Consider the following 144179-nt stretch of genomic DNA (forward strand, 5'->3'; position numbering starts at 1 on the left):
AGTTTCTGAATCATACGAATTTCCTTCGTTTTTGAATATATATTTCCCTGGGTAAATTAAACCAAGTTTCAAATATGTTCAGTAGGTGTCTATGTCATCGTCCTGAATCATTTGAAGATAGATAACACATATATACTGGAGTCGACAAAAACTGTCATTTTAAATCAAAGTCGATTCATGCATATTCATAAGTGTTTGTGACCAATGAACAAATATTTCATGAATGCATCGTTAGCTGATGACGTTAACTATTTTCGATAGTGCAACAAACTTGGGTTTTGTTAAGCATCATGCAGTTGTTTTCAGAATGTCTGCTAATTAATTTGGTATTCATCATAACTGCTTTGGCATACAGGTGAGTTTATCTTTATTATTATACAGATAGAAATCACAGACACATATAATAAGAACATATTCAGCAAGTTTTTAAATAATTCATATATATCGTGTCTATAAGTATTTGAACTTATCTTTATTAGTATCAAAGTTTCCTTCACTTCTAGACTAATACAAATAACTATTATATATGTTTAAGTATGATATTCTCAGTTCTCTTTAAATGGGAAGGCCAAGGAAACTGAAAATACAAAGACCATAGTTACGTGTTATTTTATGTTATATCCAAGATCACCACAAATAGAAAAATAATCGTACAAGATATACACGGTCTAGAAATTGATTAATCATTTAATAGAAATGCACGTAAAAGTTAAAAAAAAAAACCATTATAATCTCTCTCTGGGTATATGACAAATCATCATAAAATTTGATGTGACGGCAGACAAATAATGTGAACAAAATTATTGCAGAAATGATTTGTTTTGCACTACGATGTATCTTTGGTTTAATTAAAATATTTTTGAAATATTTGAAGGCTTGAATTTCACTATAAGGACTTTAAAAGATAAAAAAATGTACAAATAACCCGCAGTAGAAGTTCAGTTGACTAATTAGCTTACAAAAATATGAATTGTTATCTTCTATTGACATTTTAAAATTTTGTTCATAGACAAATTTTGATAATGATCAATATACAAATGTTACCTATTGAACACGAAACTACTAGTAAAGTATATTGTTACCAATGATGATATTCTTGCATGTCTGCATCGTCGGATTAAATGATATATTGATTTTTTTTGTAATCTGCTTTCTTGATTCCTTACAAAAATACTTGAAGCAACTATTTGCTAGTACAACATTTTGCAATGATTACACAATAATATTTTTTTTACATGGGTTAGAATAAAGCACTCAAATAAATTTAGCGGAAGAAGTAAAATCGCCCTAAATAACTTTCTTTGATTATAACTAAAAAATATATACCATTTTTCATACCATAAATTGTAGAAAATCGAGCATACATAAAAGAATATATTAGGATACTCCATTTTGTGAATTTTATTTCTTATTCAAGCATCACAAAAAAAAATAAAAGAGGTCATCGACAAAATAATTTATCTGTAATTAGATTGATGTGTTTACAAGACAAACGCATAATGCATCTTGATTTGAAATATTCAGCAGTTAAAATATTGATAATATCCCTCCCCCAATTAAAAACAAAACAAAAAACAATCACAAGCCATCTCTGTTAATATAGATGTCCTTAATGCTCTTCATCTTTGCACTTGTTTGGCTTTTTAACTATTTTGATCTGAGCGTGTCACTGACGAGTCTTATGTAGACAAAACGCGCGTCTCGCGTATTAAATTATAATCCTGGTACCTTTGATAACTATTATAATTGATATGGTCAAGCTTATAAATAAACTGTTAACAAAACATGAACTTTTAGAAATACTCAAGATGTTCTACCCCAGGGATAGATTAACGTAGTTGTATTTGACAAAATGTTTCATATTTTAGTCTTCATTATTTCAACTTTGTACTTTATTTGGGCGTTTATTTCAAAACAAATGTTTTGCTTTGAGCGTACCTGATGAGTCTTTTGCAGACGGAACGTGCGTTTGGAGTACAAAATTTTAATCCAAGTATTCTTTATGAGTTTATATGCCTAGTTTTAATGATATGAGATGATGATTCTGCTTGACTTCGTTTTTGGGAAAAACATTGTGTTCTGATTGTTAAAATGTACCTGACCCAAATCCGGAGCCTAAATTCAGTGGTTGTCGATTGTTCATAATGTCTGTCATAATACTTGTTTTTCGTAGTTGTTTCACATTTTTCAAGTTATGGCCTTTTATAGCCGCCTATAAGGTATGTTTTTTTAAAGACCGAAACGGGAATTTAGTGCGATTTCATACATGTAAACCTTAATAACTGACAAATACGTATTATGATGCTATACTTATAGGGATTTTAGAGGCTCTTTATCAGAACTGACTTGGATCAGTTTTCTGTAAGGAGAAACCCATTTTCAAGCTCTTTAAAGCAGAGATCAAAGGTAATTAAAATCTTCCACTACCTCAATTTCCTCTCTAAAACTGCTTAATATAGTAATTGGGTTATAAATGTTTTGATTTAGTTTATTCCCTTTATTTTTGTTAATCTGTTTACTATTAACCAGGATTAGTATGTGCCAGGACCCTAATGAAAAATTCAAAAGAAATACGTAAATGTGAATTAATTGGAGAAAGATTTTAAGTACTCGTTGCAAATTTTGTTCGCGAGAGCTCGGCTTGAATACTACTTGAATGGTTTATGGTGATTCACATCTTGGGTTCGTGTTTCTCAAAATTTTGTTTGTCAGTTTTTATAGATTTGTCAGTTCGTCTTCCATAGTAGTTTGATTGTCCAATTATTAGGTATTTTCTGATTCGGTGTTACACAGGTGCTCCTAGAACGGAGGAAATAACTCAGAGAAGAAAAAGCTAACACTGATGATTAAACATTTCTCAGTGGTGCTAGTTTGTAGAATTCACATTATTTTTTCAAAGGTGCAAGAAACATTCTGTCTCTATGTGATACAAGTGCTCCAAGAACGGAGATAATTACTTATAAAAGTAGAAAATCTAGAACTCTCTGATGATTTAAAACATTTCTTCAGTGTTGCGAGTTTGTAGATTTTTTTCTCTCAAATAGTTTGTGTTCTGTCTATGTGTGAGACGGATGCTTCGAGAAAGTAGGCATTTACTAGAAGAAAAAGAAAACAATCTGACGATTAAACACATTTCTTCGAGTTTGTTATATTTCTAAAAAAAATATTAAGTGGTGCAAGTTGTAATGATTACTCAGAATATTTGAGTAGTTCGAGTTGGCCATAGACCGAGTAGATAAACATTACGTCGATTCAGTATGCGCGTAAGCGTATAAGACACGGATCGATAATGGTCTCCGAATTTGGATGTATTCTCAAAAATCTGTTGAAAAAGATTGTTTCAAAGACAAACTACGGAAGTACAAAACAGTACATTTATATGTCATATCATAATATTTCCGATTCGAATGGTTTCAGAGGAGTTGTGGCTCAATAAAATAAGCCTCTATCTTTGGTAGTATAGTTGTTTCCACCATTACGACCATTCATTATCAGGCAGCAAGTTGCCAAAATTGTTTTATCATTATTACCTCTTATTTCATATTTAAATGTGGTCTGCATTTGTTTTGAGTTATGAATTGTAAATCAATGCTGTCATCGATAAAATATATGAATCTATTAGCATACATTGGTTATCGTTTGGCTATTTAAAGTCTTTGTTAAGCACATATACTTACAATAAATCGAACAAGATGGTTCGTTTTCAATTTCATGGAAAGCATTGGGTGAGCTACATTTAGTATTTTCTGGAGAAATGTATGCAATGTCAATTAGGAAATCATCATCTAGATTAGTGAAAGCAGAAATAAGTTTCCATTAATAATCCAATCTTATCTGATTAATATATCCTCCTGAACTAGCAATCAAAGAAACAACAGATACGGTTTCCTCTGCCTCATTTTTAGACTTATACCTCGAATTTGACATAAACAGTCATCTCAGTGCCAAAACTTCTCACAAAATAGACAATTTTAACTTTGAAATTATAAATTTCTCCTACCTAAGCAAATTACCAACTTCCCATGCATAATCGGATATATATTTTCAAACTAATTCGGTATTAAAGAGCTTACAGATGCGACATTTTTAAAACGTCACCAATGTCTGAGCAGAAAGTAACTGAACCAGGGGATATACTATGCCAAAGAACGTCTCGCCCTTTTCCTGAAAAAAAGTTCATTGGAAGATACCAAGACCTTGTTGATAAATGTTCCGTATCAACTTTACAAATAATACACGATGTTCTTGAAGTACAGTTTCTAGGTACTGACCTTGTTTGTCATCTAAATAACCTGTTAAAGTATTCTTTTATTTGTCTTTTAAATTATTTTATTACTTTTTCTGTTAGTCTTTTTTTGGTTATATTCATTTGACGTGGTTCGGTACTTATACATTCCGTCATTGTGATATTGTGCTATGGTAAATTTGTGTATAATTGTCTTTCTTTTATGCTAATGTGTCTGTCTGTATGTCTTTTTGTTTGTCTTTGATGACATATTTATTTGTTTTTATAGTGATTATGATTATAACATTTTTTTTTAACATTTTTACCTTTAATGTCTGTTTGTTTTGTTCAAACGTCATTGTCAATATAACGGAATTTGATGCCACTGTCATACAAATAAAATGTTTAGTTAGCTATAAAACCAGTTTTTATCCAACATTTTCTACATAAGAAAATGCCAGTATCAAGTCAGGAATATGACAGTTGTTATCCATTCATTTGATGTGTTTGAGGTTTTGAATGCAATTTGATAATGAACTATCCGTTTTTAATTTTCCTCGATGTTCGGTCTTCTTTATGGTTTTTTTTAAACCAAAAGGGCGCATTTTCTTTTCCTTTTGATAATGTTGATGTATTTCCGTAACCTTTCTTTCAACCCTACAATTAAACATCCGGATTTCATGTTATTGACTCCCTACCTGTTTTTCATGTCTTGAATATAACTTGGAATAAAGTTTTCATCGCTATCATCACTGTCGTCTTGTTAAGGCAACTAACATCTTTTATGTTTATCATTTCAATAAAGTCCGAAATTTGTATTTGTCTTTGTATATTGCAAACGTTCGGGGAATGTATTTTCAAGCAAGTTATGTCAATACCAAGAGCTTATTTCTGAAGTTCCCCATTGCTACGTCATGAAGGTATTTCTCATGATCAAATAAGTTCGTGCTACTTAACTTAACCTTTTCGCAGTTATCGGCCTTTCTTCGGTTACTTGTGTTGCCTCCTTATCTAGCATTGGGTTATATACTTTACCATCAATCATCAGTTAACCTTTTATGATTGGTAATTTTTGGATAAAGACGTCTTCTCCTTTCTTCGACTACATGGGAGGTACTGCTGACTCACACCGTAAGTGGTTCCTTTCCGATTCGAACCTGCTTCTAGTAACTATTATTCTCAAGCATCTGTGGTACACAAAACTTGCTATCGTTAGTATGTGTTTACATTGTAATTTCTTTAATTACCGAATCGATGGACATTACCTATTTCAATCAATGTGTTTATTTTCAGGTCTTCTTCAATAACTTTGTTCACTAGTTTTTTTCTCTTCGATATTCTCTATACTGCTTTTAATGAGAATTTATTAGAATCTATTTTTAATTTCGGATTAATTTGCATCTATGTACATATGCAGAATCATGTTTCAACTCAGCTACCTTACTTTTGAGCAATTTTATACTAACCTAATTTGTCACACTTTTCTCATTCACAGAATCTAAAATGATCGCTGTTGTCTTTAGTCTTATTCTTGAGTTTTTGTTGTAACGTCTTCGTCTTGTCTTTCCAATGAACATACTTTTGTATAGTTAGGTTTCTGTCTACACAGTATACCTTATTCGTTTTCTCTTCTATATCAATACTTATCGATCATTGATTGTGTTAATAGATCGAATAATTCGTCAGCATTTGATTACCTTTAATATCCCAGAGTCTACAAAGGTTGTCAGTATGTAACATTGACCATCAAATGTCTACAATTAACAACGAATTATCTCATTGTATACAAAATTATCATGCAATGAAATATCATTATGTTCTAATTCGTTTCACTTAAACGAACATAAAATATTTATCAAATAAATTACTGGAACTCTCACATGGACCATAAACTATGTTTATGTCATAAACAAGAAACAACGCTTATCGATATATCATAGCTGTGTAATCCGTCAAGTGAGATGAGATTGGTAAATTGATTTTTCTACAAGCTTTCATCATATTCATGTTAACAGCGTACTACGATATAAAAGAGGGACGAAAGATACCAAAGGGACAGTCAAACTCATAAATCTAAAACAAACTGACAACGCCATGGCTAAAAATGAAAAAGAAAAACAGAAAAACAATAGTACACATGACACAACATAGAAAACTAAAGAATAAACAACACGAACCCCACCAAAAACTAGGGGTGATCTCAGGTGCTCCGGAAGGGTAAGCAGATCCTGCTCCACATGCGGCACCCGTCGTGTTGCTTATGTGATTACAAATCCGGTAAATAGTCTAATTCGGTAGGTCAAATTCATGAAAGGGAAGGGGATTGTACTTACGACGTGAGGAACATATCCGATATCATTTGTGAAATGGTTATTCCATAACGGTCAACCAACTCGTGATGGCGTCCGTAAAATTTACGAAGGGATGATTTCAACTTCACCATTTGGAACTCTTGATTTAATAGCTTCTTTGGGAGCAGTAACCCTCTATCAAGAAAATCATGATAGGAAATGCAAGCACGGGAATATCGTATCAATTGAGAGATATATACCCCGTATGCAGGTGCTGCTGGAATGTTGCTACTTAGAAATGGAAAGTTCACAATTAACGTCGTTATATTAGAAAAAGGAAATCCTAAAACCTCTCAATAATTTGAAATAAAATAAAATGTGCGCAATGTGTTTTCTTCATTTAAGTGACGCACGTTGCTCAGGGAATACATGGGTCAGTTACACTTGCTACAAACCTCAACAATGGAAGACAACACACTACCGCCGATGTGGATGGCTTTTGCGCAAAAGATGTATTAAATATGTAACGTAAGCAAATAAACTCTAATTTCAACTAAAAAGAATGAAAAATGATATAATGATATAATCATATTCTATTAAAAAGATCAAGATACAATTTTGTATTTTTTTATGCACTTTGTTATAAAGTTAACGCCAAATTAGTATTCTTTAAGCTGATAACGCAATTTTAAAAATAAAAAAGATGTATTTTAATTACAATTTTCTTCCAGAATAGGATCAGTGTTAACATGCAGTTAGTGGTGGCTTACCAACTCTTTAGTAAATAATGTCCTAGGGTAAGCTTTCTTTAATGTGGTTTTTCATCTGCCTTAATATCAATAACTACAAAGTTATCGCTATTTGAAAACAACCACCCACAATTTTCTGAATACGACTCATATTTGAAAAAGCTGTCAAAGAAATATACTCCTAATTTTATTCGTATCACGTAATAAGCCTGTACCATGTGAAATATTTTGTAAAATGATTAATATTTACTTATGATATTTCAGGTACTATTACAGATATATCAAGAGAACTTGCTACAGATACCAAAAATGTCGAAGTAAGACTTTTTATTAAGTTTCTTTTGCCGTTATCAACATAACGCTGCTGTAATTTTTTTTGACTATTTTACCGATTACGTCTGTTTTGTTCACGCATTGTTGTATATATAACGGAATTTGATGCGACTGTCATACAAGTGAGAGGCTAAGCGCTATAAAACCAGGTTCAATCCACCATTTTCTACGTTAGAAAATACCGGTACCAAGTCAGGAATATGACAGTTGTTGTCCATTCGTTTTATGTGTTTTATCATTTGATTTTGCCGTTTGATTAGGGACTTTCCGTTTTGAAAATTTCCTCGGAGCCTCGCGCTTTGAATATTAAAATTTAACTGTCTCGAGTGGAGAAATATCGTAACACACTTGTTGCAGTTGTGGAATCTATATTTTCTAATTTGTTGATAACAAACACGGAAGTGATAGAGGTGTCAGACAACCAATTCAAAATCCCTATCTACTAGTATTCAGCAGCATATATTCAACCATATTTTTCAAGTTCAACAGCTTTCTGAATATTTTACTTAAAGTTTAACTTCATAGAAACACGGTATATTCAGAATTGTACATGCGTCAACTTTCTACATGCCAATTTTCAACCAATTTCTAAAGTATTATTAGGAAAAATGAGCGTTCGGAAGACGATTACTATAAAAAATAACCTCTGCTTTTCTGAAAATCTTAAATGAGTATACCATGGAGCGCAGTTATCTTCAATTTTTAATGTTAACTAATGGAGAATTTTATTGGTCTAGACGTTTTTTTTATTCGGTTCATATATAACAATACAAACATACGCTCTTAAGGTAGCACAATGCAAAGATTTTTTTACTTCCAATCCCCAACCTTTAAAATGCTGTAACTTTCTTAAAATTGCATATAAATTAATAAAAGAGGTATATGTAGATAGATAAAAGAATAATCTTTTAAATGAATGCAATATTTTTGTTATGCAATCATTATGTAATCAATTATTATGCAATTAGTGGCAAAATCTTGGTCAGTTCACTTGAATGAATTTAGCTCTTTCATCTCTATAGCTACACAAGAAATTTGAACGTTATCTTAATCAGCACAGCAGGAGCTTAAAAAAAGTGTCTCAAATTATCGCTATCGTATTCCATTCTCTCATAAATTTGTAATTCGTGTAAACATCCTTACCACATAAAAGTAGATAATGTATAAGGTGTAAAATTTGATCTATACATTCTATCCAAAATCTGAGACACCCTTTTGTAGATAATGACTCAAAGAACAACATATAATAAAATCAACCCTCTAGGGGGATCCATGAAGAAGCTAATTTCAATTGAAAGTGGAAATTTGTTGTAAAATTTTGTAGACACAGTTATCATTATAATTGATTACATAATTGTTGTATAATACTAACATTGCATTAATTTGAAAGAGTAGTCTGTTAGCTATCAATGGATACCACTACTATAAATTTTCAAGCATTATAACGAAAGTTACAGCATTTTAAAACTGGGGAATTGGAGGGTTAAAATTTTTGTATTGTGCTACCTGAAGAGCTTTTTACTGAATATAAAATAAGATAAACACAACATTTAAAACACACAAGCTGTAGAAGCACAACTAAAATATAGCACACATGCAAACATTTAAGGCATAATAGCATGTCAGAGCATCTTGTAAAATATGAAAAAAAGCGTATCTACATGCAGAACAACAACATTTTGAACCATTCAAAGACTGTATAAGGCTCATATATTGAGAAAAACTGTTTTCAGTCCTGAAATAAACAGGTAGGGTGTTCCACAGAGTAGCAGCTGCAAATTTGAAAATTTTCTTACTAAACTGTGTAGTTTTTACATTTGGTATATCCAGTATATTACTATATCTGAAAGAATATTTTCAATCTTTTACATTTAATAAATCATGTAAACAGAGAGGTGCTTATTTATAGACTATATTAAAAGTGCCAATATCTATAGATCTTTGTCTTTTAATATGCAGTGTTAGCATCTTAGCCTTTTCAAGCAACTGCTGATAACAGCTTGAATGGTCTTTGTACACAAACCTTATTAGTCTTTCTTGCACTTTTTCTATGTTTTTGAATTTTTATCGGTACAAAAATGTCGTGCAAAAGAGCAGAAATTGATGCCGAGCTATCCTCACAACAAGTCAATTGCCTTTTATTTGCTAATGATGTAGTCCTTATCGGAAAGTCCTAGGCGCAACCACATCGTCTGCTTGATATAGTAACAGCTAATTTTTCTTTAAAGTGGAATCTAAAACTTAACCAAAACAAATCTAAGGTTATGATAATAGTTAAGCGTTTAGATAAAGATAAGAAGTGGCAATTAGGTAACCTGCCCCTTGATGAAGCCAATGAATACAAATATCTCGGAGTTTATTTTACCCGTTTGTTGACTTTTACCTACCATACAAATGGTTACTTAAAGATAACTTTGAGCACAAGCTCAATTACATGACTAAGTTGCTTAATGAGCACGGATCTTTCACCGTGTATTTTTCGGAGATGCTCTCTAGAATTCGGTAATACGGCCCTATCGAACACGATGGCTGCCGTCGTCAGTTTCAAGCAAAACTTGGCAATATAAATTGGCGAAATTCATTTTAGTACTAATATGAATATCCCTACATCAGTAACTGCTAGAAGTCTGTTGTTTTTTATGTTTATTGTCATTTTGTTTATTTTCTTTTGTTTCCTCTTCTGGCATCGGACTCGGACTTTTCTTTAACTGAATTTTACTATACGTATTGTTATGTGTTTACTTTTCTACATTGGCTATAGGGGAGGGTTGCGATCTCAAAAACAAAAACATAACCCCGCCGCATTTTAGCGCCTTTCCCTAGTCAGGAACCTCTGGCCTTTGGAAGTCTTGTATGATTTTCAATTTTAGTTTCTTGTGTATAATTCGGAGATTGCTGTTGTCTGTTCTATGTTCGGGTTGTTGTCTATTTGACACATTCCCAATTTCTATTATCAATTTCATCTCTTCGTAGATTTGGGTTGGGAACCGATAAATGATTTCCTTGATAGACAAAGGGTGTCTTATTTTGCTAGAATGCATGACCTAGATAAGAATAGATTATGTCGAATCATTTTGACGAGCTAACGGGCTTAACGCTACATCGAGGATGAGGATATCCCTAGTATATGAAAAACGTGTTTAATACTGTTGGCCTTGATCTTTTAAAACTCACTCAAATGTTAACCTAAATATTTTCAAACAGTTTTTTGGAAAGTTTTCTCGTGAAAGAGAATTTAAAGTTATAAGAAATAAAAGCAGTCTTAATGCGTTCTCCTTGCGTCTGGTAGACAGCCTTGTATGTCAAACATGCTCGAATTTAAGTCTACAAGGTTAAAATTGTAAGCACGAACAAATTTTTTACCCATGAATCAAGTTTTAGTATAGAATGAATATGTACTTGACTCCCATTTGTCAAATATGTTCATGCAAATCTGAGGAGGCCGTTGAACACTTCGTTCTCGAATGTTCTGAATATTCTCCTGAAAGAAATAAGTATTTTGACGATATAAATGAGTACCTAAGTACTAACCGACTAATCCCATAGACTGATACATTTTCTGAAACTGTTTACATAATTATATCTATCAAGAATTAAAAAAAAAAATCATTTGTCTTTCGTCTCATATTTGTTTGAAATTGCGTAAAAAAAATCATGTTAAAAAATGTTTGTAAACATTCGTCATTGGCAATTATACCACTTTTTCTCATTTCTTTACAACTAAAATTTCTGGAATTACGGAAAATAAGGACAGTCAAACAAAACATAGTCCTTTAAAACGGGTAAAATAGAATCTTGATGTTCTTAAAAAATAACATTGAAGGCTAAATTAGTCATTAGCTGTCAAATAATGAATTTTATTGCACAATTACTTTAATTTCATATATATGAAAAATACTCACGGGCCAAAATACGGCTCTACCAAAACAGCTGAGATCATTCCAGGTTTTGTTGAGTTTCATGTTGCTAAGTTTTAAGTTTTCTATGTTGTGTTATGTGGACTGCTGTTTGTCTTCTCGTCGGTTTGCGTTTCGTTGTCGTATAAGTTGACAAATGTATACGCCATTTGCAGATGAAGTTGATCAATGTCTGCTAAAGTGAGAAACATTTATAATTTCAAAATAGATATCATCTCGTTTGTAATCGTCTGGTATTGAGACGACCGCTGTCGTTAAATCCGTGGTTTATCTAAAAATGAGACTCAGGAAGCTTGTTGCGTCTGTAATCTTTAGTTTATTGTTACGTTGTTTGCGTCTTATAGTTGATGTGTTTATCTCTGTTTTAGTTTGTAACCTGGATTTGTTTTCTCTTAATCGATTTATGACTTTCGAACAGGTGTATACTACTGTTGCCTTTATTCATGACTGTTGATGAACCCGAATCAGAAAAGTTTGTGTTGTTAGTGGAAAGAACATATTCAATATACCTGTTTGAAAAATTACATGGTATAGCTTCTTAAATCTAACCCTTTAAAAAACACATTAAGTTATTTCCAGGGGTGGACCACTATACTTCCTGTCGGTTTACTAATTTAGCATTATAAATACAAATATTTCCGCTCCTGCAGGTCTTTTTATCTTGGCTATATATAATTACTGGTATATAGATTGAAAAAATAATATTGTTTTCTGATCACTAAGTCTGACAACAACTTTGCTTTCACGATCTTAAGCCGGGTTCACAAATTCACGATTTTTACTGCCGTTCTTGATAGAACCATTCCCTATTAAAATTTGTCAAAAGTCTGATCAAGAATTGTAATTAAAAATTCATACTTGAATAAAATCTTTTAGATTTATTGAATCACTAAAGAAATCAGAAACGTTCAGAAAGGGTCCAAATTCATCCTTTTCCAGCCGAATTTGTTCAGATTATTCTGTTCTCAATCCAAAGCTTATCCAATTTGTATCTTTGACACGGTAAAACTACGACTGAATCTGTCGCAGAAGCGTCAGGATTTTATCGACGGTGATCAGACAATGAATAGACGCTGACGGTAGACATTCGTTAGAAAACCATTTCACTTGATTATACCATCCTATAAAAAAAGCCGATCATCACTCCAGCTACATTACTTCTTCAAGGAAAATCACCGTCAGTTGTTGGCATATTGTCTCCGTTGAATTGATATAATGTCATCTTTACAAGAATTAAGTTACTTCAATTTACGTGCTTAGAAGAAGCATGTTCCTTCGATGAAACAAACTACAAGACAAACAAGGAAAGTGAATCCTATTTCTTTTCCTCCTATGTATTAGTTTGCTGAAAAGTCTGGTGATGATGGTGAGACAGATGAAGAATTCAATCAAGTACACAGTGGTGATACTGAGTCTGATGCAATTCATGCAGTGGTCATCACAGCCACGACTTCTACACTTAATGCTTCTACATCAACAGCTAACTCTGACTCTGCTTCTTTGCCAAAGAAATTTCGGAGCAGTTGCGATTTTTTTTAAAGACGACGAGGACAAGATGATCAAATGGCTTCAGATTTATTAACGATATGAAATCAAAGCAGTATAAGACACCAGCATAAACTACTGACAGGCAGGCACAGGACGACAATTTAGGATTTGAACGTAATATGAAATTCATTTTAAATTGCTTGCTTTTTGTGTTTATTCCATTTCAAAAATGGTTAGTTATAATGCTATTGTATTATGTTATTTGTTTCATGTTAATTGTTCGGATAAATATAAAATGAACAATGTGCAGATAGTTAGTAGATTTCTTTGCATAGATACTAGTAGTTTTAATACGAGATTATGTATAAGATTTAGCAATAAGATTTTTCAATATATGTGATATTTTAGAATACTATATGTACTAGTATACAGTATCACAACTACACCATGCAAACAATATCATGTCCCTTAGAATACAGTTTTAGTTTTCTAAAAAGTTACCCCAAATGTTTAAAATGTATAATCCAGTGAACAAAGGTAATTGACTCTTTATTAACCCCCTCTACAATAATGTTCATAAAACTACGATTAAGCGTAAGGTTCATCGATAGTTAAATTATTTTTGATATAACTATGTTGTTGTATGTAATTTGATATTTATATCCAGAAAAAAACATCATATATTACATTTTCATCTCATGTTTGTTTCAACAACACTTATTTCCATGTTGAACCAAAGTGTAAATGCAAGTAACTTAAATACTAAGATTGAATACATAACTGTTTATTGTTTTCTATCATAATGAGTATATTTCAACCAGGTAGTTTCGATTAAATGAGCTATCTTAAATACTTGTGAACCAAATAATCCGGTGCTAAGATGGTATATGTTGTCTCCTTGTTTTTTTCATTTTTTTCCCTGCATCGAATCTTGTTGTATTTGTGTTTCCATAATGTATAAACCTGATTTCCATATAGCACCATCATTTGCAGTGTGTAAACTTTTACAATCTTGTATACAAATTTACGATTCATTGACCTTGAAAATAAATAAAGAGGACAGATACAACTCCTTTCAAGGGTACTAATCTAGTTTGTTCAACTATATGCAGTACACGCTATGGTCGATGAAGTTATGTGTCAACTCGTCTTAAGACAACTTTCAAATTAAAGTAAACAGACGTACAACCGCGTTTTCAACATCTTGAAGACTATATCAAAACAAATTAGAACCGCAGATATTCTTTACCGACTCTAAACTCATAGATCGAAAATAAACTGACAACGCCTTGGCTGAAAAATAAAAAGACAAACAGAGAAATAATAGTACACAGTAATAAGACATAACATAGAAACTAAAGACTAAGCAACACGAACCCCACCAAAAACAGGTGCTCCGGAAGGATAGGCAGACACTGCTCCACATGTGGCACCCGTCGTATTGCTCCTGTTATTACAAACCCGGTAAAGACGGTAAATAGTTTAATTCGGTAGGTCACATTTGTGGTTAAAAGGGAAGTGGATTGTAGTTATGACATAAGGAACATATCCGAATTAATCTGTGAAACGGTCATTCCATAACGATCAACCAACTCGTGATGGCGTCCGTAAAATTTACGAAGGGATTATTTCAACTTCACCATTTGGAACTCTTAGTTTAATAGCTTCATTGTGAGCAGAACCCTGTATCAAGGAAATCATGCTAGGGAATACAAGCCCGGGAATATCGTATCAATTAGGAGATGTATACTCCGTGTTCCGGCGCTGCTTGAATGTTGCTTCATAGAAATGGAAAGTTCACAATCGTGAAGTTGAAATCATCTCTTTTGTCGTAAAGTTTTGTTTTCAACAGACCCTCAATGTCAATGTTTAGATGTAGTTCAGGATATGAGGCAGATTTGACTGTATCTGTTTTATCCTTTATCTCTAGTTCGATAGGATAGATGCGTTCAACATAGTCACAAAATTTTGAATTATTTAATGAGAGAACATCATCTATATAGCGGAATTTAGAGTTAAAGAAAATTGCTAACTTTTCTTCCTAAGAAGTTCCTCTATGAAGTCAGCTGCATAATAATAAAGGTTCAATCTGCAAGAAGAGGGTACAATTGGTTCCCATTGGAATGCCAAGTCTGTTGAAAAGCACGTCCTCCAAACCACGTAACAGACTTTAAATATAAATTCAGTCAACATATTCAACAGGATTGAACGTCTAGCCCAAGTAACTATAAACGGCGAAAGGGCATTGAACATTTGCGATATTGCAAAAACTGACTCAGGACATTTTGTTCAATTATATTAAACCTACGAGTAGAACACTATGCACAGTTGAAAAAGAGTAAAAGAGCGTGAATGACAAAAATTTATGTATTGGTATATATGAAACAGCTTTTGTATCTGAATTATATCAAATATGATATGAGGATGCAAATCAAAGTAAAATTAATTAAGCATCTAATTGTTGTTAGTCATTCTATGAACTATATGGATTGACAAGAAGTCAATTGATGTATCGTTGGTGTTATAAAGACACACACTTAAGATCAATATCTGTTAAAATGGTTAGCAGATATATATGATATTGAAAATAAAGAGTTAATAGAAATGTGAAGATTGAGTTTTGTCTTGGGAAGTATTTAAGCTACATTAATAATGTTCACTTTATTTAAAAACTACGATAAAGTGCTACATGGTATATAAATGTTTAACTTTGTCGTTTTTCTGATTTACTACGAGAACTGCGTTCATGTGTATGTTGCAGCATGCAATGTGTTGTCGTGAGAACTATTTTCATTTTGTATTGCTATGTCTAGCATATAGAAAAATCAGAAATAAATTTTGCTACAATTTTCTTGTTTATGGTTGAATACTTTAAAAAAAAATCTGATGTGTTACTTCCAGATGCTTACAATTATTAAACTCTGAAACTATTTGAAGAATGCATGGAAAGATAGATCGGATATTATTGGTTAGTAATACATTATTGTATTGCTCTCTTTGTCTTTTGTCACATTGTGTATATATCATGCATTTTTATAGCATATCATGCATTCCCTTGCAAATAAATATTAATTCATATATTCATAATAAGTAAAGTGGGCAAGACTTTTTAGTGTGTGCTCTTTTGATATCTGAATGGCCCATAGAAGCTACCAAAAAACACACCAATATTCTGAAAGTGTGTAATAAATTATGAACAAAACACAAAACCATACTCATTATTAATAAGGAGTTTTGACGTCACCCTTTTAGATTTTTCGTGAATGTATGTTAATATAATCTTTATTTTTTTAATTTTCATCAGTCGTTGATAATTCAGTAAATGGTGGATGGAGTTCATGGGGGTCTTGGACAGTAGGTAAATGTTCTGCATCATGTAGAAGATGTGGAGCATCCCAGTATCCACATCAGAGGCGCTATAGATATCGTAGTTGTAGTAATCCAAAGCCGAGAAATGGAGGACGTAATTGTATGGGTTCTTCTTATCAATACACGAATAACAATTGTAATACTAATTACTGCAAAGGTATGCATATTAATGAGAAAAAACTAAACTTAACCTATTTGAACAATATTTTTTATGAATATTCTACTATGTTCTATGGTATGCCTTTTTATAGCATACTAGTATTTGATATTTTGATTCTTCAACAAAACTGAAGAAAAAAATCAATGCAAGTTGCAGTCACAGAAATAATTAAATAGAAGTACGTCTGAACCAGCGACAACTCTACGACAGATTTCATCCATCGGATCACCAGCAGTGAAACACATTCTGTATATAAATATATTTCGTCTTAACATCAGCCAAACAATGTTAAATCTGTAAATTTGCGGAAGCAATTGTTTTGTTCTTCTCTGGCCGAGATTACTTATAATATAATTATACCCCCGCTTTAAAAAAGGGGGTGTATACTGTTTTACCTCTGTCTGTCCTTCCGTCAGACCGTCAGTCAGTCCGTCCGTCCCATGAATATTTTTCGTCGCATTTTTCTCAGGAACTACAATACAAGGATTTCTGAAATTTGGTTTCAGGGTTTATCTAAGTCAGCTATACCGTGTGATGCGTTTTCAGATTGATCACTTGACAACTTCCTGTTTACCGAGCACTTGTATGATTTTACACATGATAGCCAAGTTGAAAATTTTCGTCACATTTTTCTCAGGAACTACAATACAAGGATTTCTGAAATTTGGTTTCAGGATTTATATAAGTCAGCTATACCGTGTGATGCGTTTTCAGATTCATCACTCGACAACTTCCTGTTTACCGAACACTTGCATATTTTTACACTATTAATATTATCCACCTGCGGCGGGGGTATCATCAGTGAGCAGTAGCTCGCAGTTTCACTTGTTAAATCTGTGACTGCATCCTTGTTAATTTTTGAAATCCTGTACGATAGATAATTGAGCTGATCTGTAAAAATGCCATTGGCATGCCTTATATATCATGCACTGTGTTATGACGATAGATAAAAACCAACGAGGAAAGTTAACACCCGGCCACCGAAAGCTCTATTTTTGAAGAGCCTATGAGGTGGAGTGGTCTAGCGCGGCGGGCACAGTGCAAGGCGATTTGGTACCATGATATCTCAGTAGCATGAGTTCGAGATCCGGCCGACGAAGAACAAAATAGTTGCTTCAAATAATTTACAGATCTAAAATTGTTTGGATTCTAGACAATTATATATTCAGAATGAGTTTGCAGCCTTGTATCACCTTCACTGGTGATCAAATGGATGAAATTAGTCGTAGAATTGTCACTGGTTTAGACGTACTAATTATAATATTTATATTGTTTGTGCTTCTACAACGAAATTTGTTTGACATGCACACGTATAAAAATTGCGGTTTTTATCCAACGCAGTCATAGGTTTGAACGTAGTTTTCAATTTAGACTCGTATATATATACATATATATGGAGAGACTATTAAAAGCAAATATGGTTAGCAGACAACTATCAATTAAATTATTACAGCAGCCTTACGACATTAAAATAATGACAACATTTAATGAATGGCTGTTATTTATTTTGAATTTATTGAACCATAAAATTAATTTTTGACTCTTCACATTGAATAATCCGCGAAGCGGATTATGTTAAATGTGAAGAGTCAAAAATTAATTTTATGGTTCAATAAATTCAAAATAAATTATTGCCATTCATTATAAATAAATTTCTATCAAAAATAAGGCTCAAAGATATATATTAATACGAATAACAACGTACACAGATGTTTGCGTATGAATACACAACGTTAGAGTGGGCGTGTCGCCAAAAAAATTGATAACCTTGAAAATAAAGCTAATTATTTTAACCAATCAGAAGACAGTAAATACACCAAATTTATTCATACAGGGTTAAACAAAAAAGAGGTGTCTATATAATATCAGTATGTAAGCTTTGAATCGTTTTAATAAAAATATCAACGAAAAAAATGAAAGTTATACCACTAATTTTGCATTTTTTTCAAATAACTGAAAACATTAAGATTAACTTTCAAATTTTTTAATACTGAGAGGAAACTGGTCAAATAATAATTCTATTTGACATAATTATAATGTATATAACTGAATCCAAGTGAGGCCTATAAAGTATGTAAGTGTACAAAGAAGATACTATTCTAGAAGTATTAGTCAACCACCTGTTGTGTCACAGCAGTAGCACACGGATTTTCAAACAAATAAATACTTGTAATTTTTTACATAGTTTTTGTGCGTTTAATTCAATTTGAAACTATATTCTTTGCGTATAGTAAATGGTGGATGGAGTAGTTGGAAACCTTTGGAAAGCTGGGGGAAATGTTCTGCGAAATGTAAAAGATGTGGATCGTTCTCAAACCCTAACCAAACTAGACGTCGATACAGGGTTTGCAACAATCCCGCACCTGCATGTAATGGAAATTCATGCTCTGGTTCACGGTATATTACATCATCAAAGTCTTGTAATACACATTACTGTAGAGGTAAGCATTTAGAATTAAACTTCAGCAAACTAATACTAGAAGTTATCAAATATTTTGAATGTATTTATCAACCAAACAAAAAGAAAGAAAGGTGAAAATGCCAAGAGGTTATATGAAATTTCAGATTTTTTCATTATAAGGAAAGAGGATAAAAAGAAACATGCCATGATTTAAAAAAACTGATATAAAAAGAGAATACTTATTAATACCATACTAACAACTGAACTGACTGCTATGGAATCGTGTTAAAAGTAAAAACACAAAAATACCGAACTCCGAGGAAAATTCAAAAAGGAAAATCCAAAATCAAAAGGCAAGGTAAGAGTCCTTAATTTGAATTTACGTTAAAATACTAAATTAGTTAAATGTTAGCAGCATCTCATTGAAATGATAGGTGACTTTAAAAAAATAATTCCGGCAAAAACAATTATGAACATACAGAGGCTTTTAATCATGCATTCCGGCTTAAAAGATTTGAACTCCTTAACATTATATTTACCGTTCTGACTTTCTAAGATCACTTCTGTTGGTGGGCTAGTCACCAAAGTTCATTTGGTTTTATAATTAGTTAAATACTGCCTCATTCTTGGTTATACAAAATGTATTACAGCTATAATTTAAATGCTTTTTTTTTTTAACTCCCTGAACATTTGCAGAGTTAATTGGTAACAGATATATACTAGTTATATTTAACTTTTGTTAACCTGTGGGTGCCAAGTACGTAGATAAAATATAAAATAATCTTATTTGATTCCCTTGCTTAATGGTCAAAACGTAAAATAGACAATTGTTTTTATCAGAAATATGTTCAGCTAGAAATTTTAATATGTAGTAGTTAATTTGGAAATTACATTCAACTTGTGACAAATGCTGTGCGTTGATTGTCGTTCATGTATACACTTTTAATAACTATTAGCATGTCGTTATATTCTATGGTATTGTTTATTTGTGTATTTCCCAGTCCTGTATGTTCTTCCATTTATTTATTGGAGTCCTGTCATGTAATGTTGTCATTTTAGTGTTATGTTTAACATTGCCTTAAAAGCGGGAGGTTTTGCTAGCCAAAACCAGATTCAACCCACCATTTTTTTCTTAAAATGTTCTGTACTATGTCAGGAAAATGGCAATTGTTATCTTATAGTTCGTTTCTGTGTGTGTTGTATTGTCGTTTGTTTTTTTGTTGCACTAAAGTGTTTCTGTTGTTTTGATGTTTTCCTCTAATATTTGATGTATTTCCCTCAGTTTAAGTTTTGTAACCCGGCTTTGTTTTCTCTCAATCGATGCATGACTTTCGAACATCGTTACACTAATGTTGCTTTTATTCATTAGTCCTCAATTACTGAATGGGAAGTTGTCAAATGATCATTTCTTTTTTATTTAATTAACTGTATACAATTAGTCCAAATGAGCCCTATAAAGTATGTAAGACAACAAGACAATAACTATACTAGAATTATTAGTCAACCATCTGTTGTGTCATGACAGTAACACACAGGCTTTCAGACAAATACATTCTTGTAATGTCTCATCTAATTGTTATGCGTTTAATTTAATTTGAAACTATATTCTTTGCGTATAGTAAATGGTGGATGGAGTAGTTGGAAACCTTTTGAAAGCTGGGGGAAATGTTCTGCGAAATGTAAAAGATGTGGATCGTCCACAAACCCTAACCAAACTAGACGTCGATACAGGGTCTGCAACTATCCCGCACCTGCATGTAATGGAAATTCATGCTCTGGTTCACGGTATATTACATCATCAAAGTCTTGTAATACACATTACTGTAAAGGTAAGCATTTAGAATTTCACTTCAGCAAACTAATGCTAGAAGTTTTCAAATATTTTGAATGTATTTATCAACCAAACAAAAAGGAAAAAGGTGTAAATACCAAGAGGTAATATCAAATGTCTTATCTATATGCCCCCGTCGTAGTGGAAGGGGCATTAAGTTTTACCCTTGTCCGTCTGTATGTACGTCCGTACGTTCGTACGTCCCAAATAAAATTGAGAATGGAAATGGGGAATGTGTCAAAGAGACAACAACCCGACCATAGAACAGACAACAGCAGAAGGTCACCAACAGGTCTTCAATGCAGCGAGAAATTTCCGCACCCCGAGGCGTCCTTCTGCTGGCCCCTAAACAAATATATATACAAGTTCAGTGATAATGAACGCCATACTAAACCTCAAATTGTACACAAGAAACTAAAATTAAAAATAATACAAGACTAACAAAGGCCAGAGGCTCATGACTTGGGACAGGCGCAAAAATGCGGCGGGGTTAAACATGTTTATGAGATCTCAACCCTCCCCCTATACCTCTAGCCAATGTAGAAAAGTAAACGCATAACAATACGCACAAAGTCCCAAAGTTTGTTTCCGTTCTTTAACATTAGTGTGCCTCAACCAAATGTTATGAAACTAATAGTAATACACAATGTTGATAACCACTAAATACATATCAAGTTTGAATTTTGGTGGCGTCACATTTACCGTTCTAGAGTTGTGCCCCTTTACAAATCTTAAAGTTGCATTTTTTTTCGTTTCCGTTCGCCTACTGAAGTTTGCCTCAGGTAGCACTCCACAGTTAGAAAATAAAATTAAAAATGAGCCCCAAAATGTTTTATCATCTCCTATTCCTGGATTTCTAATACATTAACCTAATTGTTTGTGTTGTACATGTGCATATGTATGTAATCAGTATCTTCCATAGATTCAATTTATCAAAGTTAAAAGGGTGAAAATTAATTCCTTTTATGTGTATCCATGGCAACATTCAGCATTTATTTACCATTAAATATTGCAAAAAGGGGTGGGAACATGTCATATATCCCCCCAAAATTTTGATCAAACTAGAATTTAAATGCCTTTGAGTGATACCTTTTTAGAAACTGTTTTCTTAAATCTTCCTACTGATAAAAAAAAAAATGGGTGTCTTTCGCCTCATTTTTTCGTAAAATCCAATCACAAAGTTCGTGCGATAAAAAGTTGGAAAAAAACATTACAATAATTGCCGGACCAATGTATGGTATGGACATGCAAATACGGACTGTCATACAGAAAACAGCCTATATTACATACATTACATAACCTTGATGTTCATATAAACCCAATACAAAGGCTATTTTAATACTCAGCTATCCAAAAATGAATTTTATTGCACACTAGCTCTCATATTTAAAAAATCCACAGGGACCAAAATGCGAAACTACACACCTAACTGTGGAGTGCTACCTTAAGGTGAAATTTTTCCCCTCCTGCCTCAACTGTTTTTATGTTTTCTGTGTTCTACTAGTTGTTACGATGAAAATGGTACCTTAGTTTTTAAAATTGGTTCAGTAATAAAGATTCTATGAAGGTTAGCAGTTGGTGTTGAAACGCGACAAAAAGTGATTTTAAAATAAATGCTGGATCATAGTGAAAAACTTCAAGTCTGTCTCATTTTTGTGGTAAATTTCTAAAACTTTTCCCTTTTTTTTATTTGAAATTATAAAATTACCTTAAAAGAGGACAAATTGTACAAGTTTTAGGTGTTTGAAAGCACTTATAGGTAATTTTTGCTGTAAATAGCATACCTAACCTTGGTTTAGAAGCTCTCAAGCAGGGTATAAATTTCTAACAGTACTGGCATCATTAAATTTAATTAATGCCAAATTATGATATAAAATCCTGCTAAAAATGTTTATTTGACTTATTCGCATTCAAAAATATAAAGCGATACATTCTAAGATTATCATATAAAGCGCAATCTTTGGTTACAAGGGCAAAGCTAACGGGGTACAAATTTAAGACCGCAACATGTCTAAGTGTCAAAATGTGTATATTTGGTTGCTAAGGACAATAAACAATAAAATTTACATAAATTGCATTCCTAGCAGTTTTTTTACCTTCAGAACTAAAACAAGAACATAAAAGACTAAAGATTTGTGGTCAATTTTAACTTTAAAAGTGCATTTCTGTGCTTTCTGATGTGCCATAAGGTAGCACTCCACAGTTAGAAAATAAAATTAAAAATGAGCCCCAAAATGTTTTATCATCTCCTATTCCTGGATTTCTAATACATTAACCTAATTGTTTGTGTTGTACATGTGCATATGTATGTAATCAGTATCTTCCATAGATTCAATTTATCAAAGTTAAAAGGGTGAAAATTAATTCCTTTTATGTGTATCCATGGCAACATTCAGCATTCATTTACCATAAAATATTGCAAAAAGGGGGGTGAACATGTCATATATCCCCCCAAAATTTTGATCAAACTAGAATTTCAATGCCTTTGAGTGATACCTTTTTAGAAACTGTTTTCTTAAATCTTCCTACTGATCAAATAAAAAATAGGTGACTTTCGCCTCATTTTTTCGTAAAATCCAATCACAAAGTTCGTGCGATAAAAAGTTGGAAAAAAACATTACAATAATTGCCGGACCAATGTATGGTATGGACATGCAAATACGGACTGTCATACAGAAAACAGCCTATATTACATACATTACATAACCTTGATGTTCATATAAACCCAATACAAAGGCTATTTTAATACTCAGCTATCCAAAAATGAATTTTATTGCACACTAGCTCTCATATTTAAAAAATCCACAGGGACCAAAATGCGAAACTACACACCTAACTGTGGAGTGCTACCTCAACCAAATTTTATGAAACTTATACACAATGTTTATTACCACACTATACAAATCAAAGTTTGAATTTTGGTGCTGTCACTTTTATTGTTCTGTTCTAGAGTTATGTCCTTTACAAATGGAAAATCTAGCAAAATTTTTTATCCAGTAATTTTTTAAATTTGAATTATCTTCCTTTGTCCATGATTATAGTTGAATCAACTACAGTCTATGTTTTATACAATAGAATGTTTAATTTTGCCTTCTACTGATAAATAAAAGCAATGTTAACCCTTCATTTCTAAAAATATTTCAAAGTCTTCTATGAGAATTATAGTTATCTTTCTTTAGATATAGAAAGATATGGTATGAGTGCCAATGGGACAACTCTCCATCCAAGTAACAATTATAAAAGTAAACCATTATAGATTAAGGTACGGCCTTCAACACGGAGCCTTGTTGTACAGAATGGTAGTTGAATCAACTACAACCAATGCTTTATACAATGCAATATTTAATTTTACTTCCTACTGCAGTGATTACAAGAACTTTGATAACCGTTCTAGGGTTATGCCCCTTTACAAATGAAAAATTGCGGAAATTTTCCGTTCTCTAATTTGAGTTTGTCTAAACTTAATGTAATGAAATGTATATATAATGATTTTTACCACAAAACTCAGTCTAAATTCAATTTTTGGATGCGTCACTATTACAGTTGTTGAGTTATGTCCCTTTATATCGTTATATGCTAGCGGGGGCATCATCTGTGTCCCTGTGGACACATTCCCCATTTATTTATTTTTTGAAAGAAAATAAAATAATTAAAATATGACAATATATAAATCATGGTTTCACAAATTGTCTTACAGCGATAATTGAATAAGATTTTGTTTTCACTCTCTAATAATTTGCAGAATTAATCTGTACCAGACGTTAACTATTAAATAAGTTAACTTTTGTTAATTTGTCGTGTTTGATTCCCTTGCTTTATTGTCAAATCATTTAATAGACAGTTGTTATTTATCACAAATATGTTCATTCGAAGTAGTAAATTCGGAAACGACAATCAACTTGTTATATTTACTAACGCTGTGCATTGATTGTCGTTCACGAATCCACTACTCACATATTCCCTTTAAACTAAAGCAAACACTGTCAAATAATCATTTCTTTTTTTTTATTTGATTCAACTGTATACAATTGAATTCAAATGAGTAAAGTATACATGTGTACAAGAAAATTACTGTACTAGAAGTAACAGTCAACCATCTGTTGCACATGAGTTTAAAACAAATATCATCTTGTAATTCACCTTATTGTTATGCGTTTGTGTATAGTAAATGGTGGATGGAGTAGTTGGAAAACATGGGAAAGCTGGGGGAAATGTTCCGTTACGGAGTTACCGAACCCTCACCAAACTAGACGTCGATACCGAGTTTGCAACAACCCTACACCTGCATGTAACGGAAAATCATGCTCTGGATCACGTTATATCACATCATCAAAGTCTTGTTACACACCGGACTGTTCGGGTAAGAATTTAATATGACACATTAACTAATTAATACTAGAAGTAATAAAAAAATGTTTATAAAACAAACAAAAAGTAAGATAAGTAAAAATACCAGGAGGCAATATGAAATTACATGTTTTTATTATTAAAAGAACAGTAGATATACAAAATATGCCAGGATTTGAAAAACAGTGTTAAGGAAAAATATTTTTAACTATACTGGCCTCTATGGAATCGTGGAAATGTTTGTATATTGAAAGTTAATTAATAATAATAAATTAATAATTAGAAAAGTAGTAAAGTATTAACAGTATTAACAGTTTATAACGTTACGGTAGCAATGTAAGGTTGTCTTTATATTACAGATTATGCATATTTTTTTTTTGTCGTATAAGACACCGAGGGGTTGTTTTTTGTAATTGAGCTTATGAAAATAACGTTATCAATTATTTTGGCGTGTTGAAAATTCTTTAGAGGTTTTAAATAAAATCCATTCTTTTGATTGTCCTTTTAATTCTGTTGTCAATTATGACTTCTCTACTCTTTACACTAAACTTCTACACAATCTTACCATGAAAAAGTTTTCATATTTAATCAAATGTCTTTTGGAAAATATCGTTACAAATTTTGTTCCTGTGACTCGTTAAAGGTTGCATGGGTGTCTTTTGCCATCTATGATTGTAAAAAAAAAGAGAATGTTATCGTCCAGATTTTCAATCAAGTTAGCAATATTTGATGCAGGAAAGCAGATAACTAATGTGAATTTGTTTTAAAAAGAACGAGTTCATCAGATTATAAATTATATATAATTATATTTTATTTTAAATTGGCATTGTTTGGGGATGTAACTCTGAAATAGTGTGTTTTCTGAAGGAATCTACATAAAATTTTGCTATTTTGTATTTTAGCCGGGAAAAAACGAACGGTGACCCTATATTTTCTTTTGAAATTCTATAGAATTTTCTAAAAGCTATATCATCGTATTTTATTTTACAATTCTATTATTTAGTTAAGCTTCTAATCACATAATGATGTTTTCCCCTGTATAATCCATACAAAATGTTTCATTTTATCACAACCTGAGAAAATGCGCGATTACCTATCATTTTTATTATATTTTTAAACATATATCAATCAATAAATACTTGTTTTGGCAAAGTATAAACAAATTCTATTACTTTTAATTTAAACTCCCATACCACCTTAAAGCCTTGTGTAACGAAAAAGGAAAGTATGCTAGATGCGCGCACTTAATGGAAATTTGAAGATATGATTGAAGCTTTAAATTTTCTCCTGGACAATATATATGTCCGTTTCGGCGACAAAATGTATCGACAAGTAGTAGGTATTACTATGGGCACTATCTGCGGCCCTTAAGTAGCAGATTTATTCTTGTATTGCTAGGGTATCTGTTATGATTTTAATCTATTTTTACATGATTTTCAAAACCAAAGTAGAATCAGGTGAGCGACACAGACTTTTGAGAGCCTCTAGTTTCTTTTACTACGAAGGAATTATCGCTTCCCAAGAAAAGGTACTTGTATCTACGTTGGCCATAATTTTTTATGAAATAAAGCAGTACCAACCCTTTTAATTTGTCTTTCAGTTTAAGTAAGGAATACTTGTGTAAAGTGCAGAAAAGTCAAATGTTTTAATACTAATGCAAGATAAAAAAAAGTCTTAGATCTTTGGATCTTTCGTATTCACTTCTAATTCACGCCATCTCCGGAATAGGTTGCTGATATATAATTTAGCAAGAGGTTTTGTGGAAGATCTATCAATACGTTTGTAAGGTTACTTATGTAGTTCAGCTATCCAATACAGTGATGGAAGATCCAGTTCTTCTTTGGTTGATATTCCTAAGGAACATAGAACAGACCTATGATTATCCAGGATTGTCTCTTTAGTAAGTGTCGTGGGGTATATGTTGAGTTTCCAAGGGAAGTATCGATACCTTATTCATTTATCAAGCAGTTTATTAAATGTGACTTAACGGCAGGTCTTCATCGGCGGGGACAACAACATATTTGTCATGGGGTAGGACATGTATTTTGTATCATTTCAGTCTTAAAAGATTGATGTAGGATTAGTATTAATAGACTCATTTAGTGTCTTAATTCTGGTTTGTATCAACAACTTCACAGCCTTAATCCATTTGGGAAAGTATCTACGTCCTCTTTCTTGCGTTAAACCCATTTCTGGCATAAGCATCGACTGAATCCACCATTTGAAGTTGCGTTTTCAATTGATAGATTTAGGTACATGATATTTCGAGCCTTTGGATAACACTTTTTGGAATAAGACAGAGAAGTGTTATTGACAATGTTTAGGTCACCAGTAATAACGTTGCCGGCCGATTCATATATGAACGGAGATTTATCACAGGTACAACCAGGAGGTTAAAATTTAAAGTTGTCAACTGTACTCCTGCAAATAAACTCATCATAGATACCAGGATTAAAATTTTATATTTACGCCAGACGCGCGTTTCGTCTACAAAAGACTCATCAGTGACGCTCGAGTCCAAAAGTGTTTAAAAGGCAAAATAAAGTTTGAAGTTGAAAAGCATAGAGGACAAAAAATTCCTAAAAGTTTTGCCAAATACAGCTAAGGTAATCTATTCCTGAGGTAGAAAAGCCTTAGTTTTTCAAAAATTCAAAGTTTTGTTAACAGTTAATTTCTAATTATGAACATATCAATGATAACTCAAGTCAACACAGAAGTGCTGACTACTGGGCTGGTGATACCCTCGGGGAAATAAATCTCCACCAGCAGTGTCATCGACCCAGTGGTTGCAAATAAACTCATCATAGATACCAGGATTAAAATTTTATATTTACGCCAGACGCGCGTTTCGTCTACAAAAGACTCATCAGTGACGCTCGAGTCCAAAAGTGTTTAAAAGGCCAAAGAAAGTTCGAAGTTGAAGAGCATTGAGGACCAAAAATTCCTAAAAGTTTTGCCAAATACAGCTAAGGTAATCTATTCCTGAGGTAGAAAAGCCTTAGTTTTTCAAAAATTCAAAGTCACACGTTTTTGTTGCATTTGTTTGGTATAAGTATCTATACTATTAATCTATACTATTAAACGAGAAGACCTCATTTTGTGTGTCGCTTCTCTTCCTTCTAGAATAAATTAATCATCATACCTCTGTGTTCTTTAGGTAACATGCATAGTCGCATTTGTCATCCATTCTTATGATTATTTAGATTGAGTTATTTTGGGAGAAAAACGACAAAATAGGTGTCCGGATATTGTTTCCGTTACAGACTGACTTTTAGTCATAGATACGTCTTCCGGTTTTAAACATGCACAAGAACAACCAATCGTATGATAGATTACAAAAATGAAAAATAAATAAGCCAATCAGAGCGTTCTCCATATCATGGATTTTAGATCGCAAGAACCACAACTATTATGCCTCCTTTAATAGTAGAGACAGTTATATTTTTGCGTGTATCCACCTGTAAACTACGATTCTACTACTATACTATACAGAGACTATCTGTATTCTGTCTACTTTTTTCTGTAATATTTACTATCTAAGGGGTCATACCAATTGCATATATATATTGAAATAAGTAAAACATGTGGAAACAAGAATGTGTCCATAGTCAGTATACGGATGCCACTTCGGCACTATCATTTACTATGTTTAGTGGCCGTGAAATGGGGCAAAATCTCTAATTTGGCTTTAAAATTAATATGAGGCAGGCATTACCTGTGAATGGGGACGAAATCAGTTTTATTTTTTGTTTATTCAAACCTGTTGGTAAAAGAAACGGAAATACCGTAACGTTTCCGAGATTGGTTCTGTTGTTAGAGATTTAGTTGTGACGTTATTTAAGTTATGACGTCATATTCAATGTAAATTTAAACTCGGGATTTCGGGATCAGGGCCCCATAGACCACCCCTCAAATGAGACTTAGTCATTTATACGAGATTCAAATCCTACCATTGGCATGTTAATAGGGCTCTCAAAAGGAAAAGCACTGATGAATTGTCCTAGAAGTACATTTTATTAGAATAATAATGGTATATAAGCAGTTTCATTTCAGTATTTCATGTTTGAATCTGTGCAAATATTTAATTCAATTTAACTTTTACAAAAAAAATGCAATCTAGCAAAGGGGAAGAAAAATTGTGGTATGAGGCCAGAAACACAAAAAAATAATTGAATTTAACAAAAAGGAAACACATCACGGACTTTGGAATAAAAAGGAGAGGGCTTTTGATACCTTATATGAATGATTCTCCAGTTATATAAATATCTTTTACAAAAACTCATCCTACAACAGTTTACAAACTGTATATGCTCGCGATTTCGCCGGTGTGTTCTAGTAAGAATTGATAGGTACAGACTGATTTTTGAAATAGGGAGGTATTTTTCAATTATACTGATTTATGATGAAGGATGTCGTCTTTTTTTTTAAATATGCTTTAGCAAGCGGGACGTGTTCTTTTTTCTAAACTTTACAACTGAATGCGATTTGCCACCGAATTTAGGTTTGCAATAAGTAACACGACAGTATCCAGCAGTGAAGCTGTCAATGCTTACCCTAACGAGGCACCTAATTTCATTCAAATTATTATGCAGTGATCGTATTGCACAATTTTCTGAGTTTTGTGATCAATTGTTTCTCTTTTTTTTTATCATTGCCTTTTATTGTTGTTTTCGACTTACTTATTGCTATTGTACCAATAATAATAATATGCTTTATTTCAAAAACACTCCGTCACATTGACATGTGAAACAAGAGGTAAATTACAAAATACAATCACATACAATTAAAGAAATAAATAAAACAACTTAGAAATGAAATATATAGAAAATTACTTTACTTAATATTATAATATTTTAATATTATAATATTTTTGTTAACTTTGAAATGAATAAAGACACATTTTTAAGTACGTTAATATTTGTCAATGACAGTAGTCCTTTCATTTTTGCTTCACTCGGATATTTCACATAGTACTCTGGAATATGCTGATTTCTGATATTTTTTACTAATAAAGAATTGCATTCAAATAAATAATGGTATTCATTGCCAATTGCAGTTAAACACAGAGTGCATGTCCTCTCTTCTTTTGGAATGTTATACCATCTTCCCAGCTCTACTGGAATGTTAACATTGCAGCATCTTGATTTTGAAATATATTTACGTTCGAATGGTGTTAATTTTAAAAGATAGTTTTCTAAGCCAAAGATTGTTTTAAAAAGTCCATTAAATTCTCCTCTGGATGAGTTGTCAATTTGACTATGCCATTGTTGAATGAATGAATCTTTTTGTTTTTCTGTCAGTACGATTTTTTGTTGATTTATATCTAATGGTGATTGTTGAGTCCAAACATAGCTTAGTCCGGCATTGTCTAGGATCGATTTAATATAATCCATCCATTTGAAAGTGTGATCATAATTTGATAAAGTATACTGCTCAGTTTATTTTCATTGGTGAGAAGTTTGTTCCAAAAACACACCATTCTACATTTTATAACGGTATCTATTGGTGTACGACCAAGTTCTCCATATGTCAAAAAAAAAATTGGTGTCGACGATCTAATTTTCAACACATTCCGGCAAAACTGTAGATGGATTTTTTCCAACATGTAGTTGTTTCCGAATCCCCATATTTCACATCCATATGTCAGAATTGGAAGTACAAGTACATCAAACAGTTGTAATTGTAAGTCGACAGGTATTGAGAGGTTACGTATCTTTGTATAGAGACTACAAAGAGCTTCTGTGCTTGTTCGCTAAGACGTTTCTTCGCTGTTGCAAATGAACCATTGTAATTAAAGGTTAGTCCTAGATATGGACACGAATCTTGAATTTCAATAGACTGGTTAAATATTTGAAACTTTGGTAATGTTCTTCATTTCCGTTTGCAGAACACAACAACATTTGTCTTCGATAAATTAACATTTAACTTCCATCGGACACAGTATCTTTCAAAAACATTTAAGGCGTGTTGCATTGATTCGGCCGTTTCAGATATAATTATAGTGTCGTCGGCGTACAAAAGAACTAAAAGTTTAATATATATATGCAAATGATTGTGGCAAATATTTTCGATAACTTGCAAGTTCTGAACATCATTCTCAGCAAAGAAAGACTCCAGATCGTTTAGATAAACAGCAAATAAAAAGGGGGATAAGTTTTCTCCCTGTCTCACTCCCATGTTACAGTTAAAAACGGCTGACACTTCGTTCCCATTCCTTACACAAGATTTAACATCACTATACATACTATATATTACCTTAAAAATTTTCCCAGAAATATTCGCCTTTTGTAATTTTATCCATAAAAATGTATGAGAGATTGTATCAAAGGCTCTCGAAAAATCAACAAAAAGTGCAAAAGAGTTTTTTTCCAAGGGCTTGATATTAAATTGATATTAATGAATGTAATACAAATATGTTATCCAATGTACTATAACCTTTCCTGAAACCTGTTTGAGCCTCGGAAATCAGATTGACCTCAGTTGACAGTTCCCCAAGTCTTTCATTTAAGATAGATGTGAAAGTTTTTCCAAGACATGACACTAATGTTATTGGTCTGTACAAACTAGGATCATATAGATTGCCTTTATTCTTGAAGATAGGTTGAATAATTCCCACTGTCCATGAATCTGGTATCTTCCCAGTATTTAAAACAATTGAATAACTTGTGATAGATGGTCAACATTTCCTTAACCGTATGTTTAATATGTTCATTCACAATACCATCATATCCGGAAGCCTTATTGTTTTTAAGTTTTTTTACGACATTCAAAATTTCTTCTTCTGTGATTGGAGAATTTAAAATTCTGTTAATGTTTCTCTGGTGGTACCTTTGTTAAATCTATGTCTGAGTTGTCTTCAATGACTTCATCTTGGCTTAGACGTTTGAAATGTTCATATAAGTCTTCAATTTTAACAGCATTAGTTTTATTTGATTTGTTGGTATTTATACTATTTAATTTTTGCCATAGCCGTTTTGGGGAAGATTTAGCCAGTTTTCTAAGATCTTTTGCGGTATTTATTTGGAAATCATTATAACTCTGATTTAGTTCTTTTTTATAAGATTTACTTGCTTCTTTTAAAGCCTTTTTATTTTCTTTACTCTTTAAGTTCCCGTATCTTTGTCTAGCCTGATGAAATAAATTTCTTTTGCTCTTGCGTCCTCTTTTATACCATGGTTTTTCAGTGTGCTTTGCATATTTCTGGTTTTTACATTTTGTTCCAAACACTGAGATGAGCTGTTAAATATTTCACAAATTTTATTCATTGCCGTATCAATATCGGTTTGTTGTACAGTATCATTTCGATCGATTAATTTATCAAAAATAGTTTCTATGTCCCGTATTCCTTCAGAGACTTTTTTTCTTTAACAAATTTGACAAATTTATCTTGTTTATTATTATTCCATTTTATAACTTGCTTCTCGACGGTTTTCACATTGTTGATATTAGTATATGGTTGTGATTCCAGAGTAAACTTAAGGCTACAGTGGACATCTGATAGGATAGGATTAAATTCTTCTACTTCGAAATTCTTTGTCATTTGAAAAACATCAGAACTAAGTATTAGATAATCAACGACACTAATGTCATTACAAGTAATTTTTCCTACTGTTTTGTCATTACCTATTCTTGAATTTGCAATATATATATTCATTTTTTTACACAATTCTAGAAGTCGGTGACCATACGTATTTGGTCGACATGTACCCTTGTTAACTTTTCTCTATTTTATCATGTATTTTGTTATATTTATTGACCAAGCAAGTCGGTATATAGAAGTTAATCTGCACAGCTCAGGTGACCCTTATTAACCCGAACGACGTAGGAGTTCGGGTTAAAGGGTCAACCTGAGCGTGCAGATTAACCTCTATATACCGTTTTGATTGGCCAATAACTGTTTTAACACATGACGTCATTAATTTACGAGAACGTTTAAGACGTGGACGATGTTCCGCAATCCACGGATCCTAGGAAAGTTCCTCGTAGGCTTGTAGGGTAAAGAGATTGGGAAATACGACTTTGGTAAGTTTTAATTTTGTTAAGACTTATTAAATTTGCGATTTTATGGTAGATTTTTTTAAATGTTTCTGTTAAATCTATTCCCATTTTTTATTTAATAAGTGACGATTAATTGTGTACTTTCAAATCGTTGTATGAAAAAAAACATTACTGAAAGGGTTATTGAGCTTTTGAATTTCTTTACCTCCATGATATGCTTTAAAAGAGAAAGATAAACCGAGGAAGATTACCTAAATTTTAAATAATGAATAAACAGAAAATACGTTTCTCTTTTCAATCTTTACCCCCCCTCCCCAACCCACCTTCCCTAAAATTGTGTTGTATCTACTGTATTATTTTTTAAGACACGTCCATCTAAATGAAGTCTGTTTGATCTCCAACTAATCTCCCTGTTTTAAAAGAAACTTAAATTACCCCCCTTAAATTCGATCCAAAAATATGGGGAATATATATTCAAAAAGTCGTTATAATTTCCATTAAGTCTAAAACTAATCCAAATCAGATTTCTTTTATTCGGATATTCTTAGATACATTTCTTTTTTGGCAGAAATTACCAAAAAATGTGTTATCCATCTTTTTGAATTTAAAACACTGATTTAAGATTTATGTTGAATGTACACAAAATATAATAAAATATTTTATGTTCAAGCTAAGATGAAAAAAGGAATAAGAAACCTTTCGTTTTTCCTATTTTGACACTACGATGATTGTACAAAGTTCAACTTTTTCGTAATTTCAAGGCAGATGGATGATTCGGGGGGTAGGGGCTAACATGTCGTCACCCTAGTATTGGACAAAGTATCGTGTTTTAGCTTAAAAAAGTCAATATTGTTTTAAGTCTCGCTACACTCGTCGATATTTTTTTTTTAATTTGATAAAATAACGCCCCTTCAAAATCTAAGAACCGCCCCTAAAGGTAAAAATAGATTTGAACTGTGCAGATTATCTGAGGTAGTTAATGCAGACCTTTGCTGTGCATTATCCAGATTATAGCACAGTAAGAACAAGGAGATTTTACTCGTGTCATGTGTTAATTATTTAAATTACATTTTTTAAATTTGTTTTTTGACAAATTTATTTATGGTATTGTGAAAAAAAGGCGAAAGATACAAAAGGGAAATTTTGATATTATGAAATATTTATTAAATTTAAACACGAAAGTAAATGATTTTTCAGTAAAAGAATTATGGGGAAAATGGACAAAGTGGACAAAATGTACACCTGAATGTCACAAAGGTGAAGCAAAAATGACACAGACAAGATCCAGAAAGAGACTTTGTAATATACCTACGCCCCCGTGTACAGTACAACCTTGTTTTGCGTCAGATTCTGAAAAATCAACTAAAGAATGCAAAAATAAAGACATTCGAGGTAACTATTTTACATCTCTGTCTTAAGAACTAGCGTGTTTCTTTTTGGGTTTCTTTGTTTGTAGATGTGCATGGTATTTTATATTTTCATTCGACTTGCGAATTGTTGTTGTCCCATTTTTATTCTGTCTCTATTTTATACTTTTTCAACATTTTGTAATTTTTTTATGAAAGTATATTTGTGTAATGAAATATTTATTCAAAATTTCATCACAGAATTAAATCCTTTTTCAGTAAATGGAAGTTGGGGATTATGGGGAAAATGGACAAAGTGGACTGAATGTGTACATGAATGTCGCAAAGGAGGCGTAAAAACACAGTCACGATCCAGAAAGAGACTTTGCAATAGTCTACCACCCTCATGTAAAACAAAACTATGTAATGGAGCAGACTCGGAAATTTCAACTCAAGTATGCAATAAACAAAAATTTCCAGGTAATTTTTTCACATAGAAGTTCAATGGGATTAATAGACAGGAAAATCATAATGTTCTTTTCTAGCTAATAATTTCCGACGATTTAAAAACAAATGGATATCCGATGAATCTGATTCTATTAAAATATATGATAAACAGAATAATACATGGCAAAATCCGTATCGCATGCTGTATCACCACTCGACCAATATCAGCCCTCGGGACTGATATTGATTTCTAGTGGTGATACTGGTAGAGGATTAAGGACTCACATTTATAGTCCCGCCGCATTATTATGTGCCTGTCCAAAGTATGGTGCCTGTAAGTACAATGGTTATGTCTATCATCATTGTTTTTCGATTTTTTAAAAAAAAATTTATAGAAATTATGCAGTTTGTTTTTTCATTATAAATAAAATAGTATGTGACGGTGTTCATGTTCTACATACTATTTTATTGTTAACTTGAAATGAAATGTGGCTTTGTGGACAAGGTCTCAAACATTTGTTTTCAAAGTTTTATTTGGAAGATATTATTCTGTCAAACGTTCTATACAAAATGTGAAACTTGCAACAACTTTATGATTGGTTCGATTAACTATCATGTCCTTTTGAACATTGATATATACTCAAATAAGTTTTAGAAAGGCATTCCAAATTGGTTCAATCCCAAATGCGTCTGGATCATTGCTTCGAACGCGTTAAAAGTCCAGATTTATTTTTATTGTGGTTATACGGTGTGATGATTTTTCTTAAAGTACATATTAGAGATTATCCGTCAAGAAATATACTCGAGGATAGAATTTCGAAAACAAAATTGTTGAAAAAATTTGATCATAATACTTTCATTTGTTTCATGCAGGTTCTGGTAAATGCGGCGATGAAGCTATGAATTTAGCCTGTTCGATTTTAAAGAATTCGAATATCACACTGAAGAAGAGCCATTCATCTGGAGCAGACGACAGAGCATATCCATTTAATAATATCAATGACACGTGCAATGGAGAAAGAGCTGAAAGATCAGCGTAAGCCTAAGCGTTATTTTTTAAGGACTGTAATTTCTGATTTGTGTATAATTCTATGTTCTTCGTTTCTGCTTCTTTTCAAATTAACTCTCGTTGACAAACTTTCCTTCCTCCCGTATAACTAATATTCAACCTTGTGTCAGTGAAATTGTTGTTATATGTTTTATTGTTTCAATTTTTAAGATTTCTTTTATTATGAAATACATTTGAGGAAGTCTAAACGTATTTCATATGTCACTTTCCTAATTACATTCTTTTTTTTAATTTTTTTTTATTGATCTTTTTGGTGTCCAAACTACAGTGCATACATACATTTTTACAAGACATAAGTGAATGACATGACATGTATGGCATTGTTATACTATTGACATTATGCAAATAAGACATAGTAAACATTTACAAGTTAGTGGTGAGAATATTCAGTATATGATACGTCTTAAATGGACATCTATGAGAAAACCATGCAGATGGTGCTCCATGCAAAGTTGTTTGATTTTGATAAAACTTTGCTGACATGTTCAGGTTGACCTTATATGAAAGTCATGCAAGTTTGAAGCCCTTACACTGCTGGTAACCATGGCAACGATATAGATTTAGGGTATTTCCGAGTTTATTTATAGATGCATATACTGAAATGCATAGATTTCATAGATTTCTCAAATAAAAATAAATACTATAAAACTTCTGAGTGTTTAAATACTTTAATAGCACAGATAGGATGTGTATGAAGTATAAATCACATAATTTTATTAAACATAATGATATATATAGAAAATAAGGGCGTGGCAAAACACATAAAGTGTTAAAAAATATGGCCTTTTCATCAAATCACACTAAAACAGACACTACAGCCCAAAAGTCGCTTTAATTTACCCTAAATGTCAGACATACATTGCATTTTCTTTGGTTCAAAATATTTTGAAGGGATTTCGGTTGCAAATTAATTTTATAGATTTTATTGATTATTTAGATAGCCTCCCCCCTTTTTTTTGTGTATTTTCGCAATAAATTGAGGAAAGTCTCATATTTCAATTAAACCAAGCATTCAAAAATAAATACTTGAATTATACAGATTGTATTATGCAAAATAGGTAATTCAAATAGAAAATTCAAAGTGAAATGGATTTTTGCGTCACAAACAATAGTAAGCATCAGGCTTAAAAAAGGGGGGAGCTGCCAAAAACAATTTTTTTTTGGTATTTTTTTTATTTCACATTCCTTCAGTACACTTGTCCTTATTACTTTAAAGAGTAAAATCCTTTCAATTCTTCCTAGTAATCCTATTTTGGTTATTGCAGCTTGCTAATTACTAAAGTTTTATTCTGGTTACTCAAAAATTATATGAAATTTAATGTCAAGTTCATCATATTGAAAAATCTTAAGTATTGACATTCAGAATATGTATTCTACAGGTCAACAAAGTTAAGAAAGTTGCAACCTTTTACTTGCATGCTGGTAACAATATAAGTCATTTTGATCATGAGTACCTGAGACAGTGATGATAAAATCTGAATTTCTATTGTACAAAGGGAGATAATCCAATAAAAATGTCGTTTTTTAAAACCTTAAAATTGCATGTACATATTTATTTAAACTAACATAAGCTTCATCAATTTAATAAAATATAAACATATCTCTATTTGGTTATCTGGTGAGAAAGATAATAGTGCATTTGAGCATATACTATTGGTTTGCTTTTGATGTAGTACTTTCTAAAATTCTCCTCGAAAAATGTCTAAATTTATAAATTCCTTTTAGCATTGATATATTTTTAAATAATTCAATCTGTTTAAATGATCATAAATGTTATTTTTTTTATAGCATTAGTATTATATTTAACAATCAATGAAGATGATACAATAACACAAAATGATGCTTAAATGCAAGAATAAGATTACTATAAACATACAAAGTAAAATAAAAGTTAATTCAAATTGACTTAGCAGCACAAGACAATTGTTGCATTATGTATGGAATTTACGGACATATTAAATTGTTTCCATACTATCTGAAATTTTTTTACCTACATGTAACTACATGAACTACGAAAGGTAATTTACTAATAATTCAATCAATAAAACTAGTTAGTCAATCTAAGTAACAATTTCTGACAAATGAAAATATTTTAATATTTATCAAATGGCCAAGTACAACCGTAATCTTCTTGATTGTCTTCAATATTGATGACCTTTTTATACTGAAGAAATTTTATACTTCTTCTTTGCTGATGAGAAAGCTATTCTGATGGTGAGACAGTGAGAACACTCTAAGTCCTTGCAAATGTCTCTCTCTTCTCATTTGTGTTGCAACTGTGTGTTGACGTGGTTGTTGGTAAGACTTCGGCAAGATTCACATTGCTGTTTATTTCTTTTTTTCAAAGCATATCTATGAGTTCCATTTCAATTTGTTTTTATTTGAGCTTGCAATTTTTTAACACCAACAGGAAAAATCAAAGACAGATCAGAGCCTTATTCAAGTATCCGTAATATTATCTAAGTTTTTCTTCATCATAAACATGTTTATCAACAAAAATGTGTCCCAGCAATCAGTCTTGTTTCATGAACTCTAGTTATTTTTGGATCACCAAATGTCTGTAAAAAATAATAAGAAAACAATTGTTATCCATTAAATGATTTAAATTTCCTAAAAAGAACTTAATTATTAACTTGGTCTTAGTGTAAATGTGTTTCGATTATCACAACTCTGACATTCCAGTACATAGAATAAGAAATAAAGTATACTAGCTAAAAATGGACCTAAAGGAGTAGGGGCTATAAGGGCCATTTTTGGCCCCACCCCCAAATTTCATTTAATTTGTCATGTTGTAAGTCTATACCATAGACCTTCTGAAAATAATTGAATTTTGGGTCTAGCTCGTTTATTCTGTTGCCTAGCAACCAATATAATGGCATAGTCAAACTCATCAAATATGATTATTATACAGCTTTAATATATCTATATTTGAAATTAAACCTGTTTTAAGCATGTAGTGAACTTTACACTTGTACACTATTTAGATATTACATCATTAAATGCACACTTTTTGCCAAATTCACTGTTGTTTCTCCCTAGCAACACATCTGTGCCCATGGCAACTACAATTTGTTTTCTATTTTACAAGATTTAATTTCAAATATATTGCAACAGACAGGCAATTTAAGATGCAAATTGTCAAAAGTAACGAACTCCAAAGTAAATGTTAATGGGAAAAGCAATATTGAAACATCAACAAACAAAACAAAACAACGGGTATTGCTGATATATACAAATTGTGCATCTAGTGCTGGGTGAAGTCTCACTCATTAACGACAAGAAGAATAATATATCCCAAGAACACATATTAAGGGCTAAGAAATCTAAATATTAATTATCTAAAATAAATAGATAAAGACACTTGCTTTAAAGGGTGTTTTCAAATGTCCGTGTATTTCCATTACAGTAGTTCTGTTTCAGGTAGGGGTTGGGGTAAAAAAAGGGGGGACTTTTATTTACAAGGTGATAGGATGTGCCTCTGGAATAGTACACCTTTTTAAGCTTGAAATAAGTAAAAAGTCAAGAAAACTATAAGATATATATGATTAAGACATTTAAGTTCCCATAACTTTTTTGACTGTCAACTTGTTTGGTGTTCCCGCTTTGTCTTTATCAACTTATATTTTTCTTTTCACACTAAGTATTCCTTTTTTACATAAAACAACATGAAAGCAAATTAATATGGGAAAAGGAAATTTTTTTTCTTCGCAATATATGAAAGGGTATTTATTTTGAAAATGTAAAACAGGGTGAGGTAACAAAACAGCAGCACCCCTATCAATTAAGTATTGAAGTAAACCCCAACCCCACCCCTCTAGAAATATGTAGAAGATCGTTAGGGTTGACTTTTCGAAATTCATCTTATTTTTATTATCTATTTCAGACGTCCAGATTTATAACCATATCTTTCTATAGCATTAAAAAACTGGTACATGCTACTATCTCAAATAAATCTGTATTCTTAAAAAAAAATTCTATATTCATTATATATATTATTTGTTTTATTGCAGTTCTTGTCAAGTTTACTAGTTTATCTTTCGCCTTCACTAATATCAGTGTTGTATGACTTGGTCTGGGATTAATATCATGACAATATTTATTTTATATACATCAAAACAGTTGAAAACAAGAATGTGCCCTGAGTACATGGATGCCCAAATCACAAGACTAACAAAGGCCAGATAATCCTGAATTGGGACAGGCACAAAAATCGGCGGCTTACACTTGTTATTTTAAGATCTTAAACCCCCTCTCCCTTTACCTCAAGCCAAAGAAGAAAAGAATCAAACACACAGCAATACACACAGTAAATCTTAGTTCAAAAGAAGTCTGAGTCTGATGTCAGCTTAAACAACCTTGACCGAAAACTTAAACCTGAAGTGGTACACAAGGACGATCGGATGAACAGACAGTCCAGAAAACATAATGCCCACAAATGGGGCATAACAACAAAACTGGGTCCATTTTTAAAATTACACTTCATTTTTTCACATGATTATAAAACTATTCAAAACATAACCTTTCAAAGGTAACAGACATGTCAGTTGCTTACAGACTTCAGGCACTTGTTTCTATGCATGGGAAGGTCAAATAACCATATATATATTATGCATGTATGTACGGATATATGGATAGTCTCCCATATGCCGTTTCTGTTCTCTTACCATGAAATAATCTAGAACTTTTTCTCTATGCTCATTACCAACAAAGACACATCCAATTAGAATATAGGTAGTTTCATTTTCAAAATAAATTTCGTGTTTCTTGCCAATTATGTAAATTTAAGCAAAATAATCTTTTAAATTTTACCCCTCCCCCCCCCCACACCCCCCCCTCTTTTCCTAACATAAATCATGGATCCGACCCTAATACCACAGAGAGAAGATTGCCCCAGTCAAACACCAGATTTTGAATTGATAATAAGCAGAAACATAAGAAATCTACAGATGTTGTTATATATTGGTCTATTCAAAATTTCAGAATTAAAAAAACAATGTTCTCAAAGTTGTTATTGACTCCCTTACACATGTAGTGTATTGCTTTCAGATTTTTTAAAGACATTCACCGAGATATACTTATGGAAATAATATTAGGAATACATGTTACATTCTTAACCAAAAAAAGAAAGTTCCTATAGGCATAAGAATGTATAAACTAGACTTTGTCAGATGGATATGTCCAATTTGAACGGCATATTTCAGCTTTTTATTGCTCCGATTGGCTATGAAAAATATAAAATAAACTATCGCACCAACCTTGCACCAAAAAAATATTTTATCCAAAGTTTGATCTGTATGAAATTGTCAAAATGTTAAAATTTCTAATTGGTGCAAGCATGGTGCGGTGGTCAAAATTTAGAAAAACCATCCAAATTTCTGTATTTTTGCCTATTTTCCCAATTATGACGTCATTTGCACCTACCATTGTGACGTCATTGAACATTGTTTTGTTGGATAAAAACATTTTTTTTAAATCATTGACTCATATTCTAATAGTTTATGGAGAAAAATCTGCTCTGTTAGAATTTTTATTATCTTGTAAATCTGGGGCCATTTTAGGCCATTATAGCCCCTACTCCTTTGATTTTTTACTTATTCCAAGCTGTAAAGACACTACATTCAAACTTAATCCACATGATACAGTTCAAAATTTGATTGTGGTAAAAGAACTTATGATTTTAAAATTGGACTTGTGCCAATATCCAAATTCTAAAGTCTAAAAGACATGATTAGATTTGTCATATCAAAGAACCCCATATATTCCATTTTTAATGAATTTAGACAAAGTTTAAGTTAATTTGAATCAACTTGCAAACTGAGCCCAAAAATGCATGATAACATTTAGCATAGAAAAAACCACCTTTAATAATATTTTAATAAACTAACAAAGGTTGTTTTGCCCCTTTGATCTTTTTTTCAATTTGAAAACAAATATTAAAAATCTAAACATATTTATAAAAAGCTTTAAACCCCAAAAAGTACTTTTAAACAAGAGTGCACACGCTGAAATGTCTCGCCTTCTTTACTAATCATTGCTATTATGTTGATAGACCTAACTATAAAGCTTTATTACAACTGTCACTTAAACTCAACATTAACCAAAGAAAAGGAAACATTGATAAATGAACCATGAAAATGAGGTCAAGGTCAGATGAACCATGCCAGGCAGACATGTACAGCTAACATTTCTTCAATACAACAAATACAGTTGATGTATTGCTTATAAATTAAAAAAACAAACCAAATCACAAACACTTAATACTTATTAATGGACCATGAAAATGAGGTCAAATAAAACCTGTGTAACAGACATATAGATCATAAAATATTTCCATACACCAAATATAGTTGACTAATGCATAGAGTATTAGAAAAATAGACCAAAACTCAAAAACTTAACTTTGACCACTGAATCATGAAAATGAGGTCAAGGTCAGATGACACCTGTCAGCTAGACATGTACACCTTACAATCATCCCATACAACAAATATAGTAGACCTATTGCATATAGAATAAGAAACACAGATCAAAACACAAAAACTTAACTATAACCACTGAACCATGAAAATGAGTTCAAGGTCAGATGACACCTGCCAGTTGGACATGTACACCTTACAGTCCTTCCATACACAGAATATACTAGCCCTATTGCTTATAGTATCTGAGATATGGACTTGACCGCCAAAACTTAACCTTGTTCACTGACCATGAAATGAGGTCGGGGTCAGGTGAAAACTGTATGATGGGCATGAGTACCTTGCAAGGTACGCACATACCAAATATAGTTATCCAATTACTTATAATAAGAGAGAATTTAACATTACAAAAATTCTTAACTTTTTTTTCAAGTGGTCTCTGAACCATGAAAATGAGGTCAAGGACATTGGACATGTGACTGATGGAAAGTTCGTAACATGATGCATCTATATGCAAAGTATGATGCATCCAGGTCTTCTACCCTCTAAAATATAAAGCTTTTAAGAAGTTAGCTAACGCCGCCCCCGCCATAGCCACGCCACCGCCGGATCACTATCCCTATGTCAAGCTTTCTACAACAAAAGTTGCAGGCTCGACAAAAAAATCAAACTAAATTTAGTTCTGAATCCCTTATACCTTGATGTGGTTCAATTTAAAGATTTTAAGACATGCCCGAAATTAGAAAAAATATGACTATAATGCACTGTTTAATTTTGCATAATATCAAAGAACACCAATTATTCCATTGTTTTATCAAATCAAGTTTAACTTTATTTAGATTTTAACATATTTTATTTGCTCAAAGCAAATAAGGAATAGACACAAGTAAAACATACCTAAAGTTTAACTTTGGACGCTTTTGACCCTAGCTGATATGGATCATTTAAAAACAAGCCAAAACATTTGAAATTGGTAAAACAATAAGCATTGAAAACAAATATATAATTAATTTTACAGCTAAATTCCTAAGGCATGTAAATCTAAGACTTCGGTTAGCTTGCATGGTTTGTTTGTATATTGTACAATTGCAATTGGCATAACGTCTAATCAAATTTAAAAGTATTCTACAAGAAGATATCAACATTAATTACAAAGCTTGAATTAATATTTATACAACGGAGCAAGCAAACCTTCCAAAGTTTTACTCTACATTTAGTAGGAAAAAAGCTGTAATAATGCTCAAAGTGCTTTTTTCAAAAATGAAAAATACAAATGTAGTCTTCAGGTTTACAATATATGCATGTATACTATAAATGAGGATCTGTCAAGCTGACACGAACACATATATTTTTTTCTAGGTTTAATTCTTATAAAAAAACCAATTTCAATTTGATGAGTAATGAAAATTTTGTTGTGTAAATTGTACTGATATGGCCCTTAATTGATCATAAAATAAGGATTTGAGTGTTCTGTTTGTTATTTTTACTTTTTGTTTACCAGATTCAACTTTTCAAAATTGAAGGGTTAATCTTATTTACTGAACATTTATCATGTTTTTACAAAAAATAAATGTAACTGGTCAATTTCAAATTTCTATATATGATTATATTTCACAAATAATGCCACAACACAGGTCTTATTTGCTGTCTATTTAGTAGTCTCTTGTTATGACTTGTTTGATTCATATTTTTATCAATATATCATATATTTACCTATATGATCTCCTATCATATCTGCTTTCATTTTCACATTTTTTTTGGTGCTTTTCCATCTTCAACATTAACCTGTTGATAAGAAATAAAATATTGTATATGTGTGCATTTGCATGATCAGTACAGTGAGTTACATCTACATGTACATTGTACATTGAGTTGGCTTTATAAAATAATGCATTGGATCATTGAAAAAAAAGGTTTGTAGATAAGATAATTAATCTGTGTAAATGTCATAAATACTATGATATCAATCACATCATCAAGTAATTCATTTCTTCAGTATTGTTATTTTGAATTTGTTTTATCTGAATAATCTGTAATGTTATAATCTCATGTTGCCCCTTCTGTGCCCTTTAATTTGGAATAGATTTGTAAGCATATTCTATTCTGATTCTATTTTATTAACTGATAGAAGTAAATACATGTACAAGTTCTCTTTCCATGTTTATAACTGTGATACATGACCTTCACTTAGGAAATATAAAGAAAAAGTCTCACAGTAACAAATATTCAGAGAGAAAAAAAACAAGCTCATAAGTCTGTAAAACATGTTCAAAGGGTTTTACACTAGTAATTTTGGGGTCGTTTATCATTTTCATAGCTTGTTGTTCCGTGTGAGCCAAGGCTCTGTGTTGAAGGCCGTACATTGACCTATAATGGTTTACTTTTATAAATTGTTATTTGGATGAATAGGCACTCATACCACATCTTCCTATATCTATCTACTGAATGTTTTCTATTTCAATGGGTTATATTTAAAAACAGGGATTTGAAGCAACCATTAATTTTGAATTAGGAGAAAAAACCTGAGTCAACGGACTCTTTAATATTGACAATTTGGAAAACAAACTCAGGGCGAACTTTGTAATCAAATATATATTTTATCATGATTATTATAGATTTCTTGAGAGAAAGAAAAAAGTCTTTCTCTTAAAATTAAGAAGGCAAACACATCAATCTTTAAGTTTCAGAAGAATTCTGAATCATTATAAATGTATGTCAATGAAAATTAAATCAGTGTTTGCTTCAAGAAAATTATGAAAATACCCCCCCCCCCCCCCCCCCCCCCTTCTTTTTCTCACAAAGAAAAATGGTCAATGCTCTTCTTCCTATATTTATGAGTTGATGTGATGTTTCTACAGTAGGTCTTTTTATGGTGTCAAATTGCTTTTTCTAACCAAAAGAAATAAATAACAAACTTACCAGAACCAAATGTAACTGAACGGTTTGCCTTCGAATTTTTGTTGCTAGATTTGCAAGGGTCATGAAAGGATGACAGCAACTCATTTTGTCTTCTTGTCCCATGCAATCCAACTCCTGTCCATGTTTGCAGCATATGCATTTAAAATTATGTTATGTGAGTCTGAAACCTAGACATGATAGTGATAGTCTAGCCTCATAAGTCATGTCTAGACTATCTGATCAGGATCAGACTTATCCCAATGGCAGTGGGACTGTCTTAGCCACATGGTTTACTATGTCTTTGTTACACTCTTTCAATGAAAATAAGTTTTTGGCTACACCATTTTCATCAAAAATACCATTATTTTCTATCCTTCTGCACATTTGTTGATTTCCCTCCTTCTGTTATTGACATTAAATCTACCTTTTATTGTGAAGAGTTTTACAAAGGGAGATAATTTTAGGTATATTTTTCAGTTTTTCATCTTTTATTCAAATAAGCTTATATTAATTTGAAACGAAAATCCCATTAAGGAATAGTAGTTTGTAGTGAACCATAACGTTTAACAAAATATTGTTTCAATTTGAGTGACTTTTGAGGTTTTATGGACATTTTCAGTAAAGGCTGAATTCAAATTTTAGAAAAACACATTTATGTCAATAAAAATAAAAACAAAAATAAAGGTTGAAATAAGATCAAAATTACAGTTTATTTTAGTAGAAAGTCTGAATTTTAAGGTAAAACTATTTTTTTTTGTCATATAATACTTTGAACTATTCAAAAAAAAAAATAAAAAAAATGTCCATTTTCAACAACATTTTTCAGCAAATTTGGTACTAAAATAGAATTGCCCTGTATTCACATATTTTGAGATAAATTGTCATTTTTTATACATAGAACTATTAGATGTACTTAATACTTTACTAGGAACCCAAAATCAGCTGAAAACTCCACAACCCCTTTCATAATTTTTTTTTGATTTTGCATGGTTTTCTCGTAGACATCCATTTAAGAATACTTAGGAATACATTATACTATAACCATATCAAAAGATAAATTTAATTAAATAGCTTTCATAAATCCCCCTCATCTCTTGACAAATGACTCGTGTTTGTTTTTAGAAATATATAAATATTCTAATATCTCTAGACGTCTTTTCAAAAATTAAAGAAAAGCTTGCACAGATATGAACAGTCTGTCTAATTGTGTGTTCTTTACATTTAAATGTAATATTTTGCCTGTAGAATGCAATAATTTAAAACTAAGTTATCAGAATTCAATACACCAAAAATGACACTGTCTTTATTCAAAAATAGTTTTACTCCAAAAACTGAATACCACCAATTTGAAAAATCTCTCCAAAATTGTTTTATTTCTGTACATTCAAAAAACTTATGCTCTAAAGTTTCTATTTCTTTACAACTGGCACATTCATTAGTTAGGGAAAGTTTATATTTTTCAAGAAGATAATTATGTGAGACTATTCTGTGTAGTAGTTTATATTGAAAAGCTTGTAATTTGCTTTCTATAGTACATTTGAAAGCTAATGAATAAATATTTTTCCATTGTTCGTCACAAATTTCTATATTAAAACTTTCTTCCCATCTTTGTTGTGAAATAGGAGAAACACTTCCCCGATCGATAAAAAGTGAATATACATCTTTAGCAAATAGTTTACTAATAGGCATTTTTTTATTCTCAGGCTAAAAAACGAATCCAAATGAGTTGCTGTTAGGTGACATGTGTTGTTGTAATAACAAATATTTCCACTCACGTGGTATAGCAAGCTTAATAGATAGAATGTCTACACAAATGACATTCAGGTTATATTTTTTGTTAATAGCGTCATGAGACAAAAAATCGTCTTATCAACTACAATATCATTGATGAACCTTATGCCTTTCATGTACCAAGATCTGTAAAAAATACTCTTGTGATCAATTTTGATAAACGGATTGAACCAAATAAATTCTTTTCTAATATGAAATGCATTTAACGGGATGAAAATACCCTTGAAACGTTTCCAAGCAGATAGCACTTCTATATAAAAAAGAGGTGCTTTAAAATTCAAAAACTCAAATTCACATCTGCTCATAAGCAAGTCCTCTAAATCAAAAAGGGAGAAAAATGCTTTGGAAACATGTTTCCATTTGAAGTCATGTTCTGACAGAAATCTTTTTACCCACATAATACGAAAGGATAACAGCTGTACTTCAAAATTTGGAGCTTTCAGTCCCCCCAAAGGAGACTTTTGAATAACTTCCGATTTAACTTTCGGAGTACTACCATTCCATTAAAAACTATTAATATCACGTTGTATTTTAATTACATAAGATTTTAGTACATGTGTAGTTGAAATGACATAAATAAGCTTCGATATTGCAAGTGATTTAAGAGTTACAATTTTTCCGATCAAGGAAAGGTTTCTGATCCTCCATAGTTTAATTATTGATTCCATTTATTCTATGCATAAATCTTAATTAGAACAAACCATTTCTTCAAAAGCATTAAATTTTAAACCTAAGGTTTTAAAAACATCTGTCCATTTAATAGGAAGGGAACCTTCTTTGTTAAACTTATTTCTTCCAAGATTTTTTCCAAGATTTTCAAGATTTTATTTGAACACTCAGACACAGATACATGTGTAACATGAGGTCATACATAATAGCATTATATAAACATGACGAAGTAATTATGTGGTATCAATGACATAGTATAAAGATATTACAATAACATACAACATGTTTTTTTTTTAACATTTTCAGAACATATTTGCAACGTTTTTGATAAATACAGAAAGACGTTTATACAGTTGTACATTACATATTGAAAGAAGACCTTCCATTTTTTTATAATTAGGGTTCACTGTGTAATAGCTTGGCAGAAACTTTTCCCTTAATACAACAATATTTTGATAAGTACACTTAAATAGCAAATGAAATTCACCACCAATATTACTCTTACACAAAGTACATATTCTATCATGCCTCGGAATATTTTGCCATCTGCCTGTTTCTATAGGCAGACGCAGATTTGAACACCCAAAGTGTGTGATCCAAAGCCTGCAATATTCGGGAAGTTTTAGCAGATATGTTTCTAAAGTAAAATCTTTTTTAAATATTGAGTAGAATTGACCTCTTGATGAATTTTCAATATTACTAAACCACTGTTGTACAAATTGATCACAAAGTATCTGTTTTAAGTACATTTTATCACAGTAGCCTGTTTGATTGGCAAAAATATATCCAATGCCAGTATCGTTTAATATTGCTTCTATACAATTTACCCATTTAAAGGTGTATTTGGATTTAGGACTTAAACCAAGCATCAGTCTATACAATAAACTGCATAGTTTTGATTCATTATTTACAATTTTACACCAATATATAATCATTCTAATTTTCACCTTTATTTCAAGAGGAAATCTACCCAATTCTCCGTACACCATAAAATTAGGCGTAGTGTTTCTAACTTTCAGCGCCCTTTTGCAGAATTTCAAGTGAGTTTTTTCGATAATTTTCAGGTTTTCAAAGCCCCAAACTTCAGAACCATACAGTAAGATAGGTTCTATCATAGAATCAAAGAGTTTAAATTGTAGATCAATTGGTAAAGATTCATTCCGTATAATTTTGTAAATATAAAACAGTGCCTTTTGGGCTTTATCTACAAGTTTCTTCTTGGTATCAAAAAATGTACCATTATATTTGAAAATGACACCCAAATACGAATATGTATCAACAATTTCAAGTACATCATTCTGCAGTGTAAATTTCAGATTTTGTTTAGTTTTCCTCTTGCTAAATACCATAACTTTGGTTTTCTTAACATTCACCTTCAGTTTCCAATTTTCACAGTACAACTGGAAAATATCTAAGGAATGTTGCAAGCCTTCTTTAGTTTCTGAAAAGATTACTGTATCATCAGCATACAGAATTACGAACAATTCAAAAAATATATGAAGTTCGTTTTCAAATTTTTCCTTTAAAAGTTCTAAAGGAATACCATCTAAATTTCTAAAATATTGTTCCAAATCGTTCAAGAAAATAGAAAATAAAAAAGGAGACAAGTTTTCCCCTTGCCTAACATCAATCAGACTTGGAAAAAATCTGATTGTTCACTATTATATTGAACACAAGATTTATTACCTTGATACATATTAAAGATAACTTTGAAACATTTCCCCTTGATTTCACTAAGATGTAGTTTTTGCCATAATCCAGTTCTTAAAACAGTGTCAAAAGCTTTTCTAAAGTCAATAAATGTACAAAAAAGTTGAAAAATATAATTCTACAAGTGCATGTAACACAAAAATATTATCTGTAGTTGCATATCCTTTCCTAAAACCAGCTTGATTTTCTGATATAAGCGAAATTTCATTCGCAAAAAAATTTAGTCTAGTATTAATAATAGAAGTGAATAATTTTCCCAAACAGCTGATAAGAGTAATAGCTCTAAAATTATCAGGATCTGTAGGATTGCCTTTATTTTTGAACACAGGTTTAATAATGCCATTTGTCCAAGAGTCTGGAATAATTCCAGTATCTAATACAATATTAAATAATTTACAATACAATGACATAAAAACAGGTGGTGAATTTTTCAAAAATTCATTAAGTATTTTATCAGAACCAGGTGCCTTGTTATTTTTTAAATTTTTCATGGCTTCCAAGACTTCCAGTTCAGTAATACTTCCATTCAATATTTCATCATAAATGGGGTTACTAGATATCTGATTAATGTCAAGATCGGGTGCATGTATATCTTCCTCTTCACCCGCGTTTAAATCCTTAAAATAATCGTAAAATGTATTTATATCTATTGGTGGAGATTCTTTTTTAGTATAAGACATTTTTTTTAGTGTTTTCCAAAATCCTTTTGTGTCATGCTTTGACAATGTTCTCAGCTCATTTGAACATTTGTCTTTATATTTGTGATAATTAACTTGTAGAATTTTTTTATATTCTCGAGCTGTGTGATTTAATACGGTTTTGTTTGCATCTGATTTTGCTTTATTGTATATACTCTTGCTTTTATGAAATGCATCTCGTTTGATTCGACATTCTTTATTGAACCATGGTTTGTTTTCATGGTCGGGGTTGTGTAGTTTCTTTTTTGATTTACCAAATACAGTCTCAGCCGTGTCTAAAAGTACACGACCTAGGTCATTTACTAGACCGTTAACACTTTCACTGGTGGCTGTGTCAATTTTAATACTATTCAAAATATCATTTAACTGTTGTAATGAGCTACCTGTATCGTTTGTCAACACCTGAGTGAAATCGTCTGTTTTTGTACTGTCCCACCTGATGTATGAATGAATGAATCCTTTATTTGCAAAGCAGTAGTTACATGCTATAGCAACACAAACATATTTACATTGTGACACACAATAAACAACAGAGAACAATTTCATAAGATAGTACAATACAAAAATGATCAACTTATTAAATGTGATCTAATCTGCCAGGCAGATTTCAAATAATTACATAATTTTCCAACTAAAGATCTAGATTTGGTTTGATACAAATACATAAGTTTTGTCACATTTGGCCATGAACAGTAATAATTTGGTAAAAACTGCAGTCGTTCATGCCTATACGCAGGACACACTAGAGTAAAATGGTACTCATCTTCAACACTTTTCATATTACAGCAAGTACATAATCTGTTTTCTCTTAGTATATTTGTATAACGGCCTATCTCAACATTTAACTTCATAGTACCACTACGTAGCTTTGTGAAAAAATGTGAATTATAGTTATAATCTACGTAATCTTCAAAACAAAAATCTAATTTTAAAATTCTGTACATAGTAAGTTTCTCACAGTCCTGCATAGATGCAGACCAGCTTTGAATATATTGATCTTTTAATCTAGTTTTTATTACATCTAATGATATATTCATACCAGACTGCTGGTACCATACAAAGTTTAAACCAATACTAAACAATAGATCACGAACATTAGAAACCCAATTAGTTTTACCAGTATTTGCATCTCTGAGTAACAATATATAGATATCATACACAATAAGTGGTTTATGAGTTACAATTTTTAACCAGTATTTTAAAACTTTTTGTTTTCTTATTACATACATTGGCAAACGCCCTAGTTCGCCATATAAAAATACATTTGGCGTACTTTTACCCAGTTTCAAAATAGATCGACAAAAACGGTTATGAATAATTTCAACATCATTTCCACGATGGAAACCCCAAATTTCCGAGGCATAATTTATCACAGACGCAACCATACTATCGAACAAATCACATTTCTTTTTCTTCGTCAAGTATAAACCATTTATAGAATTATTCAGAGCTGCCAAAGATCGTGAACCTTGTAAGGCTAATCTCTTCTGTGTTTTTAAAAATTTTCCATTACATTGTATCAGCATACCAAGATATATATACGAATCGACAATTTCTAGTTCTTCGTTGTTATAGAAAAATTTTGCAGTTACGGGTTGCCAGCCATTTTTGAATACAACAACTTTCGTTTTGTTAATATTCACTTCTATATTCCATTTATTACAATAAATAAGTAGTTTATCAAGTAGTTCCTGTAGAATTTCAGGAGATTTCCCAAATAATATAGTATCGTCTGCAAATAGTATTAAGTATATCAGAACTTCATTAATGTTAACTATGTCAGCTGAAGGACTGATGTTCATGTCTTCAATCAAGTCATTTATAAAAAATAAAAACAGTAAAGGTGATAAGGGCTCCCCTTGTTTTACACCAAGAAAATTTTCGAAGGAGTCGGACAGTAAATCGGCAGTTTTGACACGCATTTTTACAGATGAATATACTGATCTAACCATAGTTACAAATTTTGAGCTAACACCACTCCGTAATAGTTTATAAATGAGAATCCTCCTGCTAATTTTGTCGAACGCTTTACAGAAATCCACAAACGAACAATAAAGTTTTTGTTTATTTTGAAGTGTATGCGAAATTATTCCAAATAAAATAAATATAGCGTCTACAGTTGACTTGCCGGGTCTAAATCCAAATTGGTTATCGATTAATATGTCTTCTTCTTCGGACCAACTGAGTAAACGATTTGTCAAAATAGTAGTATAAAGTTTCGATAAAACACTGATCAATACAATCGGACGATAATTATTAGGATCGGATAGATCACCACTCTTTGGGACAGCAACTACTAGACATTCTGACCATGAATCTGGGTATATTCCCGAACTATAAATGTAATTAAACAGAGTCTTTAAAATTGGCGCAAATACGTCAGGACATGCAGAAAACATTTCACTTATTAGTCCATCGTTACCTGAACTTTTACCGGACTTCATTTTTTTTATTGATGCTACTACTTCGTCTTCAGTTATATCAGAGTCTAATTGTGTAACATTTATATCGCCAAATACCGTATTGTCTATGAGATTACGAACTTCTTCACATAGATCCTCCGAATTGTCTCCTAGTATTGACTCAAAATGTTTCATCATGGTTTCGTTATCAATTTTACACTTGTTGTTCACTTTTCGTTTTAACGACGACCAGAACTTTCGCGGTTCGGTACTAGCTAAGTCGCAAAGTTCGATACCTTTTTGACGTTTGTATTTAAATTGTGCTTTTCGTTTCATTTTATTATAGTTGTTTCGTGAAATAACGTATGCCTTTCGGTTGACGTCTGACGGGTGATGTTGGAAAAAGTTTCTAGCCACATGAAAATCTTTACGTGCAATCGCACAATTGTTATCAAACCACTCGTTGTTAGGCCTAACTTTGATTTCATCTTGGTGTATTAACACAGATCTACCAAAAACTTTATTAGCACTATCAAATAAGATGTTTGTAATTTCCTTAACAGCATGATTTAAGTTATTTTCATTGGTAATGTTACTCACTATAGACAATAAATTATTTTGTTCTTGTAGTATAATATCTATATATTCTTTAGATCTTTTTATATCCCACTTTATGTAATTGCGAATCTTTGGAAACGATAACTCCGGTCTGAAATTTCGAAATTCAAGTTCAAATAATAATGGAGCGTGATCAGAAAATTCGTTGAAATTCAGCACATCAAAATTCTTAATAAGTTTATAATCGCTAGGTGAAACAAGTAGGTAGTCGTTGACACTCCTGCCATTCATTGTACAAAATGTAAATTTTCCAACACAATTTCCGAGTCTTCCATTAGCAATAGTAAGTTCTGTATTATAACATAACTGTAAACGTTTTCGACCAAATGCGTTCACGGTTTTGTCTACGGAGTGCCTTTTCGGAACAATCGGGGTTTCCACGTGGTCTACACTTTCTAAATACAGATCTAAGTTATCATTTGATAAAACATCATCAATTTCACCAATACGACTATTTAGGTCGCCACACACTAAAAATGAACCCTTTTCTTTATACTCTAAACAAATACGTTCTATAATATCATAAAAATCAACATCACATTTGTTATAAAAGTTTGATTTTTCATGTGGAATATAAGAAAAACATATGTAGATGTCATTTGCAGTATTAAAAAATTCATGATTTAGTTTAATTACAACAATACCACATTCTATCTCTCTATCTATAGAAATACCATCTGATAACTTTGTTTTACAAAAAATAGCTAATCCACCTTCACTTCGAGTACCAATTTTAACATTTCTATTCAAACATATAAGTTTCACAAAACCTTCTATTTCTATAATATTTTTCTCTTGTAACCAAGTTTCACATAAAAACAAAATTTCGTAAGTATTTACAAAATTCAAAAAACCATTGTCTTCATAACAAGAATTTAAACCATGTACATTCCAACTTAAACATTTTAAATTGCTCCATTGTTCCCTGTGATGCCCCTATGGGACATACTCTTTACCACCCACAAAATGTAAGATGTAAGTATTGCTGTTTATTGTATGATTATGCGAATTGTTTAATGAGTTGCTCGAGGGAAACGAAAATGAAAAATATAATCTATTGTGAACATCAGAAAACATAGGATTAAAATCAACAATACCGAAATCTGATGTTATATCAAACATACATGGAGACATAATTAAATAATCTACTAAACTTGCATCTTTACAAGTTGTACAACCAATATGTTTATCAGCAAATAATCTGCCATTACAAATATAAATACCACTTCTTTTACAAAGTTCTATTAACATATTACCATATTTATTTACTCTACCACGATCTTTACTACACCTCTCAAGAGGGATATCTTTATCTTTAAGATGAAGGTATGAAAAAATAGTATCATCATTATCATAAAAATCATTGACATCTAAAATTTCTAATAAGTTTTCGTCAGGAATAATGTAATCTGAGACAGTAGAAGTTCTAGCGTTAAAATCACCAATTAATGCAATATTTTTTGTATCAGTTGAGTATTTAATTAATTCATCTTCAATTTCCAAAAACGACTCTTCAGAAGTATATCGTGTATTTTCGGGGGGTATATAAATACAACCTAGCAAAATGTTTTCTCGCAAGTTTGATATATTCTTTGAAATTTCTACCCACTGAACAAATTCAGATTCAGAATTTATAAAATTTAAAAATTTCGACAGGTGTTTTCTATAAACAACAACAATACCACCTGATTTCTTTTTACATTTTTTCTATGTTTTGCATAAAAAGTATAATCGTGTGGTAATTTCAAGTCATCTAGATCATCAGTTTTAGTTTCAGTAAATATAAGAATGTCATAACTCTTTATTAATGTAGCAAAATCTAGATTCAGCAATTTAGAATTAATACCACAAACGTTAAGATAGGTAAATTTCAAGTTGTCAACTGTCCAATTTAAAGGTCCATGATTGTCTGATGTGTTGTCCTAACTGTAATTTCCTCTACCGTTGTGTATTGGATTAGGAGGCTCGTCACGGGATGGATTGTAAGGTTGTCCGTCTACCATTATTTGGTCGTAAATTAAGGAAGCTTTTGTACCTCGGTGCTGGAGTTCTTTAAGTTTAGGGATCAACGATTTACGGCGATTGCTAATTTCGGTTGGATACTGTTGGTTCACTGAGAATTGTGGTTTTGTTTTAAGTTTATTGGGCACAGATTTACGTACACGTTCGTGGTCACGGTAATTTGTAAATCTAGCGATAATATTGCGAGGTTTTCCATCACGACGTTTTCTTAGTCTGTGCACGTTTTGAAATTGAATAGCATCTGCATTTGGGATTTCCAGTTCTTTTTCTATAAAGTTTTTAATCACTGCTTCTGTGTCTTCGTGATCATCATCAAGGGTCTGTTGAATTCCGCCAAAAATAAGGTTATACTTCATGGAGTGACTCTGAAGTTTTAAGAAATCTTCTCTGACATTGTTTGAATCAATTTCTATATCTTGTGTATAGTTTTCTACCACTCGCATTCTATCAGAAATTTCGTGATGATGTTTTTCTTCAGTTTTTAAAATGTCATCATGCATTTTCTGTGTCTCCTTAATTTCATCTATCTCTTGTCTCATCCCTGTTAAATTTTGATCTATTGCTCCGAAACGTTCATCTAATTTTTTGTCAAGTTGAGAGAAGCGGTTAGTAAATTCCAAATCAAACCTTTCAAATCTTTGATTCATCACATTTATTGACGAGAACAACATTTCCATAGTTATATGGGTACGTACACTATCACTTGAGACAGGAAATGGTTGGGATGCAAACGGAGGTTGTGGATTGTGATATGCAGGATATGTAATGTCTGTTGGTATACTTGTACATTCAAACGTCTGGTTCATAGGATTATGTTGATATTGTGGTGGAATGGGCACACTTCTGTTAGAAATATTATGAGGTGTGCTAGTATGCAGAGTGTTATGAGCTTGGTTCAGTACTTGAGAAAAACTTTGTTGTTGTTGTTGAAAGGGCGACGCCATATTTGATTTTGTTTTGTTTGGAGGTGTAAAACCTGTTTGGCTACCAGTGCTCCTTGTTCTCTTTTGTCCAATTTAGACCAAGATGCATATTAAATGTTCAGTATATATCACTTTCGAAAACAAAATTCGTTTCAAATTCATGTTTTTCAATCAATTCAGTCGAAATTTTGCGGGAGCTCTTGCATACCGACCTACTCACTCCGCCATGTTGATTTAAACATCTTCCAATCAATGTTGCTTCGGTTTTAGAAAAAAATACTTTTAATCCTGAACACTTCTCAAAATCGTTAAAGGAATCTAATAAAATTTGCGCGGAGAATACATCTTTCAAAAAAACAAGTGGTATCATCAGCCAACTGTGAAATTTTGATTTCAGTATCCCCAATTTTTATACCAGATATCTGATTGTTCTTACGAATACTTATTGCCAGCAGTTCAACGGCCAAAATAAATAAAAAAAAAAAGGAGAAAAAGGACACCCTTGTCGAACACCTCTCTCAATTGTGAATGGACTAGAACTAAATCCATTATTTACGACAAGACTAGATATATTTGAGTATAAAGTTAAGACCCATTTACGCAAATTGCTACCAAAATTAAAACAAACCAATGCTTTTGAATAAATTTCCATTCTAGCGTATCAAACGCCTTTTCGAAATCGACCAGTAATATAAGCCCTAGATAATTCTTTAAAGAAGTTAACAATATAATATGAGCAATGAGTCGTAGATTTTCACCAATGTATCTACCAGCCACATATCCCGTTTGGTCCGGATCTATAAGCTTTGGAAGAAATAATTTCATTCTTTCCGCAATAACTTTGGCTAATAATTTATAATCAAAATTTAAGATAGAGAAGGGACACCAGTTCGACAAGAGTGTTCTATCTTTATCTTTCTTTGTAATAAGAGTAAGAATATCCCGTCTTTGGTCTATTGAGAGGGTTCCGGTTTCGAAGGAATATTCATAGCTTTCTAACACATATTTTTTTTATATCAATCCAGAAAAATTTGTAAAACTCAGCAGTAAGCCCGTCTGTACCAGGGCTTTTATTATTTTTAAATGTTTTTAAAACTTTAACGCACTCAGATTCTGAAATATCTGCATCGCATATATCCTTTTCCAGATATGTAAGCTTACGAATAAAATTTAAGTCGAAAAAATTAGAATCACCTGAATATTTATCAGGTCTTCTTTAGATGCGTACAAATTTTCATAGAAATGTCTCTCTTCGTTTAGAATTTGTTCTTGTGACACAATTTCAATGTCGTTTACAACTAATTTGTTTATACATTTATTTTCATAATTGCGTTTTTCTAATGATAAGAAATATTTTGAATTTCTTTCATTGCCTTCACAGTGCTCGGCGTGTGATCGTATAATAGCCCCCCTTGTTTGATTATTTACTATTTGCTCTAAATTTTCTTTAACAGTGTCTAATTCAATCAAAAGATTATTCATATCTTTATCTAAATATGTACAAGAGAGAGTTTTCTGAATTTCGTCTTGTTTTTTTTTTTAAATTGGACTCTCTTTCCCGTAATTTCATGTTTTTATATTTCGAATATTTGACGGTTGCGCCTCTTATTTTACTTTTAATGGTATCCCATTTCAAATTTTGATTTTTCTAAATTGTGATATTTATTATTACATTCTGATAAAGTATTTTTTACTATATCCACATAATTTTTATCTGTCAGTAAACCCGAGTTGAATTTCCAGAAACCGGAACCTCTTTTACTAAAGTTCTCGCCGGACAGTGTAAATTTGATAAGACTATGATCAGTTTTTATAGACGGGACAATGGATGTTTTGGTAACACTGCTAGACAAAAAAATCGATATCAACCAAAAATCTAAGCGACATTCTCTGACGCCAAGTATATAATCTAGAATCAACATTTTGTGTCCTCCAAATATCACATAACTCAAATTCTTCTATGAAATCTTCTAATTTACTCGTATATTTGGCAGGTGTGTTATATTTTGAACCACCCATTTTGTCTAAAAATGGATTAAATAAAGGCAACAGTAGTATACCGCTGTTCAAACTCATAAATCCATGGACAAAAAACAAAATCGGGGTAACAAACTAAAACTGAGGGAAACGCATTAAATATAAGAGGAGAACAACGAAACAACACTACAATGTAGCACACACAGAAACGGACCAAGCATCAGACAAAATCCCACGAGAATAACAAATATAACATCAAAACCAAATACATGAATTTGGGATAGACAAGTACCGTGATACGTCTTATCGCAATGTGAATTTACACTCAAAAATAAGAGAAAACAAACGACGCAACGTTAAAATGTAACACACACAGAAACGAACTATAATATAACAATGGCCATATTCCTGACTTGGTACAGGACATGTTTAAAGGAAAAAATGCCGGGTTGAACCTGGTTTTGTGGCATGCCAAACCTCCCCTTTTATAGCCATGTGAAATATTACATTAAAATGACAACTCAACACCACAGGAATACAATATAAATAAATTGAAGAATACAATTGACAAAGAAACACACGAACAAAGCGAACAAAAGGCAACAAGTTGAAAATTTTAATACGCCAGAAGTGCATTTTATCCACACAAGATCTACTAGTGATGCCCAGATACAAAAGTTTGAAAGCCGAAACAAGCACAAAGTCGAACAGTATCGAGGACCAAAAGATCAAAAATGTTGTGCCAAAAACGGCCAGGGTTTTCTGTTAGTTACCAGAACATCCTTATTATTTAGAATAATTTATACTTTTGCAAACAGTAAATTTATAAAATTACTAAACAAAAGCTGTACATAATTATGGCACGCCTGAACCACTTTTAATATTAATCTTAGATTATCTCAGATAATCCCGGTTTATCTCAGATAAACTAAGATTATCTCAGCTTAATTCAAATTCGAGAAAATCCTAGTTTATCTCAGAAAATACCGAAAATTCATTATCTGGAGAAAATCCCGGTTTATCTCAAAATATTAAGAAAATCTAGGTTTTTCTGAGCGATTTTCAGATAATCCTAATTTATCTCCAGATAATTAATTATCGCATTACTCGAGAAAATCTAGGTTTATCTCGGATTCTAAGTATACCAAAGAACAATGTATCGAGTGTTTTAATTGGACGACAATCGTTTGACGTTTTACTTTCTCTTTGAAACCATTGGGGTGGCGAATTCACTTCCTATTATTGGGTGAACGGGGATGTACCAAAATATTGGTCATAATTTGGCGAGATTTTATATAAAAATTACCGTCCTTTTTCATAGGAGGGGCGACATTCTGCACACGGCACGCAATTATCATGTTAATATCAAACTACTCGTGGTGTGGACATCACCGTTATTGACACCTGGACAAGCGAAATTTGTTGAATCAATCATACACAGAAGGGCTGATTATATACAATATACATAAACTTTGTACATACATAATAAACAAATTCGGTAGCTATTTCTTTTACACAAACTGACTGTTTATTACCGACGGCTAATTTCGACATCGATATATATAATCATTGAATTCTCATATTTTAATTTATTCAGTCGGTTTTAATTTTTTAATCGTGACAAAGTTTTGTAAAATACTTAATTTTAACTATTGCATTATTTCGTCATTTGTCAGTAAACAAAATAGAGATAACACTAGAAAGAAGACAATTAAGTAATCCAATACACAAATAATGCACAATTCAATTATGGAAAAAACAATTACTTCATCATGGTTATTCATAAGACATAATTTTCATTTTGTTTTCAAAATATTTAAATACATAAGAGTTTATATGCCTTAAACCTTAAAGCGCCAGTTATAAATTGTAGGATATAAACAATAAATGGACATTGTCGGAAATACTAAATGTATGTGTACTCGATAAGAAACAGGAGAAAACCTCTTCGTTCTGTTTCTAAATCTTGAACCGAAAAGTTAAATTTTTTCAGGTTAATGTAATTACGGGTGACATGATTGTCAAAGCTTTACCTGTTATATTGCTAATATATATGTTCCAGACCATATGAGTATTTGGACTGTACGCGTACGGTCTGCCTAATTTTAAGATGTTGGTCAAGTTTATTAGATACAAATGTTTATTGCAGATCAACATAACTGAGATCTCTAATTAATTTAAAAAGATTAATTGTAAATGAAAAAAAGCAACTTAATATTTTAACTATTTAAAAAAGTCACGTTAATTTAATCTGTTAAGCTCCTGTATTTAGCATGTTAGTAATACATGAGATTTAATTATGCTCACTTTTGTATATATATCTTTATTCTGTCAAACCTTTGCAATTACAATGGTATACAGACACTACGTGACATCAATAATACAGACATAAATACATAGAGCAAAATATGTACACTATTTACAATTATACTGATAGTAGTTAGCCAGGAGGGCACACATGGAAATTTATAAATCTAATGAAAGTACACAGCTTTCTCAATTTAGATTTTTTTATTTAAATTCATAATTTTCTTAAACATTATTATATTTGGACGATTTACATAAATTTTTATCAATACTTTTGTTTCTTTTTACTGACATCTCTGTACACATCATAATATAATGATACTCATCTCCAAGATCTTTAGAGTTACATAATTTACAATTTCGTCTATCTCTCTGAATATTTGTCCATCTCCCTATCTAAATGGGTAATTTATGGTTGATGGTTCTAAATTTGCATAAAGTACAAATATCACGAAATTCTAAAATATCAAAATAGTTCTCAAAGCCAAAAGTATCCTTAAAAATTCGATAATTTAATGTCTTCGAACATGCTTGCACATTTGAAAACCATTTTTGTTGAAACTGATCTTGGAGGGATGTTCTGGTTGTATTCTTTAACCAAATGTAACTAATACATGTTTGAGATAACCACACAAAAGATAATGCCGTTTCATTAAAAATGGATTCAACATAGTTTAACCAAATAAACTTTACATCATTTTCATTGGACAGCTTAAACAGTAGTTTAAAAATGGTCGCTGATAATTTAGTCGGTTTACCACATACTAATTTCAACCAAAATGATACCATACGGACTTTAATATCTAAATTATTGGGATATCGTCCAAGTTCACCATATATTACACAATTTGGGGTTGAAGACTTTAGGTGCAGAAGAAGCTTACAGAATTTTAATTGAACTCTCTCCAAAATGTCGTTATTCCCAAACCCCCAAATTTCACAACCGTACAATAAGACCGGTTTCACTAATTTGTCAAATAAATCTAATTGACAACTAATAGATAACCCATGTTTTCTCCCCTTTTTGATCACCTCATACATTGCCTTTGTAGCTTTTTCTGCTAGGTGTTTTCTACAGTATTTAAATGTGCCATTTCGTAAAAAATAGATCCCAAGATAGTTGAACTCTTGAACGATATCTATGACAGAGTTATTATAAGTAAAACTGAGACTTTTGGGTTGCCTTCCATTACTAAAAATTACAATTTTTTTTTCTTCTACATTTACTTTCATTTTCCAGACATCACAGTATGCGTGGAATTTATCTAGCAACAATTGAAGATTTTGGGCCGATTCCGCCATTGGCACAGTATCATCTGCATAAAGAATTGCAAACAGTTTTACATAAATATTTTAATTTTCCTCGAGTGCATCATCAATAGTGTCCCAACCAGTTAAGTTCTCGTTGATAAAAAAATTTCCAAATCATTTAAGAAAAGTGAGAACAGAAAAGGAGATGATAAGTTTTCTCCTTGACGTAGGCCAAAATTGCATGAAACATAATCTGATATATTGCCATTATAAGATAAACATGACTTAATATTATCATACATCTTATGCATTATGTTATACATATGACCATTAATGTTATTCAATAACATTTTATACCATAAAGCGTCTCTTCTGACTGTGTCAAACGCTTTTTCAAAATCCACAAATGCACAAAACATTTTTTTCTTTTTTAATTTCAAAATTTCAAAGAAAGAGTGCAGTATAAATATGCAATCGACTGTTGAATATCCACTTCTAAATCCAAACTGATTTTCATTTATTAATAAAAATTCATCGGAAAAATTTGATAATCTATGACATAAAATCGAAGTGAATAATTTCCCAACACAACTGACAATTGTGATAGGTCTATAGTTTTTTGGATCAAATTTGTTTCCCTTATTCTTATAAAATGGCTTGATCGTGATCATTACCCAAGATTCTGGTATTATCCCAGTTCTAAAAACTAAGTTAAACAATTCAACATATACATCAATTAAAAAATCACTAGAAGATTTAATATATTCATTTATAATCATATCGTCGCCACAGGCTTTGTTACTTCTTAGTTTCTTAATACAATTCATAATCTCGTCCTTTGTAATTGGACTACTAAGTGTACCATTTAAATCATTTAAAGCATCTTGGTCTACATTTGGTAACTCAATAGGATCGGGGGTGCCTGAATTTAGATCTCTGAAAAAGTTAAGCAAATTATCAAAATTGATGTCCGGTTGTTTCGTGTGTTCCCGCTTATTTAAAATATTCCAATACTCTTTTGAATTTTGAGATCTGAGGTTTTTTATTTTTTTAGCCATATCACGTCTATGAGTTTTTATGGCTTTGTCCATAACTTTTTTCTATTTCCCCTCAGAATCTTTAACTTCGTTATATAATGAAAGCGAAGGTGAAAATTTGAGCCTGCGCTTAAGCTTTCTAAAGTTTTGCCTCGCAAATTTGCAGTCATAATTAAACCATGGCTTGTCTCGCTTCTTTTTTGGGGCTCGCTTTTTTGGTTTATCAGTTCGTGTTCCAAACGTTGTCTTAGCAGACTCTAAAACAACTAATCCAATCTCATTTACAAATGCGTTGACATATTTATCATCAACTTTTTCCAAATTCACATTTTTCAAATTACGTAACAACCTGTCTAATCTGTCAACATTGATATTAGCTCTAAATTCAGGTACCATTTTATGATCCCATTTATTAATCTTTTGTCTTGACTGATCATTATAAATGTCCTGTTCATTACAATCTATGATCAATGAGTTGCTTTCTAAGGTAAATACAATGGACAATGGACATCTGAATACAAGTGTGAAAATTCTAATACATCAAAATCAATTAGTTTTTCTAAAACGTTAACATTACTCAAACAAAAGTCTACAACACTAGCATTTCTGCAGGTAAATTTCCCAGTTTTATCATTTCCCAGTCTACCATTCATAACGAATAAGTTGTTACATTTACATAAGTCAAGCAGGTTATTACCGTAACGTGTTTTCCCTTTATCCATACTAATACGATCTCTGGGTATATTGAACAATTCTAAATTACATACATCATTTATAGAAACACCCTCCAAATCTATACTAATATCTTTTTCATCAATAAATACATAATCTTTTTCATTTGAGGTACTGAAATTGAAGTTATCGGAAGTAAACATAATGTTGGAAGAAAAGATTTTAGAATATTTAGGAACTTTACTACAAAAACCGTCAAAGATACTGGACAAAAACTATAAAAAAAATCCGTCGAAAATACAATGAGAAAATATAATAAAAACGTGTCGAAAACTAATGTAAAGAATGAATAAAGTAGCTTTGTTACTGTAATAATACCAGTTGTTGATAGGATCTTTCCCAATTATTATGTCATGTATTTAGTGTTGATGATATATTTCACTTTATTCACCTAATTGTAATAATATTAATTTGTAAATTCAATAAAAGATTTTGATAAATGTTTGTCTAAAATTAAACCATATGGTCCAAATACATTTATGGTCCAGTTCGTCCTAGACCGTATGAGTATACTCATATGGTCCGACCGTACGCGTATGGTCGGACCGTACGAGTATACGCATACGGTCCGGACCGTACGCGTAAGGTCCAAATACTCGTATGGTCTGGAACATATATACAACTGCCCCCAATAAATGTTGACATAACAGGAAAAAAGTAATAATTTTTTTTAAAGACTGTTCAAAACAATAAATTCATTCATGCACGAAAAAGAAATTTTGAAAGATTTATATTCTTACGGTTTCTGTTTTCTCTTTTTCTCTAATCTTTTATTCTAATAATCACTTTTGACTCGAAAACTAGCATATTTTAACACAAGACATGAAATCCCAATCCAGTGATAAGAAACTGTTTTTTTTTTTATTAGATCCTGCTCACAGGAAATAAGCCTTCTACAATAATTAATTCAGAGCTCTTCAAAATTGACGAAGAACCGTAAAAAAAAGAAAGAAAAGAAAACTAAAATATGTTCGTCAATCCATGTACAGAGAAAGAAGGGAACTTCATCCAGTTCAACCAAAAATTTATTTGAATTTCACAAATTTCTTGATGATATTGGTGTTTTGACAAACAAAGTTGATTCAGCATATTTTTTTGTATTAAAATAACTCTACCAAGTTGTAAATTGCTGTTCTTAAGTATGGATAAAGGAGGAGGGAAGTCAATTATTTAGTTGATTTATATAAGTATAAATAAATAAATTCATAAAATTGGCAAGACAAGACAAGACAATTCATTACAACTTAGGCACACGTTACAAGAATAAAAGTCTCAAATCTAATAGGAAATAATATCCATGTTTGTACAAATTCTAATGTTTGATCATCTTTCATTTTGTTTCTCTTTTAAGGTAAATAAATGACATTAAAAAAAAATCATTCTTCAAGTTTTAATTGTTTATGTGTTAAATTGTTAAAATAGTACATCAAGGGAGTTAATAACCGTCTGTCTGAATGTATTTTATAACATGACATTTTCAAAATTTCGGTGTTAAAAAAAATGCAGTCTTTAAAAACAAGTAAACTTTATCAAAAACAATAATATATATTTAATAAATATTTAAACAAGCGACGAACAAAGACATCGTTCATCGTTTGTTGATGTAAAAAAGGGAGAAACCATTTTATCAAAAGTTTTATTAGAAGGTTTACAGTTTAGACAGTTTTTTCATAAATACATTCTTCAAGGCCATACATTTCACGGCATGATGATACACTTTTATTACAACTACGTATCGAGGTTATCTATACTACAACAGGTATATTTTTTGTTTCATCAAACAGCCAAACGAAACATATACCCAAAAGACAGCTGTGCAGTCCTTTGTTATTGCACCATGTGCACTTTTTGTTCCTCATAGCAAATTAAGATTCATAAAGTAAGAACATTTCTGTAGATTCTTTGATTTTGTCCAAAATAAAATTTGATAAAGCAAAGCATATATTGACATTTCTGAAATAGAGATTTAAAATAATATCATTTCCTTACAAAACTGTGATTCTAGGGTCCTTTGCTTTGTGGTCCTGTCTGCTACATTGTGCTTTTTGTGCTCAAAGGAGGTCCATTGTGGTGTTTACGAGACCAAAAAACATGCTGTCATAGTGTATTGGAATGTAGAAAAATAAGTCTCAGAAAAAATCAGTGTGGGATTTTTTCATGAATTTGGTTTATAATTTTTAAATGTATAAATGATTTGGTCCATTTTAGAGGTCAATGCCTAACTCTACCTCTACCTCTATTACCATGGCCCATAGCCGATAAAAGTTCAGGTGGTCGTTGTGACAAACCAGACACCTTCTACCTAATGCTTCAAAACTTTTACTGGTCTAGTGCTATGTGTAATTTTAGATAACATGCATACCTCTACTTCTGATAACCATGACCCACACGGAAAATCAATAGGACATTCATCGAGTACCATCTAAGACTATAACAAGTACCTGCTATAACTTAAGGACATTCAACAAGTTCCTAGTATAACAATATGAATTCAACACGTACCTGTTATATATATATAGAACATTCAACAAGTACCTACTATACCAATAGGATATTCAACAAGTACCTGCTTTAGATATAGGACATTCAACAAGTACTTGCTATAACTATAAGACAGTCAACAAGTTCCCAGTATAACAATAGGAATTCAACACGTACCTGTTATAACTATAGGACATTAAACAAGTACCTACTATACCAATAGGAAATTCAACACGTACCTGTTATATCCATAGGACATTCAAAAAGTTCCTGCTATATGTAGAGGACATTCATTAAGTTCCTACTTTAACCGTAGGACATTCAACAAGTACCTGATATGACTTCATGAATTCAACAAGTACCTGCTATGACTATATGACATTCATCGAGTATATGACATTCAACAAGTACCTGCTATAACTATATGACATTCAACAAGTACCTGATGACTACAAGGCATTCAACAAGTACCTGCTATAGCAATAAGAAATTCAACACGTACATGCTATAACTATAGGAATTCAACAAGTTCCTACTAAACCTATAGGATATTCAACAATTTGCTGCTATAGCTATAGGACCTTCAACAAAGTACCTGATACATGTAGATGGCATTAATCAACTACCTATCAATACTATAGGACATTCAACAAGTTCCTACTATAACAATAGGAAATTCAATACGTACCTGCTATATATATATACAGGACATTCAACAAGAGCCTATTATACCAATAGGATATTCAACAATTTTACCGCTATATGTAAAGGACATTCATTAAGTTCCTACTTTAACCCTAGGACATTCAACAAGTACCTGGTATGACTTCAGGAACTCATCAAGTACCTGCTATGACTATATGACATTAATCGAGTACCATCGATGACTATAGGACATTCAACAAGTACCTGCTATAACTATATGACATTCAACAAGTACCTGATATGACTACAAGGCATTCAACAAGTACCTGCTTTAGCAATAAGAAATTCAACACGTACCTGCTATAGCTATAGGAATTCAACAAGTTCCTACTATAACTATATGACATTCTACAAGTTCCTACTATACCAATAGGTATTTACCACGTACCTGATATAAATATAGAACATTCAACAAGAAACCTTCTATACCAATAGGATATTCAACAATTTACTGCTATAGCTATAGGACCTTCAACAAGTACCTGATACATGTAAAGGACATTAATCAACTACCTAGCAATACTATAGGACATTCAACAAGTTCCTACTACAAAAATAGGAAATTCAATACGTACCTGCTATATATATACATATAAATGACATTCAACAAGAGGCTTTTATACCAATAGGATATTCAACAATTTACTGCTATAGCTATAGGACATTCAACAAGTACCAGATATTTGTAAAGGACATTAATCAACTATCTATTAATATTATTGGACATTCAACAAGTACTTGGTTTAACTACATGACATTCAACAAGTACCTGCTATAACTAAAGGACATTCATCAACTACCTCCTATAACTATATGACATTCAACTAAAAAAACTATAAAATTCATACTATAACAATAGTGATTCAACACGAACCTGTTATATCTATATTTTGTTTAACTTAGATGGTTTAACTACGTGACATTCAACAAGTACCTGCTATAAATATAGGAATTCAACAAGTTCATAATATAACTATAGGACATTCAACAAGTTCCTACTATAACAATATGTATTTAAGGATGTACACCTCTGAGGAGCCAAAAATTTCTAGAATTAAACTTTTTTTCGAACCCTGTTTTTTGGGTTCATATGACTTTAAAAAAATAATTGGTGAAGAAAAAATCATATGGTGGTGCACTTCTTTCTTTGCTACGGCCCTTTGAAAGTACTCAATTTTGATGATTTTCTCATTTTTCATCAGTTTTTACCTATTTTTGGGCTATAATCATGAAAAAAAATCACATTTCCACAATTAAACTTTTTGTCATACTTTCAATAAAGATAAAGGGGCCAAACCAATCTGAATAAATTTGAATTACAAAAACTATAGGTTGGTGTTAATATAAGAAAGTTTTATCATATTTTGATGCTTTTTTGTGCCAAATTTACCATGTTGTCAATTTTGTAAATTTGTGATTTTTCTCCGTTTTAAGTACAAATTGCATATTTTTTCAACTTCTTTGTTATAAATGTTTGAAAACATACATTTCTAAGAAATTTGAAAAGAAAAAAGGGATGTGCGATGTACATGTTTCTGGTAAAATAATTTTTTGTATCCCTCACCCATTTTCTCGAAATTTTGGCTAAAAATACTGACTTGATTGGTAATAAAATTTGAAAAATTGATTACTCAAAAACTACTCATTGGAAATACCAAATTTTTTCAAATAGTTGAGTTTGATTATAACATTTTTTAAATTCATTCATATTATCCACTTGTACCACATGTTTTAGACATAATTCCAGAACGAGATTTCAACGAGACTGAACGAGACTGAAATGTCAGAAGAATACATCCTTAACACGTTCCTTGTATAGATATAGGACATTCAACAACAACCTACTATATCAATAGGACATTCAACATTTACCTGCTATTGCTATAGGACATTCAAAAAGTACCTGCTATAGCTATAGGACATTCATCAACAACCTGCTATAACTATAGAACATTCAACGAGTACATACTATACCAAAAGGATAGTCAACAGATACCTGTTAATAGTATAGGACCTTTTTATGTACCTGTTATATATATATATATATCGCCAATGGCAGTCAGCAGGGTTCAAGAACATCAGTTGTTCGATCTGTTAGTCAAATGCGTTTTGTTGAAATATACTTTTTTCACTTTTTTGGTCTTTTGGAAAATGTTGTTTGTGCTGTTTTTAGACCCTTCTACAACGAAATTTGTTTATCATGCACACGTATAAAAATTGCGGTTTTTATCCAACGCAATCATAGGTTTGAACGTAGTTTTCAATTTAGACTCGTTTATATATATACAACTCGTCTAAACATCAACCCAACAATGTTAGATCTGTAAATTTGCTTTCGCAAATTTTTGGTTCTTCCCTCGCTGGGATTCGAACCCATGCTACTGTGATATCGTGACACCAAATCGCCTGCACTGCAGTCGTCCCGCTAGACCACACGACCACCTGGGCTCTACAATAATAAAGCTTTCGCTGGCCATGTGTTACCTTTCCACGTCAGTTTTAATCTAGCGGCGTACTACAGTACATGATATATAAGGCATGAAGATGTTATTGTTACAGATCAGCTAAATTATCCATAGTAAAGGATCCTACAAATTAATGTAAGATACAGTCACAGAAAATAATTATATTCACAAGTACGTCTGAGTCAGTGACAACTCTACAACAGATGTATCCATCGGATCGCCATCAATGATGGTGATACATGGCTGTGTACATAATGTATATACAACTCGTCTAAACATCAACCCAACAATGTTAGATCTGTAAATTTGCTTTCGCAAATTTTTGGTTCTTCCCTCGCCGGGATTCGAACCCATGCTATCGTGACACCAAATCGCCTGCACTGCAGCCGTCCCGCTATATATATAGTAGGAAATTCAACACGTACCTGCTTTATCCATAAGATATTCAACAGGTTCCTAGTATACCATTAGGAAATTCAACACGTGCATGTTTAATCCATAGGACATTCAACAAGTACGAACTATACCTATAGGATATTCAACAAGTACCTGATATATGTAAAGGACATTCATCAACTACCTGCGATACCTAAAGAACATTCCACGAGTACTTACTATACCAAATTGATATTCAACAGGTACCTGCTAATGGTAAATGATACTCAACAAGTACCATCTATGACGATAGGACATTCAACAAGTACCTGCTTTATCTTAAGATAATTCATCAAGTACCTGCTTTAACTAAAGGAAATTCATCAAATACCAGATACGACAAAAGGATATTCAACAAGTACCTGCTAGACGTATAGGACATTCATCAAGTACCCACTTTGACAATAGGACATTCATCAAGTACCCACTTTGACAATAGGACATTCATCAACTCCCTACTATAACTATATAACATTCATCAAGTACCTTTTATAACTTAAGGACATTCAACAAGTATCACATATGACTGTAGGACATTTAACAAGTACCTACTTTAACAGTAGGAAATTCAACACGTACCTGCTTTATCCATAAGACAATCAACAGGTTCCTAGTATATCTATAGGACATTCAACAATTTCCTACTATACCAATAGGAAATTCTACACGTGCATATTTTATCCATAGGACATTCAACAAGTACGAACTATATTCAACAATATGACATCAGTAAGGAGAGTTGTACAAATAATGTGAATACACAGAACCCCGATCCAATTTATCTTTTGCTAAAAGTATTCATCATTTTCTGTTTTGTATGTACTATCAACATTCCATTTTTCTATAATTTCGATTAAAATATTCTAAAACCTGCAGTTAAAATAGGTCACATGCCCCAAATAAACATTCCCCGATTGGTTGAACTACAAAATACGCACTTCCCAAGCGTAAGGAGAGTTGTACAAGTATTATGATTACACAGAACCCCTATCAAATTAATCTTTTTGCTAAAAGTGTTAATCATTTTCTGTTTAGTGTCTACTAACAACATTTCATTTTTCTATGATTCCGTTTTAAATATGCCAAAACTTGCGGTAAAAATAGAGGTATGTCCCAACTAAACATTCCCCGATTGGTTGAACGGCTACGTCCTCGATGTAATGGGTTAATTTTTTGTGTTAATTGTGTAATTACAGTAATTGTGTAGTTTCAGTCAGGAATCTACTTCGTCAAAATTATCTCCCCATTACGCCAGTTAATTTTAACAATCGTAGAAATGGAAGGCATTGTAGGGATGACGCGCTGCCAATTTTGCTCTTGGAAACCGATAAATTTATCCGCATAGCACCATTACGATCCTTATATGTCAGTTGTATTATAAAAGACAAATATATATACTTGCTAATAGGCATCAGTTAATGATCTTGTCTGCATTGATTCAACTTAAAACTATTGTCTAATCGGTTGTCAGGTGGAATTTTTAAAAATTCATAAACATTAAAACAAATTCTAATTAGATATTTCGTGGAAGGGCAGACTCGATTTTTTTAGTGGTTGAAAACTATAAACCTTAGTTATCACACACAAAAAAATGATTTTTTTCGAAGATATGCATTTTCATCATCCAACTTGAAAGACTGTCGTCAAGTACTAAGTACTTTTAGTAAAAACATAGCTATTCGAACACACCTACTCTGTTTTTATGATTCGTTAGATAGGTATTTCACTTGACCCATATATTTCATCTTTTAATAATTACATTAGATGTATGTTTCATTATAATACTTTATTCTGATTGGCTAACTGCATATCACGTGTTATTCTTTAAGCAATTGCATCACTCAATAAAACTTATCATTCATGACAACACGTGGTCCCACAATAAAGTGCACAGGTGAATTAAATAAAAAAAAATCATGTTTTTATGATCATAGCTAAAAAAATTTAATTATAAGTATTGAATATAAAAAAGAAGATGTGGTATGATTGCCAATGAGACAATTGAATGCTTCTTTTTGTAACTTTTTGTGCGCACATTTTTAGAATAAAAGGCTTCCGCGCATCATACAAAATGTACTTCGGTCAACGCTTTTTCACCCCAATGAAGTTACAAAAAGAAGCATTCAATTCTTAAGTACTGTGATTTTTTTATGTTATAAAGTCAACCTGTAGCTTTAATATATAAAAGTATTAGAATCTGAAGCGAGATAATGTATCAAATATTCTTGCTTTGTACGTTTTCAACAAAATATTCAACTCAAACACACCTTAACATAAAAAGGTGCACTCGATTTTCTCTTTTCGATACAATTGTAACCAATTTTTTAGAATTTTTATTGAGTCACATAATGAAAGGGCAGACACGAAAATTACTGAACTAATAGATTAATATGTTCTTCGTCCGTGGTAATTTTTTCAAAAAAAATCGGAGGTTATGCATTTTCTACATCCAACTTGATAGATACCCATGTCGTTAACTTGATATCTAATTGTTCTGCTTAACTATGCAATAGATAAATTGAAACCTTATGCAAATAGTGTTTTTAAAATAGAACACTTCGAAATTGAGAAGAAAATTGTCGTTTTATTTGTTTCAATTAACTTTTATTTTTTTTGTTACTATAGTAAACATTACAGTAAGCATTTATCGCCTTCTCTAACAAAGAGCTTCGATTCTTTTGTTCTGTTCCAACCGGGTGTCCGCCTGGTTTGTGTCGTCAGTGCAGTATGTGATCACGTGATAATATTATTTGTAAACAAACGGGCTCCGATGTAACACGTGTCGGAATTATCCATACAAACTGCAATCAATCTTACATTTCACTATTTGATGATATTTCTGTAAGTTTAAGTCGGTGTTTCAGATCAGAGGTCATAGATTCATAGGCTCCCGATGTAGCACGTACGTGCCGGAATTATCCATTCAAGGTGCAATCAATCTTATATTTCACTATCTGATATTTCTGTGTGTGTCCATGCAGTACTAGGTGTTTCAGATCAGAAGTCAAAGATACATAGTACCATACTAGTGTTAGTGTTCTAGGGTTACATTCTGTATCCGAAGCCGGATTTAAGGGCGGGCAGGGGGTTGACTATATATATAGGGGTTCACTGAAGCATTACCGGAGCAGGGCCCCTACTTAGTTATGAAAATGTCTGGATCCGCCACTGATATCGTAGCTGCTACATATGGCTACGTTAAATTTGTACTACTCAGTGGTGGATCCAGAACTTTTCATAAGAAGGGGCGCTAACTGACCTAAGTGGGTCCATGCTCCAGCCATGCTTCAGTGATTCCCTATATTTCATCCATTTTTTTTCCACGAAAGGGGGGACGAGACCGCCAGGATCCCCTAGACCCGCCTATGCCACTGAACGCGTAGCTAGCCTAGCTGCTAAATAGATAAAAGTCGAAATAGCAGATAGGCTAGCTACACGTTCAGTAGTCATAAATCTATGTAGCAGCTGCTACTATATTGAACCTGTTCAGTAGTTAAATACATGTACACGTGGTTGTGATTTTTTTTTTATATGAAACTTCTTTAGAAACAGAGAATATAATGTTTTTGTTTTCAGAAATTCCTTTGAGCATTACAGTTTGTATTGTAATTAGGTGCTGTACCTGTTAACCTTAATTTGTCTTTGAGAGCGGTTAGTAACAATCCCAGTTCTTAAAATGTAGACAACGGACACAATTGTGCATCATGACGATATGGGTCACTGACATTTTTCTCTTATTCTAATATCTAACCATTTTGCCCAGTTGTCAAAAGTGCATCATTTACCAAATTCGATGTAATATCAGCTTATTAGAACACAAGTATCACACTACCGTCTTCGCATTCTATACTTTAAATGTATCCAACGGTTGATTTGTTCTTAAAATGTCCTGTACCAAGTCAGGGATATGTCAGTTTTGATCAAATTGTTAGTTTCTATATTGGCGTTTGTTTTCTTTGTATTTCAGTGTTTCCTTTTTCAGTTTTTTCCTCTTATAATTGATGTGTTTCTCTCGGTTTTAGTTTGTTACCTGGATTTCTTTTCTCCCAATCGATTTATGACTTTTGAACTGCAGTATGCTACTGTTGTCTTAATTGAGGTCGTTCCAAGCGCACTCCCTTTGCCCTCCTCAATTACGCACAAGCTTAAGACTGATTTCAACCCAAGATCGACGAATGCTTTGCGAGACTTGACGGCTCGAACCGAGTGAAACATAAATCAAGCGGAAAGTATTAATGATTTCGCTTGAGAAAGTTGTAAATTTCAAAGATTACAAATTAGGGATAGGGATCACCGATGTTATTTTTTTAGGGAAAGTTATGACAATTCCTGTTCTAAAGGTAGATCCTAAAAAGGACAAGACTATCTGAGATATGCTTCCCGCTTCCAACAGAGCTGAGTTGTCGGCAATATTTTGTATTGTCAATTATCTATCAAAATTCACACATAATTAAGCGGAAACCTCTATTTGAGTACTGATGGGATAAATGTTCAATTTTTATCAGATGAACTTCAGATTACGATATTTCAAAACTTTGTGGTGGTGTGACATAGCCACCTTGTCTGAATTTATATTATATTGACTTTGTTAAGATTGGCGCATTTAAATTTGGATTTCTCCAGGACCACAAACCGATAGCTTATGCCTCAAATTCAACACATCGTGAAAAATTAACATGCACAAACGAAATAATAAAATGAACGCAATCATTTTAGGTTTTAACGCTCTATTTAATAAAATATGGTTTAATCGGGTGATAGACAGTGGGATTCAGTTGTAAACTCTTTGTTAGATGATTTAGTAAGTTTACACATATGGTATAACAATTACAGCGGTACAAACTTCTTGTTGTACATTTACATGGAAAATGTCTTCCTGCCGCACCAATTTTGTCGTACACTTGTCTTGCTAATAGTTACAATTGTTTTTTTTTGTCTACGGATTAGCGACAGTAAATTACAGGAAATAGAGAAAATCACTTTGGCTGACTCCTAGTCTGATATTAAAATGTATTTGATTCTTGAAGATTGGCCGAAACCTTTTAGTGAATGTCCCACGGAATTCTTAGAAATTTTAAATAATTGTAACTAGCTTTACTTGAAAGTAAGTTTATTTTCCGAGGGACATAAAATTTCAACTTAAGACCACGCATGTTAGAAAAAAATCAGGTTGAACATATATGAGTTGAGAAATGCATTTGCGAGCTCGTAGTATCCTTTTAGACTATTAGACTAAATTGTCATCCACTGTCACAGACAGTGTGCTGATGTGTTCAGTTTGTTTGGAACGTACAGTTCTAATGATAAAGAAAGATTAGAACCTCAAAAAATTGTTTTGTGACATCAATGAAAACTGATTTGTGAAAAATCATAGAGTTTGTATAAATACAAGTGAATATTTAGCTTTAGTCGGTCCCATCATTCTTGCCATACACTCCCATTATCGTTTTAATCGCGGTACACGATTTTCACACTTACCGTTCAGGAGATATCGGCCTTGATATATTGAAAAATGGGAGTTTATGTCGTTTTCGTTCAATAACTTATGAACCCTTTCTACCAATGGTTTTCAAATTATAATATGTTGTTTTTGAAATAGTTGATTTTCAATTTTACAATTAAGAATTTATGGTCCTTGATCTATTTAAAAAAAATCACTTTATGTACTTTTTTCTTTTTTTTTGTTTTGTAAATAAAACATTTCTAGTATATGGGTTCGTAATTTTATATTATTGTGTTGATATTTAGTCATAGTTATATCTTATGTTATCATAACTTGTGTCCTATCCCTTTTGCTTCTTTATAAAACAAAAATTATTAATCTTAAAGTCATAAGAAACCTCAAATTAAAAAAAAATAATGCATATGTTTTTAATAACTCAATGGATAGATTTCATTATAAAACTTATGTACATATACTTTTTTCTGAAGAAAATTCTTTAATTTGTTCATATTTAGAAGTTTACTTTATTTTAATTGCTTCCTTCGACATATTTTCCGTATGCAAAGAGACCTCAGTGTGACCCATCTCGTAAAAATCCGGTAATCGCAATACGCATGGATGTCCTTAAAATAAACTATTATCTGATTGTACATGTTAAACACGTGTTCAATATCCATATTTTTTTGTTGTTTGTTGACAAACGTTAAACTTCGGCTTCAAAACACGAACTTTACAGGCTGGTACAGGATTGGGGAAACGTTCGCTAACCCGCCAACCTTGTCGCCAACATTCTGAACAGTACCCCTGTTCGCAAACGTCGCCAACGTCGCCATCATTCTAAACAGTACCCCTGTTCGCCAACGTCGGCAACATTCTTAACAGTACCCCTGTTCGCCAACGTCGCCAACGTCGCCAACATTCTTAACAGTTCCCCTGTTCGCCAACGTCGCCAACATTCAGAACAGTACCTCTGTTCGCCAACTTCGCCAACGTCGCCAACATTCAGAACAGTACCCCTGTTCGCCAACGTCGCCAACATTCTAAACAGTACCCCTGTTCACCAACGTAGCCAACATTCTGAACAGTACCCCTGTTCGCCAACGTCGCCAATATTCTGAACAGTATCCCTGTTCGCCAACGTCGCCAACGTCACCAACATTCTTAACAGTACCCCTGTTCGCCAACGTCGCCAACATTCAGAACAGTACCCCTGTTCGCTAACGTCGCCAACGTCGCCAACATTCTGAACAGTCCCGCTGTTCGCCAACTCGCCAACATTCAGAACAGTACCCCTGTTCGCCAACGTCGCCAACATTCAGAACAGTACCCTGTTCGCCAACGTCGCCAACATTCTGAACAGTACCCCTGTTCGCCAACGTCGCCAACATTCTAAACAGTACCCCTGTTTGCCAACGTCGCCAACATTCTAAACAGTACCCCTGTTCGCCAACGTCGCCAACGTCGCCAACATTCAGAACAATACCCCTGTTCGCCAATGTTGCCAACATTCTGAACAGTACCCCTGTTCTCCAACGTCGCCAACATTCAGAACAGTACCCCTGTTCGCCAACGTCACCAACATTCTCAACAGTACCCCTGTTCGCCAACGTCGCCAACATTCTAAACAGTACCCCTGTTGGCCACCATCGCCAACGTCGCCAACATTCTAAACAGTGCTCATGTTCACAAACTTCTTAAAACATTCTAAATAATACCCTTGTTGTTCAAATTCTTCAACATTGGAAACATTCTTAACAGTACTAGTACCACTGTTTGCTTACTATCTAAACATAATGAAGGTTCGCCAACTTAAAATGTATTTGATGTTATTTAAATATAACATCTTCTTAGTTTCGCTTGTGTTTTTAACAATGCATTTAATTTAAATAAAAAAAATCTCTGTATTACTAAAAAAATATTACACCAGGGTTTTCATTATCACAAACTAGTCATTACATTGACTAAATTTCATCATTGATACAAAGACATAATTCATAAATAAATCAACATGCAGACATCTTATATGTCATGTTCAGGACAAAACGGAATTTAATAACCAACCTTTTATGGTAATATACTATACAAAACACAAAAACGTTGTCATTCCTCAAAGCTAACAAAACCTAGTTATTCAGAAGGGATATCGATATATAGATATAATCCCATACTCCTGTTCGCCAAATCCACAACTTCTAAATCATTTTAACAAGTACCCCTGTTCTACAATTTAATAGTCTTTCAAACAAGTACCACCTGTTTGCCTTAAAATTGCCAACATTCAAATCATTAAAATTCATAATGGCAATCAATAATTAAGAATATAAGGGATATATACTTGACCATAAACAGTAATAGTTTAATGAAGTTGAACAATTGCAACCTATCCATAAACTAAATAGTGCTACATTTTTGATAATTAAATAGCTATAGCCCATAAAAAGTTCCCAGAATACAAAAATCTTCAAAAAAGACTTTTCAGCCTGCTAACAGCCATTTAAACATCATTATAAAATGTAACAAGTGCTTTAAAAATAAAAAGCAGTAACCCAACAGTAAAAATCAGGTCAATGACATGTACATATGACAGACATTTATAACTTCGTAACATTATATATCTGCATAAAAATAAAATGTAAAAAGCATTCAATTCTTTAACTTTAAAATAACTATAGACTAAAAGAGCCTGTGTTGTTGACCTTAGTCTAAGTGCATATTCTACAGAGTACACATACTCTCCAACATTGCTCTTTTCATATTATCTCAATTCATTACAGTTAACTACTAAATAATAAACAAAATTTGCATTTTACACTGTGTACTTTTTTTTACCATGTCTGCCATCTTTGTTGGCAGGCGTACGGGGTCAGAGGACATATTTTACAAAAAAAATACATACTCCAATATGATTGTAGCCATTTCTGGTAAAATTTTACCTACAAGTTTCAGATTACATTTTTGTTAAAGTAAACCACGTAAAGAGACAATTTTAAATGACATTAAAAGACAATAACTCCATTCCATTGTTATTAAAGATCTTACCTTGCCGATCATTTTTGCTTATCTAAGTTTCTATTTTAATATATATTATGATAATAAAGATATAAGGCCAACACACAAAAAATTTGTAAAACTAGTCATTAAAAGGCAATAATTTACTCTAATAAGGATTTCACTAATAATTTTGACCATTAAACTTAATTGTAAAATTTGTATTCCTGATCATTCTGGTATTTTAATGTTTTTCTCTATTATATATGTTATAGTTTATTTTCTCTGTCTATTATACATGTTACAGTTTTCAAAATAATAAGCACAATTGAGAAAAAAACAGTATTTTTTTTCTTTTAAGGGCAATAACTCTCATAATTCTTAATAAGATTTTGTCATATAGAACAAATAGCATGAAGGTAGTGCTCGACATTCTTTAACATTTTTGTCCTGTCAGAATTTCTCTATTCATAGCGTTTTTCGCAATCATTAACAAATCTTAAAATTTACTCCTATGTTCTATTTTTTAGCCAAGTTGGCCATCTTGGTTGACAGGTGGGGTTATCAGACAAATTTCTTAAACTGTATACCCCAATAATGATTTTAGCCAAGTTTACTTTTAATTTGTTCTAGCAGTTTAAGGAGAAAAAGTTAACAACAACAGACGACAAGTGATAAATAAAAACCCACTAGGACATATGGGCCAGGTGATCTAAAAATGTTTAATACAGTTTATGTCATTGCTAACGCAAGATTTAATGGTATGTAATTCTGCGTCTTTAAAAAATAAACTGCTTTGCTGAGCCCATCTGGATACACCTGCAAAATTTATACAAATAAAAACGGAGCTCATGTAGATAGAATTAAACAATTCACCAGAGTTTCTTGCTAGTTGGTAAAATTATTTTTAAGGTTATTGTCCGTAAACTGGAAAATCGCCCCTTTTTTAATGAACAAGAGTGCACACACTGAAATGTCTCGCCTTCTTTACCAATCACTGATATTATGTTGATAGTCCTAAACATGCTAAATATATGGCTTTATTACAACTGTCACATAAACTTAACATTAACCAAGATAACTAAACAAAGACCAATAAACCATGAAAATGAGGTCAAGGTCAAATGAACCATGCCAGGCAGACATGTACAGCTAATTATGCTTCCAAACAACAAATATAGTTGACTTATTGCTTATAGTTTAAGAAAAATAGACCAAAACGCAAAAACTAAACACTAAGCAATAAACCGTGAACAGAGGTCAAGATCAAATAAAACCTGCGCGACTGACAAATAGATTATAAAATATTTCCATACACCAAATAAAGTTGACCTATGGCATATAGTATTAGATAAAAAGACCAAAACTCAAAAACTTAACTTTGACCACTGAACCATGAAAATAAAGTCAAGGTCAGATGACATCTGCCCGCTAGACATGTACACCTTACAATCATTCCATACAACAAATATAGTAGACCTATTGCATAATGTATGAGAAAAACAAACCAAAACACAAAAACTTTACAATAACCACTGAACCATGAAAATGAGGTTAAGGTCAGATGACACCTGCCAGTTGGACATGTACACTTAACAGTCCTTCCATACACTGAATATACTAGACCTATTGCTTATAGTATCTGAGATATGGACTTGGCCACCAAAACTAAACCTTGTTCACTGATCCATGAAATAAGGTCGAGGTCAAGTGAAAACTAGGTACTGTCTGACGGGCATAAAAACCTTGCAAGGTACGCACATACTAAATATAGTTATCCTAATACTTATAATAAGAAAAAATTCAACATTACAAAAAATCTTAACTTTTTTTCAAGTGGTCACTGAACCATGAAAATGAGGTCAAAAACATTGGACATGTGACTGACGAAAAGTTCGTAACATGAGGCATCTATATACAAGTTTAACTTTGTACCCCAAATTGGACCATCTACAAAACTGGGCCCATAATCAAAGCTAAATACGTGTTTAAATTCAGGATATCAAATAACCCCAAAAAATCAATTTTTGTTAAAATTCACTAAGTTTAATATTTGACCCTCTAAACCTTAATGTAAACAAATTTAAAAACCGGACCCAAAATTAAAAATCTAATTACACAGTTAAATTCGGCATATCAAGGTACACCAATAATTCAATTTTTGAGGAAATCAAACTAAGTTTAGTTTTGAACCCTATGGACCATAATGTAGACCCATTTGAAAACGGTACCAAAAATTAAAAATCTAAATATAGAGTTAGATTGGGCATATCAAAGAACCCCAATAATTCAATTTTTAATAAAATCAAACAAAGTTTAATTTTGTACCCTTTAGACCTCAATGTGGACCAATTTAAAAATGGAGCCCAGAATCCAAAAATATAATACATGGTAAGATTCAGCATATTAAAAAACCCTAAAAATTCAAGAATAAAACCCTGTTAAAGTTGGTAAAAAAATAAGCAATTTATAAAAAGAATTAGAAAAGTATTGGTTTGTCCCCTAATTCCTAAACAGTTAGGGCCATAACCCCCAAAATCAATCCCAAACTTCCTTTTTTTGGTATGGAACCTTGTGGTTCAATTTCAAAAGGACAATAAACTTACACACAAGTTATTGTCTGAAAACTATAAAATGCTTATTTGGACCCCTTTTTAGGAACGTTATTCCTAAACTGTTGGGACCATAACCCCCAAAATCAATCCCAACCTTAAGCTTCCTTCTCAAGTTTCCATCCTTGAGTTTAAATTTCATACAGATCCATTCACTTAAACTAAAGTTATGTCCGCTGGAAATTAACTATTCCTACTCATCACTTTTCTGTATTAAAGTTTTTTTCTATGTTACAGTACATGTTGTACATTTATGACAAATATGGTACATTAAGTTGTAAAATTTAATTAACATCAAATTGGGTTTCACATTTTCAGGCGTTTATGACCTTCAACATTCTATGCCTATTTTCATATTTATAAAGTACCATAACTCCTAAACAGAAAAATAAATATATTACAAATATTTAAATGAATCACAATTTTGTAATGCAAAAAACAATGGTTAGAGCATATCAAAATTAATAAACATAATAAAAGCATTGGCTTAACAATTCAGTAGTAAACTGCATAAAAACAACATAAAGTGCAAATTTCCAATCTATAAAGAACTATAAGTCAATAATGAAAATTGTAAAAATTTCAATGTATATATTTAACTTTACCATGATTGTTTACTATTGTATTATTACTAGAATTAATACCACCATTGTTTTCCTATATTTATGATATTAGTCTTTGTTAAATTTTTTTTTTTTTAAAGTGTGCATAATTTATTTGTGTCAACATATTCAAATAATAATAAGAAGATGTGGTATCAGTTACAATGACACAACTTTCCATCCAAGTCACAATTCATAAAAATAAACCATTATAGGTAAAATGAACCACATCAACAAACAACAATTACTGAACATCAGATTAAAAGAAAAATCAAAATCATGCCCGTAATGATAAAAATTAAAATATAGTGTAGACCAATAAATACACATGTAATCAAATATTTGTTTTATATTTTCATCTCCATTAAAACACCATAACATGATATAATAGCACATAACAGTGGCGGATCCAGCCATTTCAAAAGGGGGGGGGGGTCCAACTATATGTCCCCATTCAAATGCATTAATCGTCCAAAAAAAGGGGGGGTTCCAACCCCCAAAACTCTCCCCCTAGATCTGCCACTGATGTGTTTAAAACTATAAACACCATTTATGTTTCTATATATGCCTTCATTATAAGTTCTTTAAGTTTCAATCCCTCAAAACTATAACTTTTACCCTATAAATCATGCTAATAAATAAACGTTTTAGTGTAAATATCATTTACCCTTAAAAGGAGTAATATATCACAATTCTTTAATTGTTTCCCCCATTTTACTAAATTTAGTCTTAATCCTAATGTATATTCTGTAATTCAGTTGTTATACTTGATAGCTCTGACACTATCAGTCACTACAAATTACAATAACACCTGTCCACAATTATAACTGACAATGACTAATCATATTAATATAAACTTTGTTGGAGAAATCATTTAAAAAATAATTTTCTGCTCAATAAATTTGTAAAGATTAAAGATTAAACCTCGTGTTTCAAGGCGGAGTTTATAAGCCAAAAAAATACTAGGAAAATAAGAAAAGGAATATACATGTACTGTAGTCTGTAAATTATTAAAATGGTTCTCTTTCATGTCTTTGGGCCCACAAATTAGAAATTTCTAAAAATTTCTTACTGGTAAATAAAATCAGTACGATAAAATAAGTTAATGTCCAATATGTTAAAACAAAAAAACTCGAAAGTTAAGCGTGAAGGCTGAAACCCCCTTTTAAAAATGTCTTATTCTGTCCCTAAGTGGACTGATAGTAATAGTAGTAAAAAGGAATATGTCTCACATTCTCATAAGTTAAACATGCTGGTCATGGACATTTGTCACTCAAATGATTTCAATTAAAATCACTGGCGTCAACGTGATGATCGTAACTGCAATAACGATCATCCCAACTTGGCGGACACAAATATAGGGATATTTTAAAAGGCTGATTTCTCCACTGTAACAGCTTATTTTCATATTTGTTTTATATCAAGAAAAATCTTTATAAGCATTGCCATTGAATGTGTTTTTCATAAATTATAGAAAAACTACCAGAAGAACGAAAATCGAGATTCAAAAAATCACGATGATGATCGTAACTTCGTCTATAGATGATTGTGACTTTGACTTGTTTTTATAAAAAGATGATCGTAACTCAAAATTTACGAATGTTTTTTTTTTCACTAAATGAACACCATATTTAGCAGTAACGATAAAAAAAAAATATTTTAAAATTAAACAAAGAATAATATGAAAACCGCTATTCTAAAAAGAAATGACATAAGAGGGTTTAGTAGACTTATATGCAAATGTCCTCAATATCATTTTCTTATGAGTAATTTAGTTAACATTCAAAATGATTTACGTTGATATGAAGTTTATATAAATATCATTCTCGTGATACAGTTTAAGAATACAGGCCCAAACTTTCACTGAATAAAGTAGAGGAGGGCATGAAGTTACATTATTTTGATGACTTTCTATATATCGGTTTTAAATTGTTGCCTGGTAGTAGTAGGTAGTGAGGAGTTTTATCCACCCCAAAAACGCGTGGCGCTGTGGCGCATCCAAATATGGTCAAACCCCGCCTCCGGAAGTGACGTCACGGGTGAATGGTTAAACAATGAATCACGCGTAGGGACGCCGGAAGTCCTAATTAAAGCCATGACGCTCGTACCCTATGACTCATACCATACCAGCTTACCAAATTTGGTGACATGCCATGATTCATACCAGGAATGATTAGACCATCCGGGATGCGTAGCCTATGACTTGGGAACCGTGATGACTCAGTTTTATGCAACCACAAAACACAAGGGCGCTAGGGCGCTGACGTCATATGAACAGTATGACTCACGTAGATCTTTGCCAATTCTAGTATGAAGGGCTATATATCAAAACGGAAGCACCTGATGTCGGATTATGACTCTTGGACCACCATATGATGAATCTTATATATGGAAAGCGACCACAATACCCTATGACCATATATGGAAATAATGACCAAATTTGGTAAAAACCTTATTTTCACTAAAAAATTAAAAAAAACAACATACATGACCATATATGGAAATCGACAAAACACCCTATGACCCTATATGGAAATCATGACCAAATTTGGTAAAAACCTTATTTTCGTTGAAAAATCAAAATAAAATACATGACCATACATGGAAATGATGACCCAATTTGGAAAAAACTTATTTTCACTCAAAAATCAAAATAAACATATATGACCATATACGGACAGCAGGTCACGTGATCCTCGTCGACGTCAAACCGGAGACCCCCGAGACGGAGAGACTGCACACGAACTTCCTGACGGGGGCGGGAGAGGAGGAGACGACCCAAACGGAAGAAACGACCACGGACGATCTGATCGCCTGCGAAGAATGCGGACTGGTCTTTGTACACCGCCGCGGCCTGGAGGAGCATGCGTGTGGCAGGGAGGAGGAGGAAAGGGTCTCCAAGGTGAGGAGGCTCGACAGCAGCGAGGATACCTCCGAATACGACACGGACGAAGACGCAGTTCCCATGAGCGACGCGGAACTAGAAAAAGAGTTGGAAGGGTTACCGGTGGACGTATGTTGTGCCGAAGAGTTAGCCGCAGACATCTCGCACCGACCGATGACCTATGTCGTCAACACGGATACCTGCGATGGACCAGGGAAGCATTGGGTGGCGTTTCACTTTCCATCCACGGGACCGGCAGAATTCTTCGATTCACTCGGACGTTCTACGTATTATTACCATCGTCGCTTCAGGAACGTGCTCATCGCCAACGGACCTTAATACAGATTCAGTACGACTCAAGTGCAACCGGGATCATCCGATACGTGCGGACTCTATTGTGTACATTTCGTGAAGATGAGATATAGAAACATTAGCATGGAAGACATTGTGAAAGATTTTTCCTCTAGAGACTTGATGAGTTACGACGACAAACTGCTTGCATTGTACGAATGAGTGTAATAAATAATTATATATGAAACTGACATCTGCGTTGGTATTTTTTCTATTTGCCCCGAACACGATACGATCAATCGGTGATGTTCACACCATGAAGCGTTGCTTCCCTTTTTTGTACCAGAGTTCCTCGATACGATCACGTGACCTTGCCACGAACGTTGAATTGTCACTCCACGTGAGATATATATACAGAGTTGCTTCCCTTGTATTGTACCAGAGTTAACGTTCCTCGGAACGATCACGTGACCCGCTGTCCATATATGGTCATATATGTTTATTTTGATTTTTGAGTGAAAATAAGTTTTTTCCAAATTGGGTCATCATTTCCATATATGATCATAGGGTATCTGGTCGGTTTCCATATATGGTCACGTATTTTATTTTGATTTTTCAACGAAAATAAGGTTTTTACCTAATTTGGTCATGATTTCCATATAGGGTCATAGGGTGTTTTGTCGATTTCCATATATTGTCATGTATGGTTTTTTTGTTTTTTTGAGTGAAAATAAGGTTTTTACCAAATTTGGTCATCATTTCCATAAATGGTCATAGGGTATTGTGGTCGCTTTCCATATATGGGATTCATCATATGGTGGTCCAAGAGTCATAATCCGACATCAGGTGCTTCTGTTTTGATATATAGCCCTCATACTAGAATTGGCAAAGATCTACGTGAGTCATACTGTTCATATGACGTCAGCGCCCTAGCGCCCTGCGTTTTGTGGTTGCATAAAACTGAGTCATCACGGTCCCTTAGTCATAGGCTACGCATCCCGGATGGTCTAATCATTCCTGGTATGAATCATGGCATGTTACCAAATTTGGTAAGCTGGTATGGTATGAGTCATAGGGTACGAGCGTCATGGCTTTATTAGGACTTCTGGCGTCCCTAGGCGTGATTCATTGTTTAACCATTCACCCGTGACGTCACTTCCGGAGGCGGGGTTTGACCATATTTGAATGCGCCACAGCGCCACGCGTTTTTGGGGTGGACATCTCTTTATGAAAATCTCTGGATACGCAACTGGACTACTGTTGCCTATATTTATCATGGGTTGGCTATTTATGTAAAGAAGGAAAAGTTGAAATAGAAGGTATACACGTTCAAATTAGATTTTTCAAGCTACAAATCCTTACATTCATACGGTATATGACATGTAATATTAAAGTTAGTCGAAGAAGTTGTGTTAAGCCAAACATATCAATAAGAGATCTACCATTTGATTTTTATAAAAGGGATGATATTTGGAAAAAGGCAAGACAGGAGATTTGAGTAAAAAAAGGCCGAATGAACATCTTGGCCAAACAAAAAGGCAGGATAACAATTTATGTAAAAAAAAATCAGGATAAAAAAGCAGGACCGAGATTTCAACATAAAAAATGCAGAACGAAATTATTCATCCTAGCCCTTCCCCCAAATAAAAATCAAATAGTACGTCTTTTTATTGACGGTTTCATTGTTTTTTTTTTTCATTCAACAGATATGATTACACTTCTTAATGCTTTATTTTTTCAACCTCTCCTTTTAAAAATCGTAAATCTGTTGTCCCTAAAAAGTGTAGGAAATTTAAAAAAAAAAAAATCTCCAATTTTAACAAACTGGTCATTAATATGAACTGTCCAATACCTTATTTATATATAAAACATATGAAATCAATATAAAGTTGTTAACCCCAATGCATTTTAATATTGAACTAGATAAAAAATAAATACCAAATCTCGCGAAGTCATAACCATTTCTGCACTTACCAATAGGACGTTACTCTCCAATCAGTGATCGTTTCTCATTATTATCACAATATCAGCTGATAACGTACATTTTTTCGCATACTAGACAGCTTTATTTGTCCTTATTTATCAGAAAATGCTTCGTTGGAACAGACAGTTACTATCATCTTTAGTAAAAGTTACGATCATCGTTGATAAAAATAAATAAAAATTACGATCATCATCGTGATTGTTTGTATCTCGATTTTCATACTTTTTGTTGCTTTTCCATCCTGTCCGAAAAAATATTTCAATGGCAATGCTTATAAAGATGTTTCTTGACATCATACAAATCTGAAAATAAACTGTTAAAGTGGAGAAATCAGTCTTATGAAATTTCCCTATATTTGTGTCCGCCATATTGGGATGATCGTAACTGCAGTTACGATCATCACGTTGACACCAGTGTAAAATTACATGTGATCACTTTTGCACTGAAATTTAATTCAATTTTTTAGTCGGTATTTAATGTTTGGAACATACAAAATTAAGGGACATACTGTATACCATTTCACAGCATTATAATGTTCTATAGCACCAAGTAAGACTCAGTAAAAGGTTAGCGGTCAATATTTCCAGGAAAAGTTAGAGAAAACGGATGTTGACAACTTGTGTATTAATAATTTCCAGAGACAAGGACGGATACATAAGGCCGAAATCCGAATTTGATTTTTCGCCATAAAGTTGTTATAATAATATATTTATATCTGAATTCAATGTTTACAAACATGCTAAACAAAACATAAAAAATATTTTTTAAAAACTGTGCAAACAGCACATAAGAAATAATGTTGGGGATGTTGGTAAATAAAACATACACAAAATAAATGTTGGCAAACTTGACTAAGCTGGCAAACTTCAGTAAGTTGGCGAACATTACATATAAAACAATGTTGGCGAACTTGGTGAACAATAATCATTATGTAAAGGTTGGCGAACATTAATAATTCTAAAAAATTGGCGAAGTTGGCGCACACTTGGCGAACAGTAAATGTTAGTGAACAGTACAGGTTTCGTAAAGGTTGGCAATGAAGTGACATTGGCGAACAGTAATGTTTTCCTAAATGTTGGCACCCTAAGTATTAGTTCGTAAATGTTTGCGAATAGTTATTACTACATAAATATTGGCAATGTTGGCGAACAATAATGATTTCCTAAAGTTGGCGACGTTGTCGAACAGTACGATTTCATAAATGTTAGGGACGTTGGCAACATTGGCGAACAGTGAAGATTTTAAATGTTGGCCACGTTGGCGACATTGGCGAACAGTAAGATTTTAAATGTTGGCCACGTTGGCGACATTGGCGAACAGTAATGATTTCGTAAATGTTGACAACGTTGGCGACGTTGACGAACAGTAATGAGTTTGTAAATGTTGGCGACGTTGGCGAACAGTATTGATTTCATAAATGTTGGCGACGTTGGCGACGTTGGCGAACAGTAATGATTTCATAAATGTTGGCGTCGTTGGCGAACAGTAATGAGTTCGTAAATGTTGGCGACGTTGGCGACGTTGGCGAACAGTAATGAGTTGGTAGATGTTCAGTTGGGAAGCAAGTCCTTCGATACGGCCGTTGTCGTCAAGTTCTATCAGCAACAATAGCAGGGGGAATTAATTAGGTGGCGCTACAGTCGTCCGTAACGTCAAAAAGTCCGCCAAATCAATCGGCTAAAAGATTGACGTTTAAAGTATTTTCTTCAACTTGTCATGCTTTTATTATAATTAAATTTTAAAATTTGTAGGTTTTGTGATCAATATAATTTCTTTACGACATACAAACATTACAAACAATAGCTTTTTATTGCTATTCCTTTATCCTGTCCGTTCTGAAAAAAATAGCCATCTTTTTTGTTCGCCAAAAAACTCGATTTTTCCTAATTTGACGTTTGCGTATCCAAATACAGAAAAGAACGGTTATAATCTTAAATGAAACCGGGAAACCTATTTCAAATTTCTACACCATTTTGAAGCCATCATTTTTTACTTGTATACATCAATTTTGGTGACCACCAGCCATGTCAATTTGTATCTGGTTTTAGCTACGTTTCTACTTCAAACAGTGAAGTTTAGCTTCTTTTCATTGTACCTGTTTCAAAGTGCTCTAAAATACTGATTTTATTAAAGACACGAATGAAATTTTGATTAAAAGTTGTGGATTTTCACAATTCCATACGATACTTGTATTTTAAAGTAACTAAAACCCCTATTGATCCCCTACATAAATTGACGGTGACATTGTTTTCTTTTTTCAACATACGTCATGTAACGTTTATAACAAAATATGTGTCAGGGTCATGTGCATAGTAAAAATTTACACATTGGAAAAGTGAAACAACAAACAAAGATCTTCTTTATTGCGTTTGAAACTAAACGTCTTGGAAAATTCTGACAGATCTGACAAATTATTGATAGCCTAGTGTACTGTATGGATGGACAAAAGCACATAATAGCAATAGAAAATACATTGCAAAGAAAATTCTGTAGGAAAAAAACATATGAAAAAAGGAAATGAAGGTCAGTTAATAAAATCTTGCTTAGTAAGCTAGAGTAATAAGTTAATTCATAGAGATATGTTCTTACAAAATGGTATATATGGCAAATTCTTGTCAAATTTAAGCATCATTGATCATTATTGAAGTAAAATGCACAACATTTGTCCCACCAGTTTCATTTCATTTCCTATTACTAGTATTCAGGTAAAGAATATACACAATACTTTGTTTATAAATATGTAATTAAAGCAGCTGATACAGCAACCTGTTCAAGAGAAGAAGCCCCATTTTTTCAAAAAAATTTACATTCATAATCTATAAAATAACCTGAGAAATAAGACAAAGGGCTACTGAACAAGCTAATCTATCTAATAAGTTAATTTTATAATAATAATGATTCTGAAATTCAAAATTGTGTCACTTTCACTTATAAATTAACTCAAGCCTAACGTTATGTTTCTTAGTAAAATACAGAAAAGGAATTTCTGTCAATATTTTTGGTATAAAACTTATAAATCCCTTTTCTGTATTTTACTAAGAACATAGGCTTGAGTTTAAAGGCTCTCTTGATTTGAAGAAATGTGTTGTGACTCTTGGTCACACTTTATAGAATATAAAATATATATGGTCAGTACTATTTATTTAATAATTATATCAATTTTCAGAAAGATTATTCAAATTGTAAAAAACTATCATGTTTTATTGCATTAAATATTATCAGAAGTGTTTTAAAATATTCTGCTAGGAATGATCCCACATATAAAAATTAAATGTAGTATATTTAAGATCCGCCAGATCTAATTTCTTTCAATATAGCTAGTTTTTTATTTACATGTAGGTGTCATTATCCACATTTCTGAATTGTTTTTTTTTTACTTATATTTTGTCTTTTAATTTTTTACATTTAGTCCTTCTCTGAAAAATAGGGAAGTATATCTTCTTTATATTATCATAACATAGTTATAAATCGAGTTTCGTTTTTTTCTTTCTAATTTTTGTAGAGTAAACTCCTTTCTTAATTTTTATGCATTTTCCTGTTTTTTTTTTATTTGACTGGTGATAGTAAGGGGAGATAATCACTTGCACAAATCGGCATAAAAACCACCGCTTCGTTTTGAAATCAATTTGACGTTTGCGTATCCAACATTCTATTGCCGAAATATTCATATCGAGTGTTTGTCTTAATGAGATGCTTTATTAAATTTAAATTCAGCCCATCATTTCTAGTTTCCTCGTAGATATTTAGATTTTTCGATCAGGAGACTTGACAATTTTCACCCAAACTCCAAGTTTGCAGATAAAATAAAGAATAAAGGACTTTGATTTGATACGTGAACTTTGACGAGAATAAACTATGGATACTCAAGATTATTTAGGTCAATAGGTTTTTATTACGACAATTGTATTTAGTGAGTTAATATGAGGTTTGTCTCGTACGTTTTTTCACTGAATTTTCACGGTCACGTGACTCTATTGTTGCTGATAAACTTGGGGTCAAACCGTGACCTGCTTTCCAACTGGTTGGCGACGTTGGCGAACAGTATTGATTTCATAAATGTTGGCGACGTTGACGATGTTGGCAAACAGTAATGATTTCATAAATGGTGGCGACGTTGGCGACGTTGGTGAACAGTAATGAGTTCATAAATGTTGGCGACGTTGGCGACGTTGGCGAACAGTAATGATTTCATAAATGTTGACGACGTTGGCGACGTTGGCGAACAGTAATGAATTCATAAATGTTGGCGACGTTGGCGAACAGTAATGAATTCATAAAAGTTGGCGACGTTGGCGAACAGTAATGATTTCGTAAATGTTGTCGACGTTGGCGACTTTAGCGAACATTTAAACAATCCTGTACCAGAATGGAACTTTAATTACTTGCCATATTTTCACACCAACACTGACCGATGGAAAAAAAAAATTGACAATTATACGAAATTTATAGAAAAGAAATGATAAAATTGTGCACAGAAGACTAAGTTTATGATGTTTGAATGCATTGGTTCAAGAATTGGAATAACATTATTTTTCACTGGTCACTCGTTTATTATGACTTTAATCATAATTCGAATTAGCTTTCGCCGCGATATAGCCTTTCTGTGCTAATGCGGCGTAAAGAAAACAACAATCAATCAAAAATTCACAAAAACTAGAATAATACTTTTTGTTGGAGACTGCTTTTCTGATCACTCACATTTAAATAATTACTAAAAATTTATGACATTTTTTAATTTCTAGAAATTATATGGTATCAGAAGAAATTCAATGACCCCTTATGTTTTTTTCTTGGTAGATATGGGTGTACGGAAAGTAAGTATGTTCCAGCGCCTGGCGGATCCGTATGTCTTAACAAAGACCTGCTGCAATATGTTCATGATTTAGGCAGAAATGGGAAAATTATTGTAAGTTTATAAAAGTAAGAACAATTTAAGAGCTTAAATAATAAAAGACCATTAAATTTATCAACACAAACTGACCGGTTCGTTAATATTGGGGATCTTGTTTTGCTTTTAAATAATGTATCTTTTGTTTTACAAATACTATCTTCACAACTTATTTTTCAAATAGTCCGTTTCTATGTATGTTGGCTATTAACCGATTGATTTATCTTTATTACATAAATAGATAGGCAGTGAGAGGCGGTTAAGAACAAAACTTAAACTCAAAAGAGAGGATTTCAGTTTCCCAACTGTGAACTTTCCATTTCTATGAGGCACCATTCATGCATATAAATTTCAAAGTTGATATAATATTCAAAAGCATGCATTTTGTATCATAATTACCTAATAAAAAATTTGTCTGATTAAGGAAGCTATTTAATCAAGAGTGTCTAATGTTAAAGTGAAATTACTATTTCGAAAACTTTACGGAAGTATATTCGTATGAGAAAATAAAAAAAATATATTTATAAATAACTAAAATTTGTTACACGAGTTTTGTCATATAAAATTGGTTCATGTATACACGTTCGTGTGAATTTGATGACCACCGACTGATTGATATCATTTTCGAGAAAGGAAAACAGAACGTATTGCAATCCAATAACCCGTAGGTGAGGAACAACCAAAAAAGAAAACAAAAACATGACTTTTGTGAACAGATTTCATTTCTTGATTGTAGAAAGTGATTTGTTGATTTGGTTAATCGTCACTGCCATTTGTTTTCTGTTATTAACGACTCTCAATTAAGGACTTCATTCCGCTTCGTTGTGTTTATGTTCTCTTCCAAATTATGCATGAATAAGCAATCGAATACTTAGTGACATGAAACGGGAATGAGAAGAAGATGTTGATCAGAACATCATGACTTTTATTAAAGTTAGACCCAAAGTTTAGAGATAGCCTTGAAACCCAGGTTGGCATGGTGTTAGAAGATAACCTTTCATTTAAATGAAAACAAAACTTATTTGAACTTATATTTGGTGTTCTCATATACAGACGGCAAAACGTTTGTTTGGACTTTCGTTTACAATTCAAAGTTAAATGTAAAGTATAGTTTAAGTTTGGGTTGTCATTTTAATTCCAATTCATCCTTACGTGCAAACGCAAGTATTTATTTCAAATTTTGACATTTTTTAAATAAGTTTTATTTATCAGTTAAATAACAATACAACATGAGCTATGAACGTGCCTTTGAACTGACATACACAATAAATGCAAGACATGTATATCATGTACAGTAAATGCAGACACAATGGGACAACACAAGACATACAATTGGTAGCACTTACATAAATGTCACATAAAAGAAGTAATCCTACATAAATGCATAAAAACTTGAAAAAAAATAAAAAAATACAACTTAAAACAAACAAACAAATATGAGTTTTAATGTACGCTTACAGTATCCATGTATGGTTGGAATCTTGGTCAATTATTACAGGCAACACAGGAAAATGCCTAACCTCTCAAGCGCGAATTCATGAACTTAAACTGAATAAAATTTGGACACTGTCTGAGTTTCTCGGCGAGTAAGTTCCGGGGAACAGGAGCAGCTTACATTAAAGATAGTTTGCCATACCTTGTTGTTCTCACTTGTGGTATCTTCCATGAATATTTTCCATGTACAATTAATGTCAAAAAATTTCAAACTATCGACAAACAGGTTGTGACTACACGGCAAATGTAAAAATGCTTAACCGCTACATCCTAACTTTATCAAGCTGCACACCAAATATTCATTCATTCCCGTTCGTCGAAACCAATAATACTTTTCAATGTAAACTATCGGCTTACAGGACATTGCTTCAAGGCAGATTTAAAACTTATCAACTCGCTAAACTCAACATTATCAAGCAGCAGACAAAATATTAAATCATTTCCTTTAACTATCTTACCAAATTTTACCTGTACAATTGACCCGAATAATTCAGTCCTTTTATATTCCGCTGGTATATGATCAGCTGACGATGTCTACAATAACGTCTAAATCGATCACTCGAATCAGCTCGGTATATTTATCTATAAAAAAAAATCAACTAATTGCTGATTGGTCTCTTCTTCGACAGGTTAACAATGAACATTCTGGATTCGTGAAGAATCTTAAGTTTGTTAGGACTTCAATCTCTCGCAAGTAGGGGGAAAGGACTGCCAATAAAATATTAAATCATTCCCTGTCATAGAAGCTAAGAAAACTTTAGTGGAAGATTTCTTTTCGGCGGATGGACGGAGTCGAGGGTTACTATACCTGCATCAACCTTCGGCAACGCAGGTGATAAGAAAACGTTGTATGATTGACAAAGAGACAACGATTTACTTGAGACCACATGACACAGAAGTTCACACGTAGTATAGGTCACTCATATGTATATGAAAGGATTTGTAAAGTCTAGTAAAAAAAAATTATCTTGAATTTCATAAAAAGTTTGATCATAATATAAATTAAAAACCGACCAACTCGTGAATTGTATAATTCTTAAATCTGAAAGTTCACGCAAATAAATATATTCACCATACATGCTTTCCTTATGCAAAGTAAAATGCTGATGGTGATACTGATTTAGATATACAAACTGCGGCAGTGGAAGAAACAATATACAATGTAGTCCTTTTTAATATTTGTCATTCAAACTGTTGTGAGGTTCATCCAACTAATTAAATTTACATATTGACAAAACTCGTAAAATTAAGAATAACGTATGTTTCAGTAGAACGTGGAGCTTGGATTCGTCGCCTAGACATTGAAATTATAAACTGGTTAAATTTGAGATAAAAGCGAATCTATCTTACTTTCTATCAAAATAGGCAAAATATTATTAAGGGATATTTAACCTCAAAAGCCAAAATCAAACTGACATTGTCATGGCAAAAAAACCAACCCGAAAAACGACCAAAAGCAAATAACAGTATACAAAACATATTTTAGAGAACACAAAAGCAAGCAACACGAGCCCCACCTCACGTTGATCGTATAAGTACAAAACCCGGTGATAAGTTTAATTTGGTCAGTCCCATTCAAGATGAAGATGAAGGGCTTGTGGTTGCAATGATTGGAACAAATACATAGTAAGGCATACTGCAAAAAGTGACTCGATGTCATTTTGTCATCAACAATGTACATTCACAAAATGCACCATAAATTCAATCAACGTAATACATGTATACTAACAAACTAACTGACTTTTAATTTCTTCGCTTTGTTTTAATTTAGATACAACCTTAATTATGAAATTCATTTTGAAGGTGAATGAGCTTGCGGGTGCGTGTCATATGGTGTGTTCTTGGCATTATGAAGGTAGAGCTGCAGATTTGCATTTGCCTAAGGGCAGTCACCGTGAGACATATTTTACAAGGGCATGTAAGAGTTACAATAAAGGAGAAGTTCATATAGGGGATACTCACCATCATTGTGAGATAGAATTTTGAAACGGACAATCTTGTACCTGCTGTGTATTATTTGAGATAAATAAAAAAAAAAATCTTCATATCTGAAAACTATATGAGTACAATTTTCTGTATTTATATCTCAGGCAATAGTTATGCTTATTTATTAAATTTACAGAAGCACCCGTAGTATGACGTTTTATCTAAATAAACCAAAGCTGTTCGGTAACTGTTTCAAATGTTCGTTAACATTACTCAAGTACTGTGAGAACGGGACTTTATAGTCCTTTAAAACAACGAAACTGTGGATGCTGCATCCTTTCTTTAGGACAATATGTAGTTGTTTAACAGTGTTTTTTAACAAAATTCGGAATTGTAGATACAAATGCAATTCTTTAAGTGATGAATAATCTTACTCTGTGAAGCACCATACTAATTCAAACAACACATACACATAAATGATTTCATAATACTGGATACCATTTTTGTTTAGTTTGGTGGAAAGATATTTAAACAGAGAGTCGATATTCAAATGGGTACTAATTGGGCTACGCTGCTTGAATATTTGCTTGTGCTACTCGAATAAACAGAACTTATACAGAACATTCTTAAAGTCACACATATGAACCATCTTGCAAAAGTCTTTAATTTCAATAATTATTTCAGATATGTTGATGATTTCCTTTTACTTGATAACCAAAATTTTAGTGAATGCTTTCATCTCATAAATCCCAGTTAACTTAAGATTAAGGATTATATCGACACTAGAAGGTTTGTTTTCTATATCAACCTTTTATTTGATATTAGATTGACGACGTCAAATTATAATATATAACAAACCTGTTGGAATTCTAACTTTCTCTTTCTTCTTTACGTTTTATATAATTCATTGTTCCTCGTTAGTCTGTACACGGTTATTAAATGTCCACAGGATAACAAAAGATACTAACCCTGTCGACACTTTCGTTTTCGTTCGTTTACCCCATAAAGGGAAAACCTATGTTTCTCCATCTAATTATCATAATCAGTTGGTTCAATAGAGTCTTTGTAAGCAGCAAACCTATCTAAAGAAATCATGATAAGGAATTGACTGTCCTGGATGTAATACATCGATTCGGTGACGCAAACTTAAAAAGTGGGATTTCTGTAAAATTCTTCATTAAAATGAAAAGTTAAATAAGATCATTTAAATCACCGTTTAACCGACCATGGTTGTCAAGACCAGTGGAAGAAAATAAGATCGCACTATACCAATGAATATAAGAAAGAGATTTTGAACTTTGGAAACATTTTATGTATCAATTTAGCCTTCATCCGTAAAGCTCAAATCCAACAATTTGAAAGACAAGGATGTGTAAGCACTGACCACGCAAAGAGTTATATGAACTAAAGTGACATAAACAGAAAAGCCAAATCCATATAAGGTGGACTGCGCAAGGAACCTTAGGTTTTATAAAATTGTCTAGATTTAGGAACTGACGGCTTTTTGAAGGAGTATGTTATAAATCATGTCAGTACCGATTAATTGACAATTTAGTTGATGAAAGCCATGGGATAAATAGTCCACAAGCATCAGTATCGATCAAGTGCTGGAAAATGAAAATAGCACTGAATAATGTGTGCATTTCAATCTCTGTTCTGAATCTACATTTATCAGAATCGTCCAAACGGGGGTTTCCATGCATTAGTACCTAAACACATTAACAGCTATGTGACTGAAAGAAACCCTTAGAGATCCAGAATAAGTTTCACATCTTCTAATGCCAACATTGCTTAAAGTTGCAATTGAGCAGAATAATATTTACTACCGGTTTTTAACCTAATTTTTGAAATTTTGTTGACTGAGTTGAACCATGTAAGATGTCTGTTCGGCCTGATGAGTATCGTCCTTTTACTGAAACATAGATAAATGACAAGCCGTACATATAATTCTTCAGCAGACAGCACAGACTCTTAAAACGGATTCCAAAAGCACTTTTTATCATATAAATAAAGACAACAGTAGTATACCGCTGTTCAAAACTCATAAATCCATGGACAAAAAACAAAATCGGGGTAACAAACTAAAACCGAGGGAAACGCACTAAATATAAGAGGAGAACAACGACACAACACTAAAATGTAACACACACAGAAATAGACCAAGCATCAGACAAAATCCCACGAAAATAACAAATATAACATCAAAACCAAATACATGAATTTGGGATAGACAAGTACCGTGACACGTCTTATCGCAATATGAAATTACACTCAAAAATAAGAGAAAACAAACGACGCAACGTTAAAATGTAACACACACAGAAACGAACAATGGCCATATTCCTGACTTGGTACAGGACATTTTTAAAGGAAAAAATGGTGGGTTGAACCTGGTTTTGTGGCATGCCAAACCTCGCACTTTAATGGCAATGTTAAATATAACACTGACATGACAACATTATATTACTGGACTACAATACAAATAAATAGGAGAACCTATTAGACAAAGAAACACATGATTAATGGATAACAAAAAGCATCAGTGAACATTTGTTTTTGGTAAACTAAAATTAAGCTTTATACTGTTTGGATGGCAGGCAAACAAATGAAATAAAAACCATGCTTTAATTACATCAATATAGTTTGTAACTTTGCTTGCACATTTGATTGAGATAGATAAGTTTGAGAGCATGCACAGTGCTAAAAATGCTTGTCAAATTATTTTATTAATTATCGTCTTCTCGGAGACGATATTAAGAATTGAACGATGGGCAGTCAGTGCGTGAATGCTTCTTACTACCTGATTGGAAGATATCACGAGCAGTGAATAATCAAAGTTTATTGATTGGTTAGGACAATCCAAACCTAGTAAATGTACTCCAATCTCGTAAAGTATCGGATTTGTCCTCTCTATTTTAGCAATTAGATTTGGCTGGTCATTAATCATTCATATTCATGATATTGGTACACAGGTAACTTTTATCTATAAATAGCCGAATCTTCTGGAAACAACAACATTAAAAACGACATATACTACTTCATAACGTGTGACCTCGCGTGTGTGGTAAAAAAATGTTGATTGATATTCTAAATGAATTAATCTTCAAAGCGAGAACACTTTCCATTTTCATCAGCTAAGAGACGGCTAGCCCTTTTTGAAAGGCTAATACTGGTTATATTATTAAAACTAATAACTATAGCTATACGAATGTGTAAGGAAAAGTTTAAATGTAGTTAATACATGCACAAATTGTAAGATACAATTTCTCGCTGCATTGAAGACCCGTTGTGGCCTTCGGCTGTTGTCTGTGCTTTGGTCTGATTGTTGTCTCTTTGACACATTCCCCATATCCATTCTCAATTTCATGTAGACGAGAATCAAGATCTTTTTGTGACACTCGACTCTATCCTTCCGTGGTAAACACGTTCTAATGGTTATTACACATTGTTGACGTTACCTTGTAGCTTGCAAGTCTTTAGTTGTTTATGTTATGTTTTGTTTGAATTTTCATCTTTTGTATTTGCCACGGATTTTTCCAACTTTTGAGTTTCGAATGTTCCCTGTGTATCTTCTGCCTGTTGTTTTTAACTTAATATCTTTTTATTTAATTGACTGGATTGTATTGTACGTGATGTTGTTCACCACAGTAACTGAACTAATTTAAAACTGTATGGCAACACCAGATTGACTGTGTGCCGTATGCAATCTTGACCATGTTTTAATATATTTAAGAAATAATACAAGGGACTTTGAATAATATTGTTCTTACTACCAGTTGGCCCTTTTTTCGAAATATTGTATCACGAGCGATAGCTGGGAATAAAATATCGATATAAGTGTCCACAACCCGTTGTATGATTAATATAAACTCAAGCCCCTTGATTATTCCTATCTTAACCCTGTCGTGTAATGTTGTTGTCATTTTAATGTTATAATTAACACAGCTATTAAAGCGGGAGGTTTGGCATGCCACAAAACCAGGTTCAACCCACCATTTTTTCATAAAATGCCCATTACCAAGTCAGGAAAATGGCCATTATTACATTATAGTACGTTTCTGTGTGTGTTACATTTCGGTGTTGTGTCTCTGTTGTGTCGTAGTTCTCTTATATTTCATACGTTTCCCTCAGTTTAAATTTGTAACCCGGATTTGTTTTTTTCTCTATAGATTTATGAATTTTGAACAGCGGTAAACTACTTTTGCCTTTATTTAATAGGATAAATACGGCAGTTCTCTTTGATCGAAATTAAGTCGTACCCCCTTCTTCAAAAGAACTCGTGAAGCCGGTTCGAGTCTGGTGCGAAAAAGGTGCGAAGAACTCAGTATAGCTCAACTATGAACGCCAACACAAAGAAAAAGATAAAAAAAAAAAAAAAATATAAATCCATTCGTAAACATGCATGACCCTGGCATCACCAATGTGTATGACGCCATAAAAATTAATTAACCAACTTTAAAGGAAAGCGAGAGGATGAGGAAATAATAAGAGACAACCAAGAAAGCTAAAAAGATTTCTGACAAGAGCAAAATTTCAATCTCAAAACAACACTTTTTTTGTGAAAACATGCGGTTAATAAAGATGTGGAAATTTGTGAAAACATGCGGTAATTTAAGATGTGGAATTTTGATTAAAGATAATTATAACTATCTTGAAACGGGTGGTTCAAAACATTTTAATATTTTCCTTATATTTTGGTCGGGTTATTGTCTTTTAGACACATATCGTTTCCAGTCTCTTATTTATTTAAAGACCTCTTTATGTATTGATCGTGTTTAGCGAATTTCCATACCTGTAAACCATTTGGGAAATTTTGGTTCCAATGCCTTTAAGTTTCGTACTTTGTTTGGCCTTTTAATTTTTTTTTCATTCGAGAGTCACTGATGGGTGTTTGTGGACGAAATCTGGCGTTCACAAGTACATAATATAAGTCCTGCTATCTATGAAATGTGTATTAACAGCCACTGGGCTGATGCCACTGCTGGTGTCCTCTCCGAGAGTATCACCTGCCCAGTATTCAGGACTTGTGTGTATTGGCTGAATTATCAATCATTTGACCTTAATTAAAAATCAACTATTTACAAAACCTTGAATTTATCGAAAAACTGACAAAATACTAATCCTTGTATTAGTGATGAATACATTTATCCTCGTATATTGAAGATTATTAAATGGTATGATCAAATAAGCCCTAATACGGATAAAGCAGCATATGCAATACTGGTCACGCTATTCTGAGTTAATACCGGTATTGCTTTTAGGACAGGGCTAATACGGGGCGTTTACTTCCGGTTTTAAATTTCTAACGCCTTGTTTACCTTTGAACGTATCGTTATTCATAAAAAAAATATTTGTTTTATATTTTTTAACTTAAATCATGTTCATTATTAAACATCTGGTAACGTCTTGAAATCTTGTTACGGAAATACGTAAAAGCCTTTTTGAGTAAGACTTTCTAATATTGACATTTCTGTTGATCAATCATCAGAACCCAGACGTTCTAATAGGAAGAATAGTTTAACCGTCTGATTTATTTTCCCCATATAATTGATATTTGCTAGATAAAATGAATTGTAATAGCATAATAGTAAGTACTTGGAAGAGAAATCAGAAATGACATCTGACATTGTTGACAAAAAATCCACGGACAAGTTATATCATGCTTTATGACTGTATTTTCTTCACGACAAGTTTCTTAGATTATTCTAATTTGAAAAAAAATATCAAACAGTTTATTATCTGGCTGCTTCTGTATTGGTCCTGCTATGGATTTTTGATCAGCTGTATTGGCCCTCGACATCTTCGAGTAACGGGTCAAATAAAGCTAACCTCGAATCTTTTACTGGGTTAATACATAACAGCCAGTTAATAACACCATAATAAAGACAACAATAGTATACTGGAGTTCAAAAGTTTTAAATCGATCGGGAAAAAACAAATCCAGGTTGCACCTTTTATTAACAAAATATTAAAACAAAACCACATTGTTTGGCAGTATTTTCAGCGAAGTATATTTAATATGTGGCCGTAAAATATTTTCTCAAAGTTTGAAAATTACTTTTGCACTCATTAAATTTTTCATCGGTACCAAAACCAAACATTCACTTTCTAATTTCTGCCATCGTATTTTGACAACAGCAAAGGTCATAAATAGTCGAATTTGTACTACAATGCACAACTTTATTCTCATCCGTCAAGAATTTACATTTTCATCAATGCTACGAAGAAAGTTAAAGAAACTGCATACGCGAAAAGTATTCTTTATGAGATATGTTATTTAATTTGAATTTAATCAGATATTGCAGTTACTAAATAATATATATCATTTCAACTACTAGTATATAAGGTACCTAATTATCTTTAGACGAAGATACATTTATACTGATTATTTAAAAATATATAGTTGTAAGGGAATTTTCTGGTACATACAATATCCTGTCCGGTCTTTTTATCCTTCTTTGCACTGATGTCATGGCCTTTAACTTGAAATGAGGAAGCTTATCGGCCACTTTTGGTGCCATAAGATAGTTTTTAAAATATACTGATTACGAAATTATATTGATTCGATTGATGTGTTTGAGCTTTTGATTTTTGCCATTTGATTAGGGGCATTCCGTTTTGTATTTTCATAGGAGCTCGGTATTTCTGTGATTTTACTTTTCTTTCAAATAATAGAGATTATTTTCTTCTTCTGGTTTACAGAAAAGTGACTTCCAATGCCATTTTTTAGGTAACTGCATGCTGATTAAAAATATATGGTTTCTATATACTTTTCCTTTGCAATTATCGAAAATGGCACCTTTAGATTTGTAAAAAGTCACCTTCAGTTAAAATTTTCTAAAGACCCAATATCTTGTTTATATACCAGTCGACAATAATAATAGAATTAATTATCATTCTCAATTTTAATAAATAACCCTTGCAATAAAAAGTGTTTTTTGAAGAGAAATAGTTTCGAAGGCACAATAACTGTTCGATCTGATATGTAAAATTTCTATATAAAGGACACATAACTCGATTGAGACAAAAACAGATCCTGGTTAAAAACTAAAACCCGAGGGAAACACATAAAATTTAATGGGAAATACAACGAAACAATAGAAACACTGAAGTGAACAAAAACAAATGAGAATGCAATACACACACACAAACACGAACCATAAGATAACAACTGCCATTTTTCCTGACTTGGTACAAGATAGTTTAAGCAAAAATAGTGGGTTGAACCTGTTTTATTTGGCTAGCTAAACATCGCACTTGTATGGCAATGTTAAATATAACACTAAAATGACACCATTAAATAACAGGAATGCAGTAAAAATAGATGCAAGCACATTCAGAACAGAGAAATACACAAATAAACAATACAATAGCGACATCATGAGACACCAGTATACCCCGCAAGAAAAAAATCAATTCAAAAGAAAAAAAACAATAATAATTAGAGCAAAATCCTGACGTCTTCCTGCAGAGAAGGAGAAATACTTACGCATGATAATTAGAACAAACTCAAAAAGTCTCACTACGAAAATAAGAAAAAACATAATGATATGAATATAAAAACAGTTGATAAAGATGAAATTACACCGGCGTCGTATTTTAGATTATAACCTACAAATACCTTATCAAAATGCTAATTTGCCAGCATTGATTTTGGTTTTGATAGATTAAAACATTACTGCATATATATATATTGTTATATTGCTATTAAACTTTAGTCATATAGTCTATCAAAAACACAGTTGCACAAGGTCATGCTTTTCTCATACTGTTTTCCCGTCTTTACAAAAAAAGTTTATTTGATATGCACTGACAGGCGGAAATCCAGTTGAAATAGACAAAAGAATCGAAGCTCTTTGTTAGAGAAGGCGATGAATACTTACTATAATGTTTACTTACTATAGTAACACAAAATTTAAAAGTTAATAGAAACAAATAAAACGACAATTTTCTTCTCAATTACGAAGTGTTTTATTTAAAAAAAAAAAAAATTCTACAATGGCTTCCATTTCTATGATTGTGAAAAAGAACTGGCGTAAAGGGGAGATAATTTTGACGAAGTAGAATCCTGACTGCTGATTGATTACATAAGCTATTGTTTGGTTATCCTAGCTCTTGAATCTTTGTTTAAGATTGTCGATTCATGTGTGCGTCTTCTTTGTTTAAGATTGTCGATTCATGTGTGCGTCTAAAGGTTTATAGTACATCTTTAATTAATAATTATTTTATAACTACAAATATTATAAAAATCAAGTTTTTAGTGCAACAGATTGTAACACCTAATTTCATTATTAATTCAAGTCAGTTTAAAATCCGTTTTCTAATTTGTTTTTAAGAAAAATATGTTGTTTATCCTTTTAAGTTTCATTGTTTTCCCTAACTTATCTATCAGTGACCATCGTCTCTGAAATACACAAAAGTTTGGTATTTTAAAAATGATGAATGGCGAAATATCACATTTCGTGTACGTATCTGATAGATTAGTTCCAGGACTGTCATGTTTTTAGTAGGTTAATTTATAATTGAAATTGAATTAAAAGTTCGAGCAGAGAATTTAAACCGATACATTTGCTAATAACATTTGAATTCAAGCCATAAACATGACAAACAAAAAATGATAACAATTAAAAGATGTTCAACGATAAAATCAGGTTCCATTCCTTCTAGCATTGTTGCTTCATTTAATTACCAGTTTATATGGACTCGGTAAACATATAATAAATGTATTAGAAATATATAGATATTATAAGCCTACAACTAGCATTTAGTATACACAAACTTTATATGGATTTTTTAAGCTTACTTGCGTACTGACTACTAGTATACTTGCAGCGTACCAAATGTGTTCCTTTTATCGTTATTTCAAATGATGGTTCTTCCTTTTTACGAAAAAATATCAAATACATTTGTATTTCGAAGAGTCAGATTTGAAATGTCATACGCATTATTAGCTACTGCAAGTGAATAAAACTAAAACTGTTCACTCTTTCGGAGTACCTGAGTTTCCTCACTTTCAAAGGATACGTCAAGCTAGATCTTGCAATGTCTTTTTTTTGTGTTTTGTAGAATATTGTTAGTTCTTTCAACATTTTCTTCATTTATTATCAAACTCAGATATTGAATGATATTTTCAGATGATTGCTGTAATTCAACTGCTGTGGCATTAGGAAACTGATCATAGATACCAGGCGTAAAAACGATTTCCACCAGACTAAAAATGATTCATAAGTGATGATCATTTACATGCACGAAATTCCCGTATATCCCATTATTCATAGCGTTAAGCTTGTCTTATATAAATCGAATTTAGTGTTGGTCATTGACATGACAAGAATATTTTGTTAATTAAAATGACTACTTACGTTACTAATGTTAAGAATTGAAGGCGTCACTGAAGCAGCTGATAGAGTGCTCCATTTATAACATTTTAGTTTCATGACAAGACACAGTCTAACAGTGCAAGCTGATCTTTATCTTGTAAGTGAATGTCATAAAAGGAATTTCTCTGTAATCAAGAGGTTTGGTATTCAATTTTACAATATGCTGAATTTTCTGCCCTTTGTCTTGATTGACCATATCAGCTCACAAACAAGAATATAAAAAAAAATAGTGTGTCGTTTCTTAAAGCCTCGGTCACACTTTACCGGATAGCACGAACGGACGCCTAACGGATGAAAATAAAAGTTGTCCGTTGACAAAATTGTTATTCGTTGGGAGTCCGTTGATGTAATGACCGAATAAAACGGACGTGTAACGAATGCATAACGGACACACAACGGATATGCAACGTACGAGAAACGGAAACGTACCGGACAGAACGGATGTCGAACGTACATCCAATGGAAGAGTACCGCATAAAACGGGCACCTAACGTACCGGATAAAACGGATGAACAAGATATACGGAAAAATTAAAGGCGACAATAATAATACATGTAAATCGCATAAATATTCAAAATGTTTCTGTGTAACTGGTTTTGGTTTGTTCTTTAAAATGCCGTCAAAGGGCAGTGTCTAGCCTGAATAAGAGCTGCTTGATTGTTAAGACGTGTCTTTACTCTGAGATCGATTATGAATAATAAGAATTCATGAACCTTAAGAAATCTCACATACCAATAATTGGTATTTCTGACGCGAAATTTTCAATTGGCATTTATCCGTTTCAGATCTGTTTATCATCCGTTTTATCCGTTATACGTCCGGTAGAAGTCCGTTTCTCATTCGTTCACGTTCGTTTTATCCGTTAAACGACCGTTTGTGAATTCATTTTCCAGACCTTCAACGGATGTATAACGGACACGTAACTGATACAAAACGAAAACGAAACGGACGAGTACTGTACAAAACGGACGCTTAACGGACATGCAACGGATATGGACGGACGTCTAACGGATAAGAACGGACGTCTAACGGACATGAACGGATAAAAAAAAGTTATCCGTTAGGCGTCCGTTCGAGCTATCTGGTAAGGTGTGACAAGGCTTTAGTGATTAAGATTATAACACAATGTTAACTGCTGTTCCCCAATTTTAAAATTTTTATCTTGTATCGTCTGTTTTGACTCATCGTTGTCAATATAATAGAATTGTAGGCGACAGCTGTCATACAAGTGAGAGGTTGAGCTAGCTATAAACACCCTTTAATCCACCATTTGCAATATAAAAAAATGCTTGTACAACGTAAGTCAGGATTGTGATAGTTTTTATCCATTCGTTTGATGTGTTTGAGCTTTTGATTTTGGCATTTGACAAGGGACTTTCCGTTTTGAATTTTCCTCGGCGTTCGGTATTATTATGATTTTAATAGTGTAAAATAGACAGGACATTAATTCTATAAATTATAATGTGTAGAATGTTCTTTAATACATTCATTGTTGTATGTTTTTATTGCGTGTTTGGTTTGTAATTTCCATTTGAATATGTTAATTCACTGTCACGACAATTTTGATGGTTTTGATAGTTTATTTCTGTTATGCCCTCCCTGTATAGAAAGTAAAAATTGATGTTAATACATAGTTGAAAAGTATATAGAACATAACTCGAAAGTCCAATTACTTTCTGGACAAGGGTCAAAATAAGTTTAAATCAATACTTTATCACTTTAATTACCTTTTCATTAATTTTCACATTTTGGACATAGTCATATTAAATCGAATAAACATAATTAACTAACAATAATGCTTTATCTTCATTATACCCTGGTATGAGGAATTAAGGGTTTTTAGTTTAAAACCGGGGCTTCTAAGATGCTTACATAAATCTTTCGTACCGATATTACGACGTACATTTTTCTCATAAAGTCAAATATATATGCTTAATTTTCGTTTCAAATGTTAATTCTTAGATTGGTTTATTAACGCTAGCATGTGAAAATTTACATTTTAGCAGTATGCATGTGAATCTATGCAGTTACTAGTTAATAATAAATGTTTCTTTTGTAGTATAAGCTTTCACGAGTTTAGTTGTCAAAAATATTCAAAGCGATTGTTTCGTTTTTTAATGTAAACATCTCGGTAATTATTTCAAACTTTATTTTTCCGAATGATCTTGGATATTTGTGTTGCGGCTCAATAATTGCTGACTTTTTACTTCCTCATGGTTTGTATTTATTATTTTTTTTAAATTGTCTGTTTGGTTTTTCATGTTCACAAAAGTTATATGTATTTTGGCCTTGCAGATCTTTTTTTATATAAAGCGTAGCTGATGAATGTTATTTCAAAAACATGCGTTGTACTCACTGGCATTATCAGTTTTCACTTGAGCGCAATTTTATTCTATGTAAAATTAATCAAGTATAGGCCTTTTTAAATACATCTTTTACTTCTACTTCAACTTCGTACTTTATTTGACCTTTTTATGTTTTTTGATTGGAGCGTCACTGATGAGTCTTTTGTAGACGAAACGCGCGTCTGGCGTAAATACACAATTTAAACCTGGTATCTATGATGAGTTTATTTATCAACTCACATTTCACTTCAGTACTTTTCATGACATTCATATTTCTTCAAAAGCAAGAATAGATATGGCTTCCAGATTTTTTTTAATATCAAGCGTACCTGGTGAACATTATTCCAGAAACATGTGTTATGATCACAGACATCATAGTGAATACTTGTGCCTAATTTTATTCTATGTAAACTTATTCTAGTTTAGGCTTTAGATTCTTTTTTTAATGTGACGCCATTTCTTTCAACTTCAGTCGTTTTCATGACATTCATATTTTTTCAAAAGCAAGAATCCAATAATTTGGCGCCATTATCGGACCAGAGGAATTTCAAGGTCGCCACAGCCGAGTAGCACACTAAATTGATGAATACGACCATGTAAATGCATAACAGACATTGTGGCGAATAAACAACGATGAAGGTAGAGTTATTACATAAGAAAACATAGATTTCGATTTATTAGGCAGCCAAAGGTTATCAGTATCACGAAAAATACAAACATGGGGGTTGTCTCAAAATACTCGCTACTGTTGAAAATCACTGCTGCTGAAACCTTGCACGGGCTCAATTTCTGTTCCATGTTTAATCGTTATAGCTGGTATCTTATTTATGTGTTTATTTTAGTATTTTTACCCTTTACTGACAAGTTGTAAACATGTCTGGCCAGTTTTGAAAAATATCCGTGTGCAAACGACCGAAGAAGAGAGGATGACTATGAACTTAATGAATTATCATTTTTACGCTACCGTTAATGTCAATGAATTAGTCTTTTCTATTAATCATTTGTAATATCTAATTTCGTAGCCAAGCAAGGGTCACATTTATGTGGGATACCCCATAACTTCCCTGGACAGTATATTTTCAGTTGCTTTGTTCTGCTTTCAGATTGCTGTATCTGTAGTAGACGTTTTTTGAATGAATTTGTAGAGACAAGACAATTGACTGCGATTTGTTTATATAACCTATCTGATGACCAGTATAATTTTTATTTTTAATCGCATTCAAACGTCACGATGAAAGAGAATTATTTTTAGGTCAAAACGAGAAACACTTCACAAAACACATGGGTACAAATTTCTCTTTTATTTTCGTTGTTGTATTGTTTTTTTCTCCTTTCGTATGAACATTCATATATTAAGCCATTTCAATAGATATTTTATAGTGTGTCTTTCTATGTTGTGATGTAACACTAAGGATTTTCTTATTCCAGGCATAGATTACCTTAGCCGTATTTGGCACAACTTTTTGGAATTTTGGATCCTCAATGCTCTTCAACTTTTTACTTGTTTGGCTTAATAAATATTTTGATATGAGCGTCACTGATGAGTCTTATGTAGACGAAACGCGCGTCTGGTGTACTAAATTATAATCCTGGTACCTTTGATAACTATTTACACCACTGGGTCGATGCCACTGCTGGTGGACGTTTCGTCCCCGAGGTTATCACCAGCCCAGTAGTCAACACTTCGGTGTTGACATGAATATCAATAATATGGTCATTTTTACAAATTTCCTGTTAACAAAAGTTTGAATTTTTCGAAAAACTAAGGATTTTCTTATTCAAGGCATAGATTACCTTAGCCGTATTTGGCACAACTTTTTGGAATTTTGGATCCTCAATGCTCTTCAACTTTTTACTTGTTTGGCTTAATAAATATTTTGATATAAGCGTCACTGATGAGTCTATTGTAGACGAAACGCGCGTCTGGTGTACTAAATTATAATCCTGGTACCTTTGATAACTATTTACACCACTGGGTCGATGCCACTGCTGGTGGACGTTTCGTCCCCGAGGTTATCACCAGCCCAGTAGTCAACACTTCGGTGTTGACATGAATATCAATAATATGGTCATTTTTACAAATTTCCTGTTAACAAAAGTTTGAATTTTTCGAAAAACTAAGGATTTTCTTATTCCAGGCATAGATTACCTTAGCCGTATTTGGCACAACTTTTTGGAATTTTGGACCCTCAATGCTCTTCAACTTTTTACTTGTTTGGCTTAATAAATATTTTGATATGAGCGTCACAGGCCCCCTTCACTGATGAGTCTTATGTAGACGAAACGCGCGTCTGGCGTACTAAATTATAATTCTGGTACCTTTGATAACTATTCACAGTTAAGGGTGAAGGTTGGTAATTATCAAAACGTTTAAACCCGGTGAATTTGTTTGCACCTGACCTAAGTCAGGAACCTGATGTTCAGTGGTTGTCGTTTGACTTGTGGTTCATAAGTGTTTCTCGTTTAACGTTTTTATATAGATTGGGGTCTATTATAGCTAGTAGTTTGATGTGAGCTAAGGGTCAGTGTTTTGAGAAGACCGTACTTTGATCTAAAATTGGTTTCATTTACAAATTATGACTTGGCACTCATACAACATCGTCTTATATCTATGAATGTTGTGTTTTAGCTTGCGAAAATCAAATTGAAATATTTCCAGCAATTATACATGAAGATATATTTCTCTTTTCACATTTAAGGAATACATAACAGCTTTAAATTTGCTTTCAATAACCATAGACATTTCAATGAAAATCTTCGGCATCGCATACCTTAACCCGTGTGCTGGGTGAGATAGCTAATTTTCTAAATATAAGTTTCTCTTCTGTATCAAAAATTTATTTTTGGCAATGCATGATGCAGGTGAAGGGTATAAATCACAAACACATTATAATAAATTGAATTTAACATAAGAGTTTTCCTGGCAATTTACAATTCAATATCAAATTCGATTCCCATTTGTTATTCTACAACAATGAAAAATTAAAATCAAATGATAAATAATAAATCGGATTCTTTCCACTAAACTGTTCACAGGTGTGATAAGTTTCGTCAATAGGTAAACATAATGACATTGTGGTTTTGTATGTGGAAGTGAATAATTTGTTCAAACCATGTAAATGATATAGAGTCAATACAGTCTACGAAGAATTATAGCATACTCAAAAGTCTACTCTTATAATACATCTACTGAATACAAATACGTTCACGTGAGGGATGTTCGAGAAATGGCTTTACCAAGTCAGGGATATGACAGTTGTATTCCATTCGTTCCGTTATCGCAAGTTAATATAGTCGAGCAATTGGTTTTGCCTGGCCATTTTTTGAACCTTTCAAGAGGTCATTATTATATGCATTAATTTACCCCTATACTATATGCACAGAAATGAAAGACCACAATGACGTGAAAGAGTTTAAATTTTTTTTAAAGATTTTTCGAATTTTGAAAATTTGTCCGATATCGTATAACTTTTACATGCATTTCATGGTAAAATTTGTACATCATCGACATATGCATTTAAAGAGTCGTTGTATCATACGAATTTTATCTATCTTTATTTCTAGATACATGGGAAGATACAGATCTTCATTCATTATGCAAAATCGATAAGTGAACATTACTTAATAATGAAATAATTGAGGATAATTTATCATTGAATGTATATCGTCCATTTCAATATTATTTGTTGTCCTTTAAGCCAATGATTTTGTTTTACAATTTCTAGTGCAGTTAGGGTTATATATAGAATGAATGTTTGTTCTAATAATATCACAGTACAAGAACATTAATTTTCTAAATCTGCTCTTATGAAAATTTATTTTATAAGTTTTAATTTAATCACATTTAAAAAGTAAAACTATAAACACAAAACTTCGGAAGACATTGCCTAGTGAGATGAAAGGTCCAAATAAAATACCTCATATAGTTGAAATAAGTATATGCATTTGTCAATTTCAAAGTAGACAGTTTTTAAAATATTGATTTTTAACCGGTTATTTTTTCAAGGTATTTTTGTTAATTTCTTTTTCGTGCGAGGGAAAAATGCGCCATTTCTAGGAAAACGTAATGTTTAGCATCTAAGATCCATTTTAATATTTTTACACAGAATGCAACTGCTCTATATTTGTTAAGGTCCTATAAACCAAAGATATTCAAAAATGGGAATCGTAAATACTAATTCCTTGATTTATGTTGTGGAAAATCTTTTTTGCTTGTGAAAAATCAACAATAAACATGCCACCGACGATGATATCTTTGATTGAAAATATATTTTATATGGAGTTCGGTCGATGATTTTAGGCAGACATAAATGCCAGTGAAATTGAGATTCAGTATGCTCCCCAAAGTAGAAGGTCTGCTTCCTATCTTGATCTTTTCCTCGATATTGAATAAATGGACGACTACAAACTAGAATTTACGAAAAAGGTTATGATGGTAACTTTGTAATTGTCCATCCTCTCATTTCGCAGCAGTAAAATACCCTCTGCTACATCTATTGGTGTTTAAATATCCTACTTTATACGTAGTGCTTGTATGTGTCACTTTACCGACTTCATTAAAAAGGGTTTGGTCCTTACACCAAACTTGAATAGATTGATGACTTCAAACTAGAATACATGATAAAATATTATGATATCAACTTTCTAATTGTCCACCCTCCCTCTTGACAGCAGTAATATACCATTTGCAACCTCGTTTGTTGTATATCTCTGTTGATACGTAACGCTTGTGTGTGTGACTTTACAGAGTTCATTAATAAGGGTTTGGTAATTACACCAACACCGAGTACAAGGAACGACTGAAATCGACACAACATAAGTTTGACGATGACCACCGCAAATTGGTTGGAAACATGTCTTCACGGTCTTATATCTTTTGAAACCAGTATACTCGTCTAATCTATAATTAGTTTGACATTTGACTAATCGAAATTCGTTTGGCGGGTGATACATGCATAGTAGGGGACTCTATCCGGTTCTGATATACGGTTTCGCTCTTTTTGGAGGTCATGGATTTGCCTTAATTGTTATTTGTTAGCTTATATGTCCGTTCCGTATCGATTGAACATCGGGCAACTACTGTTGCCTTAATTCATAACATAAACACAAAAGTTGAGAGAAATAGATGTTCAAACCAAATCACACATTACTTAACAGAAAGTACACTCTCTTTTTTTTCATATGAAAATTTTCTTTATTGTTATTTGCGTTTTTTATTTAGGCTTTATCTAATTTGAGGATTTTGAAACCGTTCCTCATTTAAATTTTATTAAATGAATTATATAAGCGACTGGTATGTTCATCTTCAAAGAAACACGATGCATATTCGATCGGCGTTTTCAATAGATGGATAAAAGATCAATAGGAAATCACACGAATACGATTAGTATTGACAAGAAGTAAAGTAAAAAGCTACATGTAAGATTACACATGAACAAAAACAATATGCAAAAATCAAACAATTTGTTCAATTAAAGCATGGAGTAATATCTCCTCAAAACTGTAATTGATATATATATTCTGCACCGCATGCGATATCTTTTTGCGTATTAATGACAATGACCCCCATTAATTAATATACCAGGTATTGAGAAAAATCATAGGTTAAAACGCAGAGCATTTTATAATGGGAAATATCTTAATTTGTTTTGGATAAATGACTATGAAAGACTGTTTTTGCGCTCGTATGTTCATTGCAATTAATGCCAGGTATATAAAAAATATCTTTTTTTTGTTACAAATGTTTGGATTTGGATATTGATAGGATTTGGAAGCTGCCTTATTCTTGGGTTCATGTTCAAGTTATGCTGGTATACAAGGTTGAATTTCTCGGCAAAAGAGCGCAACAAAAAAAAACCATCTTCTGCATCAAATGAAGAAAAGATGGCAGCCGAAAAGCCAAGGAAAACACTAATAAATTGGATTTTTAAAATCAAACATACTAATATACAGTTGAATGTCCCTCTTGTATCTTTCGCCTCTATTTTATACCGATGTGTATATTCATTATGTATGCAAGCTTTAATTTTGTCTGAAAAAAAACCCCAGTAAAATCAGGTTAAAAATTTGAAATTAGTAAACTATTGTAATAGAAAAAAATCAGTTTATTTTATTTCATATAGTTTTTTAGTTAATGTATGTAAGTTCTACTGTGTAAAATATTTTATATAAAATTATTGCTTAACTATTCTATACATTTTTAAAGCGTATAAATCACTAATAAAAGATCTATCAATATAATAGTAAAACTAATAAAAATAGAATGTCATGATGTCAACGAAAAATATGTGCTTATTATATATTTTAGTGATATCAGAGTCGTCGATTTATTCAGTTTTGAGAAAGAATAACCACCGTTTTATCAAACAATAACAAAAATCGAAAAAAAAACCTGAAAGAAATCCAACTACTGTGGATGCCTATCACACTGCATAAAAGGGTCTGAAATATAAAATATGTGGAAAAGTGCAACAAGCAAAAAGTAAAATCACAAAAATACTGAACTCAGAGGAAAATCAAATCGGAAAGTCCATAATCATGGCAAAATCAAATGATAACACACATCAAAAACGAATGGACAACAACTGTCATATTCCTGACTTGGTACAGACATTTTCAAATGTAGAAAAAGGTGGATTAAACCTGGCTTTATAGTGCTAAACCTCTCACTTTAAACGACATTCTCATCAAATTCCGTTATATTTACAATGATGCGTGTAATAAATATTCAAAATATGCTATAAGTTTTTAGCTGTTAAAATTACTAAATAGACTTACTTTTGAAGATCTGTCAAATGAATGTATATTTATATATGAAATATTAGAAATATATTTAAGAAACGACTTTATATCAAGAAAATATCAACAAATATGCATAAATTCCAGAGTTAACTTATTGCCTAAAATTATGTTCGGCAATAGGATGAATAATCATCATCAGATTTCAGGAAATAAGCTTAATGCCTGCAAATTTCAGGCAATAACTTAATGCCTAGGCGTTAGCTTATTGCCTAGGGTTTAAGCTTAATGCCTAATTTCACTTATTGCCGCTAACATATATATATATATATATTATAGAGAAGTTTTCATTAAATATTCTTCAAAGTTTGATGTATAATGTATACATAGTTTAGATGCACTTGTCCAGAGATAAATGACCATGTACAAAATTGTATTGAACATGTACAAATTTAGCCATTTAGGATTATGATGGAAGTAAACACTCCACTTAAAATACTGAATGAACATGTTACGTAAACCCCATTACACATGTTACTTTAAAGTGTATTGGGGAAGTTAAGAGTTTAAATAAGAGTAATTCAAAGGTCACTTCAAAGATGCAAAAGTTTAGTACTTTATTGATTAATTCGATACTTTCTCCGGGTACTATATAAACAAGTTTGTTCAGTTGGTGTACAATCTGTGTATTCCAACTGAACAGAACTTTATGTTTTAATTTAAAGGTTAGTAGACTTTATATATTTTTGGTAACAACTTAATCATTCTAATTGAGAAAAATTTGAGGTTTAAAGTACATTTTTAAACTGAAATCAGAAAATAGAAACAATGTACTCTTTTAATTTTATCAAATTGATGAAAAGCTTAATTTGTTCAATGTTAATTGATTTATTTACAACTTAATTGTATTTGGTAATTATTACTATTTTAATCTAAAGTTTAATTTAATGTTTAGTATTGTACTATAATAAACCAAAAGATCTGTGTATTCCAACTGAACAGAACTTTGTGTTTTTAATTTAAAGAAACCCTAGCGGTAGGATAAAGTCCTAAAAACACAAACATCAAACAAATTACTTGTCATCTGCATACACATACAAGTTTAATCCAACCTCTCTCTAAACCAAGCTGAGTAAAGTCTAACCTCAAAAAACGCCAAATCCAAGTGTAAAAAGTGCTGGAGTCCAAGTATAAAAAATATATATATATCAATAAACGACAACCACTAAATTACAGGCTCCTGACTTGACACAGGCAGTGTGGCTGGTTAAACATGTTTACTGGCCTGCCAAACCGTCCCCAAACTTAGACAGTGTTGTTACAGAACAACATAAGAACGAATTATAAAAATCTGGTGAGAAGGGCTTAATTGACTCATCAGATCAATCATAGTCGAAAAAAGAACTGCAAAAAACCAGACTGGATGTTGCAGGGTATTCTAACATCTTTGCATCAACAAAAACAACAATTGGACAAAAACGTACAGATATGAGAGTACTCACAGTTACTGCAGTTCAAAGCAAATAACAACTAAGGGGAAAATCATCTAAGACTAAAATATCAATCAGTATACAACAAACATCCAACAGATCTTGTGTAAAAACTTTATAGACAGTCAAAGAAAAACTTTACCTAGTGCAATGCCAAAATACAGGTATCTACAGATTGTAGAACCGTGAAGGTGATTATGCATATAACAAAAATATCAGAGGGACAATCAAACTCATAAACCGAAAATAAACTGACAACGCCATGGATAAAAAAGGAAAAAACAGACAGACAATACTTATAGTTCACAAGACACAACATAGAAAACTAAAGACAAGGCAACACAAACCCCACCAAAAACTGGGGGTGACCTCAGGTGCATCGGAAGGGTATGCATATCAATCTCCACATGTGACACTTATTGTGCTGCTCATGTTATTGCAAACCCGGTTAATAGTCTAATTTTGGTAGTTTAAATTCGTGAAAAGGAAACGGTATTACTTTAACGACATAAGCTTCATACTCGATATCATTGGTGAAACGAATATTCAAGCAACTCGTGATGGCGTCCGAAACATTTACGATATTAACAATAGTGGTTAGTTTGGTTTTAATTTACTTCTAACAAAATCAATACTGTAAATAGTGCATACTTGTTTCTGAGGACTTCCTTTTAGCGGTTTTGTCAGTAGCTATCCCTGATTTATATATATTTTCGTTCTTTTATTTGTGATAAAATATAAAAAAAGAATTAAACGATAATGCTACGTCAATTGAAATCTACGACCTGACTAAAATCATTTTAATAGTTGAAGTATACTTAGAAAATATCAGAAATAGAGAATACAAACATTTTAAGTGCAGAGACACAGTTAGTATCCAATGACACACACAATTACATAGATAATTTCTTATTCTAGGTACCCCAAATTTCATATGTTGTTGCATATATTTGAAAAAAGAGTGCTTCGAGTTTCATGCGTGCTTTGGTTAAATACTGGTTATCTTAACTGAATCCTCTCAATGATACATTTTGGTAGTATTTAATTGATTCCATGCACAAGTTACAATTTTTCAAAGATTATTTTTTAGTAAAATTATGCATATTCATGAAACTAGATGGACCAACCGAATATCTGATACACGAACACGTATTCTGGTGACGTTAATATAGTCGATACTGCAACTAATAGTATTCTTGCGATTCGGTCAGGAAACATGCGGTTCTTTTTAGAGCTTGTTATTATTGGTTTTGTATTCGTTTTATACAGGTGAGTTATTTAACAACACTTGATTGCCAAGCATCTACTTTTCTTACATCAATTAATTTACTGAAATCGATTACCCTCAATTGTTTTTTTAACCATTTGTTCTACTTCTGTATTATTAGTTATACTATACATATTATTTAGCTATTTATGAAATGTTTATTTCTAATTTGTTGGATAGTCAAGATTGCTGAACAGAGACAATATTACTACACGCATTTATCAATATTTCTACTCGTACAAAATACCGTAAAGCGGGTTATTTTCGCGGAGAGAACAAAATCGCCAAAATAAATTCCGCCAATTTAAAATTTTACATGCAAAGGTATTGATAAAGTTTTGAATCCGCAAAAATAATACCCGCCGAATATTTAGTATTATACCTAAATCAATAAAAATCGCGAAATTTTACACCCACGAGAATAACCCGCTATACGGTATTATCATAATTCTTCAATTGCTATCTGATAATCTGTTGAGAAATCGATAAATTCGGTTGGCTGAGAAAGATTCAATAAATCAAACGTGCAAGTCAAGAAGGATAACATCTTATAAGTAAATTGAAGTATTTTGCTCTTTTTATTCTTTTAAATTCAGTACACAACCATGAGTCTTGCTTAAATCAATGAAAGTAAAAACAAGAAATCTTTCGTATAAATTTCAAAGTAAAGTTAACTTGAAAGCAGGAAAAGCGGAAAATTTAACGTTATCAAAAAATCAATGTAGTTAAAAGGTTACATATTGAACAACATAAACGGTGCCAATTTTACTGCACCATGTTTCGATATTGAACATGCAACTTCATCCCAATGCCAGGAGCTGTTACGGAGGATGTTATTATTGCGTGTCTTCATTGTCAGATTATATTACATATTGCGATTTTATTTTATTTCTCTTAAAAATCGAATATCTTCTCTAATAAAATGTTGTAAATATTGCACGAGTTGTTTTAAAAATAACAATAAAATTAAATTAAATGAGTTCACATGTGTATGACTATTTTAGAAAACAAAAGAAGAAAAGAAAATTCGATTATCTTTATTTTCAGCATGATTATAACAAAACCTCCTATGAAACTTCCTTCAATGCACAATATTGAAATATTTACTCACTAGATTTATTTGTCATCTTTATTTTCTCATTGTCTTTGGAGTAATGTATGCATAAAAACTTGTTTAACTCGCCTTCAGCTGAATCAATTTTCGTACAATACAAAACTTCACAGTACATCAATTGATGAAATTATTTCAAAATATTTGAAAACATCAATTTGCCTATAAGAATGAAAGAAAAATATCATACAGCATGATAAGCTGTGTTTTTTTGTCAAAACATTGTACATAATTGTTCATGATCAGATGTTTGTTATGTTGGCAATTCATCAGAATTATTGTTAAAAAAATTTACATATAACATAAGTAAACATAAAAGCAGATTGACAAAAAGCACTAATTTTCATATGTGATCTGATAATTATTGTTGAATATTTAATACAAGCAATTTTTACATTTAACAGTCTATTACAAGTACAATATTTAAAATGATATGGATTTAAATAAATCTTTAATATCCTTTTTAGTTTGAAATAATTGTATTTAACTAGAATGTCTTTAACTTTTTTTAAATATTTCTTATGTTAACAAACATTTCCATTCCTAAAATATATTTTTTTTAATAAATAAGTCATAAAAATGTTTTTATTTTCTTTATTTTTTTTTTTTTTAAATTCATGATAATTTATACCCCAAAATCTACTTTTTTTCTCATTAAAAAGTGATAAAGACAATAACAATCAAAACCAGGGAGTAAACAAAGACTAAAAAAACCAAAGGACATTTATATCGATAGTTATAAACAATAAATAAGAAACAACACGAACTCCACTAAAAATCGGGAGTGAAATCAGGTGCTCCGGTAGGGTAAGCATTTCCTGCACCGTATACGGCACCCGTCGTGTTATTTCTTTGTTCAGTTCGTAAATGTTACAATTTTATCAAGTTCTCTAATTATTTTTTACATATAAATACTTATAAAATCATTTAAAATGAATTATACATCATAAATGTCTCTTGCGAACTGATTTTGATGATCAATGTAATAAGAAATTGTAGTAATAAAAGACGACAACGGATAGAGTGAACGAAACTACCGTGTTTGCAATATCTATTTTGTAAAATAATGTTCCAAATATAAACAAAATAATCAGTTTGAGCCAATACAATCACTGGGCGTAATTCTTCTATACCTAGTCCTTGTTTTTTCAAACATATCTCCTTTGACAGCACTTTGCCGATAGGTACCCAATGATTTTTTCCTAACTATTTTGTATGTTTTGATGCTAATAGTGTTAACTGTTGATTCGTTAGATAAGGCCGACAATAATTTTGAAATAATCAGCTAATAAAAAGAAATAAAAGCATTAATAAGAGAAAACTAAATAATAAACAACACGAACCCCACCAAAAACTAGGGGTGATCTCAGGTGCTCCGGAAGGGTAAGCAGATCCTGCTCCACATGTGGGACCCGTCGTGTTGCTTATGAGATAACAAATCCGGTAAATAGTCTAATTCGGTAGGTCACATTAATGAAAGGGAAGGGGACTGTAGTTACGACGTAAGGAACATATCCGATATCAATTGTGAAACGGTTATTCCATAACGGTCAACCAACTCGTGATGGCGTCCGTAAAATTTACGAAGAGATGATTTCAACTTCACCATTTGGAACTCTTGATTTAATAGCTTCCTTGTGAGCAACAACCCTCTATCAAGAAAATCATGATAGGAAATGCAAGCACGGGAATATAGTATCAATTGGGAGATATATACACCGTATGCAGGTGCTGCTGGAATGTTGCTACTTAGAAATGGAAAGTTCACAATTGGAAAGCTGAAATCATCTCTTTTGTCGTAAAGTTTTGTTTTCAATTGACCCTCATTGTTGATTTCTAGATGTAAGTCAAGATATGAGGCCGACTTAACTGTATCTGTTGTATCCTTTATCTCTAGTTCAATGGGATAGATGCATTCGTCATAGTCACTAAATTTTGAATTATTTAGTGAAAGAACATCATCTATATAGCGAAACGTAGAGTTAAAAGATATTGCTAACTTCTTATCTTTCTTCCTAAGAAGTTCCTGTATGAAGTCAGCCTCATAATAATAAAGAAACAAGTCGGCAAGAAGAGGGGCACAATAAATTGACACCTTAATAACGATCGGTATCTTTGTTAAAATGAGCATATATCAAAATATGGCAGAATAATTTCTTTAATGATACAAAATGAAATATCAATGATTAATAAGTCACACATACCTTAAAAGGATTGTTTAAGGGAGTACATGTCCTCGTGTTTTGTTTCCATTTATTATGACTCTGTCCAGTGTATTTAGAGGAGAAACTGGCCTTTTTTTGAGATTTCTGTTTTTTCGTGTAGGAAAACATATTCCAAAAAGTGCTTCTTTGTGAATTAAGCATGTGTCAAATATTTGTTTCTAGTCCTTACTCAATCAACAATTAATTTATTTATTGATTTTTTTCCCTATTGTTAAGGGCAATTCTCTGTAACCACCAACCATTTTATATAGGGAGGTCGGCACGCATAGCCACCATTTTTTTATAAAATATGAAAGAAAACATTCACAATTGGTTTGAAAAAATAATTTTATTCATATTGTTTTGAAGATATTTATAACATTTCGACGCATTCTTATTTTTTTCTACTTCAACTAAATATTTTTTTTCTTTCTATTTCGAAACTGAAATTGTTTTTCAATGATCAAAATGCTAAAGATGTGCACGTTCCTATAAAACACCAGCAGAAGAGAAGCTGGTATATTCTATAAATTTCTATATCCACCACCCAAAAATAAATCACCATTTGTATATTATAGGTGGATATAAATTAGACATCAATCCCTGTATAAAATATCTGTTGAGCATAGGGTTAACAGGATTGGGTGGACGTCTAGTGTTCGCGAAAAGGAGGGCGTAGTTGTCCGACATTGAAACAAAATAAGTGAGCTTATTGAGTCGAAATTTCCAACAAACCCGAATCCGCAATAATATTCAAATGCATTTATATATCTTTGTCAGCATACACAATTTGCAAAGGTATTTTCAATGTGAGAAGACAGACTTTGGAGAAATGTTATTTATTTGTATTTGGCTCATTGCTTTCCATCTTGATTTTTTTTTATAGAATAATGTTTTGTTTGTAAAACTTTTTTGTTTTGGGGGGGATTTTGGTACATAACATTTAAAAAGAAACCGCCGATTGTTTTCAATAAAATAATTGATCTATGTAACACAACTGTGAAACAATATATCCTATTGGAGGCTTTGGCAGCAAGCATATTTCGAATATAATGATTTTGTATCTATCCCCCCTCATGAGCTTTAAGCAGGGGGCACTTTTGAATGAAAAACAAATGAATTGCTCTCAGTCTATAAACCTCATTGTTTTCTCTACCCAATTTATATTTCGTCTTAAACTAGTGATATAGGAATGATCCTTTTAAAAATGGATAAGTTTATATCGAAGAACAAGTGTATTATAGTAAACAAAAGAACACTTTTTCACACAGCTTATATCAATGGTGAAGGTATACGTACGCATTAGTGACACACACAAAAGTCACAATATGATGGTGTCACCAAAACAACTATCATACCTTTATTTTCTTTTAAAGTACTTTGAATTTAAGTATTCTATCATGCTAACAGTCCTAATAATGTATGGATTTCTATTTTCGTACATTTATGAGACTAAAACGTTCTTCATCAGTTTTATAATTTTCGACCAAAATGTGTTAATCATAATGCTAGTACTCTTCATTTTAGCGAAGGACGATGTACAGGGAACCTCAAGATAACAACTTTTAGTTGTTATAAACTACAATCGTGGAGGACGACACACTATAAAGCATGTGGTTAGCTTTGGCGAAACAGATGTCAGAGACATGTGACGTAAGTATGCAGTATAACTATAATATCAAATAATTTAGTACAAGCGCATGCATTCGTATTCTTCAAATCTAATGAGAAATGTTAAGTTTAATAATCTTTTTTGTTGATACTGTTAATTCTAAGTACAATCACGATTTGATTGATAGAGAAGCACAAATAGTAACAACGGGAATAAACTTTGTATTCGTATTTCGCTAACCATAACCCATAGCTGCATTATTTAAGTAAACGGTGTATATAGTACATTTATATTTCAGCTACATCAACAAACCTATCAAGACTACTTGCTTCAAATTTCAATCATGTCCAAGTAAGTTTAAAGATTTAGTTTTCACTACAAATGAGTGTCGTACGTATCAACGGCATGTCTCTCACTCTTCATACGTTAATCTTAACTGGTATAGTTAACTGTGTATTGATATGATAAAGATCCTTTGTTTTTTTCTTATTTGTGGATTTAGGCGTATTATTTTAGTGAAAAAAATGATTAAAAGGGAAGTCACGTTGTCTGCTTTTTTGGTCTGGTTGTTGTCTCTATGACACATTCTTCATGTATATTCTCAATTTCATTTATAATATAAAACACAAAAAGAAATCCGACGAAAATCTGTTTTTTTTTTATATTTTAGATAAATAACAATTTAATGATTAACAAATCTAAAGGATGAGACATGACAAGAGCTACGATAAGATCCACGAAACTGCATGCATAAAAAGAAGTATTTCGACTTTAAAAATTTATTAATTCTATTGATAAATGAGGTTATTATAATCTAGTTCACTTAAGGATGACTTTGTACTTAGGTGAAGTTAGGTGAAAATTAATAAATTAAGAATTTAAAATTGATACTATAAACCGGTAGAGCAACCATCAAGAATAAAAATAAGCTAAAAATATTGATAGGTCCTTTTCGAAATATTGATACCTCCTTTTCGAGATATCTGAGAATTAAAATATGGCGAGAAAAGGCTGACTCGGACTTTTACCTAATATTTGCATTGGTACTATTTTGGTCTCCAAAAAAAAGAAAGAAAATCAAGAATCTTCTAAAATTTTGGTAAATGACCTTTCATGAGCTATTAAGTCTTGTATGAAAAAATAAATGGGTGTTATGGGGCAAAATATTTTACATTGTATTGTATGGAAAAACACCAAGGAGTCCATACATTTGACACAAATTCCAAAACCTCACCTAAGTACATCATTAAGTCCAAAACGATTACTTGTGAGATTTTTACAATAAATTGTCACTCTGCATATACTTGTTGGATTAACTATTGATCTTAAATGGATAAAAATACAGGATTTGACGATCTATTCAGTGGCTGCAATATGATCAATCATTACTATGCATCATTGTTGTGATGCCGAAGCTAGTAATTTCGAAATAGGATTTCGGAGTTCAGTTATATAAAATGATAAGAAAAAAAAACAAAAAAAAAAACCCAACTTTTGTGTTTCATTCAGATGAATGCGGAACAGAAGCTAAAACACTTGCTTGCCAGATTTCACAGCTTCGTAAAACAGGTAGAATAACACTAGCGTCTGGTCATCCATCTCAAGTGCGAGACAATGCTTTTGCTGTAAATAACATCGAAGACTCGTGTAATGGGGGAAAAGCTAAAAGATCATCGTAAGTAGTAGGGTGTAACTCTTTTGGATTAATATCCCTATCGTGTACATTCTTAATTCTCCCATTTGTCTTCGTTATTGTTATGAATAAAAATACCACAAATGTAACCCCCCTTTCTGTGTCTATAACTTGTTCTTAGCAGTCCATATCTATGTTAATTTCTATTTGAAAGGTCTTTTAAAACTTTCTATGCAATATTTTTTTTACTATCAATCCGTAATAAGATGAAGAAATTATTGTGCTAGATGGAAAACTATTTCTTTTTCACACAATTCATGCAAGCAAACACTGGCGTCAACGTGATGATCGTAACTGCAATTACGATCATCCCAATATGGCGGACACAAATATAGGGAAATTTTATAAGGCTGATTTCTCCACTTTAACAGCTTATTTTCAGATTTGTTTTATATCAAGAAAAATCTTTATAAGCATTGCCATTGAATGTGTTTTTAATAAATTATAGAAAAACAATCAGAAGAACGAAAATCGAGATTCAAAAAATCACGATGATGATTGTAACTTCGTCTATAGATGATCGTTTAATAAAAAGATGATCGTAACTCAAATTTTAAGATTCTTTTTCACTAAATGTACACCCTATTTAGCAGTCACGATAAAAAAAAATCGCTATTCTAAAAAGAACTGAAATAAGAGGTATTAGCAGACTCATATGCAAATGTCCTCAATATTTTTTTCTTATGAGAAATTCAGTTAACATTCAAAATGGATTTACGTTGATATGAAGTTGATACAAATATCATTCTCATGATACAGTTTAAGAATACAGGCCAAAACTTTCACTGCATAAAGTAAAGGAAGGCATGAAGTTTTGATGACTTTCTATCGGTTTTAAATTGTTGCCTGGTCTTGTTTTTTCTTAATCAAACTATGACTATTAAACATTGGCGGACTTAGAAGGAGGGTCAAGGTGCTGGCATTACCTTTTTGTGGGGGGAAATTTGGTTGATTGTATAGGGAATCAATGAAGCATTACTGTAGCGGGCCTACTCTTAGGCAGCCAGTCCCCCATCCCTTTATGAAAATCTCTGGATACGCCACTGGACTACTGTTCCCTATATTTTCCATGGGTTGGCTATTTATGTAAAGAACGAAAAGTTGAAATAGATGGTATACACGTTCATATAAGATTTTTCAAGCTACAAATCCTTACATTTATACGGTATATGACATGTATTATTGAAGTTAGTCGAATAAGTTGTTTTAAGCCAAACATATCAATAAGGGATCTACCATTTGATTTTTATAAGGGGGGATGAAATTTGGAAAAAGGCAGGACAGGAGATTTGAGTAAAAAAAGTCCGGATGAACATCTTGGCCAAACAAAAAGGCAGGATGACAATTTATGTAAAAAAAAATCAGGATGAAAAAAAAGCAGGACCGAATAGAGTAAAAATAAAAACTCAGGATAGAGATTTCAACATAAAAAATGCAGGACGAAAATATTCATCCAAGCCCCTCCCCCAAATACAAATCAAATAGTAGCTCCCTTTTGTTGACGGTTTCATTAGGGTTTTTTTGTCATTCAACAAATATGATTACAAATCTTAATGCTTTATTTGTTTCAACCCCACCTTTAAAAATCGTAGATCTGTTAATAAAAGAAACTATAAAGTCTGAATTCCCCCCAAAATACCAGATCCTTGAAAGGTACTACTGTCCCTATAAAGTGTAGGGGGAAAAAATCTCATTTTTTTTAACAAACTGGTCATTAATATGAACTGTCCAATACCTTATCTATATAAAACATATGAAATCAATATAAAGTTGTTAACCCCCAATGTATTTTAATATTGAACTAGATAAAAATAAATACGAAATCTCGCGAAGTCATAACCATTTGTGCACTTCCCAATAGGACGTTACCCTCTCCTCAGTGATCGTTCCTCATTATTATCACAATATCAGCTGATAACGTACATTTTTTTCGCATACTAGACAGCTTTATTTGTCTTTATTTATCAGAAAATGCTTCGTTGGAACAGACAGTTACGATCATCTTAAGTAAAAGTTACGATCATCGTTGATAAAAATAGATAAAAGTTACGATCATCATCGTGATTTTTTGTATCTCGATTTTCATTCTTCTTGTTGGTTTTCCATCCTGTCCGAAAAAATATTTCAATGGCAATGCTTATAAAGATGTTTCTTGACATAATACAAATCTGAAAATAAGCTGTTAAAGTGGAGAAATCAGCCTTATAAAATTTCCCTATATTTGTGTCCGTCATATTGGAATGATCGTAACTGCAGTTACGATCATCACGTTGACACCAGTGAACTTTTCGAAGGATAATTTAAAACGCAATTATCAATCCAAAACATTATAATGTAGATGTTATTCCCTTCTATATAATTGATACAGTACTAATATGTAAAATCCGTTCTGTTATTTGAATTAAGTCAAGATTAAAAATGGGAATCGCGCAACAGCCCAAAACCATGAAAATGGCAATGTTACTTAAATTAACAAAGGACTACTAGTAGTTACTGAAATTCCAGCTCCAGACCTAAATTAAACTAATTGAACGATTGTGCCTGATCACATGAAAATCAAGCACAGTCCTTCCCGTTATGCTTTTAGTGTCAAAACATCACAAACATATATGAGAAGAACATTACCCGTAACATTCCAACAACTGTTTTTCAAGTTATACCAACCTGATCTCAAAGCTTATAGTTTACATAGATATAGGAAGATGTGGTGTGAGTGCCAATGAGACAACTCTCCATCCAAACAACAATTTATAAAAGTAAACCATTATAGGTCAAGTGCGGCCTTTAACACGGAGCCTTGGCTCACACCGAACAAAAGGCTATAAAGGGCCCCAAAATTACTAGTGTAAAACCATTCAAACGGGAAAACCAACTATATAAAAAACGAGAAACGAGAAACACGTATAAATCACATAAACAAACGACAACTACTGTACATCAGATTCTTGACTAAGGACAGGTGCAAACATTTGCAGCTAAACATATGAAAGCTCTCTCACAGGCAAACAACCAATAACTGAAAAATATAAGGGCATACGACACATTTTACTGCATTCACACAGCATGCATACTTTAATATAATTTTTCGCAAGAATAAAAACATCGCAATAATTTCCGAATTTACAGTTGTGTTACGCCCAAACAACAATCTGATCTTTTGTAATCTTTCGTATCTACACCGGTTGGTACACCTGACATATGTAAGAAATAATCTTTGGGCTCTGGAGGATAGTTGTGCCATTTTCAATCATACTACATCACCATAGTTTGCACTATGTAGAAACGCATTTTTATCAGAACTCTTGATATTGACTATCATTGCATTTAGTGATCAGACAAATACAATGCACAGATAAACAACAAATCAATGTATTGCAGAAAAAAATTATAGCTTAAATCATATAAAATATAAAAGATTAATAAATGAAAATGGCAATAATGTTTCCAATTTGAAAACCCATACACTATAGTCTAACGGAACACAAATCAAAGTTAAAACGGCTTTACCAAATTAGGACAGATTGATCAATCAAAAGTCATCATGCACGGTAGTTATTCGTTTGATTTAAGTTGTTTGTTACCGCTGCTACATTCGTAATCTGTATATAGGATAGTCATTGGTGAAATTATCAATGCAAATAGGTAACCAAAGATTGCGATAACTTTAAGTAAGAAAGAAACATTAATTAACTATAGTTCCATCGTAAAAAGACTTCACAACTCCCAAGAGACTGCTTTCCGTATCTTATGTTTAGAAATTGTACACGATTAATAAAAGTTACTCTGTTATTTTATTGGTCTTCAAATATTGTTGTTAGCTGAACAGAATAAAAAAAACGAGCCTCATGTTTGTTTAATAGGTATACCCGTCCAGAATGCAAGGCTAAACCGGCGCCTGGTGGATCAGTATGTCTTCATCCAGTTGTGTTGAAATATGTTCTTGACGTAGCTTCCAGAGGAAATGTTAAAGTACGTATGAAGAAATTTGGATAAGGGTTAATGCTAAAATGTTAAAAACACAAAACTTTAAGACCCATACTCTTAATATGCAATTAACTATCAAGTGTCCATGATTGATAGCCCAAGCCATTGTTATGTAATGGGTTAGTAAGTCTGCATGACTATCGAGCGTATAGTTAAACATAATAAAAACGTACACGCTTATCTTTTTATCGTCCTAATTTCTGCATATTTGTAATACACATCTATCTCACAAGATGTTATTCAATATAATCAAGTCGCTCACTTTCATTTGTGATTTTACTATTTCATGAAAATGTAAAGAGTCGGTCAACACTTTACAATCTTATAAAATTGCTTAAATTAGCATTACATTATTTTGCTAGGATCATGAAAACACGATTTCTTTCAAGTTTTTCTTTTCTTTTCCTATGCACTTTATTGTGGAAGCTTTGTCATCATGGATGTTTCATTTTGAAATGAAGGTAAAGTTCGGAATAACGGGAGGATATTTTTAGCGACAGTATCATACCACTGTTCAAAAGTCATAAATCGATTGAGAGAAAAAAATCCTTGTTGCAAACTAAAACGAGGGAAACATTTTAACTATAAGAGCAAACAAACGAAACAACAGAACACCGAAGTGCAACAAATAACAAACAACAATTCAACAAACATAGAAACAAAGTATAAGACAACCACTGCGTTAAAGGCCTTCATAAAGGTCTTACTGGTGTATAAACTGGAAAAATTCAATCAAGTTGTCTCTTTGGCACATTCCCCATTTCCATTCTAAATTTTAAAAGTTCCAAAAGACTTTTATGATAATATTGTGAGTGACTTGGTCCAGTTAACACATGCACAAAGCATCAGTGTTTAATCATTAAAATTCTTTATAATTGGAGATCATTTATTTAAAATCCCCTTCCGTTACATTAAACACATAAATTGTACATTTGTGTCATTTAATTGGGCAAGCGCATGCATATTTTTAGCTTTCTGATTAATAAAAAAATAACTTCAAAAGTACTATGGACACATTCTTGTTCTAAAAGTGAGATTTAGACTCTGTACTAGACCACAATTATACCATATGTGGCCCTCTTCATTAAAAAATAATTCCTGATTTTCCTTCACACTAGCGTTTGTAGTTTCTACTTTAAAAAAATATATATAAATAGCATGCTTGGATGCATACAAAACAAATGAAGCATTTCATGTAAATGCATGCAGTCTTTATGTAATTGTTCTCTTCTCCTATAATTTAGTGTTTTACAAAAATAACACAGATGATGAATTAACGAACAGTGTTTAACTAAAGTTTAAGTAAATGAACCAAAGCAACAAACATTTTCTCACTTTTTAGGTGAATGAGTTTGCTGGCGCTTGCCATAGCTGTACATCCAAGCATTATGATGGTAAAGCTGTGGATTTGAGTTTGAGGAACGAATACAAGGATAGGGCCCAGGACTATATGGATACGTGTGAGAAATTCGGTGGATGGAAGAAAAACCATGGAAGTCATATTCACTGTCAGTTTCGAGTATGAGTTGAATTAATCGTAATTTGTGCGTATCATATACTGTCATTTCGATTATTTTGGAAAATACGCTTCAATTTACTACCCCGAATTATTTGTTATTTGTGTAAAGATAAATATCAACTACTACTTCGTCAAAGACTATAATATCTGTGTATGTGATTTTTAAATACTTTTGGATGCTGAATTAAAAACTAATTATTTCTTTTCAGTCGGTTTTGTCACTTAAATATCTGAATGTTCATACCAAACCTTCCCCCCTCTTTTTTAGTATGGATAATGGTGTAACATCACATAAAAACTAAGACAAACTGTAAAATCAGTTTTAAATAGAACTCATCAAATCGGGACGAATAACAAAACAATTCTTATAAAGACAAAAGACAAACAAAATAACAATCTGAGACTACTCGCAGAAATTGAAAGCTAGTTTCATAGTATCAAAGTTTAAATGAGTCACATATAGAGAAAAACCTCTTACTCTATCGAGCGGGGGTGTTTTGCTAAGTCATTAGTGATGTTGTGTTTTGTGTACTGACGTTTGTCTTTTTCTTTTTAAACTACCACATTTTCAGCTAAGATTCGAATTATGAGCTGTGTGGCATCTTTCGCCTCTCATCTAAAGCCAATGACAACTAATAGATAAATCAGTTTCTCTCATACTAAGCTTTCGATAAGAACAAATCCGATGAGTGTTTTTGTTAGGTGGCAATCTTTCATTTTGTACAGATAAAATTTGTTATATACATAAAACTTTTTTTTCTCAAATCTCACAAAATATTTCAAAAGTGTAACGCATTTCAACAAGATATATTAACTCCATATGTTAAATGTATTTTTATCCATCATTTTTTACTTCACACAAGTCTGTGTCTAAGCACGGGTGTCATTCGGTTTAACGAGAGAAATGATCGTGAAAGAATATCTAACGGCGGTCAAGTATTGAGAGACGATCGTGAAAGTTCTGGTAACGGATCGTGAAAGACATTTAATGTAAATTCTAGTTCAGAATCTTTGAAAAAATCGCTTAATTTTCAAAACGCGGAACAAATCCGAACAAAAAAATATGTCTGTCAAAATGGTTTAACTTCCTCAACATAACTGTGAAATAAGATAAAGAAAATATGCAGTACTTTACGAAAAAAACACAAAAGGCGCAATGCATGTCTATGAAATAATTTACAAATAACACGCTTTATGTACCTATAATGGTCATATTTCAGTATATCATGATATATTTGAAATTTAATTTTTGGTGTATCTGATAGTACAGTAAAATTAAAGTATTTCTTTCCTTAAAAGCGTTAATTTGTTTATGAAAACCTTGAATTTGTTGAATTTCCATCAAACTTGATCGTGAAAGATCAGGCAACGTATTATTTTGATCGTGAAAGAAAATGCGTGACCAGACTTAATACTAGTAATCAGAAATCAGTATTTTTTTTTACCATTTGATAAACCTGCAACTGGCTAAAGCCTGTACCTATTTTGATAAGGATGAACATTAAAGCTATTATTTTTTTTCCTATTCAACACTTAACCTCGAAAGTTAAAAAAAAACCAAACAACTAAAAACGTGTCTAAATAAGTGTGAAAGATTCAGCGCTGTGAATCGGTCTAGTGCAATTCAGACAAACCGACACTATTTAGCCAATAATATAGATATGCAACGTTTAAACCAAAATGTTATCCATCAAACAAAAAAGTACATAAAAAACGGCATCTTTCATGTGTAATTTGAGATTGAACGATAACCAACATTTTGTGCAACAGTACTTTCTTAAGTTCTTTATATACAACGCAGATGTGGATTGCTTTAACTATATACGACAGACTGTAGAATACCAGACCGCAAATGCTGTAATGTCTCGTCTGCTTTACTTATGATAGTATACTTGTTTAACGTCTATAATATCAAGGGTTTTACAAATCAGCTTAAGTTTGTCATTGGTTCATAAAAAGAGGTCAAGGTCAGATGAACCATGCCATACAGATCTCTACAAATATCCCGTACACAAAATAAATGTGTTCCGATCCTTACAGTGCCTTAGAAACTGACAAATGTAAAAGTTATGCTTGGTCAATTAATTCGGAACATAAGGTCAAAAGTATATGAACCCTGACCGACAGCCAGACATAGACATCTTACTATCATTCAATATATCAAATACAATTGACGTCATCATGGTCATATATGAAACATGCAGATAGAAATGTATACCATACACGAAATACCTTGGCGCTATAGCATTCAGGTATATATCCAAAAGAACAAACAGCATAAAACAAACATTGCCGAATGATGCATGATAATGAGTTCGATGTTAGTTGAAACCTTGCAGAAGTCGAAAATGTACACCTTACAATCATAACAACAACACTGGATTGTTTTTTTCGGCGTTTTGTCACCCATTGTCTTTTATTATTGCCGTAATTGTTATTTCTTTTTCTTTTCATTTTCTGAAAATAGTAATACTTTGAAATGCTTAAACCTATTGAGGATGTTGACCTATCTAGCTTTTCTCAATACCAATAACAAATATTAATTATCATATAATTGAAGAATAATTTGAACGTCTTCGTAGCATCAGATCTTTCACGATACTTTTCCAGATCCTCAAAAATGCGGTACGTGATCTTTCACGATCCGAAAAATCAATTATGTGTAAATAGTTCTTTATTTACCAAGTTTCAGATTATATTTATACAAAATAACTATGAGAACCATTTGAATAATTCAAATAGAATGCCCTTATTCGGATAAATTTTTAAAGTAGTTTATCTAGTCGAATTTGTGAAAAAAATCGTGTTTGTTTACATTTTTTATGTCATTGAAATGTCGAAAAGCAATCTGCCTTTTGTTGTTTTGTAATAACTATGTACTTTTGAAACTGGATATTCTCACATACTGATTATAATGTTGAACCATTTTGACAGACAGTTTTATTTTGTCGTAAATTTTTCTGTGTAATTAATTAAATTAGAATATTTACTGATCTTTCATATGTCCTCTCGATTAAATGTCTTTCACGATCCGTTACCAGAACTTTCACGATCGTCTCTCAATACTTGACCGCCGTTAAATATTCTTTCACGATCATTTCTCTCGTTAAACCGAATGACACCCGTGCTAAGGGCCTTAACGTTATAAAAATATAACAGCTTTACGAATACTGAAGCCTTTGAAATTATTCAAGTTTTCTGTTTCTGTCTGGTAATAGCCACATAATTGAAGTTTCTGCTATGTTTCTGACAAGTTCAATTTGCAGGAGAAGACCTCAAGTAATTAATTTTTATGCTTTAATCAAGTGGAAATAACTATATGCGAGTGAACTTTAAAATTTTAACTTTAAGAACTGGCTAAAAACACTTGGTATGATTTAAAATGTAGATTCCTCCCTTTTCACATGTTGGTTTGAGTCACCCTTCTTTCAATATCGCCACCATATTATTTTTTATTTTATAGAACATCACTAGTTGTACTTTTTTTTGTCACATATCTGGCAGCTCTTCTTTGTATCTGTTCTATTTTGTAGATTGATTCTTTTGTTGATGGGTCCCAAACAGTTGAGGCATTGTCTAAATGTGGCCTTACTTGTCCAATATAAGCTTGGCTCTTTACTATCGGTGATATAATTCTGTAGTTTTCCACAAACATCTAAATTTGATTTGTCCGTTATCTGCTATATGTGTTGATCCCACTTTAGGTTGTTATGAAAGGTGAGACCTTAGTGTTTAGCTGCCTGTACTCCTCCCAAATTGTGACCATGGAGATGATATAATGTTTGAATTGTTGTTTTCTTTTTTGTTACCCCAAGATGTTGCATTTGTCAGGTTGAAATTTCATGCACCATAGTTGTTTCCATATTACTTAAAATTGAGAATGGAAATGGGGAATGTGTCAAAGAGACAACAACCCGACCAAATAAAAAAAAACCAGCAGAAGGTCACCAACAGGTCTTCAATGTAGCGAGAAATTCCCGCACCCGGAGGCGTCCTTCAGCTGGCCCCTAAACAAATATATACTAGTTCAGTGATAATGAACGCCATACTAATTTCCAAATTGTACACAAGAAACTAAAATTAATTAAATAATACAAGACTAACAAAGGCCAGAGGCTCCTGACTTGGGACAGGCGCAAAAATGCGGCGGGGTTAAACATGTTTGTGAGATCTCAACCCTCCCCCTATACCTCTAACCAATGTAGAAAAGTAAACGCATAACAATAAGCACATTAAAATTCAGTTCAAGAGAAGTCCGAGTCTGATGTCAGAAGATGTAACTAAAGAAAATAAACAAAATGACAATAATACATAAATAACAACAGACTACTAGCAGTTAACTGACATGCCAGCTCCAGACTTTAATTAAACTGACTGAAAGATTATGATACTTGTTTAATAAGATCTTCTTGTAATATTTTTCCACATTTTGTGGATGTTATTGTCAAGTAGGCGAAGGTGTCATCTGCAAACAGGGCAAACGTAGAATGTAAGCTTTCTTGCAAGTCATTGATGTAGTATAAAAAGGGGCTTGGACCAAAGACAGAACCCTGTAGTATTCATGGAGTCTACAGGGACTTATGTTGAATTGCATCCTTCTAACAAAACAGTTCTTTATCCAAGTATTTGGGGCGTTACTTTCTTTCGATATTGATGACTCAAAACATCTCAAGCTTACTGCGGGTCTTTTTTTTGTGCATATATTTAATACTTTTCTTTTTTGGGGGTTTCTAATTTCACCAAAATTTAAAACTTAAAACTTAAACATAGTCTGCTTAAAATTTTGAATGCATTTGCAGATATTTGTATACTTAATTTTCGTCTTCGACCTCAAGTGCCGACTTTCGTCTTCACAGATCAAAGGAGTAAGTTCGATAAGGGCCATATTTGGCCCCAATTATAAAGTTCATAGTTATAAGACAATAAATGTTTTAAGTTGCCTTAAAGACATGTTAGAAAGTTAAACAGAACTGTTTTTGTCAAAGTTTAATTCTAACACGTTGATTTTTACATCCAAAAAAGGTCAAAGTAAGGGATTTTGGTGAAATTTGACGAAATCAGCTAGATTTCAACCAAATGAAGGACCAGGAAACATAGAGCGCAGGCGTCGACAAGCTTAAGATTCAAATAAGACTTGTGAAATGTCTTCACAAACATTATTTTAAAAGATCTTTCTTGTCGACGTATGCGCTCTATGTTTCCAGTCCAATAATCTATGGAAATTTACCTATTTTCATTGATTTTTTCGTGAAAAAACAATATGAGTACAACTTGTGACGTCATAATGAAACGCAGAAACGTAAAATTTTCAACAAAATTGTTCATATCCTAGCTAGTCAATGTATTAGCTATAATTCATCGTGATATTGGTCGATAAATCTGAATCTGAAATTTACGCTAAAAAGGGGGGCCATTTTAGGACCTTATCGAACATACTCCTTTTACGATATGGACAGATGAATTGAGGATACTGCTACCATTATCGCCTACCTGAAACGAATTGTGCAAATTAACCAAGTTGGAATAAAGAATAACTCATTAAAGAGGCAATACTCATAATAATTATGTTCATAACAAACGTTCCGAATTGAAGTTTCGTGTCTTGTGATTTGTATTTAAAGATATTGGTTTGGTACAGTTGGTATTTACCAAGTGGTGTTATCTAGATCTGATCGATCTTAATCAACTGCATTTCTTAAATTTTCGTTACAAGAATACTGATATATCATCACATCATTTACATTGTTTCTTTACTTCTCGTCTTCAGTTCTTTGATGGGTCAGGGAGTTGTATTTGTCCAACAATTTAACTGAGACTAACAACGTGCGATAAGCTGTAATGGTTTTTTGATTCCTTAGTAGCTATTCGAGATGTTCTACTCCTGGTTCATAATAAAATGGTGATTAACTAGCTTGTCATATCAACTCACTTATCTATCAGAGATAATATGACATAAATGTAATGAAATAGTTCAGCGTACGGCCTTCAACCATGAGCAAAATTCATACCGTATAGTAAGATATAAAAGGCCCCGACATGTCAAATATTTTTAAACAAGTCAATTAGAAGACCGACTCGGGATTAACATGAATTTTTGTTACTTTACCTGTGCATCTTCTGATAAAGAATAAAGTTGGTCCTAAATACTTTTGTAAAGTGTATGCACGTACGGTACAAACTGATTTCAAATCAGCTATTTATACCACGAATTCCTCAGCGGATGGTATAATTTCAAAATCAGTATTATTACAAGTATTTGTATGATGTATAATCTTTTTATCCTTTCTATATATATACCTATATCTAAATGACATTAACCCAAAATTAGATTTATAATATCTAAATGTAAAGACACATTGTATCTTGTGTATATCAAAATTCGATATCAACTTTAATTAATGCAATTATTTCATTTTTCGTGTATCGGATGTTTTTGTTCTTTTTTTGTCTTGATAAAATTAACTTTTTATTGAAATTAGTTGAAAGTTCCACACAGAATTTGTTTGTTATGAATTCATAATATAAGCGAAATATAAAACTTTACATATGTCAAAAAAGCTTCATTACTTCAAACAATGGCGCCTTGAAGATCATTTTTAAGATAGAAACACTACATGTATAATTTTTATTTAATGAATTCTCTGATCATTCGCAATTATTGTTTCAACTTAATTTCTCAAACAATAGTTCACAGAACAAATATCACAAGCTACACAAGTATATCAAATGGGATTCAAATAAGAATAGTGATTACATGGACGTCTTACAAACAGAGCGTAGTGCGTTGTTCTCATTGGTAGACAACATCTCTTCTAAAAACGATTTGAATACAGCTGTAGGGGAAAACACTCGTATATTATATAACAGTGCTTTTAAAATTTTTGGCCGATCAGTCCTAATCAAAGAGGAAAATAATAATACAGATAGAAAAAACAATGATTGGTTTGACGAAAAGTGTAAATCAGAGCGTCATATTTTTCACCAAGTCCGTAACTTCTTTTTTCGACACCCAACTGATGTTAATAGACAATCGTATATAGATGCTAGAAATCGATTTAACAGGATAAAACGGCAAGCCCAAGTTAACTATCAACGGAGAATGGGTATTGAACTTTGTGATATTGCAAAAACTGATCCACGAAAATTTTGGTCCACTATTAGGCCTACGAAAAGAACACGATGCACAGTTGAAAATGATATTATGTTAAAACATTTCGAAAGAATTCTCGGCGAAAATCCAACCGATCTTGGTGATGAAGTATTGAACTTAATAAATAATGAACATTTTGAAAATATAGGTATAGATATCCTAGACACTGAAATTACTGAAGATGAAATTGTGAAGTCGATTAAAAAACTAAAATGGAACAAAAGCGCGGGAGATGACCTAATTATTAGCGAAATGTTTGCTGCAAGTCCATTTTTTTTTGCTCCAATTCTGAATAAACTTTTCAACTATACTTTTGAAAGTGGAACTTTTCCTGATACTTGGGCAGATGGTATTGTTATTGCTGGTCCTAAGAGTGGAGATTTGACCGATCCAAATAACTATCGACCCATTGTTTTAGTGAGCGTCTTATCAAAACTGTTCACGTCTATTCTAACTACTCGATTACTAGAATAGTCCGAAGACGAAGATAAACTAATCGACAATCAATTTGGCTTTCGTCCTGGACATTCAACTTTTGATGCTATTTTTGTTTTACATGGTATAATTGTACATATTCTTCAACAAAAAACGAAACTATACTGCGCTTTCGTTGACTTTCGAAAAGCGTTCGATAAATTAAGCAGGATAATTTTGATTTATAAATTACTTCGCAATGGAGTCAGCAGTAAATTTGTGACCATAATTAAATCAATTTATACGTCTGTGCGTCTCCGAGTAAGATCTGTTGGACTTCTTTCTGATGCCTTTGACAATTTATTAGGAGTGAAACAAGGCGAACCTTTATCTCCTTTATTATTCCTCTATTTTATCAATGATATTATTGAAGATATAACTGTTACAGATAATGAAGATGTAGTGAACCTGAACGGTCTTTTAATTTATTTGATACTTTTTGCAGACGACACTGTCTTATTTGCCAAATCTGCCAAACTTCTTCAACAGCTACTTGACAACCTATCCAAATACTGTAGAAAATGGAACATAGAAGTTAACACTGATAAAACTAAGATAGCTGTGTTTAGAAATGGATGGCAACCTGTAAACAATCATTTCATGTATAATAATCAAGAACTTCAAATCGTTAATTCATACGTTTACCTTGGAATGTTGATGCTCTTTAACGGGAAATTCTTACACACGCAAAAGCGACTATCCCAACAAGGATCAAGAGCTCTCTCATCACTCTTAAAATGTTTAGATAATATTTACATTTCTATAAAGCAACAATGTCTTCTTTATGACAGTATGGTTGGATCGGTACTGAACTAATCTTCCGAAATGTGGGGTTTTCACCGTGCCAACGACATAGAGATTACTAGAACACACCCGTGATATCGCGGGTCCGTGACTGAATTAAAGTATATAACTATGCGCAAGCCTTATTTTAGTATTAGTATTATCATCTGATAAAGTCATGCCGATTATAAGATACACAGTTTTCTCTGCTTTCAAATCGGCTTTCTGTTTAAAACCGTCGAACTGGAACTTATCAATTATTGGTAATATTAATTATTTGGAAAACAAAAGGTCCTGAATTTTTTTTAATCAACAGCATTGTCCTATATTAGTTATAAATAAAGTTGAATTCTTTGATTCGCTGTTTTACGTCATGCCCGCTAACAAATTGAAAACTGTACCTATACGCCTTTTTTTTAGTCCAGATTTTTAGTATTCGTATTGTTATCTTAGAAAGTCTTACTGGTTAAAATACTACAATAGGTAACAATTTGACAATTTAGTAGTGTAAACCCTGTGATTATGACCCGTGTATATAGCATATTAATCCTGAATACACCGTTTGTTGGTGCGCCTGTCAGATGCGGAACGTACAGATAATGTAAAGGTAACAGGTGAATATACTATTGGTATCGGTATCGGACTCGACCCGGAACTTCTTAATTATTGGCAATATTAATAACGTGGAAAACAAAAGGGCCTGGAGTGGTGTAATTTTTAATCTACACCTTTGTACTATATTAGTTATATATAAAGTTGAATTCTTTGATTCGTCGTTTTTACGTGATGACGGCTGACAAATTGGACCTCGTAATGGGCGCATTGCATTTGCGCCGATTTTTGAAAATTACAATTCATTTGCGCCAATTTTTGAAAATTACAATTCATTTGCGCCAAAAAATAAAAACTTCATTTGCGCCATTTTACAGGTAATTCAGGTAAGCATTAACGGAAGCGTTAAATATGCATTGCTCTAAAAGGTTTGTCTCTACAATATTTCTCTGGATAATGGGGTGAGTTCAATGCCACACTCATTTCTGAAGCCGAGAGTCACTAAGGTTTATAATTGGGATGAGTTCAATGCCACACTCATTTCAGAAGCTGAGAGTTACTAAGGTTTATAATCATATATAGTGTTCACATGTTCGAGGCGTTAAGATGGACATTTTCAATAATTTAAAAGTGTGTAATATTTGATGACCACACATTTAGTTTATTATCAGATCATACGTTCTGAAAAATGGAGACCAAGTCGTGTGTAGTTGTACCCCAAATAGAAATAAACCTTGCCATGCAAGTATATAACTATTATGCGGGAACTTGATCCCGTCTTTGAGATACGTGTTGTAGTCTTTCTTTCATGGTTTTATCGATTCTTTTTGCGGGGAACTGCTCACATAGATGTTACATTGTTTGGGAACTAGCTTGGACTCGGCATGACAACGGGACCTTTAAAAGACAATTCAGTCTGCTAACTACATTTTATTCTGGTTCACAGTCTAGTCGTATATTTACAATAGTTATAATAAAGATTACATAACTTTTCCATCATAGTTATACATCAAATATTTCGCGATATCAATCGAACAATAATACAAAACCCGACAATAGTATACGCGCCATAAATGAACAGTCGTGTAATCTGTTATCTCCCCTTATTTCGTTTACTTTTAATATTCAATCAAATATCAAATTAAGAATTGTATTTTCAAAAGTTATCTATACGAATAAGTTAATTTCTTTTTTTATATGTTAGGAATATTTTATACAAATTATTTACCTGAATTTTATTTCAAACTTTGCCTCTTATTTATTTAAACTGTACCACGATTTTACTTGTGAATGTGATTAAAATTACTTTACTGAAAAACATCTTCTAATTCTTTAAACTCGTTTCTGCTAAAATTTATAAGATAAACTATTAAACAAATTTAACATTTTTACTAACCTTTAAAAGACAATCCAGTCTGCTAACTACATTTTATTCTGGTTCACAGTCTAGTGAACCAAATAGTTTTGCACGACTTTATATAGCAGACTGGACTTGATTTGACACGTAATATGTTGTTACTCATTACAATGGCTTTCTCTGATCTCTTTTAATAAACAATGGATTTTGTCGGTTAAATGCAGAATTACTTAATCTTAATTGTACAAGTCTATTAATTTTAAAAGTATATACAATTATCTTTATGCCTTCGAAGCTGACACATTTATCAATTAGCTGGGGGACATTTTTGAGACAACGTAATCAAATATGCTTAAAAGATTAAACACTTTACATTTATATTTTTAGGAAATTGTTCTATAAACAAGTTAAACTTTCTTTAATTTATTTTATTTACGTTTATTTTTCTGTCATTTAATTTTACAATTAAATGACAAATATTCTCTTTAACTTCTGTGCAATTCTTCAATTATTCACCAACGCTTTACTTGTAATTTATTTATAAATCTTATTTTTAAATATCACGCATTTTTGCATCATTATATTACCCCTTTGTTTCAAAATTTTTGTCCCTAAAAATTAGTTATGATTACTTAGTAGAACAAGATGTATTTTTATATGAGATAATAATTAATTGCAATAATAGTTCAATGGTTCTTGGTTGTCTGTCATCTTGGTTCGCTGGCTGTTTGTTCCGACTCGAATAAATCCACTGATTTGTAACTTATCGTTCTATATACATTATTTTACACAGTTTTTCTATTTCTGTCAATTTTCACAATGTCTTCTAAAATTTTAGGTTTCATTTTTGTCACTATGTATCTATTTTTCTCTTAAAAGCTTCTTGTTTTCTCTAAGCTGATTATTTTGTGGGACTGTAGTCCCGGACCAATCACCATGCAGGATACTCAGGAATATGAAACGACAAAAGAAATAGTTAGCTTATGCATATATAATAAAACATACTAAGTAATAAGAAAATTTATGTACATCACAGAACTAACAAACAATCGAACAATTTTTTTTTTTTTTACTATTTGCACTGTTTTATATACAGTTTTATTCGTAAATTAAGATATCTATATACTTTGAATTGGTTGTATTAAGAGGTAACAAGGTCGCGCAATTAAAACAACACTCAAGTTTCCAGACACTACACAAGTTAGCTTATGGATATACAATAATTATATACTTAGTTATGAGACAATTTAAGTTCACCAAAGAAAATAAATCAGAATCAACATCTGTTTACTCATTATTTACAATAAAATATATTATGCGGGAACTTGGTCCCGTCTTTGAGATACGTGTTGTAGTCTTTCTTTCATGGTTTTATCGATTCTTTTTGCGGGGAACTGCTCACATAGATGTTACATTGTTTGGGAACTAGCTTGGACTCGGCATGACAACGGGACCTTTAAAAGACAATCCAGTCTGCTAACTACATTTTATTCTGGTTCACAGTCTAGTCGTATATTTACAATAGTTACAATAAAGATTACATAACTTTTCCATCATAGTTATACATCAAATATTTCGCGATATCAATCGAACAATAATACAAAACCCGACAAAAGTATACGCGCCATAAATGAACAGTCGTGTAATCAGTTATCTCCCCTTATTTCGTTTACTTTTAATATTCAATCAAATATCAAATTAAGAATTGTATTTTCAAAAGTTATCTATACGAATAAGTTAATTTCTTTTTTTATATGTTAGGAATATTTTATACAAATCATTTACCTGAATTTTATTTCAAACTTTGCCTCTTATTTATTTAAACTGTACCACGATTTTACTTGTGAATGTGATTAAAATTACTTTACTGAAAAACATCTTCTAATTCTTTAAACTCGTTTCTGCTAAAATTTATAAGATAAACTATTAAACAAATTTAACATTTTTACTAACCTTTAAAAGACAATCCAGTCTGCTAACTACATTTTATTCTGGTTCACAGTCTAGTGAACCAAATAGTTTTGCACGACTTTATATAGCAGACTGGACTTGATTTGACACGTAATATGTTGTTACTCATTACAATGGCTTTCTCTGATCTCTTTTAATAAACAATGGATTTTGTCGGTTAAATGCAGAATTACTTAATCTTAATTGTACAAGTCTATTAATTTTAAAAGTATATACAATTATCTTTATGCCTTCGAAGCTGACACATTTATCAATTAGCTGGGGGACATTTTTGAGACAACGTTATCAAATATGCTTAAAAGATTAAACACTTTACATTTATATTTTTAGGAAATTGTTCTATAAACAAGTTAAACTTTCTTTAATTTATTTTATTTACGTTTATTTTTCTGTCATTTAATTTTACAATTAAATGACAAATATTCTCTTTAACTTCTGTGCAATTCTTCAATTATTCACCAACGCTTTACTTGTAATTTATTTATAAATCTTATTTTTAAATATCACGCATTTTTGCATCATTATATTACCCCTTTGTTTCAAAATTTTTGTCCCTAAAAATTAGTTATGATTACTTAGTAGAACAAGATGTATTTTTATATGAGATAATAATTAATTGCAATAATAGTTCAATGGTTCTTGGTTGTCTGTCATCTTGGTTCGCTGGCTGTTTGTTCCGACTCGAATAAATCCACTGATTTGTAACTTATCGTTCTATATACATTATTTTACACAGTTTTTCTATTTCTGTCAATTTTCACAATGTCTTCTAAAATTTTAGGTTTCATTTTTGTCACTATGTATCTATTTTTCTCTTAAAAGCTTCTTGTTTTCTCTAAGCTGATTATTTTGTGGGACTGTAGTCCCGGACCAATCACCATGCAGGATACTCAGGAATATGAAACGACAAAAGAAATAGTTAGCTTATGCATATATAATAAAACATACTAAGTAATAAGAAAATTTATGTACATCACAGAACTAACAAACAATCGAACAATTTTTTTTTTTTACTATTTGCACTATTTTATATACAGTTTTATTCGTAAATTAAGATATCTATATACTTTGAATTGGTTGTATTAAGAGGTAACAAGGTCGCGCAATTAAAACAACACTCAAGTTTCCAGACACTACACAAGTTAGCTTATGGATATACAATAATTATATACTTAGTTATGAGACAATTTAAGTTCACCAAAGAAAATAAATCAGAACCAACATCTGTTTACTCATTATTTACAATAAAATATATTATGCGGGAACTTGGTCCCGTCTTTGAGATACGTGTTGTAGTCTTTCTTTCATGGTTTTATCGATTCTTTTTGCGGGGAACTGCTCACATAGATGTTACATTGTTTGGGAACTAGCTTGGACTCGGCATGACAACGGGACCTTTAAAAGACAATCCAGTCTGCTAACTACATTTTATTCTGGTTCACAGTCTAGTCGTATATTTACAATAGTTACAATAAAGATTACATAACTTTTCCATCATAGTTATACATCAAATATTTCGCGATATCAATCGAACAATAATACAAAACCCGACAATAGTATACGCGCCATAAATGAACAGTCGTGTAATCTGTTATCTCCCCTTATTTCGTTTACTTTTAATATTCAATCAAATATCAAATTAAGAATTGTATTTTCAAAAGTTATCTATACGAATAAGTTAATTTCTTTTTTTATATGTTAGGAATATTTTATACAAATCATTTACCTGAATTTTATTTCAAACTTTGCCTCTTATTTATTTAAACTGTACCACGATTTTACTTGTGAATGTGATTAAAATTACTTTACTGAAAAACATCTTCTAATTCTTTAAACTCGTTTCTGCTAAAATTTATAAGATAAACTATTAAACAAATTTAACATTTTTACTAACCTTTAAAAGACAATCCAGTCTGCTAACTACATTTTATTCTGGTTCACAGTCTAGTGAACCAAATAGTTTTGCACGACTTTATATAGCAGACTGGACTTGATTTGACACGTAATATGTTGTTACTCATTACAATGGCTTTCTCTGATCTCTTTTAATAAACAATGGATTTTGTCGGTTAAATGCAGAATTACTTAATCTTAATTGTACAAGTCTATTAATTTTAAAAGTATATACAATTATCTTTATGCCTTCGAAGCTGACACATTTATCAATTAGCTGGGGGACATTTTTGAGACAACGTTATCAAATATGCTTAAAAGATTAAACACTTTACATTAATATTTTTAGGAAATTGTTCTATAAACAAGTTAAACTTTCTTTAATTTATTTTATTTACGTTTATTTTTCTGTCATTTAATTTTACAATTAAATGACAAATATTCTCTTTAACTTCTGTGCAATTCTTCAATTATTCACCAACGCTTTACTTGTAATTTATTTATAAATCTTATTTTTAAATATCACGCATTTTGCATCATTATATTACCCCTTTGTTTCAAAATTTTTGTCCCTAAAAATTAGTTATGATTACTTAGTAGAACAAGATGTATTTTTATATGAGATAATAATTAATTGCAATAATAGTTCAATGGTTCTTGGTTGTCTGTCATCTTGGTTCGCTGGCTGTTTGTTCCGACTCGAATAAATCCACTGATTTGTAACTTATCGTTCTATATACATTATTTTACACAGTTTTTCTATTTCTGTCAATTTTCACAATGTCTTCTAAAATTTTAGGTTTCATTTTTGTCACTATGTATCTATTTTTCTCTTAAAAGCTTCTTGTTTTCTCTAAGCTGATTATTTTGTGGGACTGTAGTCCCGGACCAATCACCATGCAGGATACTCAGGAATATGAAACGACAAAAGAAATAGTTAGCTTATGCATATATAATAAAACATACTAAGTAATAAGAAAATTTATGTACATCACAGAACTAACAAACAATCGAACAATTTTTTTTTTTTTTACTATTTGCACTGTTTTATATACAGTTTTATTCGTAAATTAAGATATCTATATACTTTGAATTGGTTGTATTAAGAGGTAACAAGGTCGCGCAATTAAAACAACACTCAAGTTTCCAGACACTACACAAGTTAGCTTATGGATATACAATAATTATATACTTAGTTATGAGACAATTTAAGTTCACCAAAGAAAATAAATCAGAATCAACATCTGTTTACTCATTATTTACAATAAAATATATTATGCGGGAACTTGGTCCCGTCTTTGAGATACGTGTTGTAGTCTTTCTTTCATGGTTTTATCGATTCTTTTTGCGGGGAACTGCTCACATAGATGTTACATTGTTTGGGAACTAGCTTGGACTCGGCATGACAACGGGACCTTTAAAAGACAATCCAGTCTGCTAACTACATTTTATTCTGGTTCACAGTCTAGTCGTATATTTACAATAGTTACAATAAAGATTACATAACTTTTCCATCATAGTTATACATCAAATATTTCGCGATATCAATCGAACAATAATACAAAACCCGACAATAGTATACGCGCCATAAATGAACAGTCGTGTAATCTGTTATCTCCCCTTATTTCGTTTACTTTTAATATTCAATCAAATATCAAATTAAGAATTGTATTTTCAAAAGTTATCTATACGAATAAGTTAATTTCTTTTTTTATATGTTAGGAATATTTTATACAAATCATTTACCTGAATTTTATTTCAAACTTTGCCTCTTATTTATTTAAACTGTACCACGATTTTACTTGTGAATGTGATTAAAATTACTTTACTGAAAAACATCTTCTAATTCTTTAAACTCGTTTCTGCTAAAATTTATAAGATAAACTATTAAACAAATTTAACATTTTTACTAACCTTTAAAAGACAATCCAGTCTGCTAACTACATTTTATTCTGGTTCACAGTCTAGTGAACCAAATAGTTTTGCACGACTTTATATAGCAGACTGGACTTGATTTGACACGTAATATGTTGTTA

The 144179-nt window shown here is 32.1% G+C and overlaps 1 protein-coding gene and 1 long non-coding RNA gene across 2 annotated transcripts; one reads left to right on the forward strand and one right to left on the reverse strand.

Moving 5' to 3' along the window:
* The first annotated feature begins 240 nt into the window (after window positions 1–240).
* LOC134723558 (hemicentin-1-like) lies at window positions 241–94736 on the forward strand. The gene is made up of 12 exons (XM_063587141.1): window positions 241–355; window positions 6922–7044; window positions 7530–7582; window positions 16308–16529; window positions 18764–18973; window positions 20553–20762; window positions 24930–25124; window positions 34307–34501; window positions 34735–34935; window positions 35776–35938; window positions 91110–91218; window positions 94498–94736. Exons 1-12 carry the CDS (start codon window positions 291–293, stop codon window positions 94678–94680), a joined length of 1929 nt encoding a protein of 642 aa, XP_063443211.1. The 5' UTR covers window positions 241–290; the 3' UTR covers window positions 94681–94736.
* LOC134723606 (uncharacterized) lies at window positions 36366–46034 on the reverse strand. Its single transcript, XR_010108131.1, has 3 exons — window positions 45307–46034; window positions 44101–44172; window positions 36366–38529 (listed from the first exon to the last, which is right to left on the reverse strand). It is a non-coding gene; the product is annotated as an uncharacterized LOC134723606 (long non-coding RNA).
* Window positions 94737–144179: the final 49443 nt, after the last annotated feature.

The sequence above is a fragment of the Mytilus trossulus genome, chromosome 1, assembly GCF_036588685.1.
Source record: "Mytilus trossulus isolate FHL-02 chromosome 1, PNRI_Mtr1.1.1.hap1, whole genome shotgun sequence".
NCBI classification, from domain to species: domain Eukaryota; kingdom Metazoa; phylum Mollusca; class Bivalvia; order Mytilida; family Mytilidae; genus Mytilus; species Mytilus trossulus.

Excerpts from the sequence above, each read along its gene's own strand:
- LOC134723558 (XM_063587141.1), top strand. The coding sequence starts at position 291 with ATGCAGTTGTTTTCAGAATGTCTGCTAATTAATTTGGTATTCATCATA. Across the intron at positions 7,045-7,529 it reads AGATGTATTAAATATGTAAC|GTACTATTACAGATATATCA; the intron begins GTAAGCAAATAA and ends ATGATATTTCAG. Across the intron at positions 16,530-18,763 it reads TAATACTAATTACTGCAAAG|TAAATGGTGGATGGAGTAGT; the intron begins GTATGCATATTA and ends CTTTGCGTATAG.